Here is a 144,179-nt window from a genome sequence, read left to right as displayed (position 1 = left end):
CAAAACTGCTTTACTACTTTAAGTTTCTCATTTCCTAATCTAATTCCCTCAGCATCACCTGACTTAATTCAACTACATTCCACTATCCTCATTTTGGTTTTGTCGATGATCATCTTATATCTTCCTTTCAAGACACTATCCATTTCGTTCCATTCAACTGCTCTTCCAGGTCCTTTGCTGTATCTGATAGAATTACAATGTCATCGTTGAACCTCAAAGTTTTTATTTCTACTCCATGGATTTTTAATACTTACTCCGAACTTTCCTTTTGTTTCCTTTACTGCTTGCTCAATATACAGATTGAATAGCATCGGGGAGAGGCTACAACCTTGTCTCACTCCCTTCCCAACCACTGCTTCCCTTTCATGCCCCTCGACTCTTATAACTGCCATCTGGTTTCTGTACAAATTGTAAATAGCTTTTCGCTCCCTGTATTTTACCCCTGCCACCTTCAGAATTTGAAAGAGACTATTCCAGTCAACATTGTCAAAAGCTTTCTCTAAGTCTACAAATATTAGGAACGTAGGTTTGCCTTTCCTTAATCTAGCTTCTAAAATAAGTCTTAGAGTCAGTATTGCCTCTCGTGTTCCAATATTTCTACGGAATCCAAACTGATCTTTCCCAAGGTTGGCGTCTACTAGTTTTTCCATTCGTCTGTAAGGAATTCGCGTTAGTATTTTGCTGCTGTGGCTTTTTAAACTGATAGTTCGGTAATTTTCACATCTGTCAACACCTGCTTTCTTTGGGATTGGGATTATTATATTCTTCTTGAAGTCGGAGGGCATTTCGCCTGTCTCATACATCTTGCTCACCAGATGGTAGAGTTTTGTCATGACTGGCTCTCCCATGGCCGTCAGTTGTTCTAATGGAATGTTGTCTACTCCCGGGGCCTTGTTTCGACTCAGGTCTTTCAGTGCTCTGTCAAACTCTTCACGCAGTATCATAACTCCCATTTCATCTTCATCTACATCCTCTTCCATTTCCATCATATTGTCTTCAAGTACATCGCCCTTGTATAGACCCTCTATATTATTCCTATTATCTCCTTAAGCTGGTTTCTACGATCCCCAGGTTCCCTACCTCATATTGTTCAGTGGAGCATCCTCTACGTCCTATTAAATTTTTGCACGCTCTTACGGAACATCTCGTATAAGCGGCGTGAACAGCGTCAGATATTGAGTGACAACTGTGAAGGACACGGATATGCTGTCTACGTGTGTGTGAGACAGCGTTGTCAGCACCCGACAGCGTTCGAAAGGGGTGTCACTTCGGGTATGAAATTGGCCGACTGGTCGAAGCGTGAAACATGCAGATTTGCTGGGCATTCAGATCTGACAGTGGCCTGATGTTGGACTGCATGGGAACGTGGGGGCAAACATGCTCGACTTCAAGATTCTAGGCGATCACGTCTGACCACCACAAGGGAGGACTCCCTTACTGGGCACCAAGCACATTATATCTGCACCTGGTATCTGAGGTCAACTGATGGACTCCCCGCAACATTCTGTGTCATAATCATCTTGTGGATGATGCAGTTCTTCTGTGGCATGCCACACCACTGGTCGGAGACTAGCAACAGCCAGACTATGGAATTACCATCCAGAGCATAGGCTTCCATCAAGACAACAAGACAAAGGCTGCATTTGGAGTGATTCCTCGATCGGGAAGAATAAACTCATGAATGGCGTCACGTTGTGTTCAGCGATAAATTACAGTTCTACACTATCCTGTCCGCCACCATAGCTGAGTCGACAGCGCGCCGGCTTATCATGTCAGGGGCCTCGAGTTAGATTCCCGGCTGCGTTGGAGATTTTCTCCACTCAGGGACTGGGTGTTTGTGTCGTCTTCATCATCATCATTTCATCCTCATCGACGCGCAAGTCGCCGAAGTGGCGTCAGCTCAAAAGACTTGCACCAGGCGACCAGGTCTACCTGCCGGGAGGCCCTCGCCACACGACATTTCATTTTACACAATCCTGGATGACTTTTGTTGCCGATTCTGATTACGACCTGGGAGGAGATCCCATTTTTCCAGTGCTTTGGGGAGTCACAGCAGTCTTACTTCTGGTGACTTGGTGTGGGGAACTATCGAGCATGACTTCAGGGCATGGCTGATAACGATTGAGTGACCCCTGATAGTACAACAGCATGTCACAGATATCTTCCATCCACATGTGCTACCTTCATGTGGCATTATGCTGCAATTTTTCGACAGGACAATGTTCATCCACACATGGTACGTGTCTCTATGAACTGTCTGCAGGATGCTGAGTGGACATGGTGTGGGGAGCCATCGTGCATGACCTCAGGTCACGGCTGATAACGGCTGAGTGGACCCTGATAGCACAACAGTGTGTCACGGATCTATTGCATCCACATGTGCTGTCCGCAGCTCGTGGTCTAGTGTCTAGCCTCTGGATTACAGGCTCCCGGGTTCGATTCCCGGCTGGGCTTGGGATTTTCTCTGCCTGGGACTAGGTGTTTGTGTTGTCCTCATCATTTCATCATCATCATCATCATCATCATCATTCGAGACAGTTGTGTAAAAATTGGACTGTGTCGAAGTTGGAACTTTGTACAGGTGCTGAGGACTGCGCAGTTGAGCGTCCCACAAACAAAGTATCACCTCATCCACGTGTGGTACCTTTGTGTGAGATTGTAGTGCCATTTTTCAACAGGAAAATGCTCGTCCATACACGGTACATGTATCTGTGAACTGTCTGCGTGATGCTGAGTTGACACAGTGTGGGGAGCCATCATGCATGAGTTCAGGTCAAGGCTGATAACGACTTAGTGAACCCTGACAGCACAACAGTATGTCGCGGATACATTGCATCCACGTGTGCTACCTTCATGTGGCGGTGTGGTGCCAGTTTTCAACAGCTCAATGCTGGTCCACACATGGTAGATGTCTGTAAGAACTCCATGATGCTGAGTTAATCGCCTGGCCAGAAAGGTGCCCAGATCTGTCCCCATTAGAACATCGGTGGGACCCACGTGGACGTCATGCCAGTCCCATTACCAGAATCGAGAACGTCAAAAAACATTTACGAAACTTGTGGTCCAGTTTACCTCAGGAGAGGGCACAACGGCCTTACGACACTCTTCCCAACCGAATTAGTCCATGTATCCCGGCCAGGTGGGTTTTACGCCATACTGAATAGTGGGCTCAAACTCTCAAGTTCTTTGTAAATTTTATTCGGTATTGCATTCACTGTGATGACCACGTAACCACTCAACCGCTGGAGTTGCATTTGGTTTCGTCTTTCCCTTCCGTTTGCTTCACTGTTATGTTCGGACAGTGTATTAACTGCATATAACGATGACGCCTGGGACGAGACCATTACTTGGCTGTATTTAACTACAATAACGAAGACCGGTCGTACTGCCTTTTTTGGATAATTCTATTAAAAACTTCGACGTCAACACGTCAAATGTTCAAATGTGTGTGAATTCCTTGGGGGCCAAACTGCTGAGGTCATCGGGCCCTAGACTTAAACTTCAAAAATGGCTCTGAGCACTATGGGACTTAACATCTGTGGTCATCAGTCCCCTAGAACTTAGAACTACTTAAACCTAACTAACCTAAGGACATCACACAACACCCAGCCATCACGAGGCAGAGAAAATCCCTGACCCCGCCGGGAATCGAACCCGGGAACCCGGGCGTGGGAAGCGAGAACGCTACCGCACGACCACGAGATGCGGGCTAGACTTAAACTAATTTAAACTAACTTATGCTAAGAACAACACACATACTCATGCCAGAGAGAGGACTCGAACCTCCGGCGGGAGGCGCCGCGCATTCCGTGACATAACGCCTCCAACCGAGCGGCCACTCCGAGCGGCGACGCCAACAAGTGTCATATTCCTGTACGTACTCGTCTTTTGAAGAGCTTGTAGTGTAACATCATATTCATTAGAACATCATGTTGTACTTTGGTTTCTTACAGCAGCCAATATGCCCGTGTTCTACGTTAACTTGTTGTAGGTAAATGACTGGAAAAACATCCACTCTGCCCAACCTTGTATCTGTAACTTCAGATGGTGCGGACAGCGTTTGGAAATGCTTTGGCCAAAACCCGCAACCCGACACGGAAAAGGCTGTTGGCTGTTGGCTGTTGATGGTGAGTGGTGAGTGGTGCCTTGTCGGTACCTGTGGAAAGTGCGGTAAAGTCCTGAGAGCGAGGGGCTCGCCGGCATTGTCAAGGACCCGAACAAATGAAGACTGTCTTGGAACTTACTTTGATAGTAGACGTTGCCTGAAACCCTTCGATGTATATTGAGCTATGTAATGATCATTACTCGTAACATTATTGTAAAATGGATCTGTCGTTTGACTTTAGTTGTTCAAGTGTAGAGAAATCATTGAAGGAGTAAACTGATCATTTCAGCTCTGCTAACTGGTGAAGAGCTTTATTTCAGCACCCCCCCTACAGGAAGAAATAGCCCGACCATTATCAGGTTCGTACATATTCGTGGAACGAAACAGCTGGATATCCAGAATTTTTAGAGAGGCGGCCTTAATTATTTACAAGAATTAGCAAACAGGTAACGTTGACTGAGTGACAGATATTACGTACACGTATACAACTACCCAGAACGAACATTTCACCCAAAGCTTTTGAGGTGATTTGCTTTGTACACTGCTGGCCATTAAAATTGCTACACCACGAAGATGACGTGCTACAGACGCGAAATTTAACAGACAGGAAGAAGATGCTGTGATATGCAAATGATTAGCTTTTCAGAGCATTCACACAACGTTGGCGCCGGTGGCGACACCTACAACGTGCTGACATGAGGAAAGTTTCCAACCGATTTCTCATACACAAACAGCAGTTGACCGCCGGCATTGCCTGGTGAAACGTTGTTGTGATGCCTCGTGTAAGGAGGAGCAATGCCTATCATCACGTTTCCGACTTTATTAAAGGTCAGATTGTAGGCTATCGCGATTGTGGTTTATCGTATCGCGACATTGCTGCTCGCGTTGGTCGAGATCCAATGACTGTTAGCAGAATATGGAATCGGTGAGTTCAAGAGGCTAATACGGAACGCCGTGCTGGATCCCAACGGCCTCGTATCACTAGCAGTCGAGATGACAGGCATCTTATCCGCATGGCTGTAACGGATCGTGCAGCCACGTTTCGATCCCTGAGTCAACAGATGGGGACATTTGCAAAACAACAATCTGCACGAACAGTTCGACGACGTTTTCACCAGCATGGACTATCAGCTCGGAGACCGTGGCTGCGGTTACCCTTGACGCTGCATCACAGACAGGAGCGCCTGCGATGGTGTACTCGACCACGAACCTGGGTGCACGAATGGCAAAACGTCATTTTTTCGGATGAATCCAGGTTCTGTTTACAGTGTCATGATGGTCGCATCCGTGTTTGGCGACATCGCGGTGAACGCACATTTGAAGCGTGTATTCGTCATCGCTGTACTGGCGTATCACCCAGCGTGATGGTATGGGGCGCCATTGGTTACGCATCTCGGTCACCTCTTGTTCGCATTGACGGCACTTTGAACAGTGGACGTTACATTTCAGATGTGTTACTACCCTTCATTCGATCCCTGCGAAACCCTACATTTCATCAGGATAATGCACGACCGCATGTTGCAGGTCCTGTACGGGCCTTTCTGGATACAGAAAATGTTCGACTGCTGCCCTGGCCAGCACATTCTCCAGATCTCTCACCAATTGAAAACGTCTGGTCAAAGGTGGCCGAGCAACTGGCTCGTCACAATACGCCAGTCACTACTCTTGATGAACTGTGGTATCGTGTTGAAGCTGCATGGGCAGCTGTACCTGTACACGCCATCCAAGCTCTGTTTGACTCAATGCCCAGGCGTATCAACGCCGTTATTACGGCCAGAGGTGGTTGTTCTGGGTACTGATTTCTCATGATCTATGCACCCAAATTGCGTGAAAATGTAAACACATGTCTGTTCTAGTATAATATATTTGTCCAATGAATACCCGTTTATCATCTGCATTGCTTCTCGGTGTAGCAATTTTAATGGCCAGTAATGTATGTACATATATTTCAGTCTTCTCAAGCAAATTCATACGGCTACCTTTCTCAGCGTGGTGCAAGACTTGTACGTGGTCTTCAATGATTTTTAAAAGCAAATCACTTCAAAATCTCCTCAATGAACAAACCAAGTTAGGTAATGCAGCCTTTCATCAAAATGTCATTCACCTGTTTTACATATTAAAGTAAAAAAAAAAGTCCACTGTTGTAATATTTATATATACTCATCCATCCCAACCCATTTACTGTGCTTTCAATGTATGCCATTATTCGTCCTTAGTTCTAATATTAATTTTTGTACATTTGGCACTAGTCATTTACTTTTGTTCCACTGTATACCTTAATAATTACGTAATATCACTGCCATACAACTTTATAACTGACTTCTTTCTTTGTTGCTCTTAATTTTACTCAGTTTCCTGTCGATGTAAATAGTAAGTAACGTAACATTAGCGGTTTGTAAATTCCTACTGTCACATACATGTACATAATGCAATATCTCTGAGACTGGAAGTCTTTGGCATTGTTATGGTCGTAATATCGCCATCCTTGTATACATACCTCCATGTGATGAAACTTCTTAGGGTGTGAATGGTGCTTTGCATTATATATAAATACCAAAAAATTGCATTATACAGTTTTCGCTACTGCAAGACGATGAGCAACCCGCAGTGGAACACAATGGCGCGGATTCTTCATCGTAAGTAACCTAGATGTCTTCCCTTTAATGATAATAATTTGTTTACATCACTTAAGATCATTGTGAGGCACATTTACAGTTAAAGAGACGTTGTCTCACATCTTGTTTTGGTTGTAGCGCACCACCATCCCAAGGAAGTTCCCTCAGATGGAGAAACAAAAGGTGAAATCTAATGTAAAACGTGAACTAGCCGTCTGAAGGTGAACCTGTGGGTTCAAAAAAAATGGTTCAAACGGCTCTGAGCACTATGGGACTCAACTGCTGTGGTCATAAGTCCCCTAGAACTTAGAACTACTTAAACCTAACTAACCTAAGGACAGCACACAACACCCAGCCATCACGAGGCAGAGAAAATCCCTGACCCCGCCGGGAATCGAACCCGGGAACCCGGGCGTGGGAAGCGAGAACGCTACCGCACGACCACGAGATGCGGGCAACCTGTGGGTTCGAAACCGGTAACGGCGGTATTGAAATAAATGAATAACATTGTAAAAAGTGGCTGGTTGCTGTGAACTTCTGTGTAAGAGTCAGTCTATACGAAAACCACCCACACTTTCTACAGTACCTCTGTTAATACAAGAGTCAAAAGGATTAAACGTGCAAGAACATTACAGATTTCTCTGTGTACTAGCATTTGCTGAAATTAATTTTAGAGATCTTTAACTGCTCGCGAAAGAAAACGTATTTCGTATCTTACCTATCCTCTGTATGTGTGTCACAACTGTTGGAATTAGAGAAGTGCCAAATTTATTGCCATCGGCAGTAAGATTGTCAGCGAAGCTTTAAAGCAGAGTGACAAACAATAGCTGTGATTTCCACGAGAATAAATTCGCGGACAGTCACAATAGTTTCCTACGCGGCGTCCATCGTGTCTAGATGTGTGTCGTAACGCGAGGGTCCTTCATAAAACTCCGCTGATAAATTAGAACCGCGTTAAATCTAAAGATATGGCTGTATACCAAACACCTGTCCCGCCTCACGATGCGTGTTTCATCCAGGAGTGAAAACGCGAATCGAAAGCAGTGTCTCGCCTGATGCAACAAGAAATCCCCACGACCGAAGTAAATTTTAATCAGGCAGTATGTCGCCACTTCTTTTGACGAAAAAAAAAAAACTAAAGATGATGGCGATAAATCTTGAGTGTTCATACTTTTGCGAGAAGATTGCCTTTGAAGTTTTGACATAAGCAACGGAAGAAAAAGTGCCGGCCGCGGTGGCCGTGCGGTTCTGGCGCTGCAGTCCGGAACCGCGGGACTGCTACGGTCGCAGGTTCGAATCCTGCCTCGGGCATGGGTGTGGGTGATGTCCTTAGGTTCGTTAGGTTTAAGTTCTAGGGGACTTATGACCTAAGATGTTGAGTCCCATAGTGCTCAGAGCCATTTTAACCATTTTTTTTTTTTTTTTGAAGAAAAAGTGTTTTTGCTACAATACGTTTTATTTTTCTTCATAATATTCGCCTTTAAAATTTATACTATTCCGCGTGTGTTAAAACCCATTCTAGAACAACTTTGATGTTGCAACCTCTTTTTATATGACAACAGAGAACAATAATTTTTTTGAGAAAAAAAAACAGCCAAAATATTGAAATGATTTGTATGAAAGTAAGAAATAATATAGATTACCAACGTGTGGGTGGCACCCAATGAAATGTTCACTATTTCAGAAAGTGATCTCAAGGTAATTCTTCGATGCTCTCTCACAATGACAGCAGCAGTGTTGGTGTTTTCTTCCGTAAGAGCAGTAACTGGAGCACCGAGTCCACTTTCCTTTGAAACTGATTGTCTCCCCTCGTTAAACATTTGAAACCACCTTCGAGCTGTGCTGTAGGGAAGTACAGACTCTACATAGGCCTCCTGTAACTCTATATAGGCCTCAGCTGAAGATTTGTTGAGACGAAAGCAGAATTTCAAAGCCGCGTATTGTTCCCCGCGTGTTACCTCCATTGAAGCGGTAGGCGATACTGAACATGTCTGACCTTGCCTGCCTCTCACAAGCGGGAACCAGGAGTCCCAACAATGAAACTACTACGGTGTGTTTGTTGCACGTTAAGCTAACAGAACATCATAAGATTAAATTTTAGCGCGAGAAATTATGACCATAAAAAAATTATGATCACTCTTTATAGAACAGCCCTCGTATGTACAGCAACTGCGATGCCGATTGTGAATTTGAAGTTCAATTTTTAACTTCGCACGGCCATAGTATCTCATGGCCACACATGAGAATACGGCACGGTGTACACGATACAGTACATAGATGTTCTCTAGTACTCTTTAAAATTTAAGGCTCAAATTATTCCCGTGAAGCGTGAAATACATAAAGAAGAAAAAAATAGGCACTCGCTGGTTGGAGTCTCATTTCCGTCACTACTTTTTTTCGATTCTTTCCGTTCAGCTCAAATAACTACGCCATTTAAATATAAAATTCATATATAAATGTCATTTTTATGTAAAATGCTAGTATTCTTATTTCAGATAACATATAGCTCAGAAATCCAGTTTTCCATATAAATGCAAAAGACAGTATATGCAAAAGCCCAAACCGCTAAGGATAGAAACTTGTTATTTAGAGAGGGTGTTGACCCTGTACTCTAGGCGTCGACCAAGAAGGAATTTCTCGGAATTCCACGCATAAGGAGGTGAAAGTAGGGGATGGAAGGTTTTTTTTGAAAATATGTAGGCAACAAAGCTATCTTGGAGCTAGACTTACGAAAATTGGGATTTGGTTTCTCGGTCAGAAATAAAGAAATATGTGTTTCAGCAGTTCTGAATATTTTAACTCCTACTGGGATGAGATAGTGTGTGAAAGTTTATTTGAGAGTAAATTATTAAACAATTGCTGAAGTATTTTTAAAGCTACGTGTATGAAAATTGGTATTTTTTATCCCTGTTGTAAATACAGAATGTGTGTTCCCACTGTTTTTGGACATTCAGTCTCTAAGGGGGTGAAATAGGGTTCCAAATTTTTTTAAGGAAATATATCGTTGTACCAAAAATTTTGTAATACTACGTCTATGAAAACTGGTTTTTCCCTTATCGGTGAGATATAAAGAACTATGCGTTATGGAATGCAAATCTCTATGGTAATTATTATTAACAAAAATCTTGAAGTCCAGCTCCCAGAATCGCATTTTGATCAGAATAAATTCCGAAAAGAGCATGCTTCTATCGCATTATTTGGAGTGAAAAGTGTAGAATGTGTAAGCAATTTTTGAACAACATAAAAATACGATTAAATAAAAACAAAACAAAAAATTCTGGTAGCGATGCAGTGGGCGCTAAGCTAGAGCAAATACAAATTCTTAATTATCCATCTCTTATAAAAAATTCTTAATAGAGATTGTCTGAATTTTTTTTAAAAAAAAGAAAAAAACATTTTTGAGTGATTTGGGAATGCTCAAAATTTCACCGAGGAAGCGCAAAAAATAGACGACTTTCTAAGGAAAGATAAATCTTGTATATGTTTGTACGAGTCAGAAACTAGAAGCAGTTAAATGTTTGGCCGTTCGCAGATGAAACGAAACCAAAAAGATGATTCGTTCGCGAAACACTTCCAAGAAAATGATCTCCCGTTTCTTTGCTCGCATTAAACATGACGCGGCCAACGCTTTAGAGCGGAGGACGGCTAACGTCGAATTGCAGCAATTTGTCTGCCACCAATTATAGATGACATTAGGAACAACCGAGAACATCGCATCACCTGTCTTGACGACAAACCAGCTGTCACATAACACAGGGAATAATTGATCATTTAACTGAGAAAAAAGCACCAGATTAATGTGTTGTCGCCCGTATTCGCCAGATTTATTACCTAACGACTTATTAGTAGTCAGATGTTTGAGAGGAGCGAAAACAGGACTCCCGTAAATCACGCAATGGACTTTTGTCCGAATATTCACAGCCAAACGGAGTATAAGAAATGGACGACAGGTTAAGTTTTGAAAAAAAAAAGAAAAAAGGAAGGTGTGTTTGAAGTTTAATAGCTTGAAGGTAACCGTTGTTCTTAAGAGCAACTTACAGAGCGAAAAATGAGTACGGAAAGAGTGATGGAAAGAAAGGGTTGGTGAGAGGAGAAGATTATGCAGATTATAAAGAGAAAGGCAGAAGAACTGAAAGGAACACTCGTTGAGACGGTACTGCTTTGGAGTGACTACTTTGTGCGGGAAAACAGAGACGAAAGAGATACAAGATGGTAGACGACATCAAGGGAAGCGGAAATTACGCGGACCTGAAGAGGATGACGCAAGACAGGAGAAGATGCGGAGTCACCACATGAAAACTTGCCTTTGGGCAGGACACTGATGATGATGATGTGGGAAAACTAATATATTTCACGAACAGATGATGCTAACTAAGTAACTGAAGTGACAAACAATTCAGTTCCTCAAGGACCTGCAGTGTTGCGCATAAAAAGTTGAATTTGAGTGACATTTAACTGTAAAAAAAATCTTGAAAATAGAAATAATTTGCAGAAAAAATGGTCAGTACAAATTATTTGTCTAAAAGTAACAAATAAAGTAGATTAGAGAAATATTTGAAGCGCATCTGAATGCTGCTCCGATTCGGCCACAGAAAATTAGGTTCCGATATTGAATTTAAAGTTCAGTGTTTAACTTACAAGAAGACCACGTGGCTCAGTATATAAAGGGAAAACCGTGGACTGGCTGGCTGAGCCATCAATCGCCCAGACCAAACCGTTACGGACATAAAAAATGGTTCAAATGGCTCTGAGCACTATGGGACTTAACATCTGTGATCATCAGTCCCCTAGAACTTAGAACTACTTAAACCTAACTAACCTAAGGACATCACACACACCCATGCCCGAGGCAGGATTCGAACCTGCGACCGTAGCAGTGCCGCGGTTCCGGACTGAGCGCCTGAACCGCTGGACCACCGCTGCCGGCGTTACGGACACAAACTTGAGATTTAAAGAAGATTATGACCTTATACTGCAGTCACCAAATGAATTTTGAAAATATGTCACTACTTTGAATATACACTACTGGCCATTAAAACTGCTGCATCAAGAAGAAATGCAGATGATAAACGGGTAGTCATTGGACAAACATATTACACTAGAACTGACATGGGTTTACATTTTCACGCAATTTGGGTGCATAGATCCTGAGAAATCAGTACCCAGAACAACCACCTCTGGTCGTAATAACGGCCTTGATACGCCTGGGCATTGAGTCAAACAGAGCTTCGATGGCGTGTACAGGTACAGCTGCCCATGCAGCTTCAACACGATACCACAGTTCAGCAATAGTAGTGACTGGCGTATTGTGACGAACCAGTTGCTCGGCCACCATTGACCAGACGTTTTCAATTGGTGAGAGATCTGGAGAATGTGCTGGCCAGGGCAGCAGTCGAACATTTTCTGTATCCAGAAAGGCCCGTACGGTCGTGCATTATCCTGATGAAATGTAGGGTTTCGCAGGGATCGAATGAAGGGTAGTAACACATCTGAAATGTAACGTCCACTGTTCAAAGTGCCGTCAATGCGAACAAGAGGTGACCGAGACGTGTAACCAATGGCACCCCATACCATCACGCTGGGTGATACGCCAGTACGGCGATGACGAATACACGCTTCAAATGTGCGTTCACCGCGATGTCGCCAAACACGGATGCGACCATCATGACACTGTAAACAGAACCTGCATTCATCCGAAAAAATGAGGTTTTGCCATTGGTGCACCCAGGTTCGTCATCGAGTACACCATCGCAGGCGCTCCTGTCTGTGATGCAGCGTCAAGGGCAACCGCAGTCACGGTCTCCGAGCTGACAGTCCATGCTGGTGCAAACGTCGTCGAACTGTTCGTGCAGATTGCTGTCTTGCAAATGTCCCCATCTGTTGACTCAGGGATCGAAACATGGCTGCACGATCCGTTACAGCCACGCGGATAAGATGCATGTCATCTCGACTGCTAGTGATTCGAGGCCGTTGGGATCCAGCACGGCGTTCCGTATTACCCTCCTGAACACACCATTCCATATTCTGCTAACAGTCACTGGATCTTGACCAACGCGAGCAGCAATGTTTATTTATTTATTTATTTATTGCTCCGTGGGACCAAATTAAGGAGAAGTCTCCATGGTCATGGAACGAGTCAATACATGAAATTATAACACGATATTAGAAACAGATAAAACGAAATATAAAAAAACATATTCAGGTGACAAGTCGTAAGTTTAAATGAAGAAAATCAACAATGTAACACTAGAATTTGCTTAATTTTTTAGCTCTTCCAGGAGCTCCTCGACAGAATAGAAGGAGTGAGCCATGAGGAAACTCTTCAGTTTAGACTTAAAAGAGTTTGGGCTACTGCTAAGATTTTTGAGTTCTTGTGGTAGCTTATTGAAAATGGATGCAGCAGAATACTGCACTCCTTTCTGCACAAGAGTCAAGGAAGTACATTCCACATGCAGATTTGATTTCTGCCTAGTATTAACTGAGTGAAAGCTGCTAACTCTTGGGAATAGGCTAATACTGCTAACAACAAACGACATTAAAGAAAATGTATACTGTGAGGGCAATGTCAGGTTGGTTGGTTGGTTTGGGGAAGGAGACCAGACAGCGTGGTCATCGGTCTCATCGGATTAGGGAAGGAAGGGGAAGGAAGTCGGCCGTGCCCTTTCAGAGGAACCATCCCGGCAGTTGCCTGGAGCGATGTAGGGAAATCACGGAAAACCTAAATCAGGATGGCCGGACGCGGGATTGAACCGTCGTCCTTCCGAATGCGAGTCCAGTGCAATGTCAGAATTCCCAGATTTTTGAATAGGGGTTGACAAGACGTTCTCGAACTTACACCACGTATAGCTGGAACAGCCCGTTTTTGAGCCAAAAATACCCTTTTTGAATCAGAAGAATTACCCCAAAAAATAATACCATACGACATAAGCGTATGAAAATATGCGAAGTAGACTACTTTTCGTGTTGAAGTGTCACTTATTTCAGATACTGTTCTAATGGTAAATAAAGCAGCATTTAGCTTCTGAACAAGATCCTGGACATGGGCTTTCCACAACAGCTTACTATCTATCCGAACGCCTACGATCTTGAACTGTTCCGTCTCGCTTATAATATGCCTATTCTGTCTGATCAAAATATCGGCTCTTGTTGAATTGTGAGTTAGAAACTGTAAAAACTGAGTCTTACTGTGTTTTAGCATCAAATTGTTTTCCACAAGCCACGAACTTATTTCATGAACTACATTATTTGTTACTGTTTCAATATTACACACAAGATCCTTCACTATCAAGCTGGTGTCATCAGCAAACAGAAATATTTTTGAATCACCTGTAATACTAGAAGGCATATCATTTATATAAATAAGAAACAGCAGTGGCCCCAGCACCGACCCTTGGGGAACGCCCCACTTAACAGTGCCCCATTGGGACTGAACATCACTACCACTCTCGATATTGAGGAGAATTACCTTCTGCTTTCTGTTCTTAAAGTAAGAGGCGAACCAATTGTAAGCTGCTCCCCTTACTCCATGATGGTCCAACTTCTGCAGTAATATTTTGTGGTCACCACAGTCAAAAGTCTTCGTTAAATCAAAGAAAACACCTAGCGTTCGCAACCTTTTATTTAATCCGTCCAAAACCTCACAGAGAAAAGAGAATATAGCATTTTCAGTTGTTAAACCATTTCTAAAACCAAACTGTACATTTGACAGCAAATTATGTGAATTTAAATGCACCAGTAACGTTGTATATACAACCTCCACGATAACTTTAGCAAACACCGATGGCATAGAAATAGGTCTATAATCGTCAACATTATCCCTGCCTCCCTTTTTATAAAGTGGCTTCACTACCGAGTACTTTAATCGGTCAGGAAACTGACCACTCCTAAAGGAAAAGTTACAGATATGGCTGAGAACTGGGCTAACATACATAGAACAATACTTCAGTATTCTGCTAGATACCCTGTCATATCCATGAGAGTTCATGGTCTTTAGAGACTTAATTATTAACTCAATCTCCCTCTTGTCAGTATCATGGAGGAGCATTTCCGGTAACAGTCTCGGAACACTTTTTTCTAAGAGCGCTATATGATTCCCTGTTGGGACTAGGTTTCTATTTAGTTCACCTGCTATATTCAGAAAGTGATTATTAAATACTGTACATATAAGCGACTTATCAGTAACACGGACATTCCCACTACGCACTGATTCTATATCCTCGACCTGTCTCTGCAGACCAGGAACTTCCTTTACCATATGGTTTTAATTTTATCCTGAGACTTAGCTATTCTATCTGCATACTACATACTTTTTGCCTTCCTAATAACATTTTTAAGCACCTTACAATACTGTTTGTAATGGGCTGCTGCATTTAGATTTTGACTGTTTCTAACGTTTTGATATAATTGCCACTTTGTTCTACAAGATATTCTTACCCCTATTGTCAGCCACCCAGGCTGCCTGTTTGTGCTAGTACCCTCTTTTGAACGTTCTAACGGAAAGCAACTTTCAAAGAGCATGCGAAAAGTCTTGAGAAAAGCATTATATTTATCGTCTACTGTATCAGCGCTATAAACATCTTGCCACTCTTGTTCCTTTATAAGGTTTACAAAGGTCTCTACAGCAACTGGATCAGCTTTCCTGAACAGCTGATGACTATATTTAACACGTTTTGCAGCACAAAAATCTTTTAAAGTTAAAATTTGTGCATCATGATCTGAAAGGCCATTCACCTTTTTGCTAACAGAATGCCCTTCTAGTAATGAGAAATGAACAAAAACGTTGTCTATGGTTGTTCTACTGTCCCCTTGCACTCTCGTTGGAAAGAATACGGTTTGCATAAGATTATATGAATTAAAGAGGTCTACCAGCATCCTCTTCCTTACACAATCACTTATACAATTAATATTGAAGTCACCACATATAACTAACTTTTTGTATTTCCTATAAAGTAAAGCAAGAACCTCCTCTACCTTTAACAAAAATGTTGTGAAATCGGAGTCTGGGGATCTATAAATAACAACAGTTAGAAGTTTAGCTCCGTTAAATTTAACCACACCTGCACAACATTCAAACACCTTTTCAGTGCAGTACTTGACTCAAATGGGATGCCGTTTTTCACATACATGGCTACTCCCCCACACCGCAAAGAGCTCCTCGAAAAGCTGCCAGCCAACCTGTATCCTGGTAAAGGAAGCCTCTGAATTATCTCCTCATTTAAGAAGTGTTCAGATATACCAATAATTTCAGAGTCAACATCTATAAGCAGTTCACTAACTTTATCTCTAATACCTTGTATATTTTGATGAAATATACTAATTCCCTCATTACTCGGATACCTAAGCTTTGTCAAAAGTGATTCCCTTGTTAGAGAGAGTTCCCTTAAGCAGGAATACCTATCAGCTGACTTCAATCTAAAAAAGGTGCAGCTCTAACACCCACTACTGCAGGAATTTTCCCATGATTGATCCCACCAACCCCACCTATGCTGTCACCTATAAGCTTTGCCAACCTCCCCTTCCCATACCTGTTGAGGTGCAGGCCATGTCTAGTGAAACCCCATCGACACCACTGAAATGTGACCCATGCTTTCTGTCATCAGCACACCCCCAAGTCGCATGTTAATACGCCTGACGCCTGTATTAAGGTGAGGCCGATCGTGACGCTGAAACAGTTCCACGAAATGCACATTCGTGTTGCCAGTCTGAGTGGCTATCTTTTCCAGGTCACCATCTATGTTATACTCCCCATCCCTACCAATACTATTACCAGCCCCGCCCACAATCACTACCTGATCCTCTTTAGTAAAATCCCTACATAACCCCCCTATGTTAAAAGTCACCTGAGCCAACCCTGCATTAGGCTTCACAATGCTGGTGACCTGGTACTCACTCCCCAGCACTTCCTGCAACTGCTGGCCTACACCTCGGCCATGAGAACTACCTAACAGCAGAACCTTCTTCTTCCTCTTCGACTTTGCAACTGTTCTAGGCACAGTAACTGCTGAGGTCTGCTGCATACTTCCTACATCTACAGCTACTAAAGATTCCTCTCCACTAGACTCTGACAGTTGGTCATATCTGTTGTAAACACCAATAGTACAACTATCTGAAAATCTTCTTCTCCTAGCAGATCTCTTGCTAACAGCCAGCTCCCATTCCCCAACCCTCTTCTCCCTCCTCATCCTATCTAGCTCCTACTGTGCGTTTTTCAACTGCACCTGAAGGGCACAGATCTTACGCTCCTGCTCCTCTATCAACTTACTCTTGCTGCATAACCTGCAGTTCCAGGAGAGGATCTCACCAGAATGCCCACTGGCTTCCCCACTGCGTTCCCCCCCAGTGAAAATACTTCGAACAAGTCTCACACCGCAATCCACTACTCACGATCCTACGGCAAAGCCCACCCTTCTCACTCATGGTAAAATTTTACTTTTTCTAAGTTCCGCTACTACAATAAGAAGATGTTAAAAACCTGACTACAATAATCACAAACTTACTCTACAAGGGAAGTAACTACTATTATTAACAGTATTAATAAACAACAAATGTGAATATAACAAAAGACTAATACAGAAAGAGAATCGAACGTCTAATGACACAGTAACGAAGCTGAAAACAGTTCCCAAAAGGTTCTTCCGAAATTATTTCACCAGAAAACACCAAGAACACCGGTTGAAGACTACTAAAGTTCCTAAATAAACCACTATACACAAACAATTAATTAGTACTTAGCTTTCGATGCGCCGCTACAGCTGCAACTGGTCAGCGCGGAATGTAAACGCAGGCAGGAGGTTAAGTTGCTCGATACGAAACACTCACAAATATCAGGTCACAACACAAGAAAGGCAGAGGTGAATGAAGAAACCACTAATAAGTCACTTGTATAGTAAATATTATCACAAAAACCGCAATCGCGATAGGCTACAATTCGACCTTTATCAAAGTCGGAAACGTGACGGTACGCATTTCTCCTCCTTACACGAGGCATCACAGCAACGTTTCACCAGGCAACGCCGGTCAGCCGCTGTTTGTGTATGAGAAATCGGTTGGAAACTTTCCTCACGTTAGCACGTTGTAGGTGTCACCACCGGCGCCAACCTTGTGTGACTGCTCTGAAAAGCCAGTCATTTGCATATCACAGCGTCTTCTTCCTGTCGGTTAAATTTCGTGTCTGTAGCACGTCAGCTTCGTGGTGTAGCAATTTTAATGGCCAGTAGTGTTTGTCGATAATACGACAATTTTGAAGCTACAACTACGCTTAATGGCATTTGGTGTATCAGTCAGAAAGAAAGAAAAACATGTCTCAGCATTTTTTTTAAAATTTAAATCCCGTCTCGTCCACAACGTTAATAAATATTTCCGGTGTCCGTTTCTACAGATAAACCGTATCACTGAAATACACTCTAATGAACATGAACGACGAAGCACGAAGTAATTCACCGAATGGGATGAAATGCCGGCCGGAGTGGCCGAGCGGTTCTAGACGCTACAGTCTGGAACCGCGCGACCGCTACGGTCGCAGATTTTTGGGATGAAATCGGTGGCTGTGATGTATATATACACACAATCAAACGATTACAGTTTCGAAAAGAGAAAAAAAAAATTAGATAATTTATTCAAGGGTAAGAGGTTCACAAACTGAGCGAGTCAATAAAGCGTTGATCCACCTCTGCCGGCCGCGGTGGTCTCGCGGTTCTAGGCGTGCAGTCTGGAACCGCGCGACCGCTACGGTCGCAAGTTCGAATCCTGCCTCAGGCATGGATGTGTGTGATGTCCTTAGGTTAGTTAGGTTTAAGTAGTTCTAAGTTCTAGGGGACTGATGACCACAGCAGTTGAGTCCCATAGTGCTCAGAGCCATTTGAACCATTTGATCCACCTCTGGCCCTTATTCAAGCAGTTATTCCGCTTGGCATTGATTGATGGAGTGTTTTGGTGTCCTCCTCAGGGATATCGTGCCAAATTATGTCCAGTTGACGAGTCAAATGGTCAAAATATGAAACTAGTTGGAGGGCTCTGTCCATAATGCCCCAAATTGGGGACAGATCCGTCGGCTTTGCTGATCAGGATAGTGTATGGCAAGCACGAAGTAGGAACTCTCGCCGTGTGCGGAAGGGCATTATCTTGCTGAAATCCAAGCTCAGCCGATTGCCATAAAGGCCTACAAAACGGGGCTAGAATATCGTCGACGTACTGCTGTGCTGTAAGAGAGCCGCAGATGACGTTCAAATGGGTCCTGCTATGAAAAGAATGGTTGTCAGGCCATATGGGGAGGGGGGGGGGGGCGACAGGCTAGTACCCCACCACCGTCCAGGGCCTCTCCAAATACTCCTCTGCCTGGAGTAGGATTGTCTTCACTGATGAGTACCGTTTCGAGCCGAGCCACTTTTGCTGGTGATCATGGCTTACATTTCAGCAAGATCACGCCTGCCCGCAAACGGCGATAGTACCTACAGCTTGTCTTACCAAATCCCACCTTGGTCAGCAAAACCGCCGGACCTCTCAGTAACTGAGAACGTAAGGACCGTAATGGACAAGGCTCTCGAACCGTTTCGAGCAATAAGCAAATCAAATACACTCCTGGAAATGGAAAAAAGAACACATTGACACCGGTGTGTCAGACCCACCATACTTGCTCCGGACACTGCGAGAGGGCTGTACAAGCAATGATCACACGCACGGCACAGCGGACACACCAGGAACCGCGGTGTTGGCCGTCGAATGGCGCTAGCTGCGCAGCATTTGTGCACCGCCGCCGTCAGTGTCAGCCAGTTTGAAGTGGCATACGGAGCTCCATCGCAGTCTTTAACACTGGTAGCATGACGCGACAGCGTGGACGTGAACCGTATGTGCAGTTGACGGACTTTGAGCGAGGGCGTATAGTGGGCATGCGGGAGGCCGGGTGGACGTACCGCCGAATTGCTCAACACGTGGGGCGTGAGGTCTCCACAGTACATCGATGTTGTCGCCAGTGGTCGGCGGAAGGTGCACGTGCCCGTCGACCTGGGACCGGACCGCAGCGACGCACGGATGCACGCCAAGACCGTAGGATCCTACGCAGTGCCGTAGGGGACCGCACCGCCACTTCCCAGCAAATTAGGGACACTGTTGCTCCTGGGGTATCGGCGAGGACCATTCGCAACCGTCTCCATGAAGCTGGGCTACGGTCCCGCACACCGTTAGGCCGTCTTCCACTCACGCCCCAACATCGTGCAGCCCGCCTCCAGTGGTGTCGCGACAGGCGTGAATGGAGGGACGAATGGAGACGTGTCGTCTTCAGCGATGAGAGTCGCTTCTGCCTTGGTGCCAATGATGGTCGTATGCGTGTTTGGCGCCGTGCAGGTGAGCGCCACAATCAGGACTGCATACGACCGAGGCACACAGGGCCAACACCCGGCATCATGGTGTGGGGAGCGATCTCCTACACTGGCCGTACACCACTGGTGATCGTCGAGGGGACACTGAATAGTGCACGGTACATCCAAACCGTCATCGAACCCATCGTTCTACCATTCCTAGACCGGCAAGGGAACTTGCTGTTCCAACAGGACAATGCACGTCCGCATGTATCCCGTGCCACCCAACGTGCTCTAGAACGTGTAAGTCAACTACCCTGGCCAGCAAGATCTCCGGATCTGTCCCCCATTGAGCATGTTTGGGACTGGATGAAGCGTCGTCTCACGCGGTCTGCACGTCCAGCACGAACGCTGGCCCAACTGAGGCGCCAGGTGGAAATGGCATGGCAAGCTGTTCCACAGGACTACATCCAGCATCTCTACGATCGTCTCCATGGGAGAATAGCAGCCTGCATTGCTGCGAAAGGTGGATATACACTGTACTAGTGCCGACATTGTGCATGCTCTGTTGCCGGTGTCTATGTGCCTGTGGTTCTGTCAGTGTGCTCATGTGATGTATCTGACCCCAGGAATGTGTCAATAAAGTTTCCCCTTCCTGGGACAATGAATTCACGGTGTTCTTATTTCAATTTCCAGGAGTGTATTACGGAAATTTCTTCGGACAGTAATGAGTTATATCGTCTCCAGATACCACACCACGCATTGGGATCTCTTGGTGATGCGTAGTCATTTCTGATAATTATTTTCGAGGGGCGTTAGAAAAGTCCGTCCGAAGTGCGAGAGATGGCACCACCGGCGCGTATCGAGGTCATGTTTAGTTAGTAGCCTCTTTGGAAAGAATGCACACCAAGTTTCAGCCATGTTAGTCTATTTCTTTGTGTTTGGCATTCATTTGAGTCAAGTAAGTCGAGTGGTTGTTAAAAAAAATGGACGAAAATGAATTTCGTGTGGTGGTTAAACGTTACTTTATGAAAGGCAAAACACCTCAGGGAGACTAAAGAGAAGCTTAATAAACATTATGGTGACTCTGCACCTTCGATTAGAACAATTTGTAAATGGTTTCAAAATTTTCGGAGTGGCCATATGGGCACAAGTGAAGCGAAACGTTCTGGTCGCCCTGTGCAGGTTGCGACTCCAGAAATCATTGATAAAATCCATGATATGGTGATGGCTGACAGAAGCGTTAAGGTACGTGAGACTGCTAGTGCTGTGGGCATCTCGAATGAACGGGGACATAATATTTTGCATAAACATTTGGACATGAGAAAGCTATCTGCAAGATGGGTTCCGCGATTGCTCACGCTTGGCCAAAAACGGAGTCGTGTGAAGTGTTGCAAGGATGGTTTGCAGCTACTCAGGAAAAATCTGCAGGACTATAAGCGTCGTGTCGTCATTGCGTATGAAACATAGATACATTACCATACTCCTGGCCGAGTGGTTTTAGGCGCTACAGTCTGGAACCGCGCGGCCGCTACGGTCGCAGGTTCGAATCCTGCGTCGGGCATGGATGTGTGTGATGTCCTTAGGTTAGTTAGGTTTAAGTAGTTCTATGTTCTAGGGGACTGATGACCTCAGAAGTTAATTCCCATAGTGCTCAGAGGCATTTGAACCAATTTGAGCAGTAATGTTGTAGTCTATATTACCAAAGCGCCTGTTCTGGTTCAGGGTTACAATGGTAGCTGCAGGTTACCTATGTAAAGACTTGCAGGAGCGAAAAAACACTGTTATTTCAGTGTTTAGCATAATTATTAACCGAATTTAAACATTCAAAAAGCTGTCATGATATACTCATTAAGAGGTTTTATATTACGTTAAAGATTTTTCGGTGGTTTTCCATCACTCATGTGAGTGAATGGTGGGCTCGTTAAGCGATGGAACAATATTAATAACATTACCGAAACGTCTACGTCTATAAATTGTCCACGTGCCGTCCCGATTAAAATATACCGTGAATGGCAAAATGGCGATATCAGAAACCGGCCCCGAGGTAATTATGGTGTACCACAGGCCATAGTTGATAGGGTGAACAAGCGGGATTAGCCGAGCGGTTTGAGGCTCTGAAGTCATGGACTGTGCGGCTGATCCCGGCGGAGATTCGAGTCCTCCTTCGGGCACGGGTGTGTGTGTGTTTGTCCTTAGGATAATTAAGGTTAAGTAGTGTGTAAGCTTAGGGACTGATGACCTTAGCAGTCAGGTCCCATAAGATTTCACACACATTGAACTTTTTTTTTGAGACCAAATAACAATTTAAACAATGGGTTACCAAGGGAGAATCTGCACCAAAAAAGGCGAAGACCAGTGTTTGGGCCGAAAAGTTATGGCGACCGTCTTTTGGGATTTGCAAGGGATAATCCTCATTGACTATCTGGCAAAAGGTAAAACTATTACAGGTGCATATTATTCATCGTTACTGGACCGTTTGAAAACCGAGCTGCAAGAAAAAAGCCGGCGACTGGACCTCAAAAAAAGTCCTTTTACATCACGACAATGCACCACCACACACCTCTGCAGTTGTGATAGCGAAATTAATGGAAATAGAATCCCAACTCGTTTCAAATCCCCTCCATTCTCCAGACTTGGCTCCCTCGGACTACTATTTGTTCTCCAATTTGAAGAAATCGTTGGCGGGAGAAAGATTTTATTCAAACAAGGAGGTGATTGCAGCAACCTGTAGCTATTTTGCACACTTGGACAATTCCTTTTATTTGGAAGGGATCAACAAATTAGAAAGGCGTTGGACGAAGTGTGTAAGTCTAAAAGGAGACTATGTCGCAAAATAGAAAAGGTTTACCCCAAACATGTAAGTAGTTTTTATTTTTGCACAGACTTTTCAAACGCCCCTCGTAACAACACAAAAAAAAAAAAAAAAAAAACGTTTGTAAGTTCTGAATTTCTATACATGATGCCGCCAACCGCAATCTCTTTTTTTTTTTTAATTTGTGTTTGGAAATCAGTGATGTTTCTTGTCGATACCTTGTAGTATTTGCCGGAAACTGCGTCTGAGTGAAATCCCTGAGAGGTTTTGTGGAGTTACGTATCTGCTGTGTAGTGCCAAGACGGATGTTTAAACCCCCACAGCACGGAAATATAAAAGCAACGACTTGCCACTAACGTTTGTACCGAAAACTTAGAAAGTTGGAATTACACTAAAAGACGAGGGCGTTGGGCGAAACGCGATTAAAGCGAACGCCCGTCCGAACACGGTTCAGTATTCGGCCGCCCTTTAACTGCCCACCTCTCCCTGCCGGCAGATATCTTTGCGCCCCCTCAAAGCGACCGGAATGCGCTTTTCAGTCTAAGATGTGGCGAGCGCCGCTGCTCCTTGACTTGCGGTTTGAGATACGGCAGCCCCGCCCACCTACCGCACCACCCTATCCGCTTTTGAAAAGCTTAGCTGGCGAGGGTGCGGTTCACGGAGCTATCGCCGCTGCTGCTGCTGCTGCTGCTGCCGCTGCCTTCGTTTCTTGGGCGAATGCCTGAGAAATTGCCCTTCCGTAGCCACCGGTAAGTTCCAAGGGCAGCAGTTCCCCAGGTGGAAATCCTCTCTCTGCCAGGCCTGGTGGTAGGTCCGTGCCAGGGCGAGAGATTTCTTGCAGGCAGCAGAGTCTGCTATGGCGGTGGTCTTATGGCATTACTACACTAGTGTCCAAAAATTACTCATAATCTAGAGAAGATTGAAAGTATAAAGAGAGAATGTGAGCAATCATCCAATATCGTCGTATATATTTACCTACGAACCCTACTTCTTCGCAGGCTGCTGTGGCCGAGCGGTTCTAGGCGCTTCAGTCTGGAACCGCGCGACCGCTACGGTCGCAGGTTCGAATCCTGCCTCGGGCATGGATGTGTGTGATGTCCTTAGGTTAGTTAGGTTTAAGTAGTTATTCGTCCACGGGACTGATGACCTCAGATGTTAAGTACCATAGAGCCGTTTGAACCTACTTGTTCGTTCTGTATACGAAAGGAGCACTCCATGCTATGAACAGCGGCATTACCGGAAGGCAAACACGAACACTACACGAGACCACTCCTGCCTCAGTCTTGGTTGGCCATTCATCGTCAGCATCTTGATGAAGAAAAAAAAAAGCACTCCGTCTTCAGGCCACGAATGGCCTACCGGGACCATCCGACCGCCGAGTCATCCTCAGTGGAGGATGCGGATAGGAGGGGCGTAGGGTCAGCACACCACTCTCCCGGTCGTTATGATAGTATTCTTGACCGAAGCCGCTATTATTCGGTCGAGTAGCTCTGCAATTGGCATCATGAGGCTGAGTGCACCCCGAAAAATGGCAACAGCGCAAGGCGGCCTGGATGGTCACCCATCCAAGTGCCGACCACGCTCGACAGCACTTGACTTCGGTGATCGCACGGGAACCAGTGTATCCACTGCGGCAAGGCCATTGCCATCTTGATTAAGTGGGTAACGTAATACCACAAAGACATCATTTGGACCATCTTTTGCAGGGTGGAATACTGGAAGTAGGCCAGACACACAATGAAGTCTCAGTATCCTTGGATGGGCCACAGAGTACATTTACACGTTTTGGCGGCAATTTCGAGACACAAGAGACGTTCGTCGTAGACCAGTAGAAGGACGAGCACGAATAATAACCCATCAGCAGGACTGATATCTGCCAGACGAAATCGGAGTACACCTGCAAGGTGATTCGTTCTTGTTTTCCGACAAACCGTACATCAGAGGCTCACAACAGCAGGACTGTTTGCCAGGCGTCCGGCCGTGTGGATCACACTCACTCCAGCCCACAGGTGGGCCCGTGTACTCTGCAGTTGGCAACATTACATTTGGACCCCGAATAATGGGTGGGATGTGCCTTTCGTAAATGAATACTACTTCAGTTTGTAAAATGATTCTCGCCGCACATTGCTCTGGAGAAAACCTGGTAGCCAATAAAAATCCAGGAATGTCGTGGAAAGAAACTGGAGTGATGCTGATGGCATCATGGAGTGGTGAGCCATCATGGCGAGTGGCTGTACGGAGCTACACACTCCATTGGTGGTCGGAGGTACACTGTAAACGCTCAGAGGTACACAGATCGGGTACTACTACCAAGTGTTCGCCTTTTCAGAGGTGCAGTTCGTCTTTGTGGACGTTAACTCCCGTCCGCATCAAGCTGATCTGGTACACGAATTTCTTGAAGGTGGCGATATCTGTCGCATGGACTGGCCAGCGAGGTCCCAAGGTCTGAATCGTTAGGACATGCCTGGGATGCAGTAGGAAGGCGAACTGCACCCTGTCAGCCTCCACCAAAGACACTTGCACACTTCCACGCCACTCTTACTGGGGAATGGGAACAAATGCCAAGAGATCTCTTGAATCCTCTCCTAAAGAGCTGTAACACACCACCTGTCACTTATCTGGCTTTGGTGTGTGTTCACCCCAGCTAATTGACTAACAGATCAACAAAGAGTGCAAAACAGCCGCAATATGGGATAACGCAAAGAAAGTAATAAGGCCTTGTGACTCCTAATTGAACTGCAGTGGCAGTGTTGACATTAATTGATTCAGAATTGATCCCTTTTAATTAAAAGTGGTGCACATTGATGTTATATTCAGCTATTGAACACCAGATGTAAATGTTGAACATAAAATTAATTAAGAAAGTGAATTGAGATTTCAACTATTTGATTGCAAACGGATGCAGTCGATTAGCACAAATTTATTTTAACTCCCGACCTTCAGTCATCACATTACATGACTCTCCTAACAGGCAGCGGGAATAAATTGCGTTAACGTGGAGTAAAGCGTGATAAATCAAAATTAATTCCTATCGACTTAATCAGGTGTAATGCGAAGTGCGAGAAGAATTCTACAATACATGGCCCATGAAACCCTTGTGGAAACTTTGCCGGCGGGATCCAACAAATTAGTCAGTGGCCTATCTCGTCTATTCACTCCTAGCTATCTTGCTCAGTACATAGCTGAACGAAAACTTTCTATCTCCAAGCTCAATCGTTCCATTTGCTAAGTCCTAAACTGCAGAGATGCTCACTCTCTCTCAGGCAAGCTGATGAAAGAACGCCAGCCGGGATGGCCAAGCAGTTCTAGGCGCTTCACTCTGGAACCGCGTGACCACTACAGTCGCAGGTTCGAATCCTGCCTTGGGCATGGATGTGTGAGATGTCCTTAGATTAGTTAGGTTTAAGTAGTTCTAACTCTAGGGGACTGATGACCTCAGACATTAAGTCCCATAGTGCTCAGAGCCATTTGAACCATTTTTTTGAAAGAACGCCACATCCACACTCTAGGCAAGCTGGGAACAGAAGAAACCTCTATGGAGACTTCTGCCAGTCTGCTCTTCGCCTCAGTTTTCGTTCCAGCAATATCACTTACGCCAATTGCAGCGCAAGTCGCGTTAATTATGCGTCGCTTCCCAGCGCCGACCAATGCCTGCTCTGGGAAGCGAACAAATTCCCACAAAGTTTCCCTTCCTCTCAACTTCTTCTGTTTAGCTCCTCCCAGGCCACCCATGAAGGTTAGTATATGCATAAAACTCCCATTTTTCCGAAATTATGACTCCCAGGAGAGTACTTCAAATGCCTTGGTCCTACGTTTCCATCGGAGGCCGGCGTATTTCATTCTGTCGCTCTGCATCTGATTTACTTCAGACTCTGTGGACCGTGAGTTCAGCATGAAGCTGCTATAGTCACGAATGCGCATATTTTGACCTCTGTTGACCGCTCCACCGTAGCTTAGTGCGGCTTTCTCGCATGTTTCACTGAAAACGGGACGACGGACGTTTGTCAACACACGTACAAGTTCTCCGTCTGTTTCCCGGTACACCAGCATGGGGTCCAACACCCCCTCACTGTCACTCATCTTAAGGCAGCTGGAGTCCATGCCCCGTTACCGCTTTCTCAGAGCTTGAGCCGCCCTAAGCTGCCTATTGTCGCTTCCCTTCTTGCACCGCCACCTGGCCGCAGTCGACTCTGAATACTTTCCTGGGACAAACTAGCTTCCAGTAAATCAATGCGTTTCCACAAAGTTTTCATGTTACGTGAATTACTTTAAAACCATCACCCAACATTAATTATTCCAATACGTCCATACTATACCCTCTACAAGATGCATTGTGCCTTGTCAGTCATTTTTGTTCAGCCCTACTGTTTGCTCAACGTGAGTTCGGTGATCTTTAATGACTTCATGTAAGGGGCGTAGTTCTTGCCATCTTACAGAGCATGTCACATTGCTGCGCAGCATGTACGGCTGTTACGGGTAAACATAACCACTATTAACTGCTTGTTTTGCTGTGAAAGAGATATCCCAGTAGTGTTTCCTTATCTTCGCTACCAGAACATATCTAACATTATGTTTCAGGCGCAGTTGTACGCCAAACGTCTTATTATTAATCCGTAGCTTGTTCAGTAATCCTCTCTACATCCTGTTAAGGCAATATCTCATGTTTTCGTGATTATGCTTAACTAGTTCAGTAATCCCTTATCTCTCCCTGTTCTTTGAAGAAACGAATTACCAAGTATAAAATTCCTTCAGACGTCTGATTACTTTACAAATGACTAAATGTGTTAAACATATGGTGTCCCACAAAGGAGTTTAGACTGTTCGGACTTTAATAATCTGAACAAAAATAACAAAACTATAAAACTGTGTGGCGGACTATGATTCGAACTCCGGACCTTTGCCTTTCGGGGGAAAGTGCTCTACCATCTGAGCTACCCAAGCACTACTCACGACCCATCCTCACAGCTTCAATCCTGCCAGTACCTCGCCTCCTACCTTCCAAACTTCACAGAAGCTCTCCTGCGAACTTTGCGGAACTAACTCTCCTGGAAGAAAAGACACTGCACAGACAGGGCTTAGCCACAGCCTGGGGGATGTTTCCATAATGAGATTTTCACTCTGCAGCAGAGTGTGCTCTGATATGAAACTTCCTGGCAGCTTAAAACTGTTTCGCAGAAGAGCTTCAGTAAAGTTTGGAAGGTAGGAGACGAGGTACTGGCAGGATTGAAGCTATGAGGACGGGTCGTGAGTCATGCTTGGGTAGCTCAGATTGTAGAGCACTTGCCCGTGAAAGGCAAAGGTCCCGAGTTCGAGTCTCGGTCCACCACACAGTTTTAATCTGCCAGGAAGTTTCATATCGGATCACACTCCGCTGCAGAGTGAAAATCTCATTCTGGGAACAAAACTATGAATTTTTATGTCACATATGTCGTCATGACAATACTGATGATGTTTCACTGTCGAAGGTGTTGAAAATGTGTTCGGCAGCAATACAGCGTTTGCAGAGTTACGGAACACATCGACCCACATGTGCTACCACTGACACTGGAACGGATTCACAAGCAGTCAGAATCGCCCGTCTAATGTCATCCACCGAACGCGACTTTGCGGCGTTGATGGTGCCCTTCAGAATTCTCCACGGAAGGAAGTCTAACGGCGCTAGATCGGGATATCTGGGTGTAACCTCAACGCTCCTGCAAATGTTCCATCCTGGAATTGCCGCACATCAGGATATTAATGTGACGGTGCAGCATCTTGTCGAAAAAAAAAGAGACCTTCATGTGTATACAGTTGATGAACAGCTCTTACAATTCGTTCCTGCAACAGGGTAAGGTACTTAACAACTGCCGGCCGCTGTGGCAGAGCGGTTCTAGGCACTTCAGTCCGGAACCGCGCGACTGCTATGGTCGCAGGTTCGAATCCTGCCTCGGGCATGAATGTGTGTGATGTCCTTAGGTTAGTTAGGTTGTAATGTTGTTGCTTTAATTTGTTATGAAAGCAGTGCTGATAGACAATAAAAGCGGTTTAAAAGCTGTGAGCTGTCTGGGGAAGTTAACCTTGCATTACTGCGCAACTGTTTCACCAGGTATCCAGTATAGCTTACCAAATTCCCAACCAGACTAACATTAATTATAATCTTTTAATAGTCACATGACAACCGGTGATATATATATATATATATATATATATATATATATATATAAAAGAGAATTTAAATAAAAGAAATAAATCAGTTTATATTTGGAAATTTATTTTAACATTGATCATTGAAATTTCAGCATATTAAACTTGATTCATAACTAAACTGGTACCTTATTTAGGATTGTGAAAATGTGAGTTTATAATCTTACAGAACACATCAAATATGGAGCCAAGATTGGGGGACTGCATACAACACTGCATTCATAAAATAACACACAAAGAACGATGAAACCTATGCAAGAGGAAATTAACCACAACCAACCGATTCAATTTTCACCCAAGGAAGTTACGTTTGTAGCGCAATCCTGTCCGTCATGAAATTACCACACACTGGTATACTAAATTCATACTAACTCTCTCTGAAATCTCCCTGAAAAGAATAGCTGAGGGCTACTTTGATGCTTACACCACATGCTTCACGTGGTCAACTTGGTTTACACAAAGAGTGTAACTCCACAATAATTTTGATAACTAAAATAAATTAGATCGAAACGCAGTTTACTAAAGAAAAACCTCGAACTGGTTACTATCGTCCTACTATTAACCTGATGGGTCAAACAGTTGTATAAGCACGTGGTACTGGTCTCACAAAGTACACCCCACGTGGGTTGAACATAAAGAAAACTTGCTATATTGAAAAATATTGTCAAGACGAGACGTTATAATCTACCGCACATTCGCATTTAAGATTGATGATCTTAGAGTTACTGATCAACACGTGGTTCCACTTTACTCACAAAGTAGTGACAAAGCAACTACCGGAATATATTCTGAACTTCACACGTGAATTACACTGCGTTGCAATTTAAGATAACATTAGATATTTTAGAGATAAACCTGAAATAAAGGTGATTAAATTTTCAGTTCGGCTGATCTTAAGAAATCCATTGTCCTACGGACTTAGCAGAGACGCACTTAGCCGGAGATCTTACCACTTCAGACGCTCGCCACGGACAGACTGACCTCGGCTCCTACCGAGCGTGCTTCCCAAATACAAAAGGAAGTGACCAGAGAGACAGCTTCGGGACGGACAGAACCATACTAAGGATAGAAACCTCTCTGCTTTTAGAAAGCGTAGCTACCTGTTCCGACGTTGGTCCTACTGTTCTCTAGCAGACAGGCTTGTCTGCTACCATCCAGCATGCAACTACAAATACATTTGCTCATTCATCCTCCCACACAGAAGGGAAGGGTGATGACAGTATCTTATCATATACAGTGATGACAGTATCTTATCATATACAGTATATAAAAGAAAGCGGATGTAGATTCAGTATGAGACTGTGTGACATGAATTACATATAAACTGTGTTTTAAAGTGTAGTAGTGTGACAGATCGTTCTTGTTTATGTGTAAAAGTAACACGTTTCACTGCTCAGTCTCCTCCCAGATAGTCAGAAACACCACAGTAAATTTAGAAGAGGAATTTATGCCGTAAATGACAACAGATTTAAGAAATTAACATGAAAGGAATCCAACAGAGACCTTTCAAGGTTTAAGTAGTTCTAAACATAAACGAAGCCAAGACAGAGTACCTCGTCATTGTCAGACTGTTGATCATGTACAATCACTGCAGGCTGGGGACCAGTCCTACAAGAGAGTGCATGAATTCAAATACGTAGGGGCACTTTTCACTGAGAACTCGTCATGTGAAGCAGAGGTCAATGCCAGAATACAAGCAGGAAACCGATCTTACCACAGCCTAGCACAACTCCTTCGGTCCAGATATCTCTCCAGACAATTCAAGAATTGACTGTACAAAACCCTGATCCAGCCTGGTGTTCTATATGGCTATGAGACATGGAGTATCCGGAAACAGGACTTCCATAAGCTCCCTGTTTTTGAGAGAGAAGTGCTTCGGAAGATCTTCGGTCCGGTTCTGGATGCAGACACAGAGGAATGGAGGATCAGATACAACCAAGAGCTAGAGGAACTACACCAGCAGGTCCCTTCGTCAGGTCATGAACCCTTCCTTCCCTCTCAAATTTGTCGCGTAATTTCGTTGTTGTTGCACGTGACCGGGGGGCAGTATTGAACTCTGCCCACCATCGCGTCTGCACTCCTTTCTTGTTCTCACATTCTCGATAACACTTTAAAATCTACTTTATTTACTCCAATGACAAGTTTCTGACCATTTTGTGATTTACTTGTAGTCATTGGCAGCTGAAACTAACAAGAAAAAAAGAAATGAATTGCTACACACGCTGCTCATGAAAGTTCCATATAATCACAATTGGATGGGGTTGTCGATAATACATCCTGTGTTATTATAGTTCAAACGATCTAAACCCCTTTGTTGGACACCTTGAATTTGATGTTAACCATCAAATAGATTTATGGTTGAAGCCATAAAACCCTAATTATCTTGGTTTTGGTAGTTTCGAATCATTCAGCCAAATGCTAATGGAGAAGTCAAACCAAAACTGAACACAGAACATTTAGTGAGCGGTAAACTGTTGAAACATCACCTTAGAAAAATTTATCAATTACTGTACTGGTTAACGCCTTACGTTATTTGATTTTCAAACAGCTGAGCAGAACTGAACGTACTCCGACATTTCTCTCTTTACTTATTCTGATCAACACTAAACTGACACACAATATTTTCAGTGCAACGCAATCTGGATTTCAATAATCCCTACAAAAGTATGGCCCTGACTAACAATAATCTATACTTTTCATGAATCACTTACCTAAGATTCTAACTACTGAAGGCACTAACTACTGATAGGCATAGTTAGCAAATGAAAGATTTTGATAGAAAACAAACAATGTATTTACCTTAATAATATTGAAAAGTCATCATATATATATATCAGTTCATGATATCCAGTATTACAAATTTACTCTTTCTGATGGACACACGTCCAGATCGTCCGCTCTCAAAACTCTGCCATCTCTCTCTCCACATCCACCACTGCTGCCGGCTCACCCCCAACTGCGCAACGCTACGCGCTGTTCACATCCAACTGCCCAATACTACAATAGCAAATATTCCACCAATGCTAACCAGCCACAGACTACACACAGCACAGTCAGTGATTTTCATACAGAGCGCTACGTGGCGTTACCAACATAAAAACCTAAACAGCCTACTTACACTGTTTTCCTTTCACAATTTCTTCGGCTAGGTGTGAAATTACACTAAACTAAACTCCGTCCAAACAGGCCTTGGAAGGCCCAACGGTACCGACCAGCCGCCGTGTCATCCTCAGACCACAGGCGTCACTGAATCCGGATATGAAGGAGCATGTGGTCAGCACACTGCTCTCGCATTATAAAATACTAAAACTCAAATACAAATAATCTTGATCACGTTTACAGATTTTTTATTTGTTAGCAACCAGTTTCGACCATTTCCTCAGACATCTTCAGGCTTTTCACCGCTGCAATACAGACATATTAAGTTTTTGTATAGAGAGATGAAAATACATCGCTCTCTCTACTGAAACGCAGTATTACTGTACTGCAGCGGTCAAAAGCCTGAAGATGGTCTGAGGAAAGGACCGAAACCGGTTTCTAACGAATAAAAGACCTGAAAACGCGTCGAGACTGTTTTTATTTGATTTTTAGTATGTTATACCGGTCGCTGTGCTCCAATCACAGAATGCTTTCTACAATGTTAAGTGCGAAATTATGTTTAAAGTCGCCAGCTGCGCTCAATCTCAAATACTGGATTAGTATAGTCTGGGTAATTTGCGCCCCCAGAGTTAGCTGTCTCAAGAAATATACGCAGTTTCTAATTGGAATACTTGGCTTACCGTGTTAAACCTTTAACGTAAGATTATACCTCTTAAGCGGGGTAGGACGTAAAACGGGCCGACTTGGAGCAGGAGAGGCACCACAGGACATTTTAATTTTCACTGTCTGTACTTTTACAAGTAAATTCATAAAACTTTGTCAGCATGACCAGGAAGGATAAAGGATTCACACTCGTAGCAGAGGAAGTTGAAAAACATAACAAAATAATTTTTTTACATGTGAAATTTCATCATTTTTTCACTTACTATCGGCTGCATTTGTTCCTATAGGTACACTTTTCATCGTAAGTAAGAGAGATTCTTCGATGAATTTTTCACAGCATACAAACCATACTTACAGGTGTATGAAACACTAGAATTTATTTAATTTATGAAATATGAATGGGCTGTTACATTTTAAACTTCATGTTTAGAAAAACTCAAATTTTATAGTTAATTATCTCAATTTTTACCACAGGTTTTATAGATTTGGAAAATTCTAAAGTTTCATATACCTGTAGTTTGTATGCTGTGAAAAATTCATCGAAGAATGTCTCTTACTTATGAACAGAAGTGTACCTACAGCAACAAATGCAGCCAATAGTACAGTATGTGTTCAAAGGTATCCGAACACCACAAAAACATACATTCTTCATATTAGGAACATTATGCTGTCACCTACTGCCAGGTACTCCATATCAGCGAGCAGTAGTCATTAGACATCGTGAGAGAGCAGAATGGGGCGCTGCGAGGAACTCACGGACTTCGAAAGTGGTCGGGTGATTGGGTGTCACTTGTGTCATACGTTTGCACGTGAGATTTCCACACTCCTAAACATCGCTAGGTCCGCTGTTTCGGATGTGGTAGTGAGGTAGAGCCGTGAAGAGACATGTACAGCACAAAAGCGTACATTCCGACCTCGTCTGTTGACTGACAGAGATTGCCGACATTTGGAGAGCATCGAAGTGTGTAATAGACAGACATCCATGCAGACCATTACACAGGAATTCCAAACTGCATCAAGATCCACTGCAAGTGCTGTGGCAGTTAGGTGGGAGGTGAGAAAACTTGGATTTCGCGTTGTCGAGCGGCTGCTCATAAGCCACACATCACGCCAGTAAATGACAAACGACGCCTCGCTTGGTGGAATAAGTGTAAACATTGGACGATTGAACAGTGGAAAAACGAATCACAGTGCACAGTCTGGTGATCCGATGGCAGGATGTAGGTATGGCGAATGCCCAGTGAACGTCATCTGTCAGCGTGTGTAGTGCCAACAGTAAAATTCGGAGGCGGTGGTGTTATGGTGTGGTCGTGTTGTTCATGGAGTGGGCTTGGACCCATTGTTGTTTTGCGTGGCACTATCACAGCACAAGGCTACATCCATCTTTTAAGCACCGTCTTGCTTCCCACTGTTGAAGAGCAATTTGGGGATGGCCATTGCATCTTTCAACACGATCGAGCACCTGTTCATAATGGACAGCCTGTGGGGGAGTTGTTATACGATAATAACCTCCCTGTAATGGAATGGCCTGCCCAGAGTCCTGACCTGAATCCTACAGTACACCTTTGGGATGTTTTGGAACGCCGACTTCAAGCCAGGCCTCACCGGCCGACATCTACACCTCTCCTCAGTGCAGCAGTCCGTGAAGAATGGGCTGCCATCCCCCAAGAAACCTTCCAGCACCTGATTGAACTTATGCCTGTGAGAGTGGAAGCTGTCATCGAGGCTATGGGTGGGCCAACATCATATTGAATTCCAGCATTACCGATGGAGGGCGCCACTAACTTGTAAGTCTTTTCAGCCAGGTGTCCGGATACATTTGATCACATAGTGTAAGTGAAAAAAAATGATGTAATTTCACATGTAAAAAAATTATTTTCTTATGTTTTTGAAGTTGCACTGCTATGAGTGTGAATCCTGAATCCTTCCTGGCTATGCTGACAAAGTTTTATGAATTTATTTGTAAAAGTATAGAGAGTAGAAATTAAAATGTCCTGTGGTGTCTGCTCTCCTCCAAGTCGGTCCGTTTTACGTCCTATCCACCCTAAGGAAGAGAGACACCACACCCTCTCTTAGGAGAAAGAACGTTCAGAATACCTGTCAGTCTCCAGGACCGCCAAGACTGGAACGTGATCTCACTCACGTAGGCCCCGCACCAGTGGCGTGGTGACGTCAAGCGGTCAGTCGCCACAGGCTTCGCTCGATGGTGTATCCCACAGGCCGGAGCCGCAAAGCTTCACGGGCGTGCAGTCGGCGGATACAGAGGGACGCGGAGGTTCATTGTGAGGTGGTGGCGAGTGTCCCCGAGGGAACAGCCAGCAAATCCCGGGGGGCTCGCCTTAACTCAGCCGGCGGTCCGGCCTACCCAGTGCCAGCCCTCCTGTAACGCATTACTGCAAGAAACCTGCCGGGGGTGGAAGCTAGGAGGAGGAGGGGGAGAGGACAGGGGTGGCGTGAGGCGCTCCTACCCCCTCCCCCCCAGCCCCACCCCTACCCCTGCACGCCGTGTCGTGCCACGGCACACAGCAGCGGAAAGCACGGTACTCTCTGTGTCTAGGCGGCTGCGCGTCCGCCGAGCTAATTCGGTTTAATCTCTTACCTCGCTGTAAACTCGTTTCCGCTAAATAAAGCAGAATTGAAAAAGACAAGGAGGAGCGTCGGCGGCGGTGACGGAAAGAAAGGGGTGCGCAACCTCCCCCGGTCCCAGTGCAGGCCCGGTAAATGAGCTCCGGGCCCTTATCTGGACGTGGTTGGGGGATGTCGCGGCAGCCGCTGGAGGAAAAGGGTTGCCGCAGTCTCGGCTGGGCTGCTTCGCTACACTGGGGGCTGCAGGTAACAGCTCCACTGCCGCGACTCTGACAAGGGGAAGGCCTCAGACACGGCCAACCGATTCGGCTCAAATTTGGCAGGTCGCTTGTGTACAACCTAAAACGAAAGGAATCTGAGACATTTTGGGTCAACACCCCCGCGTTTTGGAGTAAATCACCCATAAAGGTTATGACGAGCAATCGACTCAAACCATGGGGGGCATCGATACATAATTGTGAATAGAGCAATTTTCTTCATCAGGTAGTAGAAGTAATCCATCGAACTACAGACCTATATCATTGACGTCGGTTTCCAGTAGGGTTTTGGAGCATATACTGTATTCAAACATTATGAATCACCTCGAAGGGAACGATCTATTGATACCTAATCAGCATGGTTTCAGAAAAAATCGTTCTTGGGCAACGCAGCTAGCTCTTTATTCCCGCGAAGTAATGGCCGCTATCGACAGAGGATCTCAAGTTGATTCCGTATTTCTAGATTTCCGGAAAGCTTTTGACACCGTTCCGCACAAGCGACTTCAAATCAAGCTGCGGGCCTACGGGGTATCGTCTCAGTTGTGCGACTGGATTCGTGATTTCCTGTCAGGAAGGTCGGAGTTCGTAGTAATAGACGGCAAATCATCGAGTAAAACTGAAGTGATATCAGGTGTTTCCTAGGCAAGCGTCCTGGGACCTCTGCTGTTCCTGATCTATATAAATGACCTGGGTGACAATCTGAGCAGTTCTCTTAGGTTGTTCGCAGATGATGCTGTAATTTACCGCCTATTAAGGTCATCCGAAGACCGGTATTAGTTGGTCGGACGACGGCGGACGATGGGGGAGGCAGAAATTAAGCCGACTCAAGTGGGATACAATCGAGCAGCCCCTCCCTCCCCCCCCCCCCTTTCCCGATAGTGCTGATCTCTCCCCACGCGGTTACCATTCGTTCGATCTCTTAAAAAAGGCCTTGAAGGATCGGCGATTTCTGTCAGACGACCATGTGTAACAGGCAGTTATGGACTACTTCATGCACCAGGACACAGCGATATACCAAACTGGTATTTCTAACCTGGTGCGAAGGTGGGATGATTGCGTTAATGTTCACTTCCATTTTGTCTGATAGGCATACCGATTCTGGTCTGTACGACTTTCGAACGGAAACTTTCCGATCGCCCCTTATATTTAACTTTAAGCAAGTATGCGAAAAAATGTTTCGTAAAGGTCTGAAATGATATTCAAAGTTCGTTGGAAGTCGTCAAGTGCTCTCATTATGAAACCCTGGACGACTACACTCTGTGTAATTTGCCCTTCGATTTAAGCAGAAGCTAGTTTTTCACGCAGCTCAAAGTTTACGACGCCATAACTCCTGATATACCTGTCATACAACTATACAGGGTGGTCCATTGATCGTGACCGGGACAAATACCTCACGCAATAAGCGTCAAACGAAAAAACTACGAAGAACGAAACTTGTCTAGCTTGAAGGGGGAAAGCAGATGATGCTATGGTTGGCCCGCTAGATGGCGCTGCCATAGGTCAAACGGATATCAACTACGTTTTTTTAAAATAGGAACCCCCATTTTTATTATATATTCGTGTAGTACGTAAACAAATACGAATGTTTTAGTTGGCCCACTTTTTTCGCTTTCTGATATATAGCGCTGTAATAGTCACAAACATACGGCTCACAATTTTAGCCGAACAGTTGGTAACACGTAGGTTTTTTAAACTAAAATACAGAACGCAGGTACGTTTGAACATTTTATTTCGGTTGTTCCAATGTGATACATGTGCCTTCGTGAACTTATCATTTCTGAGAACTCATGCTGTTACAGCGTGATTACCTGTAAATACCACATTAATGCAATAAATGCTCAAAATTATGTCCGTCAACCTCAATGCATTTGGCAGTACGTGTAACGACATTCCGCTCAACAGCGAGTAGTTCGCCTTTCGTAATGTTCGCACATGCATTGACAATGCGCTGATGCATGTTGTCAGGCGTTGTCGGTGGATCACGATAGCAAATATCCTTCAACTTTCCCCACAAAAAGAAAGCCGGGGACGTCAGATCCGGTAAACGTGCGGGCCACAGTATGGTTCTTCGACGACCAATCCACCTGTCATGAAATATGCTATTCAATACCGCTTCAACCGCACGCGAGCTATGTGCTGACATCCATCATGTTGGAAGTACATCGCCATTCTGTCATGCTGTGATACATCTTGTGGTAACATTGGTAGAACATTACGTAGGAAATCAGCATACACTGCACCATTTAGATTGCCATCGATAAAATGTGGGCCAATTATCTTTCCTTCCATAATGCCGCACCATACATTAACCCGACAAGGTCGCTGATGTTCCACTTGTCGCAGCCATCGTGGAATTTCCGTTGCCCAATAAGCATATATTATGCCGGTTTACGTTATCGCTGTTGGTGAATGACGCTTCGTCGCTAAATAGAACGCTTGCAAAAAATCCGTCATCGCCCCGTAATTTCTCTTGTGCCCAGTGGCAGAACTGTACACGACGTTCAAAGTCGTCGCCATGCAATTCCTGGCGTATAGAAATATGGTACGGGCGCAATCGATGTTGAGGTAGCATTCTCAACGTCGACGCTTTTAAGATTCCCGATTCTCGCGCAATTTGTCTGGTACTGATGTGCGGATTAGCCGCGACAGCAGCTAAAACACCTACTTGGGCATCATCATTTGTTGCAGGTCGTGGTTGTCGTTTCACACGTGGCTGAACACTTCCTGTTTCCTTAAATAACGTAACTATCCGGCGAACGGTCCAGACACTTGGATGATGTCGTCCAGGATACCGAGCAGCATACATAGCACACGCCCGTTGAGCATTTTGATCACAATAGCCATACATCAACACGATATCGACCTTTTCCGCAATTGGTAAACGGTCCATTTCAACACGGGTAATGTATCACGAAGCAAATACCGTTCGCACTGGCGGAATGTTACGTGATACCACGTACTTAAACGTGTATGACTATTAGAGCGCCATCTATCACAAAGCGAAACAAGTGGTCCAAGTAAAACATTCATATTTAGTTATGCACCACACGAGTGTGTAATAAAAAGTGGGGGTTCCTATTTAAAAAAAAACGCAGTCTACAGCCATTTGACCTATGGTAACGCGATCTAGTAGGCCAACCATAGCGCCATTTGATTTCCCGCTTCAAGCTAGACGAGTTTCGTTCTTTGTAGTTTTTTCGTTTGATGCTTATTTCGTGAGATATTTGGTCCGGTCACTATCAATGGGCCACCTTGTACAATTTTGCAGCTGCGGACACTGTGTGCAAAATTTGTTGTGAATAAGGTCAGTTGGAAAGAGGTATTAAATTACAACGTCATGCATGACGCGGCAATTTTAATGCATGAACAGTGAAGATGCAAATAAGCGATAAACTATTTTTCTTCAGTCATTTTGTAGGACGTGTCAGCACGTATCGTAAACGTTAAAATTACGTTTAGAGACGCTTGCACATCGCTAGTGCTCTCTTTCTCAAATACTGAATGATTTTAGTGTGGGTAAGTTGGGCGCCACAACTTAACGCTGCCTCGAGACGTATGCACAGTTTCTGACTTTAGAGGGCTACTTATAATCATTTTTTAAATATTGTTCCATCACTTAACGAGCCCACCATTCACTTAAATGAGTGATGGAAAACCACCGAAAAATCTTTAATATAAGATCAAGCCTCTTAATGAGTAGATCATGACACCTTTTGAATTTTTAAACTCGGTCAATAATTATGCTTAACACTGAAAATCAGTGCTTTTTTTTTTTCTTTGCTCTTTCAAGTCTTTGCGCAGGTAACCTGCAACTACCACAATAGCCCTAAACCAGAACAGCCGCTTTGGTAATATAGACTACAACATTACTGCTCAAATTGGTTCAAATGGCTCTGAGCACTATGGGACTCAACTGCTGAGGTCATCAGTCCCCTAGAACATAGAACTACTTAAACCTAACTAACCTAAGGACATCACACACATCCATGCCCGACGCAGGATTCGAACCTGGGACCGTAGCGGCCGCGCGGTTCCAGACTGTAGCGCCTAGAACCGCTCGGCCACCCTGGCCGGCTAAGATTACTGCCGAACATCTTGAACACTTCAAGTCCTACAGTACAAGGTAATTACAGTTTCCACGAAACATTCAAAGAAACTGATACAGGTAAAAATGGAAATGCCGTGTGGCTAGGGCCTCCCGCCGTGTTGACCGTTCACCTGCTGCAAGGCTTTCGAGCTGAAGCCACTTCGGCGACTTGCGTGTCGGTGGGGATGAAATGATGATGATACGGACAACACAACACCCAGTCTCTGAGCGGGGAAAATCTCCGACCCAGCCGGGAATCGAACCCTGGCCGTTAGGTATGACATTCCGTCGCGCTGACCATTCAGCTACCAGGGGCCGACGATTGATACAGGTATGTGGCCAAGAATATTGTAACAAATGATGCAATATCTGAAAAACAAACTCTCATACCTTTGTTGGTTAAAATTTTTATTAATGTTGTATGACGCTACCGTTCGTTACACGAGACACATGTAGTCATGACTGCAGCTGCTTTTACTTAAAAAATTTTAACACAGTTTTAGCTTGTTGAATTAAAAAAACAGAAGTATTTCTAACTGCAGTTGCAAAAAAGTGCTTCTACATCGAATAGTAGATCATGTTTAGAGAATAACTTGTAATTTGTAGGGTGCAGCCGCTCGGAGTGGCCGCGCGGTTTCAGCCGCCTTCTCACGGACTGCGTGGTCCCTCCCGCCGGAGGTTCGAGTCCTCCCTCGGGCATGGGTGTGTGTGTGTGAGTGTCTGTGTGTTGTTCTTAGCGTAAGTTAGTGTAAGTGGTGTGTAAGACTAGGGACCGATGACCTCAGCAGTTTGGTCCCTTAGGATTTCGCACACATTTGAACGCTTGTAAAATGCACGTCAGTCTCAGGAAATTGTCAGGAACGATTAAGGTATCCGGACATCCAGTTATACCAACACTCTGTTACGTACTCTTCAAAATCTACACGGTCGAGTCACGGTAATGTGACCACCGCCTGCGTTCACCGTCAAAGTGCGACAGTCACTCACAGACGCCAGGTGGCAGCACCAGCAGTGGAGGATATATATTCTCTGCCTCGTGATGACTGGGTGTTGTGTGCTATCCTTAGGTTAGTCAGGTTTAAGTAGTTCTAAGTTCTAGGGGACTGATGACCATAGATGTTAAGTCCCATAGTGCTCAGAGCCATTTGAACCATTTGAGGATATATAAAGCGTGTCAGGAGGGGGGGGGGGGGGGGGGGGGAGATAGACGCGGAAAACACTGCAGTCGTTGACGTAATGCGGAAACAGAGCGATTTATCTTACCTCCAGAAGGGCATGATCATTGGCTCCACCGAGCGAGGTGGCGCAGTGGTTAGCACACTGGACTCGCATTCGGAAGGAGGACGGTTCAATCCCGGGTCCGGCCATCCTGATTTAGGTTTCCCGTCATTTCCCTAAGTCGAAAGGGCACGGCCGACTTCCTTCCCCATCCTTCCCTAATCTGATGATACCGATGACCTCGCAGTTAGGTCTCTTCCCCCCAAATCAACCCAAACATCATTGGCTCCCGCAGCAAGGGTGGAAGCATTTCCGAAACGTGTAAGTCTGTAGACTGTCCACGTGCCGCCGTGGTTAGAATATACCGTGAATGGCAAAATGGCGATATTCGAAACCGGCGCCGAGGTAATTATGGTGCTCCATAGGCCATAGGTGATAGGGTGAACGACGGCTGTGGAGTTGTGCACGGGCGATTACAATTGTTGCTATTGAACAACTGACCACCCAGACGAACTGATCGATTGCTATCAGTGTCTCCTCAATGTTCGTTGAGCTAACACGACTGCATGTGGACCTCCGCAACAGGTGCTCGGTTCATGCACCCATGCTGACTGGTGCTCATTGGCGATGAGGGCTGGTACTTACACTCCAGTACCACAATGGGACGTGCACTGCGTGGCGAAAGGTGGCCTTTTGAGATCAATCACGTTTCATGCTCCACCGGACGGATGGCCGTTGGTGTGCACGGCGTGAAACGTTTGAAGGCAAACACCGCGCAACAATCGTCGGACGGGTTCAGGCCACAGGAGGGAGTGTTATGGTCTGGAGAAAATTTTGTGGCATTCCTTGGGTGATCTGGCCATTCTGGAAGGCAAACTGGATCGACATTAGTATGTATCTAACCTTGGGGACCATGTCCACCCCTACATGCAGTTTGTTTTTCCTCGGCACGATGGCATCTACCAACAGGACAATGCAAAATGTCACACACCCCATCGTGTACCTGTGTGGTTCTCAGAGCATCAGCATGAGTTTACCATGCATTGTGTACTGAATCGGGGACCTAGAAACAATGGAGGTGCTTCGTTACGATGTATCCCTCACTCCGTGGTTGACAACTGCACAACAGGCCATAGCAGTCCACCCACCCCACTGCCGCCCAACACCGAACCCAGGGTTATTGTGCGGTTCGGCCCTCAGTGGACACTCCCTCTCCCGCCAAGGAACTTCTCATACCAGACGAGTGTAACCCCAAATGTTTCTGTGGTGGAGTACTTATGGTGCACATGGAGACAGTGTTTGCGCAGCACTTGCCGACATAGTGTAACTGAGGTGGAAAAAGGGAAATTTGAAAATTTCTGATAAGGTCTCATGAGACCAAACTGGAGAGGCCATCGGTCCCTAAGCCTGCACACTACTTAATCTAACTTGAACTAACTTATACTATGACCAACACACACACTCATGCCTGAGGGAGGATTCGAACCCCCGACGGGGCAGGAACCGCACGGAACGTTGTAAGTAGGCTATTTAGGTTTTCTTATTGGTAACGCCACGTAGCGCTCTGTTTGAAAATCACTGGCTGTGCTGTGTGCAGTCTGTGGCTAGTGTGCATTGTTGTCTGCCATTGTAGTGTTGGGCAGTTGGCTGTTAAGAGCGCATAGCGTTGCGCAGTTGGAGGTGAGCCGCCAGCAGTGGTGGATGTGGGCAAGTGAGATGGCGGATTTTTGAGAATGGATAATCTGGAGGTGTGTCCATCAGAAACAGTACATTTGTAAGAATGGATGTCATGAGCTGCTATATATATTATGACTATTAAGGTAAATACATTGTTTGTTCTCTATTAAAATCTTTCATTTGCTAACTATGCCTATCAGCAGTTAGTGCCTTCCATAGCTTGAAGCTTTTATTTAGCTGGCAGTAGTGGCGCTCACTGTATTCCAGTAGTTTGAGTAACGAAGATTTTTGTGAGGTAACTGATTTGTGAAACGTATAGGTTAATTTAGTCAGGGCCATTCTCTTGTAAGGATTACTGAAAGTCAGATTGCGTTGCGCTAAAAAAAATATTGTGTGTCAGTTTAAGCACAGTCATGTATAATTTTTCTAAGGGGACGTTTCATATGGCGACCCTGCCAGGATACCTCACTGGAATCTTCTGATTTTTTCTTGTAGTTTGTGTAATTAGTGCAGCCTTTGTTTATTGCTAGCACGTAATTGTAGAGAGAATTTCCTTTGTAGTTGTAGTTTTTCATCCTTGTACAGTAAAACAGTTGTGGCATGCATGTGGATTTGCACCAAGTATTTCGCAGCTGCGCTTGCAATTAACGAGATATTACTTTCAATGCTATGTTAATGTGTTTTCTTATTTTGCTCTTCAAATTGTGGTTTTCTGTGTTGTCGTGTGAAATATTGTGACAATAATGGCGTGTGAAAAACGTAATACTAGGCTCCAAAGTAAACTGAGAAATGACAGTGAAGACGAAAGCAGTGTGTTAGCGCCGCCGAGTAATGAATTAACTAATGTTCAAAGTAGTTCAAATGGCTCTGAGCACTATGGGAGTTAACATCTGTGGTCATCAGTCCCCTAGAACTTAGAACTACTTAAACCTAACTAACCTAAGGACATCACACACATCCATGCCCGAGGCAGGATTCGAACCTGCGACCGTAGCAAATGTTCAAAGTAGTAATTGGTAATTGTGCATAGGGAAATGGAGTGGACTGCAAATAATGGTGTAGGCAGTGAAACAATTAGTGAACAGGGAAGCATTATCGATCGATCGGTCGTCAACAGCTCGCCTCAGGAATCCGAAATGACAGGACACAATCTTGCAAATACTGTAGATTCAGGTTTTGCGTCCTCACCGTTTTCTCAAATAAGTCAAGGCACATTTTCTGCCGGTGCAAATGCACTGCCGAAAAGCATAGAGGAACAGATTCAAGACACTAATACATTATTATTGCAATTAATGCAACAAATGAAACAAAATCAGAGACAAACACAGCAACATTTAGACACAATGGAACAAAAGCTTCAAAAGTTAGACTCAGTGGAACATACACTTGAACAAACACGTGAAGATTTAACTACTGAGTTACATAAAATCGAATCGAAATGTCAAAAAGTCTGTAATGACGTAAAAACACAAATTTGTGAGCATTTCCAACCTATATTTTCGCGGCATGAAAAACAATTACAGAAACACGAAGCAGCCATAAAAGAACTGCAAACTATTGTTCATGAAAATCATGAGACCTTGGAAGCTAAAATTGACTCAGTTGCATTTACCGATTCGGTTACACAACTTGCAAAAACTCAGGAAAACTTAAAGGGCACAGTAGATACGATTTCAACACAAATGGACACTCTGAAATTTGGTTCAGAAAAACACACTGAGGAAATAAGAACACTATCGGAGAAAGTAGCCGAACTTTCGGATCAGTTCACTAACTTATCTGCAAAGGTAGATGGTGATCTGAATGACACAAGACCTGTAGCCATCATTACTGACACAGAAGAGTATGAACAAATTAAGAAATTCAAACATAATCAGAATTAAATTAATATGCAACACAAAAAAGAAATCCGGGAAGTACAAGATCAGTTGGCACAAGTAATACAAAAATTACATATTTCAGAGGACACTCGCGCTCCAACACGGGAAGAGGGACTTAGAAATATGGAAAAGCCACAAAATAATAACACAGGGCATTTTGGAAATTATGAAAGAAACTGGCAAGGTGTACCGAATTTTGAGATGGAACCGCCCACACGACGTAACAATGACAGATATGCTACTCGCCGACATGATGATTTTGACTATAAGCTGTTCACTACACGTAAATTCAAAACATTTAAGAATTCTGGCAACGACATTCACCCACAAGCGTGGCTCCATCAATTCTCTCATTGTTTTCCTCCCAACTGGCCATTAGAGCACAGATTAGAATTTATGTGTGGCTAGTTGGAGAATGAACCAGCTGAAAGAATGCGATCGGTCATTCACGATTGTCACAGTGAAGGAGAATTTTATCATGCCTTCCTCTCAGCATATTGGCCTCAAGCTACACAAGACCGAGTAAAACATAGCATCATAATGGTGAAACATTTCGAACAATCTGAATTTTCCAGTCTTGTGAAATATTTTGAAGACATGTTGCACAAGAATCAGTACCTGTCAAACCCATACAGCCCCTCAGAACTCATCCGCATTTGCTTAATCAAATTACCTGAACATTTACGGCATATTATTTTGGCAGGACGTTGCAAAGACGACATTGAAGCTATTTAGGTTTTCTTATTGGTAACGCCACGTAGCGCTCTGTATGAAAAACACTGGCTGTGCTGTGTGCAGTCTGTGGCTGGTTAGCATTGTTGTAATATTCGCCATTGTAGTGTTGGGCAGTTGGCTGTTAACAGTGTGTAGCGATGCACAGTTGGAGGTGAGCCGGCAGCAGTGGTGGATGTGGGGAAGTGAGTTGCTCGATTTTTGAGAATGGATAATCTGGAGGTGTGTCCATCAGAAACAGTACATTTGTAAGAATGGATGTCATGAGCTGCTATGTATATTATGACTATTATGGTAAATACATTGTTTGTTCTCTATTAAAATCTTTCATTTGCTAACTATGCCTATCAGTAGTTAGTGCCTTCTGTAGTTTGAAGCTTTTATTTAGCTGGCAGTAGTGGCGCTCGCTGCATTCCAGTAGATCGAGTAACGAAGATTTTTGTGGGGTAAGTGATTTGTGAAACGTATAGGTTAATTTAGTCAGGGCCATTCTCTTGTAGGGATTACTGAAAGTCAGATTGCGTTGCGCTAAAAAAATATTGTGTGTCAGTTTAAGCACAGTCCTGTATAATTTTTCTAAGGGGACGTTTCATACCATGACAAGACGCCTGAGACCGCGCGGCTACCTCACGCGGCCGGAGAAAGGGAAACCAGCCCGCATTCGCCGAAGCAGATGGAAAACCGCCTTAAATACCATCCGCAGGCTGGCCAGCACACCGAACCTCGACAGCAATCCGCCAGGCGGATTCGTGCTGGTGACCGGACGCTTCCCGCTCGGGAAGCAGCGTGTTCCACCGCGCAGCTAGCCGGATGGGCTGAGTTTACCTTACTCCTGTGGTCATCAGACACCATAGATTTAAATCCAGTGGAGCCACTGATCCTCAACAGAGAAACGTAGCGAAGCTGGTCACAGCGCTTGAGCCGGCATGTCTTCACACAGCTCTCAGTACCATCCAGAAGCTCACTAACCCTCTTGCCGCTCGGGATTAGCCGACCGGTCTGAGGCGCTGCAGTCATGGACTGTGCGGCTGGTCCTGGCGGAGGTTCGAGTCCCCCCTCGGGCATGGGTGGGTGTATTGGTCCTTAGGATAATTTAGGTCAAGTAGTGTGTAAGGTTAGGGAATGATGGCCTTAGCAGTTAAGAAGTCCCATAAGATTTCACACACATCTGAACATTTTTGAACCTCTTCCTGCACATCTCGCGAAGGTTCGCGCTGCACAAGCTGGTTATTTATGCTTTTGACAGACGATCACATTAATGCGACTGTACAGTGATGATGATGTCCCATACTCAGAAGAGCGTAGGGGACGATCTGGGAGACCCACGCCACTGCACTAGTCAAGGTCCTAGTGGAAAGGGTTTGCCATTGCCTTCCTCCGACCGTAATGGGGATGAATGATGATAATGGCGACCCAACACCCAGTCATCTCGAGGCCGGAAAAATTCCTGCCCCCGCCGGGAATCGAACCTTTTTTTTGTAACCATATATATTTATTTAAATATATTAACAACGATACATTTAAAAAAAGAAATTTTATTCTATTAATCTATTACATTCCTAGTGTTGGTTAATATTACCGTCATTTTATATGTTTTCGTTTTTATATTTTCCTTTTTCCTTTTTCTCTTATTGTTGTTCCTTAAACCCTTTTACACGGCCATTTGTCGTCTTTTTTTTTTTTTTTTTTTTTTTTTTTTTTTTTTTTTTTTTTTTTTTGAGGGGGTAGACATTGCAGGACAGGCATAACAGTTTATATTTGGCATCGATGCATTGATTTTGAGTTTATGTTTGTGTATGTGATGCACTTGTGATGCCACAGGCACATTGTGTATTCTGGTTTGATCTCTTCCTCTAGTTACACTGTTAAGTGGGACAGTATGAGGGAAACGTCACCATGGTAGGTGGATCAGAAGTGGAAGAACCTTTTTTTACATATACTACAGAGTATACCTAAATTGAAGAAGAGAGAAAATTTTGTCATATTACATAAGAGAAGCAGGAAGGATAGTGTGAGTAATCAATAGAATTTTATAGGCACAAAGTAAAGGAAATCATTTAAAAAAAATCTAATAATAATAATAATAATGAGTAGTTGGAACTTTCCACTAAGTAATGATTGTTTCCCATTCAGTATAGTACAAATAATGGAAGAAAAGTTAATTAAAAGAACTGGTAGTACTACTGTGCATACTTTTGACACTGTTTTGGCTGCGAGCATGACAGATTTTTGAACCCGGGACCCCGTGCGCGGCAAGCGAGAACGTTGCCGCAAGACCACGAGCTGCGGACCTGTACAATGTAAATCCGTATGTATTTCATATTTCTTTTACTATTCGTTTATGAAGGGTGCGGCAGAAACAGTGACCTGTTTCATATTGGGCACCATTGTCGACTACAGCCGGCATTTAGCACAGTTGATGGTCATAAATCTCCACCTAACCGTGCTGTCCACGTATCCGTTGCCCTGTCGCTATTGATGAGTCCGATGTGATCTCATCATGTCTACCCATTGGATGATCATGATGATGATGATGATGATGATATGATCATGATGAGCCTTGACACTAATCCGCCAGCCGGATTCGTGCTTTACCGGCACGCGTTCCCACTCGGGAAGCAGCGCGTTAGACTGCTTGGCTAGACGGGCGGGGGGACTGAGCTTTTTTTTTTAAAAAAAAAAAGAAAAAAAAATGGGTCTGAGCACTATGGGACTTAACATCTGTGGTCATCGGTCCCCTTGAAGTTTAGAACTACTTAAACCTAACTAACCTATGGACATCACACACTTCCATGCCCGAGGCAGGATTCGAACCTGTGACCGTAGCAGTCACGCGGTTCCAGACTGAAGCGCCTAGAACCGCATGGCCACTCCGGCCGGCGGACTGAGTTTACCATAGTCCTGTGGTCATCAGCAATTCAGAGGCGGGCTGCTAGATTTGTTACTGGTAGGTTTGATCATCACGCGAGTGTTACGGAAATGCTTCAGGAACTCGGCTGGGAGTCTCTGGACTCTTTTCGTGAATCGCTACTGAGGAAATTTAGAGAACCAGCATTTGAGGCAGACTGCAGTACAATTTTACTGCTGCCAACTTACATTTCGCGGAAAGACCACAAAGATAAGGTAAGAGAGATTAGGGCTCGTACAGAGGGATATAGGCAGTCATTTTTCCCTCGTTCTGTTTGGGAGTGGAACAGGAAGAAAAGATGCTAGTTGTGGTACGAGGTACCCTCCGCCACGCACCGTATGGTGGATTGCGGAGTATGTATGTAGATGTAGATGTAGATGTAAATCCAATCGAGCCATGGATTCTCAACAGAGAAACGTAGCGAAGCTGGCCACGGCGCTGGAGCCAGCATGTCTTCACATCGCTCCCAGTACCTTCCCATAACCTCACTGACCCTCTTCCTGCACATCTCGCAACGCTTCGCGCTGTACAAGCTGGTTATCCATGCTTTGGTGCAGACGGTAGCTTACCAACATTAGTATTAATAATAAAGCGACTGGCAAGGGCATCAGATCATGACTATTGAATTATGATAAATACACACCGGAAGCAGCTACTAGGGTAGCAGAGTACGTGTGGCGTGCACACGGGGGTTTTTTAGGTTAGAGGGACCCCCCCTTGGGCGAAACGATAAAATACCTGACGGCTTACCAGAGAGGACATTATCATCGTTGATAAAGAACGTCCGTCCTCAGAGACCAAAAACAGGAAAAGTTAACGTAATATTGGTAAACTGCAGGAGTATCCAGGGCAAGGTTCCTGAATTAGTATCTCTTATTGAAGGAAATAGTGCGCATATAGTATTAGGAACGGAAAGTTGGTTAAAACCGGAAGTGAACAGTAACGAAATCCTAGACACGGAATGGAATATATACCGCAAGGATAGGATAAACGCCAATGGTGGAGGAGTATTTATAGCAGTAAAGAATTCAATAATATCCAGTGAAGTTATTAGCGAATGCGAATGTGAAATAATCTGGGTTAAGTTAAGTATCAAAGGTGGGTCAGATATGATAGTCGGATGCTTCTATAGACCACCTGCATCAGCAACCGTAGTAGTTGAGCGCCTCAGAGAGAACCTGCAGAACGTCGTGAAGAAGTTTCGTGATCATACTATTGTAATAGGGGGAGACTTCAATCTACCAGGTATAGAATGGGATAGTCACACAATCAGAACTGGAGCCAGGGACAGAGACTCTTGTGACATTATCCTGACTGCCTTGTCCGAGAATTACTTCGAGCAGATAGTTAGAGAACCAACTCGTGAAGCTAACGTTTTAGACCTCATAGCAACAAATAGACCGGAACTTTTCGACTCCGTGAATGTAGAAGAGGGTATCAGTGATCATAAGTCAGTGGTTGCATCAATGACTACAAGTGTAATAAGAAATGCCAAGAAAGGAAGGAAAATATATTTGCTTAACAAGAGTGATAGGGCACAAATCGCAGAATATCTGAGTGACCACCATCAAACGTTCATTTCTGAGGAAGAGGATGTGGAACAAAAATGGAAAAAATTCAGAAACATCGTCCAGTACGCCTTAGATAAGTTCGTACCGACTAAGGTCCAAAGCGAGGGGAAAGATCCACCGTGGTATAACAATCATGTACGAAAGGTACTACGGAAACAAAGAAAGCTTCATCATAGGTTTAAGAGTAGTCGAATCATAGCTGATAAGGAAAAGCTGAACGAAGCGAAAAAGAGCGTAAAGAGAGCAATGAGAGAAGCATTCAACGAATTCGAACATAAAACATTGGCAAACAATCTAAACAAGAACCCTAAAAAGTTTTGGTCATATGTAAAATCGGTAAGCGGATCTAAATCCCCTATTCAGTCACTCGTTGACCACGATGGAACCGAAACAGAGGACGACCGAAAAAAGGCAGAAATACTGAATTCAGTGTTCCGAAACTGTTTCACTGCGGAAAATCGTAACACGGTCCCTGACTTCAGCCGTCGCACGGACGCCAAAATGGAAAATATTGAAATAAACGATATCGGAATTGAAAAACAACTGCTATCACTTAGTAGCGGAAAAGCATCCGGACCAGACGAGATACCCTTAAGATTCTACAGTGATTATGCTAAAGAACTTGCCCCCTTTCTATCAGCAATTTATCGTAGATCGCTGGAAGAACGTAAAGTACCTAGCGACTGGAAGAAAGCGCAGGTCGTTCCCATTTTCAAGAAGGGTCATAAATCAGATGCGAATAATTATAGGCCTATTTCGCTTACGTCAATCTGTTGTAGAATAATGGAACATGTTTTGTGTTCTCGTATTATGACGTTCTTAGATAATACAAATCTCCTTCATCATAACCAACATGGATTCCGCAAACAGAGATCATGTGAAACTCAGCTCGCCCTATTTGCCCAAGAAATTCACAGTGCCGTAGACACTGGCGAGCAGATTGATGCCGTATTCCTGGACTTCAGGAAGGCATTTGATACGGTTCCGCACTTACGTTTAGTGAAAAAAATACGAGCTTACGGAATATCGGACCAGGTTTGTGATTGGATTCAGGATTTCCTAGAAGAAAGAACACAACATGTCATTCTTAACGGTTCAAAATCTGCAGATGTAGAGGTAATTTCGGGAGTACCGCAGGGAAGCGTGATAGGACCTTTATTGTTTACAATATACATAAATGACTTAGTTGACAACATCGGTAGCTCCGTGAGGCTATTTGCAGATGACAAGGTTGTCTACAAGAAAGTAGCCACATCAGAAGACTCGTACGTACTCCAGGAGGACCTGCAGAGGATTAATGCATGGTGCGACAGCTGGCAGCTTTCCCTAAACGTAGATAAATGTAATATAATGCGCATACATAGGGGCAGAAATCCATTCCAGTACGATTATGCCATAGGTGGTAAATCATTGGAAGCGGTAACGACCGTAAAATACTTAGGAGTTACTATCCGGAGCGATCTGAAGTGGAATGATCACATAAAACAAATAGTGGGAAAAGCAGGCGCCAGGTTGAGATTCATAGGAAGAATTCTAAGAAAATGTGACTCATCGACGAAAGAAGTAGCTTACAAAACGCTTGTTCGTCCGATTCTTGAGTATTGCTCATCAGTATGGGACCCTTACCAGGTTGGATTAATAGAAGAGATAGACATGATCCAGCGAAAAGCAGCGCGATTCGTCATGGGGACATTTAGTCAGCGCGAGAGCGTTACGGAGATGCTGAACAAGCTCCAGTGGCGGACACTTCAAGAAAGGCGTTACGCAATACGGAGAGGTTTATTATCGAAATTACGAGAGAGCTCATTCCGGGAAGAGATGGGCAACATATTACTACCGCCCACATATATCTCGCGTAATGATCACAACGAAAAGATCCGAGAAATTAGAGCAAATACGGAGACTTACAAGCAGTCGTTCTTTCCACGCACAATTCGTGAATGGAACAGGGAAGGGGGGATCAGATAGTGGTACAATAAGTACCCTCCGCCACACACCGTAAGGTGGCTCGCGGAGTATAGATGTAGATGTAGATGTAGATTAGGCACTCTCGAGCAGTGCTAAAAAAAAATGGTTCAAATGGCTCTGAGCACTATGGGACTTAGCATCTGAGGTCATCAGTCCCCTAGAACTTAGAACTGCTTAAACCTAACTAACCTAAGGACATCACAAACATCCATGCCCGAGGCAGGATTCGAGCCTGCGACCGTAGCGGTCTACATCTACATCTACATTTATACTCCGCAAGCCACCCAACGGTGTGTGGTGGAGGGCACTCCTTTTTTTCTTAAATCTTTATTCAGTTCATTGCATTATACATATTAACCCACTACCTGACTACATTAGTGGGTCCTAATAGTGATACAAAGAAATGCAGCTTACTATTCTACACTACAGGTGACTTTATTATTATTATTATTACTCTAATCTTACCGCTATGTGGTTCTAAGCTACTTAATCTACAAGGAAACTTAATGCTACCTGCAGCGTTACAGGTGTGCCAGTGCTACTATAAACCTGATGGATGTTGGCCTGGCCCACTGAGCTAATCCTAGTGGGCATGCCCCAGGCACTAGGCTGGCCCTCAACTTGGTATCGCTGCAGTCTATTCTAAGGTGTTATCCTATCTTCTACATCTAATCTAAATTACATACGTCATAATTGGTGCGTGTTCCAGTCCGGTGTTTATGTACCCCCCTCCCTCCCAGTCCAGGGCAAGGCGGATTCCAGCCGTGAAGCGGCTGGCCAAGTCCCTACCCGGCGGTACAGGATGGGTGCACGAAGTCTATGTCGGTGAAAAGTTTTTGCCTTTAATGATTGTCCCTTAAAAAGTTCTTAAGGACTTTTTTCGATATTTCGTCTGTGAGTTTATTTAAGGTGTTAAACGTGTTGTCGTGCCTTTGTGGTACGTGTCATTGTTTGGTAGCTGTTGTCTTAGGTCATGGGCTACGTCATCGAAGAGGTGGCACTCGTACACCACATGTTCTGGGGTGCCTTGCACAGCACACAGTCACACACGGGTGTAGCCTGCTTCCCAAACCGACATAGATATGTTGGGTATGGTCCATGTCCAGTAAGAAAGTGCAGCATTCCTCTCGTAGGCGTGGAAATGTATCTCCCTAATTTTGTCCCTGTTCTCCTTCTTCGCCCAGTACCAGGCCGCCTGCTCACGAATTTTTATGTCCAGTGGACAGATCCCCATTAGCACTAAAAGCGCTCCCCCAGGTGTTGTCCTGTAGGCCCCTGCTGAAAGTAGAAGCATGTTCCGCTGCACTCTTCTTACGGCCATGGCAGGCATGACCCTCGTGAGTCTGTGTGTCCAGACCCCTGACCCGTATCCTACTATTGAGGTCAAGATACTATTATGGTATAATTTGATTAAGTTGGGTGGAATGTGAAATCGTTTGTGACCAATTCCAATGAGATTGTTTAGTAAAACCAAGGATTTTTGAGATACGGTATCAATGTGTGATGCAAAGTTCCACCTCTCATCGATGATTACACCTAGGTATCGGGCCTCGCGGCGCCGAAGAACTGGCGTGCCATTAATTCTTACAGTAGGGTTTCTGACCAGTTGGCCTTTGAGAAGTAGGCATGTTGATTTACTGGGCGCAATCGTCATTTTGGTTTTATGACACCATGATGTAAGTACAGTTATGGCTCTCTCCACTTTGGGCTCTAAGTCCTCGCGGCTTCAGCCGCCGACCAGCAGGAGGAGGTCGTCTGCGTATGCTATGACCTCTAGCACGTCGTCACAGCTCTTCAGGTCTTCCAGTAGTGGCTCCATGTTGATGTCCCAAAAGAGAGGTCCTAGCACAGAGCCTTGAGGACATCCTTTGGTCACAGTCTTCCTGACTATGCCGCTAGGGGCCGATAGCCAGACCTCCCTGACTGCACAATAGCTCCTCAGACAGCCATATAGTAGCCCTGGGCAGTTCTGCTCCCGCATGCAGGAAAAGAGTGAGGGCCACCACAGGTTGTCGAAGGCGCCACTGATGTCCACCATGATGCCGACGACATACTTGTGCGGGGTGGAGCCACAGACCTCGGCCACCAGGGCGATTGCGTCAGACGCAGAACGCCCAGACCGAAAACCGAATTGCCTGTCACTCATCCCGCACAGCATGCGGTGTGCTGTCAGTCTGTTTGCCAGTAACCTCTCAAAAAGTTTGCCCAGTATGTCTAACAAGCAGATGGATCTGTATGACTTAATTTCGGTAGAATCTTTGTCTGGACCCTTTTTGATGATAATTATATTTGCGTTTTTCCATATTGCTGGGAATTTCTCGAGTCTCAGGCACTCGTTGTATAACTTAGTGAGAGGAGCTACGAGCTGGGGGGCAAGGAATTGCACCACCTCCGCAGTAATGCCGTCCGGGCCAGGAGCTTTTCCCCATTTGAGGGCCTTGATCTGGGCAGCAACCTCCTCCTCAGAGAAGGGGTAAGTTCTGATATTATTGTCATAATCCCTTAGGTCTTCTCTCCTTATTCTTTTCGGTTCTTCTGTATCATTTTCCTCCACATCGTCAGGTAACAGGACCCGAAGGAGGGCCTCAGCAGTTTCCTGCCATGTGCCCGTCATCCGGTCCCCGTCCCTGACGGTGGATAGCACCATGGGTGATCTTATTTTGTCCCGTATCAGTTTGTACGGGACTCCACAAGGGTCTGTAGCCAATTGGCTTTTCACGTAATTTTCCTAGCTTCTGAACCTTACTGCCCTAAGCTCCTGCTGAAATTGATCCTTGCTTTCTCTATATATCTGCAGCCATCTTTGTTTTTCTCCCCAGACGACACTCCGCTGGTAGTACCTCCTCGCCCTCCTTACAGCCTGGCGCACTTGTCCTAATTCGACCGACCATGGTGTGGGGCGGGCCGCAACAGCTCTCCTCCTGGTTGGTACAGCGGCTCGCACCGCCCTGGTGATCGCCTGTACCAGTTCTTCGGCGCACTCTTCCACGTTTTCGCCGCCCTCCAGTAATGTCGGGATGTTGCACTCTTCCACGAGACGGTCCCAGTTGGTCTTGTTGTAATTGAGCTGCAGCTCCCACCCCGTGTCCCAGTGGCACTCCCTTTCCCCAATAGTGAATGTGATTAAGTTATGATCACTGGTGGTTGCTCTGTCCCACACTTTCCGGGTGTCGACTTTTGTGATGAGATTTGGTGTTACTAGCGTAACATCAATGTTTGTGCCTTCTCCCCCGCCGCCAGAATAGGTAGGGGGGGGGGGGTTTCCTTGTTGGTTGGCAACCACCAGTTGCAATGCCATGATTGTCTCTTCAGCCATTAGCCCCCGATCGTCGTGTGTGCCACTGAACCATAGGGGGGACTTTGCATTTATATCTGCCGTCACTAGCATCGTGCGTCCCCGCAATACCGTGGCAACTTGTGTAAGTGTCTCCAAGAACTCGTCTATTTCCCTTCCATATTGGAAGTATATGTTGGAGATGTATAACACTCCTGTAGGTGTTTGCAGTTCCACGACATTGCAGTGTTCGCCAGAAAACTGCGCAAGGACTGTGGCTCTAAATGATCTGTTGATAATTACCACTGCAGCTTTTGGCTCTATGTCAGAGTGTATTACTTGCCAGTTGGCAGCCATGAATGGGATCCGCCCCGCTTGGGAGTACGGTTCCTGCAAACAGAGTACATCTAGACCCTTCTCTTCCACCACCTTCCGAAGTTCCTGCAAGACTAGTTTACTATTGTGGGTGTTTATCTGACCCACGTTTAGTTGGCTCACGTGGGAAGTAGGTATGAATGTGTGATTCTGGCCAGTTTTTGGACCAGTCGTGGGCTACTCTGCCATTTGTTATTACTGATTGGTAGTATAATTCATCTGTGTCGAATTTTTCATTTCTTCTTTCGAAAACCTTTTTGACTAGATCTCACAGGGCTCCGAAGTCGGTGGGGAGATTCATTGTCTTGAGCTGGATTCTGTCCACAGCTTCCATTACTGGAAAGGTGACATCTCTGCCATACTCGTGGCCGACACGTACCACATGTCTCAGTGCGGTAGTGAGGATTGCCGGCTCCTCTAGTCTTGATAGTTGCAGTGCATGCTCCAGGTTGGGGTATATTCGTTGGGGATCAATTCCCAGTCCTCTCTGGGATGGTGAGTCAGAGGATGGATTTGTGCTGCTCATTTCATTACATTTGACATGTTAGGTGGTTACTAATTCTTTGCAGTGAGATTGTGAACTCCCAAGCACAGGATGCCTGCGTGGTCGAGAATGCTCTTGGTTCGACCCAGGTCCCCAGCAGGGAGGAGAGAGAGCGTCTTCTTCACATGGGTCAGTTTGTATGCAAACGTCTTTCATTGTTATCGTCGGAGATCGCGATTGCGTGATTTTTTGAATAAAGTCTTTGAATTTATTCGCCCTCAGAGCGTCCCTCAGCCTCTTGCTTGGGGATTTCCTTTTTGGCTTCCTGAGTTCAGGTATGGCCTCAGCCATAGTCAATTCGAGAAATTAATCTTTGTTCTAGCATCCTGTACGTTGGGCAGTTCCTACCAGTGGTGTTACAGGGTTTTCTTCCCCTTTTTGTGCATGGAATGCAGGTTGCGCTCTTATTGCAATTTTTTCTTGTGTGGTCCTCTGCCCCACACCTGGAGCAGGCCGGCTTCCCATCACAGTGTTTATGGACATGGTCCAGATCGCCACAGTTGTGGCATCGGGGGACTACTAGGTAGTCTCTAACATTGATTGCATGGAATCCTACATAAATTTTCACCATAGCGGTAAGTTTACGCCACATCTTGCCAGAGACCTCGGCGACGTGATGGACAACATCCCGTTCCCGAGGTCCCGTTTTGAAACGCAGCTTGAATTCATTTTTAAACATTTCCCACTCGATGTCTTCAAAGTTTTGGTTGTACATTGTTTCATATATGTCACTTTCTGTTAAGGGCACAGGTACATCATACAATATCACCAGAGGATTTCTTTTCTTGGTTGGTTCACATTTGATAGCCTTGTTTAGTTTAGAGTTGTTGAGTATTTTGTCCCTGTCTTCCTCGGTGGCAATATCTACAACTACTACATTTCTTTTTTTTTTGTGGCTTTCACCTTGTTGATTTTGATTTTGTCTCTTGTCGGGTCGATTGTTGTTGTGAAGATCTCTTGCACCTTTTTGATAGTCTGCCCAGGCAGGGGTCTTAAAAAGACTGCCGTGTCTGGTTTCTTAGAGATCTTAGCAATTGTTTCCTTTGTTGTTTGAGCCTTCGTGGCGGCTTGCGCCCCCACTCCGGCCCATGTCTTGACTGGCTGTTGTCTTAGTCTGGCATTTTCTTTTTCCAGCTCCTCGAGACGCCTCTCAAGCTTCGCATTTGCAATAGCCCAGGCAGCGAGCTCATTCTTTATTGCCAGGACCGCAGCCTGGCTTATTTTCCCATTCTTTATACTTGAGTCTAAAATTTGGCTGATACGACAGTGTCTGTCGTACACATTTTCGTCGTCATGTCCCATTTCCTCCTGCGAGGTAGGGACGGTAGACATACTCGCCCTCGAAGTCGCACTCGAATCACTCGTCTCTTGTTCGGCCATGTTGATTGACGAGTGAAAAAAGGTTGGGAGCCCGTCTCTTGGCCAGGACCGGCTCCTCTGGCATGGAGGGGGGGGGGACTGTTGCGGAGGGCACTACGTGCCACGGTCATTACCTCCCTTTTCTGTTCCAGTCGCGTATGGTTCGCGGGAAGAACGACTGTCTGTAAGCCTCCGTACGCGCGGTTCCAGACTGAAGCGCCTAGAACCGCTCGGCCACTCCGGCCGGCCATCAAGAGTAGTGACTGGCGTATTGTGACGAGCCAGTTGCTCGGCCACCATTGACCAGACGTTTTCAGTTGGTGAGAAATCTGGAGAATGTCCTGGCCAGGGCAGCAGTCGAACATTTTCTGTATCCAGAAAGGCCAGTACAGGACCTGCAACATGCGGCCGGCCATGTGATCTCGTCTTGTCTAATGATTGGATGATGATGATATGATTAAGACGGGGTATCAGTCTGAGCACATGACAGCTAGGTCAGATGAGCACTGTAGCGTACACTGTGGAGGTGGAGAACAACCGCTCACCACTTGTCAGTACGTCGCAGTGTCGGGAGCGGCGTATTCCGGCTGGCCTATCGACCTCCCTCCTGCTCGCCTTTCATCGGGCTGAGAGTTCGCCGGTGAGTTTCCCTGGGAGTTTAGCGAGGGGCGTTCCTTCCTTCTGCCAGACAGACTGATGGGCAGCAGTCGGGGCGGGATCAGCGCAACCCCTTAACGGCGCGGCCAGGACTCCATTAACTAATGGCCCGCGACCAGAGGAAGGAAGCAGGCGCGTAGCGGCGAGGCGAGTAATGCCGGGTGTTACACTGTAAGGCAGAACGAAACACTTTGACGGTACAGGGACACTTTAACGGCCCAGCAGCCGGCGATTGTCTCCTCCCAGACGCTACAGACCGTCGACAGCTCTTCTCAAGTTTGCTCTCTCTCTCTCTCTCTCTCTCTCTCTCTCTGATCGTCTTCTCATACATTGTCTGTCCTGCAGTTCACATTCCACCGCAGAAAGGAGAATTTCGCTTCGAGCTCAACATCTGCCGACAGTTCCTCACTTCAAGCTGCAACAACATGAAGTCGGTATGCAACAAATGTCAAACTAGAGTGAAGTACACTGCAGGGTATAACAAAGAGATAAGGAATCAGGAGGCTCTCCGCATAATCGTCCAAGAAACAAACATGTGTAGAACACTGAGAAGATAAAGAACAGGGTGGGAGGACACGTGTTAAGCGGAAGTTTACTGTCTTTGGCCCGAAAAAAGCATGTTCTTTGAGAATTTTCTTCTCGGAATGTGTTATAGATATTGTAAATAGGCTGTTTAGGTTTTTACAATGGTAACGCCACGTAGCGCTCTGTATGAAAATCACTGCCTGTGCTGTGTGCAGTTTGTGGCTGGTTTGCATTGTTGGAATATTCGCTATTGTAGTGTTGGGCAGTTGGAGGTGAGCAGCCAGCAGTTGTGGATGTGGGGAGAGAGATGGCGGAGTTTTGAGAGCCGATGATCTGGACGTGTGTCCATCAGAAAGAGTAAATTTGTAAGACTGGAGCCGGCCGGTGTGGCCGTGCGGTTCTAGGCGCTTCAGTCTGGAACCGCGTGACCACTACGCTCGCCTGCCTCGAGCATGGATGTGTGTGATGTCCTTAGGTTAGTTAGGTTTAAGTAGTTCTAAGTTCTAAGGGACTGATGACCTCAGATGTTGAGTCCCATAGTGCTCAGAGCCATTTGAACCATTTTTTTGTAAGACTGGATGTTATGAACCGATTTTTATATATATATATATATATATATATATATATATATATATATATAACTACTGCAATACAGCGACCGCCAAAACTGATAGCTAAGTAAAAGATTCTAACTACTGAAGTCACTAACTACTGGTAGTATATATATATATATATATAGACACACATGTGTGTGTGTGTGTGTGTGTGTCACTTTTTAACACTATTAAGATAAATACATTTTTTGTTCTCTGTCAAAATCTTTCATTTGCTAACTATACCTACCAGTAGTTAGTGACTTCAGTAGTTAGAATCTTTTACTTAGCTATCAGTTTTGGCGGTCGCTGTATTGCAGTAGTTCGAGTAACGAAGATTTTTGTGAGGTAAGTGCTTCATGAAAGGTATAGGTTATCGTTAGTCAGGGCCATTCTTTTGAAGGGATTATTGAAAGTCAGACTGCGTTGCGCTAAAAAAAAATTGTGTGTCACTTTAGTGATGATCAGAGTAAGTAAAGAGAGAAATGTCTGTGCACGTCCAGTTTTGCTCAGCTGTTTGGAAATCAAATAACGTAACAGGGCTAAAGGGGCTCTGAGCACTATGGGACTCAACTGCTGAGGTCATTAGTCCCCTAGAACTTAGAACTAGTTAAACCTAACTAACCTAAGGACATCACAAACATCCATGCCCGAGGCAGGATTCGAACCTGCGACCGTAGCGGTCTTGCGGTTCCAGACTGCAGCGCCTTTAACCGCACGGCCACTTCGGCCGGCAACGTAACAGGTTTTTCAGCGCAGTACAATATAAATTTTTCTAAGGGGACGTTCCAATATCAATGTGAAATTTGGACAAAGTCTTTAATGGTATTTCCTTTACAAACTGGAATTGTTTCGACCGGAAATGTCGAAGAGTAAAGGCTGAAATGCCGTCGGAACGAAACAAAATTTCGGTGTAGACCTCCACGCTCGGTATGTCACAGGTCCGCCGGATCGTCTGAAATCAAAATTGAGTCGACGTTAGCGAAGTATATAAGCTTCTTTACGAGTTGTACCTTCCTTAAGTTACTTGGAGCATAGAAAACAAAATGGCGGCCATTTGAAAAAAAGCAGGGTTTTTTCCATCGATTTTTCGACTTTGTCGGCCAAGTAAAAATATTTATAGTTGATTGATCGGAATAAAAGTGGTACAACTCCTAGACAATTTAGTTAGCTTTGTCGGAAACAAAGAATCACGCCAATCTGTTCAGTAGATTTGAAGTTACCATACCGCGGGATAAAGAAAAAGTCATTTCGAGAAAAACGCGTTTGAAGTTTTCGCTACATATAAATGCAATATTATGCAACGCACGTTCAATCTGCTATTCCGGGTCCATAAACTAGTCCTTCCTCTTCCTCACAGAGGGCGTTCTGCTCGATCTGGGCCATCCTGCGCTGCTCCAGAGCCGCTTGTACGGCCGGTGACAAGCGGTTTTCGGCCGCTCGAATCCGGTGGTCGTCCGAATGCTTGGCGAACTGCGTCGAATAGAGTCCCAGGGTGACGTTCATCATTGTCGTGGTCTTCAGAATTGCTGAATACCCTTCGTTGAAGCTGCTCACTGCCAGGAAAGTCGCAGTCTCCGCAGTCTTCGCATCAGAATGCAAATGCTTGGGGGCTAACTTCATTTGAATTTTGTGTGTTTCCTGCCAAGCACCGGTACAATAACTCGTCCTCCGAAAGAAAAAAAATGGTGCGTGAAAAGGACCGATTGCAGGCAGGTGTATTTTTTGTTCAGTCGTGAATACTAACATTTCCGTACCGTATTCGGAAAAACCGTTTCAAGGATGGATTCTAAACACTTTTATGGATCCAAACATGCAATTTAAAAAAAATCGATTTTTTAAAACCAAAAGACGGTAAACCTTCCCTTAAGATATCAGGGAATAACTTCTGAGGTACTGGAGGGAGCCATAGAGGTCAACTACTGTAAGGAAAGACAGAGACTGAAATACATCCAGCAAGTTATTGTGAACGTAAGGTGGAAGCGGTACTCCGAGATGAAAAGGTCGGCACAGGAGAGACATTCGCGGGACGGTGCATCAAAACATTCAGAAGACTCATAATCCCTCCAACTCTCCCCCCCTCCGAACAAAACAAAAAAAGAGAGAAATTGTCCCTAGGAAAGATAACATAGCACTTTGTCGCTAATTGGGAGGTGTCAGTATAGCGTCAGTAACAAACTGTGTTCCTCAAGGATGACTGATAGGGCCGTTCCTATTTTCGTTACATACAAGGTGTCCTCAACTAAGTACATTGAGTTAAAGAAGTAATAGCATCCAGCGAATATTTAGCTTCTTTTATTGCCTCTTCACGCGCATTACGTTACATGTGCCACATGTACTACCAATGTGCTCCGAGGACATTATTCTTACTCGGAAGCAATCACGTGTGTGGTTCCTCAAGGTTTAGTCTTAGGTCCGATTTTGTGCCGCATATATGTTAACGATCTTCCATCTACTATACAACAAGGAGAATTAGTCCTTTTAAGAAGATGGCACTAGAATTGTAGCCAATCCAGCATACATACAGCAGCAGAAAACAATGTCCCTGAAAGTATCACTGACTGGTTTTCTTTTTGAATGGTGTTGCCCTCAATTTTAGAAAGACACAACATATTCACTACTGAACACCTAGAGGTACAACACCAATCTTAATTGTAGCATATAGTGAGTAAATAATAAACATGGTGAAAGCTTCAAAAATACTTAGGCATCCATATTTATGAGTACTGAGACTGTACAATGCACGTTTTGGTACTCCTGAAACGGTTTAGTTCAGTCATATTTGTACTTATAATCACTGCTAATCTTAGGGAGAGAGAATTCAATAAGCTTGCATATTTTGGATATTTTTATTCAGTAAGGACATATCGAATACTGTTCTGGGGAAATTCACTTTTAAGAAAGAAAGTCTTCATTGCTCAAAAACCTGCTGCAAGAATATGTGGTGCTCACCTACGTTTATCTTGTAGACATGTGTTTAAGGAGTTGGGCATTCTGACCACTGCTTCACAGTATATCTATTCCCTGATGATGTTTGTTGGGAATAATCCACTACAGTTAAAAAGCAACAATGATGCACATAATTACAATACTAGAGGGAAAAATGACATTGAACACTCCACATTAAGGTTGTCTTTAGCAGAAAAAGGGATGCAAAATACTGCAACAAAAATTTTTCCATCACATGCCAGGTGCTATAAAATGTCCGATAGAGCGCTAAGTAAAATCTGAAAACAAACTGAGAAAGTTTCTCCTTGGCAGCTCCTTCTGTTTCATAGAAGGGTTTTTATTACTGTAATGCTTAAAAAGTGGTGAGTAGGAAGTACTACATCACATATGTATCTTTAAAAAATAATCATAATATTATTAAAATGTTCAGACTGTAGCCATATCTACAAATTAATTTGCGACGTGAATGTAAAATGACTAATACCACATCACTACGACTAACCGTGCAACAAGTAAGCGTGGGACATGAAATTAACTAACTGACTAACTACACTGACGGAAGAAAACCTCAACACCAATAAGGAGTTGTGAGATATAAATGGAAGTTGATAGATGTGTTTCTACCATTCAAATTTTGCAACAGTCGCATAAGAGTTGTGCCAATAGCGCAACTACGAGGATGCAAAACAGGTTTGCTTTAAATATTCGCTGTAACGTTTGTGAGCGTGAGTTACCTTTGAGATTGGACATGGTGAGTTTAAGTTAGTCAAGAAAGCCATTATCAAGAGCTCACTAAGTTTGAACGAGGTCTTATAACAGGGCTACGAGAGGCTGGATGTTCCTTCTGCGGCCGGCCGTAGTGGCCGAGCGGTTCTAGGCTACAATCTGGAACCGAGAGACCACTACGGTCGCAGGTTCGAATCCTGCCTCGGACATGGATGTGTGTGATGTCCTCAGGTTGGTTAGGTTTAAGTAGTTCTAAGTTCTATGGGACTGACGACCTCAGAAGTTAAGTCCCATAGTGCTCAGAGCCATTTGAACCATTTTTGTTTCTTCTGGGATATTGCTGAAAGACTTGGCAGGAATGTAGCCACTGTACATGACCGCTGGCAGCGGTGCTCACCAGAATGTACGGTAGCAAGAAGACCGCGCTTCGGACCGCCACGTGGCGCTACAGAGAGGGAAGGCCATCGTGTTCGGCGTACGGCTCTAGCGCATCGTACTACAGATGCAGCAGTGATTCGAGCGGCAGGTGGCACCACGGTGACACAACGAACTGTTACAAGTCTGTTACGAGGGCAGTTCAATAAGTAATGCAACACATTTTTTTTCTGAAACAGGGGTTGTTTTATTCAGCATTGAAATACACCAGGTTATTCCCCAGTCTTTTAGCTACACAACACTATTTTTCAACGTAATCTCCATTCAATGCTACGGCCTTACGCCACCTTGAAATGAGGGCCTGTATGCCTGCACGGTACCATTCCACTGGTCGATGTCGGAGCCAACGTTGTACTGCATCAATAACTTCTTCATCATCCGCGTAGTGCCTCCCACGGATTGCGTCCTTCATTGGGCCAAACATATGGAAATCCTACGGTGCGAGATCGGGACTGTAGGGTGCATGAGGAAGAACAGTCCACTGAAGTTTTGTGAGCTCCTCTTGGGTGTGAAGACTTGTGTGAGGTCTTGCGTTGCCATGAAGAAGGAGAAGTTCGTTCAAATTTTTGTGCCTACGAACACGCTGAAGTCGTTTCTTCAATTTCTGAAGAGTAGCACAATACACTTCAGAGCTGATCGTTTGACCATGGGGAAGGACATCGAACAGAATAACCCCTTCAGCGTCCCACAAGACTGTAACCATGACTTTCCGGCTGAGGGTATGGCTTTAAACTTTTTCTTGGTAGGGTAGTGGGTGTGGCGCCACTCCATTGATTGCCGTTTTGTTTCAGGTTCGAAGTGATGAACCCATGTTTCATCGCCTGTAACAATCTTTGACAAGAAATTGTCACCCTCAGCCACATGACGAGCAAGCAATTCCGCACAGATGGTTCTCCTTTGCTCTTTATGGTGTTCGGTTAGACGAGGGACCCAGCGGGAACAAACCTTTGAATATCCCAACTGGTGAACAATTGTGACAGCACTACCAACAGAGATGTCAAGTTGAGCACTTGATGGTGATCCGTCGATCATCTCGAACGAGTGTGTTCGCACGCTCCGCCATTGCAGGAGTCACAGCTGTGCACGGCCGGCCCGCACGCGGGAGATCAGACAGTCTTGCTTGACCTTGTGGCGATGATGACACACACTTCGCCCAACGACTCACCGTGCTTTTGTCCACTGCCAGATCACCGTAGACATTCTGCAAGCGCCTATGAATATCTGAGATGCCCTGGTTTTCCGCCAAAAGAAACTCGATCACTGCCCGTTGTTTGCAACGCACATCCGTTACAGACGCCATTTTAACAGCTCCGTACAGCGCTGCCACCTGTCGGAAGTCAATGAAACAATACGAGACGAAGCGGAAATGTTTGAAAATATTCCACAAGAAATTTCCGGTTTTTTCAACCAAAATTGTCCGAGAAAAAAAATGTGTTGCATTACTTATTGAACTGCCCTCGTACTTCAAGGCCAGCTCCGAGCCAAACGCCCTGTGGTGTGCATTCCACTGACCCCGAACCACCGCCATTTGCGACTTCAGTGGTGCCAAGCGAGAGGGGCTCATCGTAGGGCAGGCTGGAGGTCTGCTGTGTTTTCTGATGAAAGCTGGTTCTGCCTCGGCAGCAGAGATCGTCGTGTGTTGGTTACAAAGTGGCCAGTCGAGGGCTTACGAACAACCTGTCTATGTCCTAGACACACTGGACCTATACCTTGAGGTATGGTCTTGAGTGCGATTTCGTATGACAGCAGGTTGTCCAACTCACCCTTACTGCAAAGTTGTACGTTAGTCTGGTGATTCGACCTGTCGTGCTGTCATTCATGAACAGAATTTCCAGGGGTGTTTTCCAACAGGATAACGCTCGCACACGTACCGCTGTTGTAAATCGACATACTCTACAGTGCGCCGACATCTTGTCTCGGCCTGATCGATCACCGGATCTGCCTCCAATGGAGCATGTAGGGACATCATTGGAGGACGACTCCAGGCGCTCCCTGTATTGACCGACCAAGAGCAACAAGTATGGAACTCCATCCGGCACCTTTACAACACAATGCATGCACGTTTGCGAGCTTACACTGAACAGAATGAAATTTTCACTATGCACCGGAGTGTGCGCTGATACGAAACTTCCTATCAGATTAAAACTGTGTGCCGGCCGGGATGGCCGTGCGGTTCTAGGCGCTACAGTCTGGAGCCAAGCGACCGCTACGGTCGCAGGTTCGAATCCTGCCTCGGACACGGATCTGTGTGATGTCCTTAGGTTAGTTAGGTTTAATTAGTTTTAAGTTCTAGGCGACTGGTGACCTTAGAAGTTAACTCCCATAGTGCTCAGAGCCATTTAAAACTGTGTGCAGAACCGAGATTCGAACTCGGGACCTTTGCGTTTCGAGGGCAAGTGCCCTACCATCTGAGCTATCCAAGCACGACTCACGCCCGGTTCTCAAAGCTTCAATTTCGCCAGTACCTCGTCTCCTACCTTCCAAACTTCGCAGAAGCTCTCCTGCAGACCTTTCAGAACTAGCACTCCTGAAAGAAAGCATATAGCGGAGACATGGCTTAGCCACAGCCTGGGGGATGTTTACAGAATGAAATTTTCACTCTACAGCGGAATGTGCGCTGGTTTGAAACTTCCTGGCAAGTGTTGCAAGGTCTGCAGGAGAGCTTTTGTGAGGATTTAATCTGCCAGGAAGTTTCTTAGAGTGAACAGTCTGGTAGTTACACTGGTTATTAATGTACCGGCATTTCACATTTGCAATGACTTATCTCGCGTTGATCACTTAATCAAATGGGAATTGGAAATGAGCGTTTCGCGTCATTGGCCGGGAGGCCCCCTTACGGGGCAGGTCCGGCCGCCTTGGTGCAGGTCTTACTACACTCGACGCCACATTGGGCGACCTGCGCGCCGGATGGGGATGAAATGATGATGAAGACAGCACAACACCCAGTCCCTGAGCGGAGAAAATCTCCAACCCAGCCGGCAATCGAACCCGGGCCCGTAGGACGGAAATTCGTCACGCTGACCACTCAGCTATCGGGACGGACCGAGGCAATAGATGATCACTTAGGTGTATCATCTAGATAAATGTATTCCCGAAATTTTATTACATTACAGTATCTGTTTTTTGGTGTTGCGATTTTTTTCTGTCGGGCTGTGTGTTGAGGTGCAGCTGCCAATCTTTTCGCCAGGTACAGTTCATTAGTACAAGCGTGCCAGCCCTCACAAGGGAATCTCCCCATCGCACCCCCCCCCCCCCCCCCTTAGATTTAGTTATAAGTTGGCACAGTGGATAGGCCTTGAAAAGCTGAACACAGATCAATCTAGAAAACAGGAAGAAGTTGTGTGGAACTATGAAAAAAATAAGCAAAATATACAAACTGAATAGTCCATGCGTAACATAGGCAACATCAAGGAGAGTGAGAACGAAGGAGCGCAGTGGTCTCGGGGTTAGCGTGAGCAGCTGCGGAGCGAGAGGTCCTTGGTTCTTTTCGTTCCTCGAGTGAAAAGTTTAATTTTTTTATTTGCAGTTTATGTGACAAAGTCTTATGTTTTCATCACTTTTTTGGGAATGACTATCACATCCACAAGAAAGGCAAGGTAGAAGAATCTTTTTACCCATTCGCCAAGTGTACAAGTTAAGAGGGTCGACAACATATTCCTGTGATGTGACGCACATGCCGTCACCAGTGTAGTATAGAATATATCAGAAGTGTTTTCCGGTGGAGGAATCGGTTGACCTACGACCTTGCGATCAAATGTTTTCGGTTCCCATTAGAGAGGCACGTCCTTTCGCCTAGTAATCGCACGGTTTTGCGGTGCGGTCGCAAACCAGACACTAAACTTATTACAGTGAACAGAGACGTCAATGAACGAACGGACAGATCATAACTTTGCGGAAATAAAGAAAGTAAAATTTTCACCCGAGGGAAGACTTGAACCAAGGACCCTACGTTCCGCAGCTGCTCACGCTAACCACGGGACCACGGCGCTCGTGAGCTCACACTCTACTTGATTTTGCCTATCTTGCAAATGGACTACTCAGTTTGTATATTTTGCTCATTTTTTTCATAGTTCCACACAACTTCTTCCTGTTTTCTCGATTTTTCAAGGCCTATCCACTGTGCCAACTTATAACTAAATCTGAGGGGGGTGCGATGGGGAGGTTCCCTTGTCAGTAATATGCAAGCGGGCACGCGGCGTGCCTCAGACGCCTTGCCTGCCCGCCAACTACGTGCCCTGCGTGGCTATGTGTCTTACCGCTACTGCAGTGCTGAAGATGCCGCGCCGCGCGGCAGCGAAACGACTGTGCGGCCGAAACTTGGTGCGGCGCCGATATGAAGTTGTCAGGGCGGAATGGCCCCTGCTCCGCTCTACCTGCTGGCTGCTGCGGGAGACCGGGCCGTGATAGCGGCGGGTGGGCGGCGCCGCCCCCACCCTATCACACAGCAGGGCGAGCCGGGAGCACAGTACTGCGGGGTAAGGGCACGGGGGCGCGGGCGGTTAGCTGGCCCGCTCTTAATTGAAATCCTCGCCGCTCCCCCACCCCCTGGCGCCCTGGCGCGCTCTTACGACGCTACACCGCCGTGGCCGCTCTTTGCTCCCCGTTGCTGCTGCTGTCTTCCTCTCCCGCTCTCTTCCCCTCCGTCCGCCCCCCACAAGTTGTGTCTGGAAGCCAAACTGCGGCCCGCATGGCCACCGCAGTGTCTCGCGGCTTGCTGCTCGCTTCTCCACCACTCTGCCCTACAGTCGCTGCCGCAACACAACAGACCGCCTCAGGGAGCGTAGACCTCTCGCAGGGTACCAGATTTCAGACTTCTTGACACTGCCAACAATTAGGAATATACTGACTAGTAAAAGGAAGACCAAGAAACAAACTGGGAAAAAATGGTTCAAATGGCTCTGAGCACTATGGGACTTACCTTCCGAGGTCATCAGGCCCCTAGAACTTAGAACTACTTAAACCTAAGGACATCACACACATCCATGCCCGAGGGAGGATTCGAACCTGCGACCGTAGCAGTCGCGCGGTTCCGGACTGAAGCGCTGACAACCGCTCTCCCACCGCGGCCGGAAAACAAACTGAAACTTCACGAATTGGGAGGCTACGCAATGTTGCTGCAGTCATTAGAAAACAGACAACTTTACGAAGAACTTTGCAGTAAGGGCCATATAGAAGTACGACGTTACGCCCCTTCCGCGCTGGAGGCATGCACTGATACATTTGGGAATGGGTCATGAAGTTGTATTGTCCTCTACCCAGACAAGCTGGCCTGCAACCGTTGTGACTGGACCCTTGTAACCTGAGTATTAGCACTGGAACAGAGATGACGTCCAAAGTGGTCCTACACGCGTTGTGTTGGGAACAGGTATGGGGCTCTTGCTGGTCACAGGAGTACCTGCACACCATGCAGACAGTTCAAAGAGGCATGTGGCATCAGTGGACGAGCATTGTCCTCCTGAAAAATGGCACCACAATATCCTCATGCAAAATGCAACACGTGACAACGCAGGTCTTCATGATGAACAGTTGTGCCATCGGAGTTCCGTCAGTCGCTATCATCCATGACTAGAAGTTGCAAGCGGTACGTAGGCCCTTACTATAACTTTGCCCTCGGCACAGGTCGATAGGGCGAACAATCGATTGTGACGTGTTGCGAGAGCGAGTGTCGAGATGCGCCAGTGTGGTTGGCCGGATCGGTGTGTGTGGAGGCCATTATTGGAATGAAGGGTTTTTAACCGAGAAAGATGTCACCATCGCCGTGGTTAGACCCCTAAATAATAAATAAATACCGGGAAAGTGATGAAGTATCTTTATAAAAGTTATCAGTGACGTTACTAGTGCCGGTATTTGGTTTCGCGTCTACCGCGCCGGCCTAACATTGGATTGCAGTGTTGGATGCTGTGATGGATTAGCGTGTGACGGTAGTGGCAAATGAAGAAAGCCTGTGCTGAGGTTAGCCGTAAATAGATATGTATGACGAAGGCAGTGGCTGTCTCCTTTTTGTGTTTTGAGAAGAATATAAGTTTGTAATTAGTAAAACTGTGTTGGTGTTCCTTATTACCATACATTCAGTATTATAGTATTGAACAGAACGAACTGGAAAGTAACAACTTTCGTAGCAGTCAATTCCGATAATCAGCCCCATTAGGTTCACGGTCATGTTAATAATAAATATTGGGCTGCTATTCGATCAGATCAGGTCGGGATAAAAACGGAGGTGTTACAAATTCATATCCGATAGCTCCAGCTCCCCGACACTGTTGTGTCTCTGCAAAAATTGGATGAATGGTAGCCCTCTAGAGTTACTGCCACACTCGCTGACAATGGTCATCCAGAGTAATCCACAACCACGATTCGTCTGTGAACACAATGCGAGGCCATTCGTCAGCAAACCATGATTCCCGTCACGACGCCGCTCGAAATACAGACATTTGTGATGGGTTGCTAACGGAGCCTATGAATGGTAAATTAGTTCTCTAGACTAGCTGCTTCCAGTTTCCCACCAATGACACAGGATGTTGCATGGATGGAGTCGATCACTTGTTCTAGAATGGCAGGCTCAGAGATGAAGGGCTTACGTTGTGCTTGGTGCACAATACGATGATCATCCTTTGTCATAGTTAGATGTGGTCGATCGGAAGCTTGAAGGTAAGTATGCCTACCCTCACATTCCCGTGCAGTCCAACATGGGGCCACTGTCGCATCCGAATGCGCCATAAATCAGGATATTGCGAGGTTTGACCAGTCGGCCTCCCGCCCGCGGTAGCTGAGTGGTTAGCGCCACAGAATGTCAATCCTAAGGGCCCGGGTTCGATTCCCGGCTGGGTCGGAGATTTTCTCCGCTCAGGGATTGGGTGTTGTGTTGTCCTCATCATCATCATCATCATCATCATCATCATCATTATCTTCATTTCATCCCCATCGACGAGCAAGTCTTCGAAGTGGCGTCAAATCGAAAGACCTACCTGACGGGAGGCCCTAGTCACAAGACTACCAGTCGGCCAAATGGCGACCCACAATGAGGCCTCTTCCAAACTCTGACAGGTGCTTATAACGCTGTCTCACACGAGTGCGCGGCATCTCCGCATTGTTCGCAGTGATTGCTCAACATCTGACGCTGTTGACGCATCATATATACACCCTGCCAGCCCAGGTAACAACGCTAAACACAGCTATCATGCACTTTGGTGGCCTTTCTACTCGTCACAGACAATTGAAACTACAAATATTTACAACCCTCTGATGGTGTATATGTGTACGAAGTCACATTGACATCCGATCATGTATTCTGGAATATATTGCTTGTTGACAGGCAGAGTATAATGAGCATCAACTTGAAAAATGGTCGAGTACATTCAAGTTCCCACACGGGTTTCTGAAAGCGTAGATGGTGGTAATCGAGAAAGAATACGGTGCGCCAACTCATCGCTTCAGGAACACCCAGCCACGTTCCGTCCACTGTTGTCTCATTACCGCCACGCCGCTGCTGTCTGCACAGTGTTTTTGATCTCCCCTCTCCCTCGCCCACTCTCGACCACGGACTGTGACTTCTTTTGTCGCAGTAGTCAGGCCACTCCGTTGATTTGCGCTGAAGCCAGTCGAAAAACTTTTTATTAGCAGCCCAAAGTTGGCACTTTAGATGAAGACAATAGTACTTCTGATTCCAGTTGCACTGGGGTACTAAATTTTTTCGTAATAAACTGGTGTCCAAAATTAAAGCAACAAACCGAAATTTTACAAGGTTGCGTTTATTTTGTCACAAAACAGTAGAAACAGGTGATAGTGGAATACAGAACGTAAACAACTGCAAGACGCGTAATGGTAGGCAAAAATATTCTTCGTTTCTTTTTACACACACAGTCAAGCAACTAGTTAGTGCGCTCAGTATGGGGTGTGACCACCGCTGTCAGCGATACAGACCTGACAACGACGGGGTATGCTGTGAATGGCGCCATCAGTCTCATGTTTCGGCAATAACGACCATTCTTCCTGCTGAGCTGCTCGAAAGTTTTGGAGAGCGGCTGGTGGATGCTGACGTGATGCAGCGCGTCTCCCCAGCGCATCCCAGACGTGCTCTGTGAGATTTAAAATCGGGAGAGCGAGCAGGCCACGCCCTGCGTGCCACACCTTTCGTTGTCAAGAAAACAACAACCATCTGTGCTCTATGAGGTCGAGCATTATCGTCCAGCAATACGAAGTCTGGGACCACAGCAGCACGCAACAACCGCACATGAGATCCCAAGATCTCCCTCACGATACCTGACAGCAGTTAAACCTTGCCGATTTAACCGTACAGTTTTATGAATAGGCGTTCGAGTGGCCAAAATAATAGCTAATCACACCATTAGGGATCCTCCTCAATATCGATCTCTTTCCGCAACGTTTGGATGCCGAAATTGTGTTTCACGTCCCCTTCAGATACGAATCCGTCGATAATCACTCTCCAGACCAAATCGGGACTCATTTGGGAAAAGGACATCGGCCTACTTTTCGACCGTCCAGGTGGCATCCAGGATGCTACACCAGTCGGGTGTAAAATGAATGTACCCAACGGAAAATAATAAACGCTTAAATGAAGATTTGGCCCTGTCTGACTACCCCCTGAAGCAGATCTTAGAATTTCTCAACGGACTTTGACATATAAATTACGATCTAAACATAAGTGAATGATGAAGGCAACTAATCCTACTAAATGATAAACGTTGTACCGGCTTATATATTTATTGTCGATTAAAAAAAAAACCTTTACATTACAAAGTTTACATTTCCTAAGTAAAATTAGTGATCAGTTGCCCAACTCTGCCCTTTGTTATGACTGTGCGGTCTAATATCAATAACGCGAAATGGCTGACATCATCTACGTGCCAAACGCTAGAAGACACTACTTTCAAAGATGATCTACGGTGGCGTGGAACCTCAGTGGAAATAAAGTAACGTGATCACAGCTGTTAAGCGTTTATAGACCTAATAAGCCGAGGCAATTTGCGATATCACCGAATGTACTGCGTCCGGTGCGTCGAAGTGATGGTTCTCGTACTCGTATGCGACGATGGAAGAACTCCAGCCACAAATAAACTCTTTCAAACACTAGGACAGCAAAAGGCGGTCCTCTGACTAATACACTCTAATACTGTCTTCTCCTCTCTGTGTTCTACAGACGAGAAACTCTAACTCCCAGCCGCAAGGACGGAGTTCAGATAACGTCTCAACATAAGCATAGGCAGAGGAAGTGCTCTCAATTACTGAACGCTGCGTACTCGACGACGACTTCCAACCCGGAGGTGAAGTCCAGAATCGTATAGTTTCGCAACACTGCAGTGCCTGACTGTTCTGACTATAAACTCTCCTGAGAGCAACGACAGCAAGTCCGTCTCTACCAACAAAAGCTGATATCGAGCGACCGTCACACACGGGCGCTCACAACGGAAGACCTCGTCTCTCCACCGCTGGCTTCCCAGCAAGGCTCGGCTCCCCACCACCGTAATTCCGAAAACTAAACATATTCCCGAAACCACAGAATATTCTTCCTCTCTAGAGATTCTTCCGTACGCCGACCAACCATACCATACCATACCATACCAACCATACTTTGTCTTTTGTCGTCGAGCGCGGAAAGTTTGCGAGGAAAAACCTATACTCGTACAATAGTATGCTTCTGAGTAAAAATCCTTGGAAATAACCCAGCCTGGAGTGGTTTCCGAGATGCCGGTTCTTCGTTCCTCTCACCTTCCTCGGAAGTATTACCCGGTTATCCTTCCGGCCCCTACTACAATAGCGGCCGGCCGTCACCCTGTTGTACTCCAGAACTCAGACGCCACGACGTCCGTCTAGCTACTTCCTGTGTTTAAGCAGTACCAACACCTGTGTGGGCCTTCCACCCAGAGCTTGAGTTCTGCCTGCCGTTTCATCTCCACTGGCGTTCCTGCCTCTGCTAGTATAGGCAATCATTCATTACGCCGTTTTTATAATAAAGCCACTCCGTCACCTTTCATGCAATAAGCGTTAACAGTTATTTACAAGACGTACGTGACAATGTCAGTCTCCTTTATATATATAGGGTAATGCAGTATGTAAAGGGGGACGAAAATCTAATAGTCATGGGCGACTGGAATGCAGTTGTGGGGGAAGGAGTAGAAGAAAAGGTTACAGGAGAATATGGGCTTGGGGCAAGGAATGAAAGAGGAGAAAGACTAATTGAGTTCTGTAACAAGTTCCAGCTAGTAATAGCGAATATCCTGTTCAAGAATATCAAGAGGAGGAGGTATACTTGGAAAAGGCCGGGAGATACGGGAAGCTTTCAATTAGATTACATCATGGTCAGACAGAGATTCCGAAATCAGATACTGGATTATAAGGCGTACCCAGGAGCAGATATAGACTCAGATCACAATATAGTAGTGATGAAGAGTAGGCTGAAGTTCAAGACATTAGTCAGGAAGAATCAATACGCAAAGAAATGGGATACGGTAGTACTAAGGAATGACGAGATACGTTTGAAGTTCTCTAACGCTATAGATACAGCAATAAGGAATAGCGCAGTAGGCAGCACAGTTGAAGAGGAATGGACATCTCTAAAAAGGGCCATCGCAGAAGTTGGGAAGGAAAACATAGGTACAAAGAAGGTAGCTGCGAAGAAACCATGGGTAACAGATGAAATACTTCAGTTGATTGGTGAAAGGAGGAAGTACAAACATGGTCCGAGAAAATCAGAAATACAGAACTACAAGTCGCTGAGGAATGAAATAAATAGGAAGTGCAGGGATGCTAAGACGAAATGGCTGCAGGAAAAACGTGTGCAGGAAAAGCAACCGTGGTAACATTAAGAGTGCAACGGGAATTCCACTGTTAAATGCGGAGGAAAGAGCAGATAGGTGGAAAGAATACATTGAAAGCCTCTATGAGGGTGAAGATTTGTCTGATGTGATAGAAAAAGAAACAGGAGTCGATTTAGAAGACATAGGGGATCCAGTATTAGAATCGGAATTTAAAAGAGCTTTGGAGGACTTACGGTTAAATAAGGCAGAAGGGATAGATAACATTCCATCAGAATTTCTAAAATCATTGGGGGAAGTGGCAACAAAACGACTATTCACGTTGGTGTGTAGAATATATGAGTTTGGCGATATACCATCTGACTTTCGAAAAAGCATCATCCACACAATTCCGAAGACGGCAAGAGCTGACAAGTGCGAGAATTATCGCACAATCAGCTTAACAGCTCATGCATCGAAGCTGCTTACAAGAATAATATACAGAAGAATGGAAAAGAAAATTGAGAATGCGCTAGGTGAAGATCAGTTTGGCTTTAGGAAAAGTAAAGGGACGAGAGAGGCAATTCTGACGTTACGGCTAATAATGGAAGCAAGGCTAAAGAAAAATCAAGACACTTTCATAGGTTTTGTCGACCTGGAAAAAGCGTTCGACAATATAAAATGGTGCAAGCTGTTCGAGATTCTGAAAAAAGTAGGGGTAAGCTATAGGGAGAGACGGGTCATATACAATATGTACAACAACCAAGAGGGAATAATAAGAGTGGACGATCAAGAACGAAGTGCTCGTATTAAGAAGGGTGTAAGACAAGGCTGCACCCTTTCGCCCTACTCTTCAATCTGTACATCGAGGAAGCAATGATGGAAATAAAAGAAAGGTTCAGGAGTGGAATTAAAATACAAGGTGAAAGGATATCAATGATACGATTCGCTGATGACACTGCTATCCTGAGTAAAAGTGAAGATGAATTAAATGATCTGCTGAACGGAATGAACAGTCTAATGAGTACACAGTATGGTTTGAGAGTAAATCGGAGAAAGACGAAGGTAATGAGAAGTAGTAGAAATGAGAACAGCGAGAAACTTAACATCAGGATTGATGGTCACGAAGTCAATGAAGTTAAGGAATTCTGCTACCTAGGCAGTAAAATAACCAATGACGGACGGAGCAAGGAGGACATCAAAAGCAGACTCGCTGTGGCAAAAAAGGCATTTCTGGTCAAGAGAAGTCTACTAATATCAAATACCGGTCTTAATTTGAGGAAGAAATTTCTGAGGATGTACGTCTGGAGTACAGCATTGTATGGTAGTGAAACATGGACTGTGGGAAAACCGGAACAGAAGAGAATCGAAGCATTTGAGATGTGGTGCTGTAGACGAATGTTGAAAATTAGGTGGACTGATAAGGTAAGGAATGAGGAGGTTCTACGCAGAATCGGACAGGAAAGGAATATGTGGAAAACACTGATAAGGAGAAGGGACAGGATGATAGGACATCTGCTGAGACATGAGGGAATGACTTCCATGGTACTAGAGGGAGTTGTAGAGGGCAAAACCTGCAGAGGAAGACAGAGATTGGAATACGTGAAGCAAATAATTGAGGACGTAGGTTGCAAGTGCTACTCTGAGATGAAGAGGTTAGCACAGGAAAGGAATTCGTGGCGGGCCGCATCAAACCAGTCAGTAGACTGATGACAAAAAAACAACCATGTACAACCTCTCACATGACGCCGAATTGTGTTTGTAGATCACGTCAAAGTATGTGGATGAGTTCTTGTAAGGTGCGAAATTATAGCCATGTTATAGCATGTTGACGGCTCCACTCTACACGTTCCCTATTGTGAAGAGGCGTCAGAGGTACACATACAGAAGGTCTCTGACAATAAAGGCCAATCTGCGGAAGCCTCGTGTGCACCGGTTGCCTCGCCACAACACGTCCAGTGGATGCTGCGACGTCAGATGCCACTTGCTGCGTAGTACTAAGGCGGTACCGTCGTGCCCTTACAGCCAAATAACGGTCATCTCTTTCTGATATCACACGTAGTCGGCCTTGCCCTGGTCTTCGGGATACAGTTGCGGTCCATACAGACTGTCGCTATATTCGACAAACAACACAACGACTCACGTTAAGCCTTCAGGCCACGTCAGTTTGCGAGTGCCCCGCCCCCATGCTTCTCACCGCAGAGAGGCTGGTAGGCGTCTTCTTTGTGCCGTACTCGCAACAGTCTGGAACCGCGCTGCCGCTATGGTCGCAGGTTCGAATCCTGCGTCGGGCATGGATGTGTGTGATGTCCTTAGTTTAGTTAGGTTTAAGTAGTTCTAAGTTCTAGGGGACTGATGACCTCAAGTCCCATAGTGCTCAGAGCCATTTGAACCATTTTGTGCCATACTGCACCATCTCTGACTGTATATACATCGACTGTGGATGTGGGACTACCTGCCAAACGCTACCCCGTTTGATTGGTGCCCTGACGTCATCGTTGGCGTGGTTGTCCGTTGACCGAAATGCCACCTTCCGTGCAGAACACGGTTGTAGAGACATATGTTGACAGTTTCTACTATTATACCGTGAATTAGACACGCGACGGTGCAGTATGGTTGGCTGCTTGAATTTTGGACAGCACTGTATGTTCCCTGGCTCCTAATTCTTTGACATCGACTCTGTGTGACATACACTATGTGATCAAAAGTATCCGGACACCAGAAAAAACATATGTTTTTCATATTAGGTGCATTGTGCTGCCACCTACTGCCACGTACTCCATACCAGCGACCTCAGCAGCCATTAGGCATCTAGAGAGAGCAGAATGGGGCGCTCCGCGGAACTCACGGACTTCGAACGTGGTCAGGTGAATGGGTGTCACATGTGTCATACGTTTGCACTTGAGATTTCCACACTCCTAAACGTCCCTAGAGCCACTGTTTCGAAGTGATAGTGAAGTGGAAAGTGAAGGGACACGTACAGCACAAAAGCATACTGGCCGACCTCGTATGTTGACTGACAGAGACCGCCGACAGTTGAAGGAGGTCGTAATGTGTAATAGCCAGACATCTATCTAGACCATCACACAGGAATTCCAGACTGCATCAGGATCCACTTACTATGACAGTTAGGCAGGAGGTGAGAAAAGTTGGATTTGATGGTCGAGCGGCTGCTTATAAGCCACACATCATGCCAGTAAATGCCAAACGACGCCTCGCTTGGTGTAAGGAGCGTAGACATTGGACGATTGAACAGTGAAAAAACGTTGTGTGGAGTGACAAATCACGGTAGACAATGTCGGGACGCGATGGCAGTGTGTTTATGGCGAATGCCCGGTGACCGTAATCTGCCATCGTGTGTAATGTCAACAGAAAATACGGAGCCGATGGTGTTCTGTTGTGGTCGTGTTTTTCATGGAGGTGTCTTGGATCCGTTGTTGTTAAGCGTGGCACTATCACGTCACAGGCCTACATTGATGTTTTAAGCACCTTCTTGCTTCTCACTGTTGAAGAGCAATTCGGAGATGGCGATTGCAGTTTTGAACACGATCGAGCACCTGTTCATAATGCACGGTCTGGGGCGGAATGGTTACATGACAATAACATGGACTGGCAGGCACAGAGTCCTGACTTGAATCCTATATAACACCTTTGGGATGTTTCGGAACGCCGACTTCGTTTTAGGTCTCATCGACCGACATCGATACCTCTCCTCATGCAGCACTCCGTGAAGAATGGTCTGCAATTTCCCAAGAAACCTTCCAGCACCTGATTAAACGTATGCCTGCGACAGTGGAAGCTGTCATCAAGGCTAAGGGTGGGCCGACACCATATTCAAGTCCAGCATTACCGATGAGAGCGCCACGAACTTGCAAGTCATTTTCAGCCAGGTTGTAAGAGGTCCGAGCAAATGTAATTTCGATGTATTGCTCATGCGCTGTCTGCGATATGCAAGGTCTCTGACCAGAGAGCAGTGTTGACTGCAGTAGGAACTGTGTAGCTGTAGCAGTAAGTTGTTGCTAGTCTGGAGTCTGCTCTGCTCTGGTCTGGTGTATAGTGTTGGCAGGCCCGGTCGCGGTGCAGCGATGCCGGAGCGTGAGTATTATTGTATGAGGTATAAAAGCAGCCTCGCGCATGTGTAGTAATGTTATCTCAAGTCGGATGTAAATGTTTTAAAACACTCGTAATAATAATCTTCCTCATAAGAAGTAACTTTTAACAACCATTAATTTCAATTTAAAGAATTTACTAATTTCTCCCATCCATGATCATCCCGATTATTGCAAAAGAAAAATCAGGTGCTTCCTTTTATAAATGACAGATATGTCGGCCAGCATTGCACAGAGCTGTGCCGGAAAAATTTATTATAAGAGCAGATATATCCGGCGACTTCATTGGGGTAAGAATTTTTCCTTTTTTTATTCAGAATAATCTTTCAGGACCATGACGCAGCACCGCTGTCGTCCATAATTTACCAGGTTAAATTCACAGTGAATTATTGAAAAGTCACAAGTGGGCGACAATTTAATTGAGAGGTTAGTTACATTGTTTTATTACCAGGTTACTGAATTTATTTTTTTATTGGGACTTTACACTGAATGTGAACGACATAATTATAATTTTTTACTGTTGAGAGATTTAGGAATTTTTCTGTTATTAGATCACGCTAAATGTGAATGAATTTTGAGCTTAGATTAAATCAGAAAGAATTTTGTGTGGACGTTAATGTGAAAAGAATTTTGTAGGGAGGTTATAAATGTAAAAAGAATTTTGTGTGGAGGTTACACTGTGAAAGAATTTTGTGGAGAGGTTACAAGGTGTCCGGATACTTTTGATCACGTAGTGTATGTAGGTTTGGGTCGGTTCGGGGAGTGTGCACGGACATGTGAAGTGGTTAAAGAGAGAGGTCGCGATAAGTGGGAAATCCGGGTTCGGGTCCTCGTGCGTCTCAAATTTTCTTATGTCACTGTATGTATGTAGTAGATCTATACTTAATACATCTGGTGTCAAGGAATTAGGAGTCAGCGAATAAATTTGGAGTGATTTCGGCGTGTGTTGTTGTGCTAATTGCGCTCTCCGCTCCCACTCTGCGTACAGTGTGTGTGTGTGTGTGGTAGCCTACGGAGAGCTCTCTCTGGCCGGCCTCTGCTGTGCTCCCGGTGTTGGGGAGTTGTCCGCCGGCGCCTCCGCCGCCGCTGTGGTTTCATTCGGCCCCGCCTCCCACGCTTCGCTCCGCTGCGGTCTGCGCGTTGTCGGCGTTCGCCGGACGCTGCCCGGCGCCAGATGTCGGACAAACTCTCCGCCGCACACTCCACACGGCCCCAACCACTGGCCGCGCCTCCCCCACATTACGCTACAGGGCCCCGGGTGGCTAAACCTACTGTTCTGTTAGTAGCTACGCCCCGCACAAACACGCACACACCTACACTATATAGATGTCATCCCGGTAGCAGAGCCGAAAGGCGTACCCTAGTACCGGCCGCAGCTGAAAATTACGCAAACACTTCGGACAGTACGATTAGCGCCGCATTCCACGGCTTGAGCGCATCTTACAGCTCTTACTTGTTGCTGAATGCACGCACCTCTTTCCTAACCCTCCAAGTACCACTCGAGTCAATATGACCCCATAAGCACACTGGATATTCAGGGTGCCAATTATTTAACTGTATGGAAAAAAAAGTAAATTAGCTACAAACTACAGCGTGCCCACACTTTATTAAACATGTAAACGTTAAGACGTGTTTATTTGTATTATCTATTGTCAAACCACAACTTATGAAAGATGTTTATATTTTATCAATAGGATTAAGTAGGAATAATTAATATTTGTCACGTTGGAAATAATAGTGGTAGCAGGCAATGTCTGCGCCAAAGTATTGTTGACAAGAGAGACCGCACATTGATATAATTTTAAAAAGGGCGGGAGAGACCGCGTATGGATACATTTTAAGAAAAGAGCGGGAAAGACAGCGTATTGATACATTTTGTAATGGTAGCAGGGATTGTCTGCACCAGAAAGCATTGTTGGCAGGAGAGACCGCACTTTAGCGTTCGTAGGAAGTCAGTAGTAAGCGAGATGTGAAGCGAGTCGGTAGCAGGTCTGAAGCGAGAGGTTGAGAGGAGCGGTGTCTCTCCCAGCCACCAGCTATGATTTACAAGAGATTATAAACGGATGTACAGAGACATCAGCTAACTATTATCATCAGAGGAACTAATATTATTGAATTATTTTTTCTTAGAAACTCAAGACTACTGAAGGTATGTTTGCGCAATAGTAGTTGTAAGATTATTGTAAAAAGTAAGTCCCATTTGAACGTCTGTAAAATCGTTTCATTCAGAATATAATTAATTTTTGCCAGCAATATTGCATTTCTGATTATAAACCATCCCAAAAACCATCAACATCAAACTTTGCAAATCTTTATTGTTGTCAAGAAAAAGTTTATCTATGAATTACGTAACTTCAGTCAAATTAATTAAAGAATAACGTCAACTTTGCTATTAAAGAATAACGTCAGCTTCGATAATAAATACAGCCACTTATTATGACAGCCCACCAGCAGCTAATAGAGTATAGTAAAACAGAGTAAGTATATTCATGTCGCAGTGCGATGTAGCAGTCAGATGGTGATCCAGGAACAGTAAAAAAGGTGAGGAACAGTTTTGGGTTATTGCAGGTAACGACTGAGGACAACGGCGACGACACATTCTATGTTTCGTCGAAATAATCAGCAAATCACTTTTAGTAAGCAGCATTTAAATTTGTATGCGAAGACTGAGAAAGAGAATTAATTTCAAAGGGAAGATTTCATTTTTATTATTAAGCAAGAGGTAGAAATCCTAAGGGAAGGTTTCATAGGTTATTGTAGAAGGGAAGGTTGAGTAACAAAAGAGATATAGAGGAGACGGGAAGGTTTCAACGTCACTACTAATATTCGGATTTAGGTTCTGGCAAGTTCGGTATGCCTGCCATCACTGACGATGATTTGGTGCTGACGAATAGCGAAATTCTTCATGACCCTCTGAAGTGTCAGAACATTGATGCTGTCGATGACCTCCTGAATGGCTGTTTTCAACTCGGCAGTGATTTTGGAGTTATTGCTGTACACCTTCTCTCTAATACAGATCCACAGAAAGGAGCCGCATGTGTTCAGGTCCGGAGAATATGGCGGCCAATCGAGGCCCATGCCAGTGGCCTCTGGATACCCCAGAGCCAGAAAGCGGTCCCCAAAGTGCCCCTCCACGACATCAAGCTCTCTCCTGTTTCGATGGCCTTGAGCTGAGTCTTGCACGAGCCACATCTTTTCGAAATCTGGGTCACTTTAGATGTTGCTGTTGTTGTTGTGGTCTTCAGTCCTGAGACTGGTTTGATGCAGCTCTCCATGCTACTCTATCCTGTGCAAGCCTCTTCATCTCCCAGTACCTACTGCAACCTACATCCTTCTGAATCTGGTTAGTGTATTCATCTCTTGGTCTCCCTCTACAATTTTTACTCTCCACGCTGCCCTCCAATAATAAACTGGTGATCCCTTGATGCCTCAGAACATGTCCTACCAACCGGTCCCTTCTTTTTGTCAAGTTGTGCCAGAAACTTCTCTTCTCCCCAATCCTATTCAATACCTCCTCATTAGTTGTATGATCTACCCATCTAATCTTCAGCATTCTTCTGTAGCACCACATTTCGAAAGCTTCTATTCTCTTCTTGTCCAAACTAGTTATCGTCCATGTTTCACTTCCAAACATGGCTACACTCCATACAAATACTTTCAGAAACGACTTCCTCACACTTAAATCTATACTCGACGTTAACAAATTTCTCTTATTCAGAAACGCTTTCCTTGCCATTGCCAGTCTACATTTTATATCCCCTCTACTTCGACCATCATCAGTTATTTTGCTCCCCAAAATTGCAAAGCTCCTTTACTACTTTAAGTGGCTCATTTCATATTCTAATACCCTCAGCATCACCCAATTTAATTCGACTACATTCCATTATCCTCGTTTTGCTTTTGTTGATGTTCATCTTATATCCTCCTTTCAAGACAATGTCCATTCCGTTCAACTGCTCTTCCAAGTCCTTTGCTGTCTCTGACAGAATTACAATGTCATCGGCGAACTTCAAAGTTTTTATTTCTTCTCCGTGAATTTTAATACCTACTCCCAACTTTTCTTTTGTTTCCTTTACTGCTTGCTCAATAAACAGATTGAATAGCATCGGGAAGAGGCTACAACCCTGTCTCACTCCCTTCCCAACCACTGCTTCCCTTTCATGTCCCTCAACTCTTATAACTGCCGTCTGGTTTCTGTACAAATTGTAAATAGCCTTTCGCTCCCTGTATTTTACCTCTGCCACCTTCAGAGTTTGAAAGAGAGTATTCCAGTCAACATTGTCAAAAGCTTTCTCTAAGTCTACAAGTCGTACGGTCAGTATTGCCTCATGTGTTCCTATATTTCTACGGAAACCAAACTGATCTTCCCCGAGGTCGGCTTCTATCAGTTTTTCCATTCGTCTGTAAACAATTCGCGTTAGAATTTTGCAGCAGTGACTTATTAAACTGATAGTTCGGTAATTTTCTCATCTGTCAACACCTGCTTTCTTTGGGATGGGAATTATTATATTATTCTTCAAGTCTGAGGGTATTTCACCTGTCTCAAACATCTTGCTCACCAGGTGGTAGAGTTTTGTCAGGACCGGTTCTCCCAAGGCCTTCAGTAGTTCTAATGGAATGTTCTTTACTCCTGAGGCCTTGTTTCGACTCAGTTCTTTCAGTGCTCTGTCAAACTCTTCACGCAATATCGTATCTCCCATTTCATCTTCATCTACATCCTCTTCCATTTCCATAATATTGTCCTCAAGTACATCACACTTGTATAGACCCTGTATATACTCCTTCTACCTTTCTGCTTTCCCCTCTTTGCTTAGAACTGAGTTTCCATCTGAGCTCTTGACATTCACACAAGTGGTTCTCTTTTCTCCAAAGGTCTCTTTAATTTTCCTGTAGGCAGTATCTATCTTACCCCTACTGAGAGAAGCCTCTACATCCTTACATTCGCCCTCTAGCCATCCCTGCTTAGCCATTTTGCACTTCCTGTCAGTCTCATTTTTGAGACGTTTGTATTCCTTTTTGCCTGCTTCATTTACTGCATTTTTATATTTTCTCCTTTCATCAATTAAATTCAATATTTCTTCTTTTAGCCAAGGATTTCTACTAGCCCTCGTATTTTTACCTACTTGATCCTCTGCGGCCTTCACTGCTTGACCCCTCAAAGCTACCCAATCTTCTTCTACTGTATTTCTCTCCCCCCCCCCCCGCCCCCCCATTCCTGTCAATTGTTCCCTTATGCTCTCCCTGAAACTCTGTACTACCTCTGGTTTAGTCAGTTTATCCAGGTCCCATCTTCTTAAGTGCCCACTTTTTTTGCAATTTCTTCAGTTTTAATCTACAGTTCATAACCAACAGATTGTGGTCAGAGTCCACATGTGCCCCTTCACTATCTGAATAATTTCTTTTATCTATGTGAATAATTTCTTTTATCACTTTAGATAATGAGAATCAAATCACATTCCAAAATCTTCACTCACCGTTCGGTAGTCACCGTCCCATTGAGGAATATCGCACCGATTATTCCGTGACTGGAGATTGCACGCCACACAGTCACCTGTTGAGGTGAAAAGACTTCTCGATCGCGAATTCTAAGTCCTCCCAAATGCGCCAACTTTGCTTATTAAGGAACCTTTGTAAATGAAAGTGGGCTTCGTCGCTAAACCAAACCATATTCACATCAAAGTCCTCTTCGTCCGTTCTGTGGACAATAGTGTTGGCGAAACAACCGTTGTTCCATGGCTTAATGGCTGACGAGTTTGGATTTTGTATGGGAAGAGATGCAGGTCTTCAGCAACAATTTGTTGCAGCGTCTCCTGGCGTACCCACCTGTTGTGCAGCTCGTCTGATGGATTTACTGGGGCTGGTTTGAAACACAGCGTAGTTTTCAGGCGGTTTCACTCTTCTTGGACTACCGACGTTGCCAAAACTGTGATCACGAACATTACCCGTTCTCTCAAACTTGCGAATCAAATTCTTGATTGTCAGCGTACTTGGACCGGTTGTATCCAGCTTTAACTACGTCGCAAACTTCCCTTGAGCCGCAGTTGCGCTATTACTGCTCGCATAGCAGCCTTCACAGTCGCTATACATTCAGGCACGCTGTACCGTGACGTTTTCAGGAGCAAGTGGGCGCGGGATTAGCCGAGCGGTCTTCAGCCGCTGCAGTCGTGGACTGTGCGGCTGGTTCCGGCGGAGGTTCGAGTCCTCCCCCGGGCATGGGTGTTTGTCGTTAGGATAATTTAGGTTAAGTAGTGTGTCAGCTTAGGGACTGATGACCTTAGCAGTTAAGTCCCATAAGAAATAACACACTTTTTTTTTTTTTTTTTTTTTTTTCAGGATCAAGTGGCTGACAACAAGGCGCGTGAGCATGCGCATACCAATTCCCATCATGCCCCGCGGCCAGCAGTGCAATTTGAATGTTCTAACGCAAACCGTTCAGATGTTATGACGATATTATTTCAAATAATTCAGTAATCGTCACCCTGTATTCATCCCCCTCGTTTTTTAAACCTACTGTTTTCAAAACATTTGCTTTTCTCCTCCTGAGTTAACTGTATCCAGTGAAATTTCGGTCTCTTTTATTGTTACAACACATCAAAATTTTTTATGAATATCAGCCAGCTGGACTGCTCTTTAAATGAATTTAATTTCATAAACCACTCACATTGAGCCCATTTCGGCATAATGCCGTCATCAGGTGCTTTGTAAATACATACATAAGTGTCGGTCTTAATGCAATGGTCTGTAACTGTGATTCGAAAGTTTAAAATGCATTCTTTTGGTGTTTTACTTTGCATATAATATCGTTGTTTCCATTTCCTATCTTTTTTGTTTTTTAGAATTATCAGTTTCTCCTTAGATTTACGCTAGAAACGTATATCTGAGTTAAGTCGGTTTTTATATGTTCTTGGATGACAGTGGATCAGCGATATTACACGTTTACATAGTTACCAGTACAAATAAGTGGTGTGTGGAAATTCGGTTGCTTGTTATTATCTTTATTGGTTTGGTTCTAATTATGTTTTGCCTGGAATTTGTATTAGCTTTATTTGAGATATGTCATATTCTCATTTTTTCGTAATAATTTTATTATTGTCTCCGATTAGTGATGTTTTCTTAGTGTTATGTCCTTTTACTATGGATATGTGTTATTAAGTGTCTCTGATTTATTACTTTACCCATTTTCTTGCTTTATTACGCGAATAAAGTTTTCTGTGACTTTTTTTGTGCTTTAGGTCAGTTTGTTCGTCCAGTAAATTTGTGGGGTTGCTGTATGCATACGAATGTACCTCCATTTCCTCAAGAATGTTCATGAAAGCGTAATATCGAGGAGTTCTAGTACTTCGTTCTCGGGTTTTACGTCATGTTTTTCTGTTTGTAGATGTAGAAAAAATGTTGGCGGGTTGTTTTCACTTTCTATGGTGTGCTCTTTATATCTAATGTCGAGGTTTCTACCAGTTTGTCCTATATAAAATGTGTGGCATATTGTTACATGAAATTTTGTAAACGCAGGGGTTGTTGTTTATGGGAATTTTCTAGCTACCTTTATGGATTTTGTGTTTGAGGCTGTTTGCGTTTTGATATGCAAAGGTGATGTCGGTTTTGTTGAATAATTTGTTAATTTTTTTGAGATGTTTGCTAGATAAGTTGTGGTTGCGTATGTTATTTTCTTCTCTTTCGTTTTTTATGTTTAGTGTTATTTCTTTATGTATACTGGGCCTTTCTGGTTTTTTCCTTCCGAATTGCTTCGTCTTCTAGTGGCAAACTTATAAATCTGTTAAGCATTGTGCGAAATGAATCCGGTTTTTGGGTTTTGCATGACATGAGTGTGCATTGATACTGCAGTCTGTTGCGCTAGGTTTTCTGTAAATTTCGAAGCAATGTTTGTTGTTAGTGTTCTTATAGTTAAGTCGAGGAAGTTAATTGTTTTGTTAGTTTCGTGTTCTACGTTAAATTTCATTTTGCAGGGGAACTGATTCAGTACTTTATATATTTCGTCTATGTCAGTAAGATTACCTCGTATAGTCATTAAACTGCCGTCTACGTATTTGTAGTAGCATATGATTTTTTCATTAGTTGCGTTTCTTGTTTCGAAGGATTTTCTTCCAAGCTGTTACGGAATATATTAACATCAGTTGCAGCAATGCTACATCCGATCGAGGCTACATCTTTTTGTCCCATCTTTTTTCCCAAGGAACAAAAGCACACTAAAATTTATTTGTGGTGCTTTTTGCACTGAAGAGCACTCAGGTCGTTCTGACCCCAATCTAATTTCCTTTTTGTTTCTTGGATGTAACATTGAAAAAAAATAATGTTCCTGGAATGATATGTCGTGACATGACACGATATATTGTAGGTATGATGAAAATACACTGAGATGTCTTTACATAAGGTCCAACAATGGCAACTTAGGTTAGCCAGAACCGGTCATCAATAACAAAATTATAATTAACGACTTTACGTGTTGAAATTTCCACTTCTGTATTACACATTTAAAAAAATGATTGATGACTATTACTTTGAACAGGTGTAATCCATGTTTTTATGTTAGTTCATTAAGGTACTGTCGATATAAACAGTGTAAATTACTTAGTATCCTTATGAGCCCAGTGGTACTCAGCGACACAAAACAAAGTCCTGTCAGTAGGAGTAACTACTGCACGGCATAACACTGCCATGGAGTCACGACATTCATCTGTATAATCAAACTCTCTGAATATCGTGTTGTAGATCCAATACAGAGAGGGAATACTGACATTTTTTGTCCCCATAGTCACTGTGTTTGAAGTCTTTCTGTCAAACACAAGATGTACATATCGCCTAGCGGCGTTTTATACACGAGTTATCAATAAAGAATTAATTTTTATGTCCCCATTCAACGCCACAAATCCAACTTTTTCATTTCACAGACAATGGTAGATGAATTGATTAAACTGGCCACAGTGCATTCCTAGGAGTTTGGCCCTAGTGTTCACGTGTGGTAAAGATGCTGTCTTCCTTCTACCAAGTCGCGACTGCTACGGTCGCAGGTTCGAATCCTGCCTCGGGCATGGATGTGTGTGATGTCCTTAGGTTAGTTAGGTTTAAGTAGTTCTAAGTTCTAGGGGACTGATGACCACAGATGTTAAGTCCCATAGTGCTCAGAGCCATTTGAACCATTTTTCTTCTACCAAGTAGTAAGTCAAAACCTACACAGGGTACGAAATGTATTAGTAAATACACAACACCAACAGGCATCGACTATGTTTTTGCGCAGTTGTCACCCAACTTTGGTAGACAATCAGAAAAGTAAAGCATTGGGAAATTGATGACTTACTTCAACATGAAATAACTCACAACTAACTGCCCTCTGTCACTTCTGTTGTGACTGTAGAAATTTTTAATTTTTATTCTTACTTTTGTGACCATAATAAGAGGCCAGGCTACATAGGCAAACAGCCAGCCGACATTAAGAAATAGTCCACTACGACGGAGGGACAAGATAAGCGGCGGAGGCTGCCAAGAATGGCTTGTTGATCAAATAACTTAGTGTTTGACTTCCTGCCAGAGGAAGCAGCATGAATCAAACTTGCACAATGGAAGACGCAAACACCAGAGCGATAATACAGCAAGGGAGAGTGTCAGTCACGTGTGGAAAAGACTCGTGTGGAACCAAATTAAGTTGTGTGCAGCTAGAAACGAAAGTGTCGTGTAGAACCATAGGCATTCTTGTGCAATCCGATCACTTAGAAATGAAAGGGACGTGTAAGACAAATTAACTCGTGTGCACCCAAGTACATGAGAAACGAAATAAAAGGCCAGGCAGCGGAATAGCTAGAGGCAGAGATTCAGATGCAGATTCAGAGCCAGTGCCGGCAGTTTGGAGATTCCGCAGTGAGATGCCAGCGGGGCCGAATAGGCCCATAGCAGCCGATACAGCTGATAAAGACTATGAGAAGACAGTGATAGACTCTGGTGGACACTCAGGAACTGCAGGCCAAGTAGGATTTTTAGAGTTTCATTGGAATAGTGTTGAACAGAGGCTGTCAGTCTTTGTCTCAATTACTTAGAGAGATTTCAGTGCTAGCCAAGAACAAGTGATTGCTTTGTACTTGTTTCTTATATGTATCGGCAATTAGCTTTGAAGTAGCAAGTCCGAATAAATAGACTGAATCTTACTAAGGGGTTTACGGTCCAACGCCTCACATAACTATGTGTGAGAAAAAACTTGATAGAAACTAACCAATCTTTTCTGCCTATTGCAATGCTGTAACCTATTTTCAGGAAACTTATTTGCTTCAAACCAAGGAGATTCTCTCCCTCTCATCTCCGATATAAAGGTTGACAGCAATTTATAACTAACCCATCGTCGTTAACGTCCCGATTGCGCTACGCAGTTCGCACTTACTTCATTCTGGCTGTGCCGGGACGCGACGCTTCTCAAAAATCAGTTACTATAAGGTATTCCGAATTGAGGCGGTTGAAAGCAAAGTGCTATAAGTGACGAAATCACGATTCTGAGAAAATGGGCTTCTAAGTCTGCATAAAATTGAAAACTATGTTAATTGGCTACATTTTCTACAACAATCATCATACACAGTTGTCATTAACCAATTAATACATACAGTAAGAGTTAGTTGGATTCAGAAGGTTATGTTCAGCAAAGTTTTTATAAATAATCTAGTTGCCACACCTCTGCTTCCAAGGATGTCGGACATACTTTTCAATCCCATTCATATCAGGTTTGGAATGAATGGTTCAAATGGCTCTGAGCACTATGGGACTCAACTTCTGAGGTCATTAGTCCCCTAGAACTTAGAACTAGTTAAACCTAACTAACCTAAGGACATCACAAACATCCATGCCCGAGGCAGGATTCGAACCTGCGACCGTAGCGGTCTTGCGGTTCCAGACTGCAGCGCCTAGAAACGCACGGCCTTTGGAATGAACCACAACAGTTTACTGCAACATTTTGTCCCATTCTCATATATTACATTTAGCTGGCGTAAGCTGCCATCAGCACACCATTCAGCACAGAGGTTGTGCGAAGATCGACTGAGGCCAAAAACAGAATCGCAGGAAAAACCACCAACGCCTTCTCGCCGCGGGTCTGTTCGAGTCTGTCGCAGTCTGTCGCACCGAGTAAGTTCGAGTGTCATCAGTCGCGGCCAGCGAGAATCGCAGTAGCAGTCAGCTCCGACAGTAACTCAAGCGACAGGCAGCACATAGCAACCATAATAGCATACATAGCGCACTTTGTACTTCACCAGCAGTGAGACTAGCGTGGACTATACAAAAGGGCTCGTATGACGACGAACATCTGAAGTTAAGTAAACTTTCCATTCTCATAAATAAAGAACACAGTTAATCTATTCGTGCAGTTTGTGTCATAGAAGGAGGATCCTAGCCACCAAACAACATCCTCTCTTTGCTTCCCATGGTACAGCTCTATAGAGACAACGAGACGACATTAAAACATTAATGCAAGCACGTTACTTTTATTGGTTAAATATACACTACTGGCCATTAAAATTGCTACACCACGGAGATGACGTGCTACAGACGCGAAATTTAACCGACAGGAAGAAGATGCTGTGATATCCAAATGATTAGCTTTTCAGAGCATTCACACAAGGCTGGCGCCGGTGGCGACACCTACAACGTGCTGACATGAGGAAAGTTTCCAACTGATTTCTCATACACAAACAGCAGTCGACCGGCGTTGCCTGGTGAAACGTTGTTGTGATGCCTCGTGTAAGGAGGAGAAATGCGTACCATTACGTTTCCGACTTTGATAAAGGTCGGATTTTAGCCTACCGCGATTGCTGTTTATCGTATCGCGACATCTCTGCTCACGTTGGTCGAGATCCAATGACTGTTAGCAGAATATGGAATCGGTGGGTTTAGGAGGGTAATACGGAACGCCGTGCTGGATCCCAACGGCCTCGTATCACTAGCAGTCGAGATGACAGGCATCTTATCCTCATGGCTGTAACGGATCGTACAGCCACGTCTCGATCCCTGAGTCATCAGATGGGGACGTTTGCAACAAAATAACCATCTGCAGGAACAGTTCGACGACGTTTGCAGCAGCATGGACTATCAGCTCGGAGACCGTGGCTGCGGTTACCTTTGACGCTGCGTCACAGACAGGAGCGCCTGCGATGGTGTACTAGAACAAAGAACCTGGGTGCACGAATGGCAAAACGTCATTTTTTCGGATGAATCCAGGTTCTGTTTACAGCATCATGATGGTCGCATTCGTGTTTGGCGACATCGCGGTGAACGCACATTGGAAGTGTGTATTCGTCGTCGCCATACTGGCGTATCACCAGGCGTGATGGTATGGGGTGTCATTGGTTACACGTCTCGGTCACCTCTTGTTCGCATTGACAGCACTTTGAACAGTGGACGTTACATTTCAGATGTGTTACGACCCGTGGCTCTACCCTTCATTCGATCCCTGTGGAACCCTACATTTCAGCAGGATAATGCTCGACCGCATGTTGCAGGTCCCGTACGGGCCTTTCTGAATACAGAAAATGTTTACTGCTGCCCAGGCCAGCACATTCTCCAGATCACTTACCAATTGAAAACGTCTGGTCAATGGTGGCCGAGCAACTGGCTCGTCACAATACGCCAGCCACTACTCTTGATGAACTGTGGTATCGTGTTGAAGCTGAATGGGCAGTTGTACCTGTACACGCCATCCAAGTGCTCAGAGGCATCTGAATTTTGGTTTGCTCGATTTAAAAATGGCGACATATCGACTGACGACAGACTTCGCTCTGGACGTCCGTCGGCTGCCCGAATCGACGAAACTATTGAAACAATTGGCGAGCTTTTGCACACAAATCGTCGACAGACGATTGATCAACTTCCAGAGGTTAATGAGTTATTTTCAAGCTCGGTTCGGCGGATTTTAACGGAAGATTTGGGAATGAAAAGGGCTGCTGCCAAGTTCTTTCCTCGGGTTCTGACTGACAATCAAAAGTAATGTCTAGTTCAAACATGTTGTGCTTTGAAACAACAGCTTGAAACTGATCCAGATTTTCTGCCAAAGGTCATTACCGATGATGAGTCATGGTGGTATGGTTACGACCGAGAAACAACGCAGCAGTAAAGTCAAGACGTCATCGTCACCCTGTCCAAATAATGTCGTCAGGTCAGATCAGACATGAAAACAATGTTGATTTGCTTTTTTCGATGTCAAAAGCATAGTTCATTGAGAGTTTGTTTCCCCAGACCAGACCGTCAATCACACATTTTATTTGGAAGTTTTAATAAGATTGCGAAACACTGTTCGTCAAAAAAGGCCCGATTTGTAGCAGACAGGAGAGTGGTTCTTCCACCACGACAACGCACCTGCACACACAGACATCTCTGTTAGACAGCTTTTGGCTAGAAATGGCGTGGTTGCGCTGCCACATGCACCTTTCTCGCCTGCCCTGTCCGTGCGGCTTTTTCTTACTTCCACGCATGAAAAGCGGCATGAAAGAACATGGAATTGGTAACATTGAAGAAGTTAAGAAATAAACGAGGGAGGAGCTGTCAGCCATGGAAGCACCTGTGGGACAAACGTTTGACTTGTAATGGAGAGTATTTTGAAGGGGTCAAGGTTTTTCGTAAACAATTTGAAAAGATGTAGCTTTTAAAATATAATTCCTTTTCTTCGGTACCCCTCCATCCAAATACGCCGTCTTCTGCGCGGCCACGTGCGTCGCTCGTTTTTCACTGGTTTCCCTTTACTATGAGGTTGAGTCAAATGAAAACCTTAAATTTGTTATAACAAATCGACATTTCGCGCCGTTATCCTGTAAGTTGGTAAGCGTCCTACAAACAGCGTGCAGAATGGCCTGTAGGTGGCAGCATAGTGCAGATGCACACATACCGTCGCAGTGTCAGTATAAAGATGGCCACGCCACTTGCGACTTGCATCAGGGAAGAACAGCGTTCTGTTATTCGGTTTCTGCGTAGTGAAGGTGTGAAACCTATTGAAATTTATCGACGAATGAAGGTTCAGTCCGGTGATGCATGTTCGTCACAGCAACAAGGCTACGAATGGAGTAGGAAGTTCGCAAATGGTGTGACTTCAGCGGAAGATGCTCCTCGTCCAGGTCAGGCACAACGAGTTGTGACTCCACAGAACATTGCAGCAGTTGAAGCCATAGTGAAGGAAAACCGCTGAATGACACTGCAGCATGTTTACAGATTCGTCATGGGTCAGCACACCACATTGTGCATGATGTGCTCCAGTTTCTCAAAGTGTCTGCAGGATGGGTGCCACGGCAGCTGAGTCCTGAAATGAGAGAACGACGTGTCGATGCTTGTGAAGAAGTTCTTCGGCGCTTTGAACGAGAAGGTGATGGCTTCCTTGCAAGAACCGTTACTAGGGGCGAAACGTGGGTTCACTTCCACCAGCCGGAAACAAAGAGAGCGAGCAAGGAATGGCGTCATTCCTCATCACCAAAACCAAAGAAGTTCCGAACAGAACCATCAGCAGGGAAGGTTAGGCTGACACTCTTTTGGGACGAAAAAGGCGTCATTTTGGAGCATTACATGCCTAGAGGGACCACTGTCACCAGTGCATCAGACACAGATCTCTTAAAAAAATCATCTGCGGCCTGCAACCAAATCAAAGCGACGTGGATTGCTGTTAGCAGGTGTTCTCTTGCGACATGACAATGCACTATCACAGACCTGCATTTTGAGTGCCTTCCTCGTCCACCATACTCACCAGACTTTGCCCCAAGTGATTTCCATATGTTTGGACCACTCAAAGACGCAATGGGAGGAAAGAAGTTCCGTTCTGTTGAAGAGGTACGCCACGCGGTGCATGAGTGGTTGCGCGGACTACAAAAAGAATTTTTTTCTAAATGAATTTATGTTCTTTGTAAGCGCTGGAGGACTTTCCTTGAGCGTGGAGGAGATTACGTTGAAAAGTGATACAGCTTTGTACCACTTCTGTACAATAAATAATATTTTAAAAATATTTAAGGTTTTCATTTGACTCACCCTCGTACATGTGTCAAAGGGAGTCGCGCTTTCAGAGCTCAATAGCTCGGTGCGGAATATATCTTTGCAGAGCGTCTGCGATGTAAGAACACGCGAAGGGAAACTGGAGACTCAGCTATAAACAATGCTAAGAGATACTCGATGAGAGAAACAGAATTATTGCATGCAAAGCATGATTCGTAGAGTGCCTTAATCCGATTAGTTGAGAGTTCAATGATAAACCGAGAAATGGCAGCTGCACCACTAATTTCATGTTCTCACTAATGACAGTTTTATAGGATGTGTCATGTAAACAGTGACAAGTGGTAAAAGCTTGGACTACGAAGCGCGTTCAGTAAGTAATGCAACACATTTTTTTCTCTACCAGTGTCTGTTAAAAATGAGGAATTTTTTGTGGAACACTGCAGAATATCCCGCTTCGACCCCTATAGTTTCATGAAATTCCAGTAGGTGGCAGCACTCTACATAGCTTCCAAAATGGTGTCTGTAACGGAGGTGCTTTCCAAGCAGGGAGCTATCACTGAGTTTCCTTTCAAGGAAAACCAGAGCATCGCAGATATTCACAGGCGCTCGCAGAACGTCTACGGAGACGTGGCAGTGAACAAAAGCACGATGAGTCGGCGGGCAAGGCGTCTATCATCACCGCAACAAAGTTGTGTAGACGTATCCGATCTACAACGTGCCGGCCGGCCGCACACAGCTGTGGCTGTTGCAATGTTGGAACGTGCGGACACTCTCTTTCGAGGTGATCGATGGATCGCAATGAAACATCCCGCTGCACAACTGGACGTCTGTGTTGGCAGTGCAGACACACTCGTCCAACATTTGGGGTACTCAATGGAATGTGCCCGCTGGGTTCGTAACAGCCTAACAGAAGACCATAAAATGCAACGAAGGACCACCCCTGCAAATTTCTTTTAGAGTTACGAGGCTGATCGTTACAATATTTTGTCGAACATCATCACAGGCGATGAAAATGGGTTTATTACTTCGAACCGCTAACGACCCTTCCACAACAAAGGTCAAAAATTAATTATGATTGTAGTGTTGCTCACGCTGCTAAATATTGCATTTTGGGGCAACAACAAAGTTATATTATGTGGCAGATGTCATTAGAGCACAGTTAATAAAGTCATTTCTTGAAATAATGGAGAAACTAGGCACTCATCTTTTCGTGTTTCCCACGCTGGTCTCGTTATGAACTCGTGGCTCAATCGTCGAAAATCTAGGTAGTGATGATTCCAAGCTCGGATGCAAAGAGGCCTAGGTGTTATTCTGCGATATTCAATAGTTTTATAGATGTGTTTCATAAACCGTTCTTGAAGATTAAACTTTTGCAAGCTAGGACAATGGTGATGTAAAAAAGTAATCAGCACTCCGAATTTAAGTTACACTTCTTTTTTATTACTTTTGTTGCAATATCACGTAACTCGTTCCAAAACATCACTTCACAATATGAAACAAACTTGAAAATATCTTCCTCACTGTTAAAGTTCACATTTCATAAACTGACTACAATTTGCGTCTTTTTAACATGACGACCAAAGCTTGACTCTCTAATAACTGCTTACGCGCCCAAAAATCAGAGTTACAAGTACATCAAAGATCGTAGGGACAAAAGAAAGAATACACATAAGAATAATATCATTGCAATATATACATATCGATGTATCGAACGAAGTACCTCTACATTAATGAAATCAAATCTGAATGTTGTCACAGAAATATGTTAACTATTTTTCAGAAACACAGTACAATATTGCTGGTACCGAGAGCTTGAGGTGAGGTGCCGTAATGGTTACGTAATTCAAGTACCTTTACAAACCGGAAACAAAACGGCAATACATAGAGTGGCGACACACGACCTCTCCTTCGAAGAAAAAGTTGAAAGCCGCAAACTCAGCCCGGTAAAGTCATAGCGACGGTCTTCTAGGAGTCTGAAGGGGCTACTCTGCTTGATTTCCACCCGAATGGTGCAACGATCAGCTCTGAAGTGCATTGCGCTACCTGAGGAAACTGAAGTAACGACTTCAGCGAGTTCGTTACCACAAAAGTGCAAATGAACTTCTCCTTCTCCATGACAACGCAAGGCCTCACACAAGTATGCCCTCCTTCCGAGTTTCATCTGTTTGGCCCAATGAAGGATGCACTCCGCGGGAACCAGTATGTGGACGATGGGGAGGTTACTGATGCAGCGAGAAGTTGGTCCCTCCCAGTAAGGTGAAAGCAGATTATTTTGAAAAATGTGGTTTTGTAGCCAAAAGAGTGGGGAACAATATGGTGTATTGCAATCCTGAATAAAACCAACCTGCTTACAGCAAAAAACGTGTTGCGTCGGTTATCGCCCGTCCCTCGAAGTAACATTTGCGGCGTTAGTACCAGGAAAACGGTTTTCAGGGACGGTTTACACAAATCTGAGAAGAATGATGTGAATAACTACAACACGGATAAAAATCCTGAATGAAATTAGAATCATATATTAGTACCTTCAGCTGCTGACGGGCGTTGATATATATCAACGGGGACAGGTGAAAATGTGTGCCCCGACCGGGACTCGAACCCGGGATCTCCTACTTACATGGCAGACGCTCTATCCATCGGAGCCACCGATGGCACAGAGAATTGTGCGACTGCAGGGACTTATCCCTTGCACGCCTCCCGCGAGACCCACGTTCTCGCCTTATATGTCTACAAACTACATTCTTAGTGTTCCTACCCAACACACTGATTACTCGTGGAAGACATTCTTCTCAAGCCCCTTAAGAGTTCGGGTAATGTGTGTGCATCCGCACAGAAGAAGAAGGTCATGGTCGATATTGCCAGAGCTATATACTTATATGGATATGGTGTCTGTTCTTCCGGACATATCTGAAAGAACGGAGACCATATCCATATAAAAATCCTGAAAATGTTTCTGACACCAACTGCGCTTCGGAAGTCGCTTCTAATCACGTAAACGTGAATAATTACTTAAGCAGGTAGACAATGTTGTGTCCCTTACCATGTTTACGTGAATTCACGTGACACTGTAATGGCAGGAATGTTGAGACAGTCCTTCACGTTGTTTAGGTACTGCAATAAGGGGACAAAATTAATATTACATCGTGCTGAAGGTTGCTGTACTACATTATCGCAAAAATTGGTGATGCCAATCTCATTGCCATAAACCGCAACAGTTTCCAGTTTTTAATTTTCTATTTTCGAGAGGTTTTACAGTAATGTTTCGTTAACTCGCCCAGCAATTGATCAGCGGTAAGGCAATGATAAACAATGTTAAGTGGACCCAGTTGACAAGTAAATTACGTTAGGTGCGCAATGACGAACTTTTAAGACCAAAATTTTGAACAGAAATTACCATTTTCAAAAACAAAAAACTGGTTCAAATGGCTCTGAACACTATGGGACTTAACAGCTGTGGTCATCAGTCCCCTAGAACTTAGAACTACTTAAACCTAACTAACCTAAGGACATCACAGAACACCCAGTCATCACGAGGCAGAGAAAATCCCTGACCCCGCCGGGAATCGAACCCGGGAACCCGGGCGTGGAAAGCGAGAACGCTACCGCACGACCACGAGCTGCGGACTTTCAAAAACATGTCGTTACTCTATAAATATTTAAGAACAATGACTGAGGTAACTTGTAAATTACAGATTGAAGCAATCAGACGTCCTTGATTGAATTTTATTACGCAGATCTAGATTTCAGCTAGAGGCTAGCCAGTCTCAATACACTATCATTTTCGCTCAAAGCATGTAAGTCCCTGTTGATCGGGCTTCATCCACAGTTCATTGAATACTAGTTAGTGAATGAGGCCTGATCAACAGAGACTTACATGCTACGAGCGAAAATAATAGTGCATTGAGAATGGCTAGCCTCTAGCTGAAATCTAGATCTGCATAATAAAATTCAATCAAGGACGACAGTCGCTGAGTGCAACCGCTTTCCATATGGAAGGTAACCTGATGAATGACTTGCGTCTACCAGAATAAAGAAATCACAATTGATGTCTTTGAAACATTTTAATTATGAGGATTTGTTGAAACTTTACTACGCTGTTTCTCGAAACAATCAACTTCTCCTTTACTGCTGTTTACAGCTGAGGTCTTCAATTCAGTGCTGAAAATTGTGTCTGACAGACAGGTTTGACATTAACGTCGAGGACTGTACGACAGAAACTGTGAACGTCTTAGAAGTTGGCATTTCTTTGCGTTGTCCTTAATATTGAAGATATTGCCTTATAACAACACATTTATCCATGCCGTCAATGTTGCGTACACTTTACTTCTACTTCTTTGGAGGTAGATACTTGAATCGCACTTCGCTCAAGACCGCGACACTCCGTCCAAAATTTTGACCACCATCGAATTATCATTTTTATTGCGCGTCACAACAGCTCTTCCAACATAACTATTGCTCCTTTCTTCCCCTCATCGGCAGAAAATGTTATGACGCTAAAAGTTGGCAGTTACACTGTAACATTCAATATTTAATTTGATATTTTTAAGCTTCAACTATTATCTACATCTACGTGATTACTCTGCTATTCACAATAACGTGCCTGGCAGAGGGTTCAACGAACCACCTTCATGCTGTCTCTCTCTACCGTTCCACTCTCGAACGGTACGCTTGAAAAACGAGCACTTAAATTTTTCTGTGCGAACCCTGATTTCTCTTATTTTATCGGGATGATCATTTCTCCGTATGTAGGTGGGTGCTAATAGAATGTTTTCGCAGTCAGAGGAGACAACTGGTGATTGAAATTTCATGAGAAGATCCCGTCGCAACGAAAAACGCCTTTGTTCTAATGATTGCCACTGCAATTCACGTATCATGTCTGTGACACTATCTCCCCTATTTCGCGATAGTCAAAAACGAGCTGCCCTTCTTTGAACTTTTTCGATGTCATCCGTCAGTCCCACCTGATGCGGATCCCACACCGCACAGCAATACTCCAGAACAGGGCGGACAAGCGTGGTGTAAGCAGTCTCTTTGGTAGACCTGTTGCACCTTCTAAGTGTTCTGCTAATGAATCGCAGTCTTTGGTTTGCTCTACCCACAATATTATCTATTTTCGGGTACTGCTTAGTACGTGCTTACAGCGAAAATACAAACCTGTACCTAGTATTGATTACGAACACCTGACGTACCTCTGGGGAAGTCTGCAAGGTATCAGGGAAGTCTTCAAGTTCCATGTCAGCCGATCAGCGAGGAACAGAATGGGGACAACGAGTGTGTGTATCGCCATGACAATGCGTCCTGTCACACACTGGGGTGATAAACGTAATGCGACATATGCACATACACAGATGGCGATGAAGTTGCGGAAACAAGGTATAGAAGTGCACTTCACTGGTGGAGTTGTCATTTGCATTCGAGTGATTCATGTAAAAAGGGTCCCGACATGATTATGGCCGCACATCGCGAATTACACTCCTGGAAATGGAAAAAAGAACACATTGACACCAGTATGTCAGACCCACCATACTTGCTCCGGACACTGCGAGAGGGCTGTACAAGCAATGATCACACGCACGGCACAGCGGACACACCAGGAACCGCGGTGTTGGCCGTCGAATGGCGCTAGCTGCGCAGCATTTGTGCACCGCCGCCGTCAGTGTCAGCCAGTTTGCCGTGGCATACGGAGCTCCATCGCAGTCTTTAACACTGGTAGCATGCCGCGACAGCGTGGACGTGAACCGTATGTGCAGTTGACGGACTTTGAGCGAGGGCGTATAGTGGGCATGCGGGAGGCCGGGTGGACGTACCGCCGAATTGCTCAACACGTGGGGCGTGAGGTCTCCACAGTACATCGATGTTGTCGCCAGTGGTCGGCGGAAGGTGCACGTGCCCGTCGACCTGGGACCGGACCGCAGCGACGCACGGATGCACGCCAAGACCGTAGGATCCTACGCAGTGCCGTAGGGGACCGCACCGCCACTTCCCAGCACATTAGGGACACTGTTGCTCCTGGGGTATCGGCGAGGACCATTCGCAACCGTCTCCGTGAAGCTGGGCTACGGTCCCGCACACCGTTAGGCCGTCTTCCGCTCACGCCCCAACATCGTGCAGCCCGCCTCCAGTGGTGTCGCGACAGGCGTGAATGGAGGGACGAATGGAGACGTGTCGTCTTCAGCGATGAGAGTCGCTTCTGCCTTGGTGCCAATGATGGTCGTATGCGTGTTTGGCGCCGTGCAGGTGAGCGCCACAATCAGGACTGCATACGACCGAGGCACACAGGGCCAACACCCGGCATCATGGTGTGGGGAGCGATCTCCTATACTGGCCGTACACCACTGGTGATAGTCGAGGGGACACTGAATAGTGCACGGTACATCCAAACCGTCATCGAACCCATCGTTCTACCATTCCTAGACCGGCAAGGGAACTTGCTGTTCCAACAGGACAATGCACGTCCGCATGTATCCCGTGCCACCCAACGTGCTCTAGAAGGTGTAAGTCAACTACCCTGGCCAGCAAGATCTCCGGATCTGTCCCCCTTTGAGCATGTTTGGGACTGGATGAAGCGTCGTCTCACGCGGTCTGCACGTCCAGCACGAACGCTGGTCCAACTGAGGCGCCAGGTGGAAATGGCATGGCAAGCCGTTCCACAGGACTACATCCAGCATCTCTACGATCGTCTCCATGGGAGAATAGCAGCCTGCATTGCTGCGAAAGGTGGATATACAATGTACTAGTGCCGACATTGTGCATGCTCTGTTGCCTGTGTCTATGTGCCTGTGGTTCTGTCAGTGTGATCATGTGATGTATCTGACCCCAGGAATGTGTCAATAAAGTTTCCCCTTCCTGGGACAATGAATTCACGGTGTTCTTATTTCAATTTCCAGGAGTGTATGAGACTTTGTACGCGGGATAGGTAGTTGGGGCTAGACGCATGGGATATTTCATTTCGGAAATCGTCAGAGAATCCAGTATTGCGAAATCCACAGTGTCAAGAGACTGCAGAGAATACCAAATTTCAGGCATTGCCTCTCATCACACACAACGCACTGACTGACCTCCTTCACTTGAAGACCGAGTGCAGCGCCGTTTACTTAGAGTTGTCACTGTTAACAGACAAGTAACACTGTATGAAAGAACCGACCGCAGAAATCAGTTTTGGCTCTACGACGAACCTATCTCTCAGGACAGTGTTGTGAAGTTTGACGTTAACGGGCTGTGCCAGCGAACGACCGACGCGATTGCGTTTTTTAACGGCATGACATCGCGTGTAGCGCATTTCCTGCACTCGTGGCCACAGCATTTGGAACCCAGACTACTGGAAAATCTTCCTCTCGAGAGACAAGTCCCAGTTTCAGTAGGAATGGGCTGATGGTGCAGTTTGAGTATGGTGTAGACACCGCGAAGCCATGAACCCAACTTGTCAACAAGGCATTGTCCAAAATGGTGGTGACTCCATAATGGTGTGGACTCTGTTCACATGGAATGGACTCGATCTTGTCGTCGTGAACCGATCATTGACTGGAAATGGTTATTATGGGATACTTGGAGACCATCTGCAGCAATGTATGGACTTCACGTTACCAAACAAGAATGGAATTTTTGTTGTTGTTGTTGTTGTGGTCTTCAGTCCAGAGACTGGTTTGATGCAGCTCTCCATGCTACCCTATCCTGTGCAAGCTTCTTCATCTCCCAGTACCTACTGCAACCTACATCCTTCTGAATCTCCTTAATGTATTCATCTCTTGGTCTCCCTCTACGATTTTTACCCTCCACGCTGCCCTCCAGTGATCCCTTGATGCCTCAGAACATGCCCTACCAACCGATCCCTTCTTCTTGTCAAGTTGTGCCACAAACTTTTCTCCCCAATCCTGTTCAATACCTCCTCATTAGTTATGTGATCTACCCATCTAACCTTCAGCATTCTTCTGTAGCACCACATTCCTAAAGCTTCTATTCTCTTCTTGTTCAAACTATTTATCGTCCATGTTTCACTTCCATACATGGCTACACTCCATTCAAATACTTTCAGAAACGACTTCCTGTCACTTAAATCTATACTCGATGTTAACAACATTCTCTTCTTCAGAAACGTTTTCCTTGCCATTGCCAGTCTACATTTTATATCCTCTCTACTTCGACCATCATCAGTTATTTTGCTCCCCAAATAGCAAAACTCCTTTACTACTTTAAGTATCTCATTCCCTAATCTAATTCCCTCAGCATGACCAGATTTAATTCGACTGCACTCCATTACCCTCGTTTTGTTTTTGTTGATGTTCATCTTATATCCTCCTTTCAAGACACTTCCCATTCCGTTCAACTGCTCTTCCAAGTCCTTTTCTGTCTCTGACAGAATTACAATGTCATCGGCGAGCCTCAAAGTTTTTATTTCTTCTCCATGGATTTTAATACCTACTCCGAATTTTTCTTTTGTTTCCTTCACTCCTTGCTCAATATACAGATTGAATAACATCGGCGAGAGGAGAATTTTTATGGATGACAATTCATCTTCGTCACGGGGCCAAAATAATTCGCACCTGATCTGAAGAACATTCTGGACTATTCGAGCGAATGATTTAGGCACTAAGATCACCAGCCAAGAATCCCACCGAACGCTTATGGGAGATAATAGAGAGTTAGCCGGCCGGAGTGGCCGAGCGGTTCTAGGCGCTTCTGTCTGGAAACGCGTGACCGCTGCGGTCGCAGGTTCGAATCCTGCCTTGGGCATGGATGTGTGTGATGTCCTTAGGTTAGTTAGGTTTAATAGTTCTAAGTTCTAGGGGACTGATGACCTCAGATGTTAAGTCCCATAGTGCCCAGAGCCATTTGAACCAAATAGAGAGTTCACTTCGTGCACAAAATCCTGCACCGGCAACAGTTATGCAATTATGGACTGCTATACAGTTAGCATGGCTCAGCATTTCTGCAGGAGACTCCCAACGACTTGTTGAGTCCATGCCACGTCGAGTTTCTGCACTGTGCCGGGCAAAAGGAGGTCCGACACGGTATTAGGAGGAATCTCAAGACTTCTGCGACCTCAGTGTAAAGCAGCATCTGTGAGGCTATGGTGTGTGGAGAATAACAGTCCTGACCAGAAGCTGATGGAACAGTTTTGGGAAGAATTAGAAAGTCGACATTTCTCCAGACCCCAGTGTCCAACATCACTACCTTGTTCGGTTTCGTCTCTTGAATAAAAAATGAGCTGCCATTCCTCCACAGATATTGAGCCACCTCACTGAATGTCTACTCTCGGGAGTTCAAGCCATCATGAAGCCGAAGAGTGGACACACGCCACATTGATGTGCACTAATACATGTCCGGATACTTTTGATCAGATAGTATCTTTCGAAACGTGGTGCTACAGAAGAATGCTATAGATTAGATAGGTAGATCACATAACTAATAAGGAGGTATTGAATAGAATTGGGGAGAAGAGGAGTTCGTGGCACAATTTGACAAGAAGTAAGAATCGGCTGGTAGGACATATTCTGAGGCATCGAGGGATCACAAATTTAGCATTGGAAGGCAGCGTGGAGGGTAAAAATCGTAGAGGGAGACCAGGAGACGAATACACTAAACAGATTCAGAAGGATGTAGGTTGCAGCAGGTAATGGGAGATGAAGAAGCTTGCACAGGAGAAAGCAGCATGCATCAAACCAGTCTCAGGACTGAACACCACAACAACAACACAACAGTATCTCCCTATAAGAAACGACAGTAGTTCTTGCTAGTTAGCAGCTGCGAATAGAATTTGAGGAAGGGCAGATGGCACTTGTGCTCTATGCACCCTGTACAACACGCCGTCCCGTGGCCCGTCCAGAACAGACGCTGTGTAGAGGCGGTGGCGTTTCGGCAGAGCCGGGTCGTTGCGTCCTCATGAGACCGTTCTCCTAGGGGAGGCGGCGGCGCCGTGTAGCCGCGCTGATTACACCTGTAGCGGCACGGCGCGGGGACGCCGCTAATTAAGTCCCGGCCGCGGTCCGCTGGCTGGCCGGATTAGCTGGACGCCGGCCAGGGGTTCGAGACCCGCCATGTGTCTCTGTCCGTCCCAGGAGGGCGGCAAAAACGGCGAGGGCCGGGCTGCGGGCATCACAGCAGGCATCACCACGTCACACACTCGAGGAACATCCACTTGCACGCTCTGATGGACACTGAATGTTGCACACAAAAGAAAGTAAATGCGAATGTGGCCCGAGGAAGCGGAGTCTGTATCACGAGGAAGACTCAATAATTAAAAAGACAAATTGATCAAGAAGATTGTTGCAAATGACTGAAGCTATTTCAGGACGCAAAGTAACAGCAATACCAAAAAACAGTTACTGTAGAGCAAAGAAATTTCGAAAATACATTTGTCTAGCTGACATATTTAAGTGATTGACATTGCAAGACCACAGGTCAACGTAAACACGACTAAGCCGTAGCAAATGTGAAATGTTAGTATCTTACACTACTGGCCATTAAAATTGCTACACCACAAAGATGACGTGCTACAGACGCGAAATTTAACCGACAGGAAGAAGATGCTGTGATATCCAAATTATTAGCTTTTCAGAGCATTCACACAAGGCTGTCGCCGGTGGCGACACCTACAACGTGATGACATGAGGAAAGTTTCGAAACGATTTCTCATACACAAACAGCAGTTGACCTGCGTTGCCTGGTGAAACGGTGTTGTGATGCCTCGTGTAAGGAGGAGAAATGCGTACCATCACGTTTCCGACTTTGATAAAGGTCAGATTGTAGCCTATCGCGATTGCTGTTTATCGTTTCGCGACGTTGCTGCTCGCGTTGGTCGAGATCCAATGACTGTTAGCAGAATATGGAATCGGTGGGTTCAGGAGGGTAATACGGAACGCCGTGCTGGACCCCAACGGCCTCGTATCACTAGCAGTCGAGATAACAGGCATCTTATCCGCATGGCTGTAACGGATCCTGCAGCCACGTCTCGATCCCTGAGTCAACAGATGGGGACGATTGCAAGACAACAACCATCTGCACGAACAGTTCGACGACGTTTGCAGCAGCAGGGACTATCAGCTCGGCGACCACAGCTGCGGTTACACTTGACGCTGCATCACAGACAGGAGCGCCTACTATGGTGTACTTAAAGACGAACCTGGGTGCACGAATGGCAAAACGTCATTTTTTCGGATGAATCCAGGTTCTGTTTACAGCATCGTGATGGTCGCATCCGTGTTTGGCAACATCGTGGTGGACGCACATTAGAAGCGTGTATTCGTCATCGCCATACTGGCGTATCACCCGCCGTGATGGTATGGGGTGCCATTGGTTACACGTCTCTGTCACCTCTTGTTCGCACTGACGGCACTTCGAACAGTGGATGTTACATTTCAGATGTGTTACGACCCGTGGCTCTACCCTTCATTCGATCCTTGCGAAATCCTACAATTCAGCAGGATAATGCACCACCGCATGTTGCAGGCCCTGTATCGGTCTTTCAGGATACAGAAATTGTTCGACTGCTGCCCTGGCCAGCACATTCTCCAGATCTCTCACCAATTGAAAATGTGGTGGCCGAGCAACTGGCTCGCCACAATACGCCAGTCACTACTCTCGATGAACTGTGGTACCGTGTTGAAGCTACATGGGCAGCTGTAGCTGTACACGCCATCCAAGCTCTGTTTGACTCAATGCCCAGGAGTATCAAGGCCGTTACTACGGCCAGAGGTGGTTGTTCTGGGTACTGATTTATCAGGATCTATGCACCCAAATTGTGTGAAAATGTAATCATATGTTAGTATTTGTCCAATTAATACTCGTTTATCATCTGCATTTCTTCTTGGTGTGGCAATTTTAATGGCCAGTAGTGTAATAACCGATATAACAGCGACAGCATTGATTTCAAGTATGCAAACGTGGATGCATGGTGTTGTATGGAGCAGGAATGTCAGTTTGTGGAATTAAGTTTCATGTCATTTTCACATGGTCAGTCAATACAGCGGAGGGTAAAGGTGTTTGAAGATGACTCTGGAGTTGTCGTCCGATTATGTCCCATATGTCCTCGATTGGAGACAGATCTTGTGATCGAGCAACAGGTTGACACTCTGTAGAGCATGAAGGGTTACAAAAGCAGTATGTGAGCGAGCGTTATCCTGTTGGAAAACATCCTCTGGAATGCTCTTCATGAGTGGCAGCACAACAGGGTGTATCACCAGACTGATGTACAAATTTGCAGTCGCTGTGCAGGGCGGGGTAACTTCGAGAGGGCTCTTGCTGTGATATGAATTCACACCCGAGACCATAACTCCAGGTATAGATCCAATGTGCCTAGCAAGCAGACCAATTGGTTGCAGGCCTTCAACTGGCCTCCTTATTACCGACACACAGCCGTCACTGTCACCGAGGCAGAACCAGCTTCCACCAGAAAACACAGCAGACCTCCAGCCTGCCTGAACCGTGGCTGGCTGGTGTTATGCTTTGCATTAAACTTTGGTTGCTATTCTGTTATTAGTCTCCCGCGGTTATCGCGATTATGCTGTTATCCTCTCTCTCCTCAAGTGGCAGCAGCAGCGTGTATCAATATTCGCACCCTTGTACTATCTTTGGCCTCGTGCTTATAGTTTCTGCCTGTGCCGTGTGTGGGCAGTTGGTTGGTTGGTGTGGAGCACCGAGGAAGTCTCCGTGGCGCGTGTCTGGCCGGGGCAGCTGGCAGCATCCACGCGCGGTAGAGTGTGAGGTGCTGTTCCCATTGCTACGAGGTCCATGGCTCACCGATCCCTATCACGAAAGTTTAGTCGTTACTTAATCTACTAGCCAGCCGCAACTGTTCACATTGTGTCGCTTGAATTTTGTTGTGGGCTGTTGGGACATTCTCGTGAGCAATAACGTGTGTTTTCAAGTTGGCGAAATTCTAGCCGCCCTCCTGTGGAGTTTAACTTCATTTGATTTGATTTGAACTAAAGTGCACCAGCGGAATCTTCACGCTTGTGGCCGTTAACGTTCCGGTTACCTGCCCTGGCCGCTGACGTAAATTCAGGCAGTGTATTTTCCTCGTTGTGTTGTGTCTGTCCAGCACGGCGTCTAGTTTGACAGCTGAAAGTGTAATTCGTTGTGGGCGCCGACACCTTCTGCGTTGTTCCACTGAACTCCCTTCTGTGTGCCGGTCGGGTGGAGTGGAAGCTATCTTGTCGCCTGGTCCGTTGACTGTCTGTCGGTTGGGTTGCCGTCGGATTGAGACTTGTTGGGCCGACTGCCTGTCTCACCTAAGTGAGCACTAATGTTGAATTCCAGGCCGATGCTTGGAAACTTCTGGGCGCCGTTTGATGTGCTGCCGTTTCTTATGTGTCCTTGTTGTTTGTTTATGTATGGCTTCTAGCCGATTTTATATTAAAGTTGTTTTGCTCTTAAGGCGTGAGATTGTTTCGGCCTTCAGCCTAATTTAGAGAAATGCTTTAAGATCAGGCCTTCTGCCTTTTAAAATTCTTTTCTCTGCCTCGTGATGACTGGGTGTTGTGTGATGTCCTTAGGTTAGTTAGGTTTAAGTAGTTCTAAGTTCTAGGGGACTGATGACCTCAGATGTTAAGTCCCATAGTGCTCAGAGCCATTTGAACCATTTTGATAGCCACTCATTTTGGCCCCTTTCCACAAATTAAACTCTCTGTCCTCTCCTTGGGGTATAGCAGGGGATCTCACAGCCCTCCAATATGCTCTCGCTTGGCATCACTGAAGTTGCGAATGGCGGTGGTTTGGGTTCAGTGGAATGCACGCTACAGGGAGTCTGGCTCTGAGATGTCCTTGAGGTAACCGATTTGTGACAGTTCGTTGTGTCACTGTGGTGCCACCTGTTGCTCAGATTGCTGCAGCAGATGCAGTACGATGTGACAGAGCCATATGTAAACACCAGGGTCTCTCCTCTCGGTAGTGCCACGTAGCCATTTGAAGCCTGGTCTTCTTGCGACCGAACATTTCCGTAACCACCGCTGGTAGCTACCGTGTACAGTGACTGCATTCTTGCCAAGTTTCCCTGCAGTATCGTGGAAGGAATATACAGGGTTATTACAAATGATTGAAGCGATTTCACAGCTCTACAATAACTTTATTATTTTAGATATTTTCACAATGCTTTGCAAAAACTCAAAAAGCTTTTTTAGGCATTCACAAATGTTCGATATGTGCCCATTTTGTGATTCGGCAGACATCAAGCCGATAATGAAGTTCCTCCCACACTCGGCGCAGCATGTCCCCATCAATGAGTTCGAAAGCATCGTTGATGCGAGCTCGCAGTTCTGGCACGTTTCTTGGTAGAGGAGGTTTAAACACCGAATCTTTCACATAACCCCACAGAAAGAAATCGCATGGGGTTAAGTCGGCAGACCGTGGAGGCTATGACGTGAATTGCTGATCATGATCTCCACCACGATCGATCCATCGGTTTTCAAATCTCCTGTTTAAGAAATGCCGAACATCATGATGGAAGTGCGGTGGAGCACCATCCTGTTGAAAGATGAAGTCGGCGCTGTCGGTCTCCAGTTGTGGCATGAGCCAATTTTTCATCATGTCCAGATACACGTGTCCTGTAACGTTTTTTTCGCGGAAGAAAAAGGGGCCGTAAACTTTAAACCGTGAGATTGCACAAAACACGCCAACTTTTGGTGAATTGCGAATTTGCTGTACGAATGCGTGAGGATTCTCTACCGCCCAGATTCGCACATTGTGTCTGTTCACTGCACCATTAAGAAAAAATGTTGCTTCATCACTGAAAACAAGTTTCGCACTGAACGCATCCTCTTCCATGAGCTGTTGCAACCGCGCCGAAAATTCAAAGCGTTTGACTTTATCATCGGGTGTCAGGGCTTGTAGCAATAGTAAACGGTAAGGCTTCTGCTTTAGCCTTTTCCGTAAGATTTTCCAAACCGTCGGCTGTGGTACGTTTAGCTCCCTGCTTGCTTTATTCGTCGACTTCCGCGGGCTACGCGTGAAACTTGCCCGCACGCGTTCAACCGTTTCTTCGCTCACTGCAGGCCGACACGTTGGTTTCCCCTTACAGAGGCATCCAGAAGCTTTAAACTGCGCATACCATCGCCGAATGGAGTTAGCAGTTGGTGGATCTTTGTTGAACTTCGTCCTGAAGTGTCGTTGCACTGTTATGACTGACTGATGTGAGTGCATTTCAAGCACGACATACGCTTTCTCGGCTCCTGTCGCCATTTTGTCTCACTGCGCTCTCGAGCGCTCTGGCGGCAGAAACCTGAAGTGCGGCTTCAGCCGAACAAAACTTTATGACTTTTTCTACGTATCTGTAGTGTGTCGTGACCATATGTCAATGAATGGAGCTACAGTGAATTTATGAAATCGCTTCAACCATTTGTAATAGCCCTGTACAGCTTCTCGTAGCCACATTACACGATTATGTTGAAACTTAGTGACGTATTAATATTGGCGTCTTTGTCGCCGAAAAGGCATTCTTGACTACCATCAACTCACCATGTCCAATGTCATAGGGAACTAATGCTCACGACCGTCACAACGTGTTTTTAAAGCAAACCTGATTTTCATTCTAATAGTTGCGATACTAAGACCCCTCATAAGCGACTGGCGCGAAATTTTAATAGACATCATCTTTCAGATGTAGAAGGATACCTAACAACTTTCATTTATGTCGCTCAATTCCTTCTTCGTGCTGCGATTTTTTCCCCGAAATTGTATATTATGTGCCATACTGTCACAGAGCTTTGTATGTGCATGGAAAACTCGAAAAAATTATTTTTATACTCTAATATTACAAGTGCTCCATATGCACATCCCCACTGATTGTGCAGATTTCAAGTCGTCAATCAAGTTCTTCCCACGTTCAGTGCAGCCTATCCCTATCAATATCTTCAAAACCACTGTTGATGCTAGGTCGCAGTTCTGGTATGTTCGTCGTCGGAGGAGTCGTAGACACAAAGAAATCGCATTGGGTTAGGTCAGGAGAGTGTGGAGGTCATGGCATGAATTGCTGATCGTCAATACTACGACGACCGAGACATTGGTTTCTCAGTTGTCTGTTTGAGAATTCAGAAGCTTTTTGATGGAAGTGGGGTGGAGCACCATCTTGTTGATGGTCTCCAGTTGTGGCGTGAGCCAATTTTCCAGCATGTTCAGATACACGTATCCTGTAACGGTCTTTTTGCGGAAGAAAAAGAACTGTAACCTTTAAGCTGTGAGACTGCACAGAACAAATCAACCTTTGGTGAATCTCGAATGGACTTCACGATAGTGAGGGATTCTCTGTCACCTAAATTCGCACATTGCGCCTGTTAACTCTGACATTCACAAAAAAAATGTTGATTCGTCACTGAAGAGCGTTTCTCACAAAACCCATCCGCTTCCGTGAGTTGTTGCAACTGCGCCGAAAATTCAAAGCATCTGACTTTATCAGCTGGAGGCAAGACCTGTAACAGTTGCAAGCGGTAAGGTTACAACTTCAGTCATTTCCGTAAGATATTGCAAACAATCGGTTCTGGTAGAATACCACGGCCAGTAGCTGTGCAGTCAGCAGGGCGTGCCTGGGGAGAGCAACAGCGGTGGGGGTTGGGGGCAGACGCTGTAGGGGAAATGCCGAGCGCTGGAGGGTAAGTGCTGTTGTAAACTGAAGCCGACGCTGAGAGTTTTTGGAAATATTAAGTAAGGCCCCTCCATGTCCACACTTGTATGGTGACCATTCAAAAAGATCTGTCACCTCTGCTTTAGTTGTTGTTGTTGTTGTGGTCTTCGGTCCTGAGACTGGTTTGATGCTGCTCTCCATTCTAATCTATCCTGTGCAAGCTCCTTCATCTCCCAGTACCACCTGCAACCTACATCCTTCTGAATCTGGTCTCCCTCTGCGATTTTTACCCTCCACGCTGCCCTACAATACTAAATTTGTGATCCCTTGATGCCTCAAAACATGTCCTACCAACCGCTCCCTTCTTCTAGTCAAGTTGTGCCACGAACTTCTCTTCTCACCAATCCTATTCAATACCTCCTCATTAGTTACGTGATCTACCAACCTTATCTTCAGCATTCTTCTGTAGCACCACATTTCGAAAGCTTCTATTCTCTTCTTGTCCAAACTGGTTATCGTCCATGTTTCACTTCCATACATGGCTACACTCCATACAAATACTTTCAGAAACGACTTCCTGACACTTAAATCTATACTCGATGTTAACAAATTTCTCTTCTTCAGAAACGATTTCCTTGCCATTGCCAGTCTACATTTTATATCCTCTCTACTTCGACCATCATCAGTTATTTTACTCCCTAAATAGCAAAACTCCTTAGTACTTTAAGTGTCTCATTTCCTAATCTAATCCCCTCAGCATCACCCGATTTAATTTGACTACATTCCATTATCCTCGTTTTGCTTCTGTTGATGTTCATCTTATATCCTCCTTTCAAGACACTGTCCATTCCGTTCAACTGCTCTTCCAAGCCCTTTGCTGTCTCTGAGAGAATTACAGTGTCATCGGCGAACCTCAAAGTTTTTATTTCTTCTCCATGGATTTTAATACCTACTCCGAATTTTTCTTTTGTTTCCTTTACTGCTTGCTCAATATACAGATTGAACAACATCGGGGAGAGGCTACAACCCTGTCTCACTCCTTTCCCAACCATTGCTTCCCTTTCATGCCCCTCGACTCTTATAACTGCCATCTGGTTTTTGCACAAATTGTAAATAGCCTTTCGCTCCTTGTATTTTACCCCTGCCACCTTCAGAATTTGAAAGAGAGTATTCCAGTTAACGTTGTCAAAAGCTTTCTCTATGTCTACAAATGCTAGAAACGTAGGTTTGCCTTTTCTTAATCTTTCCTCTAAGATAAGTCGTAAAGTTAGTATTGCCTCACGTGTTCCAACATTTCTACGGAATCCAAACTGATCTTCCCCGAGGTCCGCTTCTACCAGTTTTTCCATTCGTCTGTAAAGAATTCGCGTTAGTATTTTGCAGCTGTGACTTATTAAACTGATGGTTCGGTAATTTTCACATCTGTCAACACCTGCTTTCTTTGGGATTGGAATTATTATATTCCTCTAGAAGTCTGTGGGTATTTCGCCTTAGTTAGTGTCCAAAAATAATTTCGCTGAAAATGCAGCAGTTTATTTTCGCTTGAATTGCACTTTCAGAGAACAGTCATGAGTGGCGAATCTGGAGTAAAACCTGCTCATTCGTGTTGATGTAAAGTCAAAATTTGCTTCTTTTCCAAAACATAGCAGAGTTTACACAGTTTGACCTCACTGACATGTCCGCACCGATAGCTGAGTGCTAGCCGGCACGGTAGCTCAGCGTGTTCGGTCAGAGGGCTAGGTGTCCTCTGTAATAAAAAAACTGAGTTAATGGATCAACAACGAACTGAAACGGGTGTCTTTCGACGTCCGCCCAGAGCAGATACAACGAACAAAATGAGATTTAATTAAAAAAAAAAAAAAAAAAAAAAGTGGTCAGCGTGCCAGATTGCCGTCCTACCGGCCCGGGTTCGATTCTCGGCTGGGTCCGATATTTTCTCCGCTCAGGGACTGGGTGTTGTGTTGTCTTCATCATCATTTCATCGCCATCCAGCGCGCAGGTCGACCAATGTGGCGTCGAATGTAATAAGACCTGTACCAAGACGGCCGGACCTGCCCCACAAGGGGCTCCCAGCTAATGACGCCAAACGCTCATTTCCATTTACCTCAATAACATGTTGTGCAGACGCATCTGCAGGAGAGTCCTGAAACGGTGGTTTATTAAGTCTATTGAGTGATGAACTGAGAAAAAGTAATATCAGTAGTGTATGAAAAAACATATTCTCAGTACAAAACAAACAGGTAATGACCTTACTTGTACTCTTTCAAAACCCATAGCATTTCTTGTTTCACCAGCTATCGATGGCCCTAAAACTAACAGTCCTTCATCGGAAAAGTCTGCAGTTAGTTGAATAACATGGTACCTAACGACGTTTTGTATGTCAAAGCACTCTCCTCTTTGCGTGCAACCATTTTCCAATCTCTCATTTCGATATCTCAAACCGTTTATGAAATATTAGGAATGTTGTGAATATTTCACCCTGCCTTTATCGCTGGAGCGGCGCAATCACAAATGAGCTTGTTACATCATGTCAATTTTCTCGAGAGTGGCGACAGATAGAGACCCCCAACCAGGTCTAAAGAAAAATTCCATATGTTAGCTAAATTTTATACGCAGCAACTTATTAAGTAATCATAGCGACCGCTATTTTTCATTGCAAACTTTTTCGAATTTCGCGCAGACTGTTATTTCCACGCGAATATCACAATAACTATGACCTTTAACGAAGTGATGGCACATCGAAGTGAATCTGAAATATAAAGCTACAAGTAAAGCAGAAATGAATTTTTTTTTTTTTACCGAATAGTTTCTCTAAAATCGTTGGAGAAAGATGGCAGAGTTAGCGCCTCGATTCTGTCGTCGCTGGAAGATGTCAGCCACATCCCGTCCTGCCCTTCTGAACAAACGAATGCACTCCTCCACCGCTCTGGACCAAAACATGTCACTGCGCGTTTTCCACCGTGTCCTGCGCGGATTCTGCTTTCACGACTTCGGGTTGCCAGCACTGGGATGAACTGAACACAGGTGATGGTTCAAAGGTTTTGTTTATAATCTCAATACTGCATTTAACGATGGCATGTCAACTTGAAGCTCGTATATTAGTTGAACGACATTCAGAGAAGCGCTTTTTTCCTTCTGAAGTCGAAAACTCCGCTAAATTCTATCACTGATTTTACGGTATGATGAAAGTTGTAGCAACGTTCTGGCTGGCCAGCTGAAGTGCCAACTCTTCGCTTGCAAAGCGCATTGACGACATTATTCGTGAATACTGACGTGTTACAGTGGAACGCACAACAAAAACTGTTGGATCAAGTGTTAACACAGTTCACAACGTTACCAGCAACAAGCTCAAATGCAAGACAAACGCAAGGTGCACCCTGAAATAGTTAACGAGGCAAGTCGTGGAAACTGGACCCAAAACTGTGTACAGATTTGAAAGGAAAGATGACAGTTTTCTAAACAAGATTTTAACTTGTGATGAAACTCGGGTTCGGTGTTTTGAACCAGAGTCAAAAACAATGGCGTGGGAGAGCACCAGCTCACATGTTCGAAGGGAATTCAAACCACGAGCATCCTGTCTTTCGGGACGCCCAAAGTGTCGTTTTTTGCGATTATTTCAGGGATCAGCGTACAATAAACTGAGCCTATCAATTGCGGATCTCAAAGGAAAGGCGTGATATTGCTTCGAGACAACGTCCGCCCTAACACCGCCCACTTGACACAAGAAACCATTGAATAAATGAGTTGGGAGGCACAACCTCAACCCTTTTACAGTCGAGATTTGGCTCCCTCGGATTTTCATTCGTTCAGTCCACTCAAGGAGGTATTATGCGGAACAAAATCCGCCAACAACAAGGACGTCACAGAATCTGTAGGAAAATTGCTCAGATAACAAGACTTCTTTGCGTCAGGTACATAGAAACTAGTTCGTGGTTGGGACAAGTGTATTAATATCGGTGGGAATTACGTTAGAAGTAGCAAATGGCTCTGAGCACTATGGGACTTAATATCTGGGGTCATCAGTCCCCTATAACTTAGAACTACTTAAACCTAACTAACCTACGGACAACACACACATCCATGCCCGAGGCAGGATTCGAACCTGCGACTGTAGCTGTCGCGCGGTTCCAAACTGTAGCGCCTAGAACCGCTCGGCCACCCGGGCCGGCGAGAAGAAGCAAAGATCTCGTTTTGTAAAAACAGACAGTTTTTTGTACATCAATTTGTCTCTCTAATTACCGAAGTCTCTCATATTAAACGGCTAAAAGAATCACCAGGTCCCAGTTGCGAGAGGGGGGAAATTCTTTTATACTCAGCATTTTGCGCATACAGGGTGGTTAGAGACCGTCTGAAAAGCTTGTAAGGATGTTGCAGAGGAGGTTGTACTGAGAAATAATTGTTAAGCAAGAAATTCAATACGTTGCGTCGTTTGCAATTTAATTAGCAATGAAGTCACTCAGGCCGTTGTGCGATCATATTCAAGCGGCCCGCCAAATACAGTTCAACGGTCAGCGTTTGGCTCAGGTCGGATTCTTACCACCGTCCCACAGCCTATTTCTGTATAACTATTGTGGTGTCACTGCCAGGCACCACACTTGCTAGGTGGTAGCCTTTAAATCGGCCGCGGTCCGTTAGTATACGTCGGACCCGCGTGTCGCCACTGTCAGTGATTGGAGACCGAGCGCCGCCACACGGCAGGTCTAGAGAGACGTCCTAGCACTCGCCCAGCTGTACAGCAGACTTTGCCAGAGATGGATCAATGACAAATACGCTCTCATTTGCCGAGACGATAGTTAGCATAGCCTTCAGCAACGTCATTTGCTACAACCTAGCAAGGCGCCATTACCAGTTTATATTGAGATTGTAATAATGTATCATCAAGAGCGATGTTCTTCAATTATGGATTAAAGTTAAGTATTCCAAGATCTTCGTACTTTATTTGCAATTCTCAAGACATTGTCCTGTTCCAGACCTCACGCCAGTCTGCGTGAGCTTAAACGCATGCATTTCAGCCTCCTCTAGCAACACGGTGTTGGCTCTTCTGCCAACACAGCATATGGCGACGAGTGTACAAACGGTCTTCTTCTTTATACTTGCTTAAATTACTTATGTCATGGCTTCGCCACAATCTCCAGATGTACTGTCTGAATTTTATCGCTTGCAGAATCAGCAGACGCAGGCCTTATTGGATGCCCTTGGACAGCTCGTCCAGGGTCAACGTGCACTGCAAAACGATGCGGCAGCCGCCGCTCCACCGCTACCGCAGCCACAGCACGCAGTTGCACCACCTTTTCATACTTTTGATGCTGCACTGGAAAGATGGATGGAGTGGTCATGCCAATTTGGATTCCATCTCGCCGCCTACAGAATTCAAGGTATTGGGCGGCAGCCTTTTTTGCTTTCTTGTGTAGGAGTGTCCACCTACCGTGTGATAGTGAAATTGTTTCCCCGATGCGATGTAACAACTCTGTCCTACGACGAAATTTTTGTCTGCATTAGATGCATATTTCAAAGAATCAGTCAATGTAGTTGCAAAAAGGTATACTTTCTTTCGTACAAAACGTACGGCAGGTCAGACTAATAGGGAGTGGGTTGCAACATTGCAAGGCCTTACAAGGGATTGTGCTTTTGAGTGTGAATGTGGACTCCCTTATTCAGATACTATGGTGCGTGATGCAATTGTACAGAACGTTTCTGATGTTCGTATAAGGGAACAGATTTTGAAACTAGTCAATCCCTCCCTTCAACAAGTGCTGGACATATTGGATCGGCAAGACACACTTGACTTTGCTCAGGAATCATTTGAAATTTCGCCAGCCGTGTGTCACGTTAACCGACCCGCCGGGCGCACTGCACGGAACGGTAAACTGCCCTCGCGCCCGTCCGCTCATCTGCCGCCAAGCTCTCCGCTACGTGTGCCGTGCAAGCAAGCAAATGCAGTGCTCAAATCATGCCCGCGGTGTGCTACTAGACATTCGCGTGAGAATTACCCGTCCCGCCAAGCTATTTGCTTTTTCTGCAATAAAAAAGGACATGTTCAAAGTGTTTGCCAGAAAAAGCTTAGATCGGACACTCACAACCATTCCAGGCCCTTTGCTTCGCGCCGGAATCGGAATCGAACCAAGAATACTCAGGCTCATGAACCTTCGCCCATGGACATTCATGTCATTCATTCCACTCCGCCCAGTGCCACTCTCTCTATCAGTGACTGTGTTCATCCCACAAATAGTGTGCGTCGACGTCGCCAGAAATCCCGTCACGTCGCAAGTGCTTCTGTACCAGTGTCAGTTCACGTTGCACGAGACAGTCGCTCTTGTCGTCAGTGGGACAATAAACTTTTTGTATATTTGGACATTCATGGCCATGTGATACCATTCCAGCTCGATACCGCAGCTGCAGTTTCATTGATCAATAAAGACACGTACAAACAACTGGGCACACCTCCGTTGCGTGCTGCAAATGTTAAGTTAAATAGTTATTCCGGTCAGAAGATCCCTGTAATAGGACAGTGCAGCCTTCTTGCAACATACAAGGGACAAACAAAACTTGTGTCATTTTACGTCCTTCGTTCTTCTTCTGCAGTGAACTTGTTTGGTTTGGATTTATTTCAGTTGTTTAACTTGTCTATAGTCAATCAGGTCCTATCAGTGAACCAGACTGTGCCTTCAGACAGTGTTTCTCGTCTATATGAAGAATTTGCAGACATTTTTGCACCGGGCCTAGGTTGCACTAAGAACTATAAAGCACATTTGGAACTGAAAGTAAACGCGCAACCGAATTTTTTCAGAGCGCGCAATGTTCCCCACGCATTGCGTGATGAGGTCGCCGGAACATGCCACGATTTGGAATCACAAGGTGTCATTGAACGTGTGCAGGCTTCTCTCTGGGCATCACCCTTAGTAATTTTGCCAAAACCTGCCGGAAAGTTGAGACTTTGTGTGGACTTCAAGGCAACAGTGAATCCACAACTAGTGATTGCAACTTTTCCTTTACCCCGCCCGGAAGATCTTTTTGACAAACTGTGCCCGGGTAAGTATTTTTCGAAGTTGGACCTAGCAGTCGGCCGAAGTAAACGTGCGGTTAAAGGCGCTGCAGTCTGGAACCGCGAGACCGCTACGGTCGCAGGTTCGAATCCTGCCTCGGGCATGGATGTTTGTGATTTCCTTAGGTTAGTTAGGTTTAACTAGTTCTAAGTTCTAGGGGACTAATGACCTCAGCAGTTGAGTCCCATAGTGCTCAGAGCCATTTGAACCATTTGAACCTAGCAGATGCGTACTTGCAAATACCGGTGGACGAAGAATCCCAGCGCGTTTTAGTGGTTAACACGCACCTTGGTTTGTATCGCTTCAAACGTCTGCCATTCCGGAGTGCGTCCACCCCTGCTTTGTTTCAGCAATATCTGCAAACTGTTCGTGCCTCGGTCCCTACTGCAGCAAACTATCTGGACGATATTGTGATCTCCGGAAAGACGGAAGAAGAACATTTAGCCAATCTCAGAACATTATTTCAGGTTTTGCGACAAAATGGTCTTCGCTTGCGGAAGGACAAATGTGTGTTTTTTGCTCGTGACTTACCCTATCTGGGACATGTAATCAATGCCCAAGGCATCCATCCCAGTCCCGAGCACCTCCATACCATACAAGACTTGCCTTCGCCGCAGAATTTGAAGCAACTACAGAGTGTGCTGGGAAAAATTAATTATTACCATAAATATGTGCGCCATGCCTCTTCCATTTCAGCTCCGCTTCATCGCTTACGCCGTAAAGGTGTTCCGTTCGTCTGGACGACGGAATGCGAACGCGCCTTTCGCCAGTTGAAATCGGCGTTGCTTTCTAATACTTGCCTTACTCCATTCGATCCCCAGAAACCCCTTTTGTTGATGGTCGATGCATCGGATTTCGGGATCGGCGCTGTGCTTGCGCACAAAGATGGATCGCATGGTCGCCCTATTGCCTTTGCGTCCAAATTGCTCTCGTCTGCGCAAAGGAATTATTCGTAGATAGAGAAAGAAGATTTGGCTCTCGTGTTTGGTGTTACTAAGTTTCATGATTTCTTGTATGGTCGACACTTTACCATCATCACAGACCACAAACCTTTGACATCGCTTTTTCATCCGAACAAGCCTGTACCTCCACGTACAGCGCAGAAATTTATTCGCTGGTCAATTTTCCTCTCACAGTACCGCTACGATATCTTGTATCGGTCCACTGCTAAGCACGGAAACGCTGATGCGTTGTCCCGGTTGCCTGTTGCTGAGGATAGAGCATTCGATTCCTCCGAACTTGCTTGCCTGTTCATTGATTCGGAAACCGATGAAGTGGTCGAATCGTTTCCGATTGATTTTCGCCGTGTAGCTACAGCCACAGCTGCTGACCCTGTCCTTGCTACCGTTCTGCGTTTTGTTGCTACGCAATGGCCCTTGTCAAAGTCACGGATCGAGGATCCGTTGGTTCGCCGATTTTTTGCTCACAAGGGGAGACTTTTTGTACGACGTGGTGTTTTGCTGTTCCGTTCGGATAATGATCAGTCCAGGGTCGTGGTCCCACGTTCGTTACAGTCCTCTGTATTACGGCTTCTCCACCAAGGACATTGGGGTATAGTGCGAACGAAACAACTTGCTCGTCAGCACTGTACTTGGTTCGGAATCGATGCTGCGATTACGAAAATGTGCTCTTCTTGCATGGCGTGTGCCGAACTACAGTCCGCACCACCGCGGAAATTCTTTGCATGGCCGAAAGCCACTTCCCCTTGACAACGCTTACACATAGATTTTGCTGGTCCATTCTGGAATGCTCGATGGTTGGTTCTGGTCGATTCATTCAGTAATTTTCCTTTTGTTGTCTGGATGTCTTCCACGGCGTCATCTGCCACCATCCAAGCGTTATCCGCTATCTTTTGTATTGAAGGTCTTCCACAGACTATTGTTTCCGACAATGGCCCACAATTTATGTCCACAGAATTTCAGTCATTCTGCAAGGCCAATGGTATTCAACATCTGACATCCACGCCGTTTTCGCCTCTGTCAAACGGTGCCGCTGAACGATTGGTCCGGACTTTCAAGTCACAGATGTTGAAGCTGAAAGAGTCGCATTCTCGGGAGGAAGCGTTATTGCTTTTTTTGTCCTCATATCGCTCTCAGCCCCGAGATTGGCCGCTCGCCGGCTGAGTTGCTCCACGGTCGTCCTCGTCGAACCTTGATGTCTTTGCTACATCCGCCGCATCAGGTTCCTGTGCAGCGGCAGACACCTGCTTTTGTTCCAGGCGACGTTGTATACTATCGCAACTATCGCGGTTCACGGCGTTGGCTCGCAGGGCGCATTCTTCGCTGCCTCGGCCGCGCGATGTATTTGGTTTTGGGGACCTCTGGTGAGGTGCGACGGCATCTCAATCAGCTGCGCCTCTGTCGTCGCACGGGTTCTGCCGCTCCCCGTCTGCTTGCAGCGACGGTGCCGTCATGTCAGCGCCCTGGGGACCCATCTACTGGCTCGCCTCATACCCAGATGTTACCGACGAGGCCTTCCATTTTGCCCCATGGCGACGCGCAGCCGCCGCCTGTTCTCCCGCCGGCGACTCCCGCAGTGGACGCGTCGCTGCAGCCGTCTGGCGCCTCCCTGGGTCACGCGCCGCCGATCGCTTCCCGTGACCAGCTGTCCTCCGCCATGGAACTCTTGCCCGCTCCGGACCACATGGCGTCTTCGCCCGTCGGGTGCCCAGCCCCGATGGAGGTCGACTCTTCGGCCCTTCCTGTCTCTCTACGGGCGCATACACCGCATGTTGGCGTGCACCCTGGACTAGGTTTTCAGGCGTTTCCTAGCTCCCCTCGGACCAAATGGCAGGGTGCGGGTGGCACAGCCTCGCCTGTTGTTAGGCTCCCCACCTCGTCGCATACGTCAACATGGGGTCCTCCCCACGGCGGGCGGAAGCCTTATAACACAACCGTTCGCCGATTTGCGGGGGAGGAATGTGGTGTCACTGCCAGACACCACACTTGCTAGGTGGTAGCCTTTAAATCGGCCGCGGACCGTTAGTATACGTCGGACCCGCGTGTCGCCACTGTCAGTGATTGCAGACCGAGCACCGCCACACGGCAGGTCTAGAGAGACGTCCTAGCACTCGCCCAGTTATACAGCAGACTTTGCCAGAGATGGATCAATGACAAATACGCTCTCATTTGCCGAGACGATAGTTAACATAGCCTTCAGCTACGTCATTTGCTACGGCCTAGCAAGGCGCCATTACCAGTTTATATTGAGGTTATAAATTATGTATCATCAAGAGCGATGTTCTCCAATTATGGATTAAAGTTAAGTATTCCAAGATCTTCGTACTTTATTTGCAATTCTCAAGACATTGTCCTGTTCCAGACCTCACGCCAGTCTGCGTGAGCTTAAACGCGTGCATTTCGGCCTCCTCTAGCAACACGGTGTTGGCTCTTCTGCCAACACAGCAACTATATTTTTCAGATTTAGGAAACCAAACAAAGAACACGTTTCGCGGCACCGTCTCTGGCTGTCTACCCTTTATGAGCGGCGGTCAAATGAAAACGAGACAGATGGAAAAAAGTAAGTAAAATGTTTATTTTTTCGTGAGGAATCGCCGTTACTGTTATTACATTTATGCCAGTGTGAGACAAGACGGTCAATACCTTCGTCGAGAAATGTTTGCGGCTCACTACGGAAACACGATCGGACACAAATGTGAACCTCTTCGTCCGAAGCAAATCGACGGGCATGAATTTATTTACAATGAAATGAATTCCCCTAACTGCATACAGGCGTTGATATAAGTCAACGGGGACAGATGAAAATGTGTGTCGCGACCGGGACTGGAACCCGGGATCTCCTGCTTACATGGAAGACGCTCTATCCATCTTTTTTTTTTTTTTAATTTTGTTCGTTGTTAATCTTTGAGTTTAGTCGTTGCGGACGTCACATGACTTCCGTTCAAGTTGGTTGTTGATCCTTCCACTCAGTTTTTTGTCACAGAGGCCAACCAGCTCTCTGAACGAACACGCTGAGCTATCGTGCCGGCCGCCTTCCATCTAAGCCACGAAGGACACAGAGGATAGAGAGACTGCAGGGACTTATCTCTGGCACGCCCCCCGTGAGACCCACATTCCCAACTTATACTCCCGCACTACATTCATAGTGCCCCTGCGCATTACACTCATTACTCGCGGCGTTTTGCTGATTCCCGTAAGAGTTCGGGCACTGTTCGTGCATCCGCACAGAAGAAGATGGTCAAATGGCCGGTGAGCCTTAACTATACAGGTGGCCCATGGATAGTGACCGGGCCAAATATCTCACGAAATAAGCATCAAACGAAAAAACTACAAAGAACAAAACTAGTCTGGCTTGAAGGAGGAATCCAGATGACGCTAGATGGCGCTACCATAGGTCAAACTAATAACAACTGCGTTTTTTTAAATAGGAAACCCTATTTTTATTAGATATTCATGTAGTGCGTAAAGAAATATAAATGTTTTAGTTGGACCACTTTTATGGCTTTGTGACAGATGGCGCTGTAATAGTCACAAACGTATAAGTACGTGGTATCACGTAACATTCCGCCAGTGCGGACGGTATCTGCTTCGTGATACATTACCCGTGTTAAAATAGACCGTTGATGTATGGCTATTGTGATCAAAATGCCCACGTGTGCTATGTATGCTGCTCGGTATCCTGGACGACATCATACAAGTGTCCGGACCGTTCGCCGGATAGTTACGTTATTTAAGGAAACAGGAAATGTTCAGCTGCATGTGAAACGTCAGCCACGACCTGCAACAAATGATGATGCCCGAGTAGGTGTTTTAGCTGCTGTCGCGGCTAATCCGCACATCAGTAGCAGGCAAACTGCGCGCCAATCGGGAATCTCAAAAACTTCGGTGTTGAGAATGCTACGTCAACATCGATTGCACCCGCACCATATTTCTATGCACCAGGAATTGCATGGCGACGACTTTGAACGTCGTGTACAGTTCTGCCACTGGGCTCAAGAGAAATTACGGGACGATGACAGATTTTTTGCTCGCGTTCTATTTAGCGACGAAGCGTCATTCACTAAAAGCGGTAACGGAAACCGGCATAATATGCACTATTGGGCAACGGAAAATCCACGATGGCCGCGACAAGTGGAACATCAGCGACCTTGGCGGGTTAATTTATGGTGCGGCATTATGGGAGGAAGGATAATTGGCCCCCATTTTATCGATGGCAATCTAAATGGTGCAATGTACGCTGATTTCCAACGTAATGTTCTACCGATGTTACTACAAGATGTTTCACTGCATGAAAGAATGGCGATGTGCTTCCAACATGATGGATGTCCAGCACATAGCTCGCGTGTGGTTAAAGCGGTATTGAATAGCGTATTTCATGACAGATGGATTGGTCGTCGAAGCACCATACCATGACCCGCACGTTCACCGGATCTGACGTCCCCGGATTTCTTTCTGTGGGGAAAGTTGAATATATTTGCTATCGTGATCCACCGACAACGCCTGACAACATGCGTCAGCGCATTGTCAATGCATGTGCGAACATTACGGAAGGCGAACTACTCGCTGTTGAGAGGAATGTCGTTGCTCGTATTGCCAAATGCATTGAGGTTGACGGACATCATTTTGAGTATTTATTGCATTAATGTGGTATTTACAGGTAATCACATTGTAACAGCATGCGTTCTCAGAAATGATAAGTTCACAAAGGTACATGCATCACTTTGGAACGGCCGAAATAAAATGTTCAAACGTACCCACGTTCTTTATTTTAATTTGAAAAAACCTACCTGTTACCAACAGTTCGTCTCAAATCGTGAGCCATATGTTTGTGACTATTACAGCGCCATCTATTACAAAGCGAAAAATGTGGTCCAACTAAAACATTCATACTTCTTTACATTCTACACGAATATTTAATAAAAAATGGAGGTTCCTATTTTTAAAAAAACGCAGTTGATATCCTTTTGACCCATGGCAACGGCATCTAGCAGGCCAACCATAGCGCCATCTGGTTTCGCTCTTCAAGCTAGACGAGTTTCGTTCATTGTAGTTTTTTCTTTGACGCTTATTTCGTTAAATATTTGGTCGGGTCACGATCAATGGACCACCCTGTATATAAATATATGAATCTCTTTGTTCAGGACTCCAAAAATATAGAGATCGTATAGGGAGAGATCGGGATGGTATGGACAATGCGTCAGGATTTACCAGCGACACTTCTGCAGCGTTGTGAACACGTTGACCGGACTTCATGCCGACACAGTTCTTTCGAGTATGCTGCAGCAGTTTTGCTATATTTTGAAAATACTTCATTTATACATATATTCTTTCTACTTACGTCTCCTTGAAATAAGGATACGTTTTACGTCTAAAAAAAGCTGTGAACTCTTGTCATGGTTCATGCACAGCGGTCAGCCAGAACATTACGAGCACCTGCTCAAATGGTTCAAATGGCTCTGATCACTGTGGGACTCAACTTCTGAGGTCATCAGTCTCCTACAACTTAGAACTACTTAAACCTAACTAATCTAAGGACATCACACACACCCATGCCCGACGCAGGATTCGAACCTGCGATCGTAGCGGTCGCGCAGTTCCAGACTGCAACGCCAAGAACAGCTCGGTCACCGCGACCAGCTCTCCATGAATGCCCACGTGAAAGTTCCTAAGAGCATAATGGAGCTGCCGCCAGCTTGTCCCCGTCCAGCAGTACAGGTGCCACGGAGCTGTTCCCCTGGAAGACGACGGATTTGGGCGCCCTCCTGCATGATGAAGGAGGTACCGGGATTCATCAGGCCGTACAACACTCTGCCACTGCGGCAACGTCCAGTGCCGATGATCACATGTCCATATTAGTCGTAATTGCCGATGTGGTGTTAACAATGGAACATGCATGGATCGTCTGCTGTGGAGTTCCAACATTAGGAGTGTTCGGTGCAGTGTGTTTGAGACACGCTAGTACTCTGCCCGGCATTAAAGTCTGATGTTGGTTACCCCACAGTTAGGCGACTGTTCTGTTCTACCAGTCTGCCGAACCTACGACGTCCGACATCTATAATGACGGGAGGGGTGGGGGTCAATCTCATGACGTCTGGGCACGACCGCGTGTTGAAGATACTCACGACCTGCACTCATCGAAATAAAAAGTAGTCACGTAGTTTTCGAAATGTCGAGTCTCTAGGCCATCGCAGTTCTGCCCTAGTCAAACTCAGATAGACTGCGTGCCTTCCCCATTCTACACCCGGAGAGCACGCTCACTGATGCTACATGCACCGTATGTGTGTCTGACTAGCAGTCATTCGTCTCCAGGTATCGCCAGGGCGGGTTTATATCGGTAGTTGGACAATGGCTACAGTGTTCTGGCGGATCGGTGTATATTTGTGTCCGTCCGCGGTAGTTGAGTGGTCAGCGCGACAGAATGTCAATCCTAAGGACCCGGGTTAGATGCCCAGCTGGGTCGGAGATTTTATCCGCTCTGGGACTCGGTGTTGTATTGTTCTAATCATCATCATTTCATCCCCATCGACGAGCAAGTCGCCGAAGTGGCGTCAGACCGAAAGACTTGCACCCGGAGAACGGTCTCCCCGACGGGAGGCCCTAGTCATATGACAATTAACATTTGGTGTATATCCGTAAAATCTGTACAAGTATGAAAGTGAAAACACTCCTTCCTGGTGACTGAGCGGTGAAAATATTGTTGTAACTGACGTAATCGTCAGAATCTTGCGTCAGTCAGTTGTGACACAGTACGTGAAACCTCTCAATAATCGAGTGACCAATCGCTTGTGAAAGCCACTCAGCTGTCTCATCACAACAAAACATCTCCCACTTGGAACAGCCACGTTAAACTGTCCACTATATATACAATTACGGCGACTAAATTAAATAGCAGAAAGTAAACATAGGTACACCTCAGTAGTCAAATTAACAGTGAAATAATAGAGGGGTGTCTCAAAAGGTACGCTAGATTTCAGTATGTTGTTGCACACAAACTAATTAATACATTCATACTGTGTTCGGATTATGTAGCAAACTCACCAAGTTTTGTTTGTGTGTATTCCACGTTGTCGTAAGGGAAGTATAACAATCACGCGGCTGCTACGGTCGCAGGTTCGAATCCTGCCGCGGACATGGATGTGTCTGATGTCCTTAGGTTAGTTAGGTTTAAGTAGTTCTAAGTCTAGGGGCCTGATGACCTCAGATGTTAAGTCCCACAGCGCTTAGAGCTATTTGAACCATTTGAAGTATAACAACAACGGTTTAAGAAAAGCCTGAGTGTGTGGAATCATTTATTCAGATCAGATCGGACAATCTGCTTCAAAGGAGCTTCCAAACAAGGTGTAGGTAGCACCCAGCCTCGGCGTCGTCGAAACGCGGGAGGTACAGGAATTTTATGCCAGACACGAGGGGTTGACGCGAAGCATCGTACTGGACGACCTGGAACAGGTGAAACTGACACGGAACCGATGCGGTTGGCTTTTCAACGTTCACCGCTGAAGTCTGTTCCGAGGACGTAACAGGAGCTGCAAGTCCCGAGGTCGACACCACACGGGGTCTTTCGGAAATTCTTACAGATGTATCCTTACCGACTGCAAGTGTTCCACGCACTGAAACCGAACGACAAGCTACACCGTATGCAGTTCGCCGTGGGCTTTTTTCACCGTTTAGGGAAGGATGGAAATTTTGTAAACAGCCTATCATTTAAGGTTTATAATTTATATAAAAAACAGCTACCAGCCACATGTATGGTTTAAAAAGGTTTATTCTCTTCAGACCATGACCGGTTTCGGATTTTTCTTTACAAATCCATCTTCAGATGGCAGATTACAAGCATTCTTGGTTGGACCTAGTTTTGTTTGTGTTATTCGTTTGCTGCAGAGCTGTGTAGTTCTGTCTGACGAAATATTCGTGCGTTTATGTTTTCGCCAGCTTAATACACTTTTCAATATGCACTATGTAAGTGCTATTCCAGTCAATGGATGTCACTTTAAACCTCATCATCTTAATTACACACGTAGCACACACGAATAACGTTTACAAAACGTGGCCCAGCTTCACATTACAAACGAAAACAATATTTGCAAAGAGCTTACAGTCATAACGATGTTAACTTACAGATGCTGTATAGTCGATATGGGTACAGTAAAATATCTCTTTGCTATTATATGAAATTAATCATTTTCTGACGAAGCAACATTCCACGTGTGTGGTAAGATAAAAAAGGACAAATTGGTTCAAATGGGTCTAAGCACTATGGGACTTGACATCTGAGGTCATCAGTCCCATAGACTTAGAACTACTTAAATCTAACTAATCTAAGGACATCACACACATCCATGCCCGAGGCAGGACTCGAGCCTGCGACCGTAGCAGCAGCACGGTTCTGGAATGAAGCGCCTAGAACCGCTCGGCCACAGCGGCCGGCAATCAAGCACAATGTTCGCGTCCGGGACAAGAGCAAACACATACTGTGAGGGAACAGGTACGTTACTGCCGTTTTTTCTTCCGGCCGGGGTGGCAGACGCGTGATCAGAGACGATGAAGACATTGCACTCCTGCTACCGTTTTTAATGCAGCATTTTCTGCCATTTCATCTGAGCACCACGACTATGTAGCTGTTTTTACGGATGGGTCGAAACAAGGGGATTCCGTTGGTTGCTCAGTTGTTTTTCCGGATCGTGTCCTCAGGGTCCGACTGCCTCAGACTTTTACTGTCTTTGATGCACAATTGTCTGCGATCTTGCGGGCACTGGAGCAGATGAGGCTTTCTTCCTCTCCTAAATTTCTTGTCTGTTCCGATTCACTCACAAGGGGAGACCGCCAATTGTGAAATTCAGATTCGATTCATACTGCGCATAACAAAAGCTCATGGCCAGAGGTGTAATGTGGGAAGGCACCAAGATGCACTTCTCAGCCGTTGTCGAGAAAATCGACAGTTAAAAGAAACCGTTGCGGTGAAATACTCTCTACGATTAATAATTTTCCAGAGCGTCCTGGCGCAGAGGTGAGCGCTCGGGTTCGTAATCTGAAGGTCGCCGGATCGAATCCAGCACCATGCAACTTTTTTTTATTATTAGTTTTTTGTAATTCAAATATATATATATATATATATATATATATATATATATATATATATATATATGAAGTATTAATGAATTGCTTATGCATGTTGGTGAAGGCGGATCGCTCTCCAATTGTACCGCCTCCATTTTTCCGTTTGTTTAACAGGGTGTACCAAAGCTCTCCCGTCCGCACTGATTTTCGACGATGTTATAAGTTGCGCTAGGGACCGCATCTACCTTCTTTCGAAGTTAGCAGGCAACTACGCTGTTATGCGGCGGCCCGTTTCGGCCCATTCAACATCTGTCCTTCAAGTGTAACGAGCGAGTAACGGAGTTTATATTTCATGCCTGCCACAGCAAATTTGTGTTCGTGGGGTTTCTACTCTAATTCGAACGTTTGACTAACGCTATACGTATTCGTTTCGGAATATCGTTTCTACGTCTTCTGTTAACTATACGTGGTTAACATTATGAAGACAATTAATAACATTTGTGAAATACAACTTTGTTTGCGGAAAACATAATGATGTTCGAAGTCGCCAGTTTTTCCACGACAAACGACTTTCAAAAACTTATTATATGCATAATTGCTGCAACTGATTGCCGAGAATTATATATATATATATATATATATATATATATATATATATATATATATATATGAATTACAAAAAAAATACTAAAAAAAAATGTTTGCATGGCGCGAGATTCGAACCGGCGACCTTCGGATTACGAACCCGAGCGCTTACCGCTGCGCCACGACGCTGTAGAAACGTATTAATCGTAGAGAGTATTTCATCGCAACGGTTTCTTTTAACTGTCGATTTTCTCGACAATGGCTGAGAAGTGCATCTTGGTGCTTTGCCACATTACACCTCTGGCCATGAGCTTTTATTATGCGCAGTATGAATCGAATCTGAATTTCACAATTGGCGGCCTCCCCTTGTCAGTGCCCTTCACTCATTGCAACGTTTGTATCCGGCAGACAAAATAGTCCAGACCATCCAGGATGCCCTCCTCCGACCACAGCGACTGGAGAAGGTTGTAGCTGTCTGCTGGGTTCCGGGGCATGTCGGCATTGCTGGGAATGAAAGGGCAGATGTCGCAGCCAAGGAGGCGTGTCTCGCCCCCACAAGTATCTCAGTGTGCTATCCCCCTGCACGCACTCACCTCGCTGTTGAGCTCACGGGTCATGCGTCGGTGGGAGGATGAGTGGCTGGAAGTGGCTGACAATAAGCTCCGTATAGTCAAGCCCACAACGCGTGTGTGGTGTACTTCCTTTCAGCCCCATCGACGGGACGAGGTTCTCCTCACTCGGCTTCGAATAGGCCACAGCCCTATGACGCACGGCTTCCTGCTCCGGCGAGAGGACCCTCCAATTTGTGGTGCTTGCGGCGTCCAGGTCACTGTCCGCCACGTTTTATTGGATTGCGTTTTATTTTCTGACCAGCGGGCCGCGGCTGACTTGCCGGCGGACCTGCCATCTCTTTTAGGCAACACTCTGACCAATGTGGTTAAAGTTTTAAAGTTCTGTGCCATGTCTAATGTTTTTACAAAGATTTTAGGGAGAGGATTTTAACTTGTTCACTGTGTGACAAGCTCGCCCATATTTTATTTAAGTGGGCAGCCAATGACAATTTCCTGTGGCATTCTTGTTGCTATGTTTTCCCTTTCCTTAGGTTTTACTTTCTTGTGCAACATTTTCCTTCTTTTCCTGATTTCTTTGAGTGAGTGCTTCAGTTTTATTAGGTCTGTCCACATTCGTTCCTTTTAATGTGTTTCAGGACGCTGATGACCTCGATGTTGAGCGCCCATAAGCCCTAACTTTCAGGAAAAAATAACAGTTACATTGACATGCTGGAGCTTTCTGCCTTATCCCAACCTGCTGACGGTCAAGATACGATAGTTTTCCAAAAAGATGCTGCACCGTCACATTAGGCTGAGACTCTGCGAGACGTTGTAGAGCAGGTGTTTCCAGATCGATGGATTGGCAGGGGTGATGAAATTCCCTGGCGCTCTAGGTCGCCTGACATTATACAGAAGGACTTCTTTCTATGGGAATATGTCAAAGACAGAGTCTACCAAATGCCTGTCATCCACACCCGCAATCTAAAGAAACGACTCGTTGCCACAGCTGAAGAGGATGTGTAGCACAAAGTGTGGACAGAGCTTGAATATGGACTGGATGCTGTGTGTGGCAACAGAGCGGAAATGTTGAAACTGAGGGAGTGGCATAAGATCTTCGTGAGATAGTGTGTGATATAAGCCAAACATGGTGTGACTCTTAACTATAGTCTGATTAAAATTACTTAGGTTGACACTACACGCATTCTTCCAATCAGAGCGCTCAGCGTCGCGCCCGAACCGTTCGCCACAACAATTGGCCAGTTCATTTCCAGTTCCTTGTCTGGCTTTCATTGTTGACGTGTTTGTATCCTAAATCATGGGCCCGGTAATTTTCTTTAGTATTTCAGCACATATGACGTGCACACCAAAAACAACACACGTGTACGCAACGACGCTAATGAAACAGATCCGTCTCATACGCAGCACTAAGCAGACACTATAGGATACTTCAGCATAAGAAGCGACGCAGCGTCACGTATGCAGTTATCATAATCACAGAGATTCGCTTGCATTAGATAAGCTTCTAATGACATTGCGTGACGGCAAATTTTTTGACGGCCGCGATTCACCATTGCGAGTGCGTCACCACAGTTATAAAGATAACCAGTTATCCCCGTGTTGTGGCACAGCACAATGGTCAGCATATAACTCTGACGCACAGGAAATTGTAGTTTCAAATCTCGTCAAAAGGTGCGAAAATTTTTCTAAATCTGATCAAAAGAGTTAGATTAATATCTTTATTCTGTTAATTGACTTAAATATAATTTCTCATGCTGTGCCGCATAATTTTCATCGTTCTGACTTTTTTTATTTGCTGTTCTTTTTCTCACTATCAGTCTTTTTTCGTCTGGAATGTGTTTATGACGTCTGTAATCTGCAACCAAGCGCCAATCAGAAACTACTCATCAGTTGGTAAAGCGGCAGCTCATGTATCCACTGTGAGGATAGGTTCAGGTAACCAATGATAGCGAGAAATTGCGGATTGCTTTTAGCGCTGTAACTGATTTTTTTTCTGTCGTAGTGATTAGCTTTAAAGGGGGGCAACCACATTAAGAAGCTGACTGATAATGATTTTTTAAAGATTTTTTTGGGTGGGAGGAATTAATTAGACTATAATTAAATTTTTCTATCATTTATTTCATATTTAGAACAGTTTCTGTGAGTTTTTTTAATAATTTCAGCCAATAATAACAAAGTTACGCTGTGTTGTCCGCTGAAGGTTTCGAGTATAGTTCTCCAATTGCGTGCAGTATAGCCATTCAGATTTTCATCTGAAATCAAAAAGGTTTCGATTTTGCGTTAATAACTTGTTTCCTAAGAATATGAACCTCAATGCAGGTGAAAATAACGAAAATTAAAAATTTTACAGGCGTTGGAACAATTTACTTCAATTTTCACTTTTTTTCTCTAATTATGCAGAGAAAATACCCTTAAAATCATATCATCTCACAAGTTGGTTCATACAATTCGTAATTTTATAAAGAATCATACTATCAATTTCATAATGATCGGTTACATACTTTTTGAGTCTGTCTGCACGGAAATGTAAAAAGAGTCATTTTCAGATAAAGGCGTTTAAAAATTAATTCTCGGGAAGTAGAAATTAAAGGAAATTAACAATAATGTAAGATGCTTACCGATTAATCGGCGATTCCAGCACCATATAGTAATCCTCCTCCTTCTTCATAGGCTTCGTTTTGCGCTTCCAGCAATGCTTTCCGAGCTTTCCGAGCTTTCCAACCTTCCTTCGATTCCTATGAACTACGCCGATTACATCGGCTCACGCGCTGGTTATTCATTTTTTCGGCATAATTGAAGCTTTGCGTGCCTACTACAATTCCTGCCTCGTTCATGACCATCAGAAGGGATGAATTTCCTTCACTGGATAAGCCCGCTGCTAAATACGATGCCGAGCTAATTGCCAAATAGTGGAATTAAAACTTTGATTCGCATTTTGTGTGTGGCCACCTAGACATCTCTCCAGTAATTCATGCGTATCTGCGCTCGAGTACGTGCGTGATTTACACTCGGTTCTCTGCTCATAAAATCTAAAAGAATTCGAATTTCGTTTTGAAATTTTGACAGCGTATTCTTTGATAGTTAAGCTAACGATTTATGCAATAAAAAAAATCGGATTTTTCGAACCTTCTAATGTGGTTTCCCCCCTTAATTGGCGCGTCAAAGCGATCGTGATTTTTGTTCTGCCGCAGTCTGTTGGCCCCGTTTTCTCGGATAAATTGCCCATCACGAGGTAGTGGTTAGTTTAGTATACGAGTTTCCCGGCCGGTGTGGCCGTGCGGTTCTAGGCGCTTCAGTCCGGAACCGCGCGACCGCTACGGTCGCAGGTTTGAATCCTGCCTCGGGCATGCATCTCCGTCATGTCCTTAGGTTACTTAGGTTTTCGTAGTTCTAAGTTCTAGGGGAGTGATGACCTCAGACGTCAAGTCCCATAGTCCTCAGAGCCGTTTGAACCATTTTTTTATACGAGTTTAAATTCAGGTGCACAATACGCGACTGCCGCTCTTCGTTCATTGGTGACGTACGATCAGCTGTGGACATAGCATCTCGCATTTTCAACATAGTCGGCCGGAGTGGCCAAGCGGTTCTAGGCGCTACAGTCTCGAACCGCGCGACCGCTATGGTCGCAGGTTCGAATCCTGCCTCGGGCATCGATGTGTGTCATGTCGTTAGGTTAGTTAGGTTTAAGTACTTCTAAGTTCTAGGGGACTGATGACCAAAGAAGTTAAGTCCCATACTGCTCAGAGCCATCTGAACCATTTCCAACATAACTAGTGGCGACTGCCTCCAACATTGCTCCGCATTACACATTAACAGCATTTGTGAAGTGACCCGCCGTGTTTCTGTGTCCCCTATACCGAGCGGTAGCCGGCAGCCGATGTGGCAACACTGTAGCGGCAGACGTCAACTATCAAGTAATTTTAACCGGACTATATTTTGTATGCTACAGCATGGAGCGCGGTACATTGCTTATTTTGAAATTCACGTTGTGGCGGTACTGTTGGTCGAGTAGAGAAGAGAGTGGGCGTGGTTTATAGGGACCGATGGGAGCTTTGTATTCGATAGTTGTTCAGTTGCGATACTGCTGTGGACACCTGAGGAGCGTTCATTTTATGTTGAAGTGTATTTCTTGAATTCCCACTCGATCATTGCTGTGCAGCCTGCTTTTCGTGTGTGATTTGCAGTACCCCAACGCGGACGTGTTCCTGGACGCCAATCAATTTTAAATTGGGTAAATGGATTCAGAACAGCAGGGGATGTGTCATCTGTACGAAGAGGTCCTGATAGAAGCGTTACAACTACACTAAATGTCGAACGAGTTACAACAGCAGTACGGCAATCTCCCAAACGCTCATCTCGGAGACACGCACTGGCTCTTGGCATTTCAAGACGTTCTCTCCACCGGATTCTTCATAACAAACTGAATTTTCACCCATATAAAATGTGCGTGGTCCAGCAATTGTCAGTACGGGATAATGTTTCACGAAGAACATCTTGTGAAGACATGCTTGCAACCACACCCGTGACGCAAATGTGTTCTTTTCTGATGAGGCACAGTTTCATCCCAGTAGGTGTGTAAACAAACAGAATATACTTACTGGAGCGACACGAACCCCAGTCAAATTCCCCAGAGACCCTGCACTCAGAGCGCATCACTGTATGTTGCGCCATATCGCGAGTAGGCATCATGGGAAATCGTCGTGCTTTAACTGTGAATTCGCATCGTCACTCAACTATGCTGCAAGAGTTTTTCCAGCCGGCTTTCGGGACAATGAAACCACTGCACACAGAGTGAACGTTACCACGAATTTTTTGAGGCAAACGTTTCCTGGAAGGCTTATCTCTCGGATGGGAGATCTCAACTGGCCCGCACGATCACCAGAATTAGCCCAACGAGATGTGTTTCCTTCGGGGTAACCTGAAGTCAACGGTGTATTGCAAGCGTCTCAACACTCTGGAAGATCTACAGAATAATATTGAGGCTGAACCTGCAAGAATACCAAAAGATATGCTTGGAAGAGTGCGTAAGAATTTTATAAAACGACTGCAGCAGCGTGTGGACTGTGAAGGTTGACGCTTGCCAGATATATTTTTTAAATCATATAATTAGAAACTAACATTATTGTCCAGTACGTGGCTGGCAACCATGGGGCCCCGAGCTGAGTCCTGCCATTACTTCCGCTTACTTATGCCAGGCTCCTCACTTTCATCTTTCCTGTCTGGCCACCCTCGGTCAGCTCTTGTTCTTATCCGACCCTGACGCTATTAGGTCTCGAGGGCTAGAGGTCTTTCTTTTCCCAATCCTAGACTTCCTCTAGTACCGGGTAGCAGTGGGCGCCAATATCGAATTGATGCACAGAGCAAATGATGCTTTAGATGGATCAAGATCGAAGACTCATGGGCAAAACCAACCATAGTCTGGTTCTTCGGCCATGATACTGCGATGTGGAAAGGAAATGGAAAGACTACCACATTATTATATTTCTTGAACGTTGGAAGACGGAGGAAAGGATGCGGAAACTTCGAAGTAGTGTAAGACGTGTAATTTCTATTGTCTATTGTCAAATCACAATTTATGAAAGATGTTTATATTTTATTAATAGGATTAAGGAGGAGTAATTAATATTTGTCATGTTGGAAATAATTGTAATAACAGGGAATGTCTGCACCAAAGTATTGTTGACAAGAGGGGCCGAGTATGGATACATTTTAAGAGAAGAGCGGGAAAGACCGCGCATTGATACATTTTGTAATGGTAGCAGGGATTGTCTGCACCAGAAAGCATTGTTAGCGTTCGTAGGAAGTCAGTAGTATGCGAGATGTGAAGCGAGTCGGTATCAGGTCTGAAGCGAGAGGTTGAGAGGAGCGGTGTGCCTGCCATCCACCAGCTATGATTTACAAGAGATTATAAACGGATGTACAGAGACATCAGCTAACTATTACCATAAGAGGAACTAATATTATAAAATTAATTTTTTTGAGGAACTCAAGACTACTGAAGGTATGTTTGAGCATTGCTAGTTGTAAGATTATTGTAAAAAGTAAGTCCCATTTGAACGTTTGTAAAACCATTTCATTCAGAATATAAATAACGTTTGGCATCAATATTCCATTTCTAATTATAATTCAGCCCAAAAACCATCAACGTAAAACTTTGCAAAATGTTATTGTTGTCAAGAAAAAGTTTAACTATGAATTACATAACTTCAGTCAAATTAATTAAAGAATAACGTCAGGTTTGCTATTAAAGAATAACGTCAAATGGTTCAAATGGCTCTGAGCACTATGGTGGGACTTAACATCTATGGTCATCAGTCCCCTAGAACTTAGAACTACTTAAACCTAACTAACCTAAGGACATCACACAACACCCAGTCATCACGAGGCAGAGAATAACGTCAGCTTTGGTAATAAATACAGTCACTTATTATGAAAGCCCACCAGCAGCTAACAGAGTATAGTAAAACAGAGTAAGTATATTCATGTCGCAGTTCGATGTAGCAGTCAGATGGCGATCCAGTAACAGTAAAAAAGGTAAGGAACAGTTTTGGGTTATTGCAGGTAACGACTGAGGGCCACGACGACGACACATTCTATATTTCGTCGAAATGATCAGAAAATCACTTTCAATAAGCAGCAATTAAATTTGTATGTGAAGATTGAGAAAGAGAATAAATTTCAAAGGGAAGATTTCATTTGTTATTATTAAGCAGGAGATAAAAATCCTAAGGGAACGTTACATAGTTTATTGTAAAAGGGAAGGTTGCATAACGAAAGAGGTATAGAGGAGACGGTTATTTCGTAATAACAAAAGAGGTATAGAGGAGACGGGAAGGTTTCAGTAGGAGGACGTCTCATCAACACCATCAAGTATGCAGACGACCTGGTAGTGCTCGCCAAAAATCAGAGACAGCTGCAACACATGATGAACAATTTGGTGGAAACGGGAAGAAAATACGGCATGGAAATCAAAAGTCATGCGCATATCAAAACGTGAGAAACACTTCAAGATAACTGTTGACAATCGGGAACAGGAAAATGTGCATCAGTTCAAGTACCTGGGAAGTTTTATCACAAAGGGTGCCCACTGCACCAACGAAATCCGAGCAAGAATCGCCATGGCCAAAGGTGCTTTCAACAGGAAGAGAACTCTGCTGACCAGCAAGTTGAGTTTGGCATTGAGGAAAAAAACTGATAAAGTGCTACATTTGGAGCATTGCACTGTATGGAGCAGAGACATGGACCATGAGAAAGAAGGAGAAAAAATACTCAGAGAGCTTTGAAATATGGTGCTGGAGGAGAATGGAAAAGATCAAGTGGACAGATCGCATAAAAAATGACGATCTACTGCGAAGAGTAGGAGAGAAGAGAAGTATTCTACGTACAATCCTTCAGAGAAAGGCCAACTGGATTGGACATGTACACGAGGTACTCATACATGATGTCATCGAAGGGAAACGCAGAGGAAACGCAGGAAGAAGAAGAATTCAACATACGGACGACATGAAAGATGGGAGGAGATACAGCAGACTGAAGGAAGAAGCTGAAGACAGGGAACAGTGGAATCAGAAATTCTCCCTACGAAGACATGTACAGTCGTGGACAAAACGAGCGAAACCTCTCGCCTTTTCGTTATGCTGATCCCCACAACTTTAAAGTTTGCTACACAGCATAACAGGTAGTGCTACCAACATATTATGCACAGGCGTGAAATTGACAGACTATCCGAACTTCGTCAGACGGTTTTCAATCATGGGTATGATTTACATAACACGTAAATATAAGATGTAAATGAAAGAAAAAACGATAGTTAGTATGAACTGTACTAATAAAAATGAATTTCAGTTTATCGAGACAACCTAACTGTTTTAGTAGGACGAAGTACCCCAGATGGTTACGAATTAGCAAAATATTATGCGTATTCGGCTCCGAAACGGCCTGTGTCGACGTTCAGACCAGTCATACTGGATTACCGTTGCTGACCTACCATGAAAATGTGCAAATTTAGCAATGCGTGAAGATTCATAAGGAAATTCAGTCAAAAATCATTCAGTGCCACAAGTAAGTCAATTCAGTTATTGACAGAAGCGGAAAAAGTAATCAATAGGAGTATGAAATTCTACAAGATCTTCATCTTTACATGCACAGGACACAGGTACAGAATAAAGGTAGCAATAAAACGTGTTGGGGACGCGAGAATTTCTCAAAAGTGCTTTACTGCCAGTCTACCTGCCTCCATCGAGATTAGAATCGAAAACAAACCAGATCTCCCTTGCAGTAGCAAACACCTTTAACTACGCTAGCAGACAGCCCAGGCAAACAGCCCTCTATTATTACCCCAGACTTGAATAAGCCAGCAATTTCGCAATGAAAATGGCAAAATGTCCTGCAGTTTCCGTTGCACAGAGCTTTCTGGACTCAAAAACAAGAATATGCTACCTTTATGTCACCGCTTATGTGACAATCATTCGGGATGTTTATCGAAATAACAAAATACTGTTATCAGCGGGTAAATTTAGTAGGATAATTCTGCACCACCCGAGGAAATAAACGGCTACATTGCTGCCAAACGTATTCTACAATGTTTCGAATTCTCCATTAGACTCGCCACAGCCAGAAAACGTTCATTAGCCGAAGTGTTTCTTAAGCTACCTGGCAATGGAATGCTCGCACTTCTAAAACGAGGTGGCATTAATACTGGGATCAGAATTACCATGTGTATAGGCAAATGGATTTTATTTGCATTCCTGTAAACGTAATTTGGATCGAAAACATAGCTACGAGTAATATGCTGATGTATCGACTGCAACTAGAACATTTCCAATGAAGAGTAGGGGGGGGGGGGGGTTATTTATGCGGCCCCAATCTTGAGTAACTGTCGTAGCTATTTTCGTTGTTAGGATTTCGTCACCTAAATCGGTAAAAATGGAACCGTACTAGTATCACTTGCTTGACCGTCTATCTGTCTACCCAGTCCTTAAAATCCGTTTTGCTAATTCGTAACGATCTGGGGTACTTTGTCTTACTAAAACAGTTATTGTGGTGTGCGTACTGTAAGACCTTCGGTACACACACCATCAGATTATTTGACTCGTCGCTCTAACGAAGTAGGCGAGTGTCAGCAATCTGTCTCGTGGTCTTATCGTGGCGTGTTTATCTTGTGCCGTTAAGTCAGACGACAGAAATGCCACTTGCACGCTTAGAGTAGCAGATTGACGGTGACCAACTTTAAACAGAACTTGATTAATTTTCACACACATTTTTTAAAATAATAACAAGCCTAAAAATAACTTAACTTGGTTCTGGATGCTATTTACAATTGACAATCTGAAGTTCCGTTGGTCTTGGTACGTTAATCTTATTCTCACATATCCCTGATACTTGACAAGGTGTCTATTCATTTATCTTCATAGCTATGTACAGGAATATGATAATCTTATTAGCCGCAGACTCAAAGTTTGCTGCAGACAAAGGCAGACTGACTAATCGGAGGACTGTACACTCGTTATAATACCTCGAGCGTTCTGGTATCAGTGCGCGAGTGTGATCCGCGAGGAGAAAAGGTTCTATGTTAGCAGCAATCTCATTGGCTGCGTTACATATTAATACGCGGATCTGCAGAAGCAGAGTTTGGTCCGTCTCTAAGGCAGCGCCATCTCGTAGTTCGGAGACGGACGAGCGCTGCGCCTGCGCTGTTGTGCTTAGCGGGTCGCGCTCTAGTGGGAAAGTTGTGTACACGCTGACTATGCGGAACTATGTACACAACAGTTATGGTATCTCGATAAGCTGAAAGTTATTTTTATTAATACAGTTCATACTAATTAGCGTTTATTCTTTCAGTTATATCTTATATTTACGTGTTGTGTTCAACACACTGATCAGAATAGGCATACACATGATTGAAAACAGTCTGAGAAAATTCGGATAGTTTGTCAATTTCATGCCTGTGCATGATATGTTGGTAGCACTTCGTCGCCTTGCCTGTTATGCTGTGTAGCAGACTTTAAAGCTGTGTGGATCAGCACAACTAAAAGGCGAGGGGTCTCGCTCGTTTTGTCCACGACTGTACCTGCCATTAGGCAGAATACTACATAATAATAAATGAGAAAAATAAAAATCTAAGTTTCTAAATGTTCATTATGTTTTTATTTCATCCCCAAATCAGCAGTTTACCGCGCTCCACCCTGCATAACATACCAAAGCTGTACCGTACATTTTCAGACATCCTGAAATATTACTGTATCTCATTGCTACCTATCAGAACCAGTCCTAATTGTCCAATTGTAAAGTGACCTGTTTCCAAATTACATACAAAAATAACCTCTCTTTCAATATACATACAATTCGAAAACGATGCTTTGCTGATTAACATTGTTCTTGAGTGAGAAACTTAATATAAATGTGAAATTAATACTGTAACTAATCGAAATAAAATGTAGCACATGGTCAGGATATACCAGCAAACCTATCAGTATAAAATTACTACAGCAAATTAAGTAGAACATATAAATAAAGCATGTTAATTGAATTTCCATTATATGTTAACACTAAAATACAGGCACTAGTTGATTTGCTATAAACAAATTTAGAAATGTAATTGTTACCTGTAACATAATTAGCCAGAAAATGTTATATTAATTCGTAACTAAGATGAAAATAGGTTCACTTGTTCAGCACTGAGATCGTAAAGTTTTAGCAATGTGTAGCTCATATTCAGTTTAACTTTTAATTGTGATTTTACATAAAATTGTAATTTTCATTGTTTTTAATTGTTAACAAAAGTATAAATAGAGGTCACGCGGGCGCCTTGGGGCGCTCGATTTTTGGCTAGGGTTGCGAGCAAATGTATTGTAGGCTGATTGTTGTGAACTCTGTGTCGTTTGATGTCAACTTTGGGTACACGTGATGTAACCGGTACAGTTCACCAGGCTCAGACACCAGACTCCTGGAAATATATTGGTATTAAAACTTTGGAATTTATTTGGGAGTCTTCCGCAATCCTTCTCATAGGCTGCACAGCGACGAGACATGAATCCAGGAATTTTACAAAACACCGAAAACTAAACAACTCTCAATGTTGGTAGAATTGACGTGAAAACAACAGCGCATCGACTGGGCATTTCACTCAAAACATTTGCAACGCAGAGGTGGGAAAATATAAACATCTCAATCCCGCGCTGTAGGAAAAGCATGCTGCAGTTATCTGCAGACAGTGAGCAATGGCACACGGCAAGCGAGCCCACACTGTGTCGGCCAGTTGAAGAGAGCAGCTCCACCACTACAGGCGTGTCGTCCTGCCACATAGGACGCCGGTCCCCGGATGCAGATTGGCGCTCCCGGAAGGGCCAGGGGCAGCCAGTCCTTCTGCTCGGCCCTTCCGGACGGGACAGCCCTTCAGCCCCCGGCGGCGCGGCGCCCGCGGCAGCTGGTCCCCGCAGCAGGCGTACATAATTCAGGGACGCGGCCGCTCATGCATCTTACATGCCGGCTCCGTCTGCTCTGCTCTGCCACTGTGTCAGCAAGTCAGCACCCTGCCCTCACTCCCTCCGCCTGCTGACGCCCAGGTGCCGCTACCTCGCGTCCGAGACACCCAGCGACCAACACTCTCTCTCTCTCTCTCTCTCTCTCTCTCTCTCTCTCCCCATGACCCTGCCCCTCTCTGCTGTTATATCGAAAAATGCGATGCTGAGCCCTGTGTCTTCTAAGATAGGGGACGCAGCCTACAAACAAGTGTGCCGAGTTGCCTATACTTCAGGCGCCACCTACGATACAGCACTCACGGTAAGTGCTACACTACGCATCAGCCTTATGTAACGCGGCTGCACTGAAGAGCCAAAGAAACTGGTACACCTCCCTAATATCGCGTAGGGCCCCCGCGAGCACGACGTGACATGCCTCTGAGCACTATGGGACGTAACTTCTGAGGTCATCAGTCCCCTAGGACTTAGAACTACTTAAACCTGACTAACCTAAGGACATCACACACACCCATCCCCGAGGCAGGATTCGAACCCGCGACCGTAGCGGGCGCGCGGTTCCAGACTGTAGCGCCTAGAACCGCTCGGCAACCCCGGCCGGCTGACGTGACATGGACTCGACTAATGTCTGAAGTTGTGCTGGAGGGAGTTGACACCATGAATCCTCCACGGCTGTCCATAAATCCGTAACTGTACGAGGTGCTGTAGATCTCTTCTGAACAGCACGTTGCAAGGCATCCCAGGTATGCTCAATAATGTTCGTGTCTGGTGAGTTTGGTGGCCAGCGCGTGTTTAAACTCCTAAGACTGTTCCTGGAGCCACTCTGTAGCAATTCTGGACGTGTGGGGAGCCGCATTGACCTGCTGGAATTGCCCAAGTCGTCTGAATGCACTATGGACATGAATGGATCCTGGTGATAAGACACGTTGCTTAATCAGAAGAATGTTACTGGAGCCACTGTGTATCAATTCTGGACGCGTGGCGTGTCGCTTTGTCCTGGTGGAATTGCCGAAGTCCGTCGGAATGCACAATGGACGTGAATGGATGCAAGTGGTCAGACAGGATGCATACCTACGTATCACCTGTCAGAGTCGTATCTAGACATATCAGGGATCCCATATCACTCCAACTGCACACGCCGCACTCCAGTACACAGCCTCCACCAGCTTGAGCAGCCCACTGATTACATGCAGGGTCCATGGATTCACCAGGTTGTCTGCATACCCGTACACGTCCATGCGCTCGATACAATTTGTAACGAGTCTCGACCGACCAGGCAACATGTTTCCAGTCATCAACAGTCCAATGTCGGTGTTGACGGGCCCAGGCCAGGCGTAAAGCTTTGTGTCGCGCAGTCATCAAGGGCACACGAATGGGTCTTCGGCTCCGAAAGCCCATATCGATGATGTTTCAAAAATCATTCAAATGGCTGTGAGCACTATGGGACTTAACTTCTGAGGTTATCAGTCCCCTATAACTTAGAACTACTTAAACCTAACTAACCTAAGGACCGTAGGGGTCGCGCGGTTCCAGACTGTAGCGCCTACAACCGTTCGGCCACCCTGGCCGGCCAATGTTGTTTCTCTGAATGATTGGCACGCTGACACTTGTTGAAAGCCCAGCATTGAAACCTGCAGCAATTTGCGGAAGGGTTGCACTTCTGTCACGCTGAACGATTCTCTTCAGTCGCCATTGGTCCGGTTCTTGTAGGATCTTTTTACGGCGGCAGCGATGTTGGAGATTTAATGTTTTACCGGATTGCTGATAATCACGGTACGCTCGTGAAATGGTCGTACGGGAAAATCCCCACTTCATCGCTACCTCGGAGATGCTGTGTCCCATCGCTTGTGCACAGACTGTAACACCACGTTCAAACTCACTTAAATCTTGATAACCTGCCGCTGCAGCAGCAGTAACCAATCTCACAACTGCGCCAGACACTTGTTGTCTTATATAGGCGTTGCGGACCGGAGCGCCGTATTATGCCTGTTTACGTATCTCTGTATTTGAATACGCTTGCTATACCAGTTTCTTTGGCACTTCAGTAAATGTTGCCACAGTCCATCTTCATACTACAGTTATGTATTTTTTAAGATTTACTTTAATAAATTAGAGTAAACTGTTGCTGATCTATGTTGCCAATATTTGGCACAATTGATACCTAATTGCAATTAGTTGATGGGGGTGTACAGATGCTGTGTGCAGGCCAGCCACGTCATAACAGCCAGTACTTTCGGTGGGCGGGGGTTCTCTTCCTGCCACATATTTATGTGTGACACCAAGTGCATTTGGTGAATACCACAGTGAGGTCATGGCTTTGTAAAGATACAAATTCCACAGAAACGACAGTGACATGTCTCAGTGATTTGGTCACTGAACTAAATTGTTTTTAAAAGATCTTCACTACTGTAACTATTTTGCAAGACTGCAAATTGATGCCACAAGTTAGCATTTTTTTTCTTTGTTTTTCAAATACTAGCATTGCCATGTGACAATATTGTGGAAGTTTATAGATTGTGAAACGAAGATACGATCTTCTTTCCTGAACGTAGCAGACCAACTACACACATTATATGGACTTTCTAGCATACCCCTACGACAGTAAATATGGGAAATATAACCTATCATACGAAAAGTTTTGGTGACAGCATTAACAAAAAATAGAGAAAGTTGAGATGGTTGCTTTAATGCTTCTACATAGTCTGCTCCTACATACCTGAGAGTACAACTCACGGAAACTTTATACAGCTGGGCGGAAGTGACACGCCGGCCGGGATGGACGAGCGGTTCTAGGCGCTACAGTCTGGGACCGCGTGACCGCTACGGTCGCAGGATCGAATCCTGCCTCGGGCATGTATGTGTGTGATGTCCTTAGGTTAGTTAGGTTTAAGTAGTTCTAAGTTCTAGGCAACTGATGACCTCAGCTGTAAGTCCCATAGTGCTCAGAGCCATTTGAACCACTTTTTGAAACTGTCACATAGGTCCTCCTTTCGGACGCTGTTCGGCTCGCGCGTCGCACTGGCTCGAATGTCTGTTACGTTGCCAAAGCGTTGATTCTCCGTCTGAATTTCTGCACTTTATTGTTTTGTGGTAGTTCCGGACCGGTAACAACCAAGTCTCGTCACCCGTGACGATTTGTTTCAGAAAAGAATTCTGCGCGTTTTGCCTTCGAATGAAATCGAGGCAGGCGTTCGCACTTCGTTGTTATTATTCGGGAGGCAAGGTGAGCGGGACAGACTTTGCACACACATTTCTCTTCTTCTCAACTAACTGGACGACGTTTTGAAAACTTGACTTAAAGCTGTTGATCCACTGCGATTTGTGATAACAGTGTTGACACACTACGGGCGCACGTCCATTACCAGACACTGCCTGCTCACAATGACTGGTGGAACGCACACCTGTTGAAACTTCGTGGCAGATCAAAACAGTGTGCCGGACCGAGACTCGAACTCGGGACCTTTGCCTTTCGCGGGCAAGTGCTCTACCAATTGAGCTACCCAAGCACGACTCACGCCCCGCCCTCACAGCTTTAATTCCGCCAGTACTGTGAGGACGGGTCGTGAGTCGTACTTGGGTACCTCAGTTGGTAGAGCACTTGCCCACGAAAGGCAAAGGTCCAGAGTTCGAGTCTCGGTCCGGCACACTGTTTTAATCTGCCACGAAGTTTCATATCAACACACACTCCGCTGCAGAGTGAAAATCTCATTCTGCACACTTGTTGTTTACAATTGTCAGTTCAGCTGTTACCACAGATACTGACTGACATTGCTCATACGCCTGGCATAAAATCACACTCGAAACTTTTTGGTCGGACGGTGCGTATCACTTATCATGCAAATGAGTTCTGCGATTTGTACATGGTTCTCGCAACGGACCAGAAATTTCTTCATAATTTACTTCGCAACAATAAACAACCAAACTGGCTGCTCGACACAACAGTAACCATACAATAGGTACCGCACTGCTGTAGAACCTACGCGCTGTTACTGTTGTTACTTCAGGCAGTAGTTGGACACAAAGCATTGACAGCCTGCAGTAATACAATTTCTGTCATTTCAGGATTAAGGTAAAGGGGAATATTGACGCAGAGGCGTCCTGCTAGGTTTGTGACCTGTAGTGACTGTTACGGAAATGCTGCGTGAACTCTAAATGGGCATCTCTGGAGGGGAGAAGAGGTTCCGTTTGCGAAACAGCATTCAGAAAGCTTGGGGAGCTGGTCCCTGCGGTTTGCTCCAGCATGATACTACCTGCCGCCAACATACGAGGGGCGTTCAGAAAGTAAGCTCCGATCGGTCGCGAAATGGAAACGACTATGAAAATCCGATAAAGCTTTGCACAGATGTGTTGGGTAGTGTCTCTAGTATAACCCCAGTTAGCATCACGCCGCTCTTCTCATTTCTGAGCTCGCAGTGAGTGCGTAAAGATGTCTAGAAAATAGTGTCTGCCGCCAAGTACGAGGGCCTGGTGAGAAATTTCGCCTGAAGCTATGCAGCTGACATTACATAACTGTCGTGCTGTTTCTTCTTCAAGACAATTCTCAGCCGCATTCTGCAGGGGCAATGAAGATGCTCCTGCATCGTTTTCAAATGGAAATGTGAGATTACCCACAATACAGTCCGCAATTGTCTCCCCCTGAGTTTCATCTCTGGTCACATGAACCGCTGTCTTTGAAGACAACATTTTGACACAGACAACGAGGTGTAGGCCAGCGTGGAGAATTGGCGGAAAGCACTGGCGGCTGCCTTCTATGATGAGGCTATTGAAAAGTTGGTACAACGCTATGACAAAAGTCTAAGTCAGAACGGCGACTACGTAGAGAAGTAGCTGAAAGATGTAGCTAATTGTTACAAGTAAAACATTTCTGATGTTCACTGTGGTTTCAATTTGGCAATCAATCGGAGCTTACTTTCTGAAAAGGCCTCGTACATTGCGTGTAAGGACGACGAAGTCTAGATAGGGTAAATCAAGGCTCGTATGGAAGCGAATAGACAGCCGCTTTTTTCTCGCTCTGTTTGCGTGTGGAATAGGCATGGAA

General features: G+C 45.1%; 1 non-coding gene across 1 annotated transcript; it reads right to left on the bottom strand.

Annotated features, from left to right (window-relative positions):
• Positions 1-113,535: 113,535 nt before the first annotated feature.
• Positions 113,536-113,619, bottom strand: Trnap-ugg. Its single transcript has one exon. It is a non-coding gene; the product is annotated as a tRNA-Pro (tRNA).
• Positions 113,620-144,179: the final 30,560 nt, after the last annotated feature.

This window comes from Schistocerca americana, chromosome 10, assembly GCF_021461395.2.
Source record: "Schistocerca americana isolate TAMUIC-IGC-003095 chromosome 10, iqSchAmer2.1, whole genome shotgun sequence".
Taxonomy (NCBI): domain Eukaryota; kingdom Metazoa; phylum Arthropoda; class Insecta; order Orthoptera; family Acrididae; genus Schistocerca; species Schistocerca americana.
Note: the sequence above shows the minus strand (reverse complement) of the source record. Positions and strands in the feature narration are given on the sequence as shown.